This window comes from Cervus canadensis, chromosome 3 (assembly GCF_019320065.1).
Source record: "Cervus canadensis isolate Bull #8, Minnesota chromosome 3, ASM1932006v1, whole genome shotgun sequence".
Lineage (NCBI taxonomy): Eukaryota > Metazoa > Chordata > Mammalia > Artiodactyla > Cervidae > Cervus > Cervus canadensis.
Window position 1 is genome coordinate 49,168,554 of NC_057388.1, and position 144,179 is coordinate 49,312,732.

The following is a 144,179-nucleotide window of genomic DNA, read 5'->3' on the forward strand; positions in this document are numbered from 1 at the left end:
TTTCATATCTCTTTAGTCTCCCTTGATCTGATAGGGTTCTTCAGCTTTTCTTTGTCTTTTGTGATATTGACATTTTTGGAGAGAACATCAACCAAGTCTATCAACTTGAGTTATCTGATTTTTTTAAGATTAGTTTCAGGGACTTCCTTAGAGGTCCAGTGGTTAAGACTTTTGGATCCCTGGTGAGGGAGCAAAAATGCCACATGCCTTGTGGCTTAAAAAACAAAACATAGAACAGAAGCAATATAGTAACAAATTCAATAAAGACTTAGGAAAATTATTTTCAGGTTGTATATTATTTGGAATATAATGTAGGTGATACTGTATCCTTCTTAATGTATTATATCAGTAAGAACATGGTGTCAGTCTGTCTCATTATGGATGATGTTGCCTTGGACTACTTGGTTAAGTTTTCTTTTCTTTTCCCTTCTCATGCACTTCTTTACTCTCCATGTCCAACTAGTCCTTTGGTGCTGTCAATTCTGAAAATTTCCCCAACTCAGACTTTTTCCTTCTTTTTCATGGCCTTTGCTTATATTTTTCTCTTAGCTTCCTCACTCATCTTCCAACTTGGTCTCACTTCCAATCCATTTTCCCTAATCTTGCCAAAGTTGCATTTCTGAAATGCAGATTTGGCCACAAAACTCTCTGACCTTTAACAATTAAAACTTCCAATTCCCCTCAACTCCTTATAGTATCGTTTCCAAATTACCTTATGTGGAACACTGGTTCTTCAAAGTAACCTGTGCAAAATAAGGTTCTTTGGTCAAATAAATGTGGGAAATTCTGTCTTTATTGTACAGCCATATGGATTAGCATACTGAAGACTCTGAGAACTTCTGCAGAAAAGAAATCCAGCATTCCTCAAACTTACGTGAATAAGAAACTTTCAGTTTACTATAAATAACCCAAGAAACAAGTGGTCTATGAAATTAATAGTTCATAAAACACCTTTTGGAAAATATTGCTGTGTAGTCCATATTCCTTCAGTTCAGTTCAGTCGCTCAGTTATGTCCGACTCTTTGCGACCCCATGGACTGCATCACGCCAGGCCTCCCAGTTCATCACCAACTCCCAGAGCTTGCCATATTCCTTTGCAACCCTTGCAGTAAGACTCACACCTTGCCTTTCTTCTTTGCCAGCCCGAAGTCTGTCACTGTCTGTACCAATATTCCCTCTCTTTATAATAAAAAATTACTACAACCTCATTTCATCCCATACTCATGTCTTGTTCCTGCACAATGTCTTTTTTAAAAAAAGTTATTGGAGTAGAGTTGATTTGCAACATTGTGTTAATTTCAGGTGAAGAGCAAAGTGAATCAATTATACATATACATATATTCACTGTTTTTTAGATTCTTTTCCCATATATGCCGTTACAGAGTATTGAGTAGAGTGCTATACAGTAGGTCCTTCTTAGTTATTATTGTATATATAATAGTATGTATGTGTCAATATCAATCTCCCAATGTATCCCTTCCCCCCTTATCTCCTGGTAACCAAAAGTTTGTTTTCTACATCTGTAATTCTATTTAGGTTTTGTAGGTAAGTTCATTTTTGCCATTCTTTAAAATTTAGACTCCACATGTGAGCAATATCGTGACATTTATCTTCTTTGTCTGACCTGCTTCATTCAGTTTCACAGTCTCTAGGTCCGCCATGTTGCTGCAAATGGCATTATATGAATTGCCCTTTACTGCTCCATCTCTCTTTGGAAAAAAAAGAAAAAGACCACATCCCTGTGTGTTCCTTTTCCTGCTCACAGAGAACACTTCAGTGGCCAGATCTGTGTTTCCTTTTGCAATCACACTGCACTACTTTACTTCTGGCATTTCTGATCACCAAATATGTGGTACTTTTCCCACACCAGACAATTTTGTGACAGCAATTGGGTATTCTACAGTTTAACTTAATTCTGATACTATCTACCTGGAGATGGCACCAGATCGCACAAGTTAAGGGCCCAGACCCACAAGACTACTTCCCCTCTACTTCAGATGCCAGTCACAAGTCCAGGTTGTTATCTGGGATCTGACCACTGGCTGTAAGTTGGGGGTCCCTAGAGCCTACTCCTCAGGTCAATTAATTTGCTAGGGAGGCTCATAAAACTTGGGAACATAGTCTACTTATAAGAATACTAGTTTATTATAAAAGGTATAACAGGTATAACAGGTATAAAAGGTATAACAAGAAAAGCCAGATGGGTGAGAACAATGGGGAAGTTTTGTGGGGAGGGGCACAGAGCTTCTCTGTTCTCTCTTGACACACCACTTACCCTGTATCTCCACATGCTCACCAAATGGAAACTCTCAGAACCCCATCCCTTTGGGTTTCTCTAGAGGCTTCATTACCTAGGCATGATTGATTAAATCATTGGCCATTGTTGACAGATCTCAATCTCCAATCCCTCTGCCCTCCCCAAAGATCAGGGAGTGGGGCTGAAAGTTCTAACCCTCTAATCACATGATTGGTTCCCCTGGTAAACTCAAGTTTTGTTGAAAGGGACTTGTTATGAACAACTAAAGACATCTTTGTCTCTATTATCACTTATGAAATTCCAAGGGTTTTGGGAGCTCTGTGACAGGAACTGGACAAAGGCCAAATATATATTTCTTACTCTAATTTGTATTTCTTAAATCACGATATCACAAGCTCCCACCCTTCTCCTGGGTCACTTGCGCTCCTGTTAATGACCCAGTTCAGCTATTGCCTTTATTCCTGAAGTCTGCTCTGCTCTTCTCCTCTCTGCTTCCTTCATGCTCTCTTCTATTGATGGCTTAACATGCACTATACTAATTACTTGTTTCCATGTCTGCTTCTTCCCCCATCGCGAGCTTCTTGAGCTTATAGACCTCTTGCACACCTTGTAAACATCACAAAATTTGGCAAGCCTTGAGAGGTTGATTGTTGAATAAATGAGTGAACACACGCCTGTTATTTTCTACATATTTATGAGATTGCTAACATCAGCCATATCCAGTGACTGTATCAGATGATTGATACTGAAGGGACTTTTGTATCAAGTCAAAATTATGAGTATCCAAAAAAGGATTACTTTTTATTCATTCTTCTTTTCTCACATCATTCACCTTTACCAGGAAATACATGTTGCAAGGAATGTGAGTAAAATAACTTATTTCTCTGAATATTAATCAAAGATTCATGAACTAAGAAGGTATAATCATTTTATTGCCTGGTAATCAGAGGAAACTTTGTGACATACATGAATTTTATACTTCTGAAACATGATTTATCCTCTATAGTTTGAGAGAATATGTGAGCTTGATATGAGCTTTTAGGGCAAATTCTAAGCTTGTAGCCACATATTTTCCAGTTTTTCTGTTCATTCAAAAATGCCTTTGTTGTTGTTTTTCAGTTGCTAAGCTGTGTCTGACTCTTTGCGACTCCATGGACTGCCTCACTCCAGGCCTGCCTGTCCCTCACTATCTCCTGGAGTTGGTCCAAGTTCTTATCCGTTGAATCAGTGATGCTATCCAACCACCTCATCCTCTGCCTCCCTCTTCTCCTTTTGCCTTCAATCTTTCCAAGCATCAGAGTCTTTTCCAATAAGTCGGCTCATCACATTAGGTGCCAAAGTATTGGAGATTCAATATCAATCCTTCTGATGAGTATTCAGGGTACTTTTACTAGTTTTTTTTTTTTTTTTCTTTTAAGATATTTGAGTGATTAGTGCAGTCTAAGAAGAAAAAAAGACTTGGTTCGTACAGTGTATCTAGTTTCTTTAAAACGAAATTTAGAACTTGATAGCTAGTTGCAATTCATTTTGCCAGATAAGTGCATATTACTGATAAGTAAGTCCATTTTCTTTATGTAATATAAACAGGTGATGACAAGTGGTGAGAAAGTGTTTCCACATCTATTCTGACTTTTATAAACATACGTATCTTGTAATATTCTTAGTCTTCTTGCAGTTAATGATGTGAGCCATCAGACTTCACATTTGTTCAATAGAATTAATGAAAACTATTATTTATGGAAACTCAGTCTTCTCAAACTCATGCCTTTCCACTTCAGCACTCCAAAGGATGGGATAAAAGCACATTAACTGACGAGGAAAGCTGGGTCACCTAAAAGGGTCAAGAAATGGACTCCTTCCTAATCAGAGCTCAGAGCCCAAAAGTGTGCAACTTAGTTCCTGTCCCTTTGGAGACAATGTTAATGGGTATAAACTTTTCCACAGCAATAGAGACACAGTGCTTTTTCCATATTGCACTCCAGTTTTTTTTGATAGTGTGCTTGAAGTCAGATGTTGAACTAAACTCTAGATTTGTCTTCTATTTCAAATGCATTCCATACAGATTATGGCACAAGTGAGGGGTATACCACTCAGTCTCCCCACGAGCTATGATTCATAAGGAAACCCCTTTTACTGGCTGCCAACAAATCAAGAGCTTGGGAGAGCACGGTGTGAGAGTGCTCAGATTCAGAGTGAGCTGGGGCTAGGCAGGAACACTGTGTGCATTCCAGGTTGGCAAAAGTGTGCGGTTTACAATTACAAGGCAAGGCGGAGCTGCTGGTGCTGAAGAAGTCAAAGAAGCTAATAAAACGAACAGTTCTCTCTCTCTGTATTTCTCTCTCATTTCTTCAGTGTTTTCAAAACGGAGACATTAATTATAAATTTTCCAAAGTCTGTTATTCATTGTTAATGGGCAAACCACCGTGTTATACTAAGCAATCTCTGTAGCTACACACTGATCATTCCTTAAAACTACAGCTAAGTTTACAATGCTGAGCAATGTGGTGGTTTGAATCGGTGTTACCATACAAGGCAGCTTTGAATTCCTCATGGTAATCTTTTGTTACTCTTTTCAGATTTTCCCTAGCACTGCCAAATATCTTGAACTTTGTGGAACGAATATAAACTCTATAAACATAAACCTTTGATTCCACTTTGAAATCTGTTAAAGAATGCCAAAATTATATTAACAATGCACATTTCAAAATCAAAGACCTAGATTATTTTGGTTACTTTAACCCTAGAAAACATCTGTTGTTATCATTGGACAATTAGATAACTGGGCATTGCAACAGCTGTTTTCAGAAAGAAGATTATACAACCCAGAAGCAATGCTTGGGCTGCAAAGCTGGCCTGTATCTGGGGTTATTTGCAAATGTCTCAGATATTTAGAAAGCTGTCCCTTTAAAATCTCCAAAACATTTGTTAGAAACAGTTCATAACGTAAGTATGTTTCCCTTGGCACCTCAGCAGGGCAGTTCTTGTTTTCAGCTGAAAATATGAGGGATTTGGTTGAGAAACAGAAAGGATTTTGTCTTTAGCAGGCTGACATAGGGCTGCTGCTGGGATGCGTGGCCCACAGTCAGTGTGATGTGGAGCAACTCCTTAAGGAGAGAAAAACTTCCTCTAAAGGATGAGCTAAATCTTTTGGAAGATGCAAAGGTGCATATAAGAAATCCCTGTGCAAAGGTGAACAAGTTAAAAAAAAATTTATGTGGTCTTGACATAGTTTATATGAAAGGGAAGATACATATACTCACTATGGCAGTATAGAAGAAAGAAAGAAAGAAAGAAAAGAAAGAAAGGAGGGAGGGAGGGAGGAAGGAAGGAAGGGAAGCTACTCAGTCGTGTCTGACTCTTTGCCACCCCGTGGACTGTAGCCTACCAGGCTCCTCCATCCATGGGATTCTCCAGTCAAGAATACTGGAGTGGGTTACCATTTCCTTCCCCAGGGGATCAAACCCCGGTCTCCCGCATTGGAGGCAGACGCTTTAACCTCTGAGCCACCAGGGCAGTATAGTGAGGTGAATAAGAATTCAGACTTTTTCGCCGGATTGCCAGAATGGGAATTTCAGTTCTTCCCCTTCCTAGGTCTGTGACTTGGGCCAAATTACATAATTCCACTGTCTCAGTTTTCTTATCTGTCAAAAGATTTAATAAAAATACCTACCTGAAAGTGTTGTTATAAGGATTGAGTGAGTATATGCGCATAAAACATTTAGAACAGTGACTAACTCAGTTGTTCAAAAGAATCTAAAAGAAATTTTAAAAAGGAGAGAGTGACTAAGAATGAATTTTGTTTAAAGAAAATGTTTCAGCCCAAATTTGCTCTCGTTTAATAGTGCTTGTCCCAACACACACAAGTAAGAAAGATCACTCTAAAGCTGTTAACTCTTCCTTTGGTAAAATCCACCTTAAGTACTTTGAAAAAGGCTTTGTGATTATCCCCCAAAGATTTTTTGACTGGAGATAAGTAATGGAAATGCATATGTTCATTTTATAAGTGAAGAAGCAAGAATTATTCTCAGCCTTCGATAGGATTGCAGAACTCTCCCTCTGGGATGAAACCCTTTATGTCAACAGCTTTGCCTGTAGTGTTTGCTCTCTCTATATAAAAGCATAGATATATATATATACATACACACACATATATATAAAGTTTATATATAAATTTATGTATAACTAATATTTATAATATTATAATTATATATGTAAATTTATATATAATTTTGCCTAAATATAAAATAAATATAAATTTATATAAATATAAAATCCTATATTTATAAAAATAAAATTTTATACTATCTGTAGCAGATTTATATATTTTGCAGGAATGCTCCTTTATGTATAAAGTATAATGTGTATATATTATGATAATACATACATATGTGTATATATATATATATATATATATATATATTATGCATAGTAATACAGAAATTGAAATTAAAGTAGCTCAGTCATGTCCAGCTCTTTGCTACCCCATGGATTGTAGCCTACCAGGCTCCTCCCTCTATGGGATTCTCCAGGCAAGAATACTGGAGTGGGTTACCATTTCCTTCCCCAGGGGGTCTTCCCAACCCAGTGATCAAAGTTGGGTCTCCCGCATTGCAGGCAGACGCTTTAACCTCTGAGCCAAGAAGATTCCTGTAAAACATATATATAATAATTCTGTCCAATCGGTGTTATAGATATCATGACTGCATAGCCGATTACCCCAAATTTTGTGGCACCAAGTAACTTTTATGCTCATGGATTCTGTGGTTCCAGAAGTTGGACAGGACACATGGGTTTAGCTTGTCTCTGCCGATCTCAGGGTTTCAGCTGGAAGACTCAAGGCTCTGGATTGGAATTATTTGAAGAATCATTCACTCACATTTCTGGCAGTTGATGTTGGTATTGGACTGGGAGCCTTAGTTCCTCTCCACATGGACTAAGTGAGCTATTTTTGTCTTCCTTACAGTATGGTGACTAGGTACAATCCTTGAGGCAGAGAGCCTGGAGAGGTCATATCACTTGTTATGACCTAGCCTAGGAAGGCATGCATGTCACATTCTCTTCATCCAGGTAGTTACAAAGTCCTGCTCAGGTTCAAGGGGAGGGAAGATAGACTCCAGATGGTGAGTGGCAAGGTTCTGGAAGAGCACATAGGACCAGAACTATTACCACAGCTATTTTTCAAAATGCAATCTGCCACATAGGGATTGATATTTTCATTTTATAGATAAGAAACTGAGACACAGATAGGTTATGGTTGTTCAGAGCTTGTAATGTATATTGTAGGTTATGGTTGTTCAGAGCTTGTAATGTATATTGTGAAAGTACCAAAACTGTTAGTATACTTTTTATTTTCTCAAAAAAGAGGAAATAGCCTAAACTTGTCTTAATTTTATCCTGGAAAAGTGAGTTATATGAAAATCATTTCAAGAGTATTTTTGACATATAGTCACATTTCATAAGAAAACTTGGGCCCCTTTTTGTAAGTTGATATGAGATACTAATGTAACTTTTATCCATTGGTTTCTTTATCTACATCTGCAGCCAGAGGTTTTTCTTGAGCATCAGATTTCAGGTTCTAAACTTATCTTTCTACTTGCCTCAAACTCTGTGTTCCAAAGCAAGCTCATCATTTTTTCTCTCAACCTAGCTCCTCCATAAGCAGCTTTCCCATTTCTCTGGATTTTACTGTCATCCTTTCGATTGTCAGGGCTGGGGCTTCAGAGTTGTCCTCGACTCCTTCCTGTCCTATCCCACTGTGATAGGTCTCTTAAGACTATGTTTTTGCAGTGTTTCTTCTGTTTATCCATCCACTCACCTAAGAAAATTAAATATAACTTCTGCTATTAGAGAAGACATCTCAGTATCACAGTCACTCTGGGATCATTTTCATTGTCTTCTCTAGGGGACAGGTCTTCATTATTTTAATTTCCAATTTACCCGTCCCCTACATGAGACTATGGAGAAGAGAGCAAGAGAAGAACAGAAGCCTTGCCTTGTTCACCCCCAGTTCGCCAGCATCCCAATATAACACATGACCAAGTCAAGGGATGTTTGTAGAATGAGAAAAAGGTCTGCTTTATTTATCGGTATTAGTTAGGAAAGGTTAATTCCTATGCCAAACAAACCTAATCTCAGTGCTTACAACAGTAAAAGCTTGTTTCTGGCTCACATATGTTCCAGCGTGAAACAGTTTATTTCTTGGCTCCACCATCTTCTGGGGGATTCTGATTTTTTTAAGGCCAAACCTAGAAGGAAACTACTTATTTTTGTTCATATTCTCTGGAATAAAAACCACAAAGCCATACACAACTGTAATGGATGCTGGGAAATATAGTCCCACTGGAAATAGGCAATGTTTATCACATTGTTGGGATGCCATCATGTCTCAGTGGTAAAGAATCCACCTGCCAATGCAGGACGTGTGTGTTCAGTCCCTGGGTTAGGAAGAACCCCTGGAGAAGGAAATGGCAACCCACTCCATTATTCTTGCCTGGGAAATCCCATAGAGAGAGGAGCCTGGTACATGGGGTTGCAAAGAGTCAGACACAACTTAGTGACTAAACAACAACATCACACTATCATTCTGTGTACATGTTTGCAATTACAGTAGTCATCTTGAGCAATATCTTTCTACTCACAATGACTCCCTAAATAGCTGACCCTACTCCCCCTTATTCTCACTGTTTCTCCCTCAAATCTCATTTAGGCAGATTTTTAACTGTTTACTTACATTGCATGAGTCTACCCCCTGGAATTAAACTATTTTGTCCAATATGAAACAACTAGTGTCAATTAGATTTTCTTTTGGGGAAATTTGGAATCAGAACCTAGAGACAGCCCATCAGTCTCTCATTGTGACTGAACCCAGAAATGTGAGGGCAGCCATCTTTCACTAATCACATGGACTGAGGACCAGAGAGAATTCATCTACAGCAAAAAGAAACATGGAACAGATGGGCACGGGAGACCTGCAGAAGAGAAGGATGGGACGAGATCTGATGGTTGCCCGGACTATTTCTGTTCTTTCATTAGGCCAATGACTTCTGGCCTGTACCCTTATGATGAATAACCTTTTTGGCCATTTGGAAAAGAAACAAAAATAATGCTAACCAAAAAGATATGCTACCTAGTTCCACAAAGAATTTGAAGCAGGTCAAAGGGGGAACTCATATAATAATATAGTCTGGAAAAATAATAGAGATACTTGAGTCATAGTTGCTATGTTAGTGGAGGGTCAGATTTTGCTCAAAATTTCCTGGAAGTAAAATGAAAGGGAAATTACAGTTATTTTTTTTTCACTCTCAATTTCAGAAATGTGGAAATGAATGCCTTCTTTTGGAGAGTGAAGCTCTATTAGTACTGACATCTAATAGTAATTTTCTTAGGCCATGGGGTAAATAATCCATGTGAGAGTTCACAGCCTTCCCTCAGTCCACTCAGAGTGTCAAAGAGGTTCCCAATTCTCACATGTAAAGATAAAGGGCAATGCTTAGAATCATAGAATAATGTGGACCTCCATTTGTAGCTACTAGGTAGGTCCTTATTCTTTAATATTTTAATGGCTTTGACCTCTATTTGTTATTTGTATATATTCTGATTTTGAATCTTATTTTCCCCAGTTGGCCACATTTTATTTTTTTGTGTTAGAATTCTTTACTTCTCTTCTCTTTAGAACATAAAGCACCATAACAGTAGGGATCTCGTCTCATTTACTACTCTGCAAACTGCAGCCATTCCAGACATAGAGCAGATGCTCAATAAACATTAACTGAGTGAGTGAGTGAATGGATGAAGCACTGGAGAGAAGTGGAAATGGTAGAGGTCAAGAGAGGAGAAGTTGGACAAGATTGGGGTTTGGGGGACTTGTGGACAGAGCAGATGGAGGTCTGAGGAAAACTGGCAGGACAGAAGAGGGAATTAAGTATTGCTGTGAGCAATGTACTTTGATTCTTGTAGCAATATATTTTTTAAATATTTAAGTAAACCTTGATTTTTTTGGCTTACAGCTCCTGAGCTGTTTCTTCTATTGTTGTATTCTTTAGAAATGACCAAATGAATTCCATCAAACTTAGTAAAATTCTTACCTGATTTTCATGGCTTATAGAGATCTCACTTAATTCATTTTGTTATTCACCATTTTGGAGGCACAAATTAGATAGAATGAGATGGTGGTGGTGGTGAGGCAAGCCACACAAAATCTGGTAATGTCACCCTAAGGACTTCACAGTGTCTTGCTCTGACTCCACATAACCTCTGGTCATGTAAGTGACGTCCTGCCTAAGAAAGATGCTCCCAAATGATGCCTCTGTCTCATCTCACAGGCCAACAGAAACCCCGTTTCAGAATAAATAGTTGCCTGGCTGTCCCATACCTCCCAGCTAAAAGACTCTGAGCTCTAAACGACTATTCATTTATGTGGTCTTTGTCATCAACAACTCAATGGTCATTTCTTTTCTTCCTATATCAGAACATTGATTTTGCTTTGGATGGTCACACACCCAGCTCTTAGGGTATGAATTATGATCAGATAAGTCAACCCTAGCTACTGTTTTTTCTTCTCATGTGAATGAGCATGTGAATTAGTTCTAGCTAATGAAATGGAAGGGTAGGTAGGTCTGCTGGGGCCTCTGGGGAAAGATTTTTCTCCTTATTAAGAAAATAAAATAACCTTTTGCCCTCTCTCTGCTCTCTATCTTGGAGGCTATTACGTGAGGGAGTGGTGCTTGAATGGAAGGACAAACCTGAGAAAGGAACGCAACACATAGAGAGAGGATAGCAGAGCAGAGAGATAAAAAAAAGAGCTTCTTCTGAGCCAAATTTGGACTAGCCTATGTCTGGTCTTTAAGCTAATCTTAGCTGTGTTCTTAGTTATGTACAGTCAAAAGCTCATCCTTCACTAGCAATCTAAACTTGGTACGCCCCTCAGTCTTGTTTACTCCAGATATCTAGATTTTTCTGGCCTCATTTGCAAACTTGATATCCATTCTTCTTTGTGAATTTCCTAATTTGGCTCTTTTCCTTCCTACACTCCTTAACTTTACATCTGGGCTCTCTGAAGTTCAACTTCTATGAACTGCAAACTCCCTTGTACTCTCAAGAGCTTCATCTTGCTCCAACTGATCCCTGGTTATCCCATCTTTCAGGCAGAGGCCAGCTTTTTCTCTCATATAGGAGTCCTGCAGTGCCAGTGGAGTAGGTACCTTCCTCATTCCCTTGTTATTTCTGATGCCCAAAGCTCAGCCTCTCTGTACACCAATGTAAAACTGAATCTCAGAGACAGAGTTTTGGGTAAAGAATAGCTTTATTGTTTGGCCATGCAAAGGGAGTCATGCAGAGTCGGACATGACCGAAGCGACTTAGCAGCAGCAGCTGACAAGATTAGGGTGTTTGCAGGGCCTCAGATAGTTGGTCTCCTAGTCTTTAGGAGCTTCTCTTGTCCCTTTAACGTTGCCTCACATGGTTTCTTGGCTGCTTCTCCTCTGATTAGCAACTGTCCGAATTTGCCTTTTGGAACTCAGAGAAGACCATGGAAACTGGAGTCTTGCCTACAACAAATGGGGCATAAAAAGACTTCTGTGCCCAGGAGCGCCTGAAGATCCTTCTTGGTTTCACGTCAATTCCTTTTTGTTTCCTCAGTCACAGCTCTTTAAAATCTAGTACATGGCCACAGACTTTACCACCTATTTCTATCCTTAGATGCCATGTGCTACCAAATCCAGCACACGCCTTCATTTTTTAACATGACTTTAGCCTTCGGCTCATTCTTCTCTCTGCTAATTTCCCTATTGTTATTCTTGGTGGTGGTGGTGTTTAGTCGCTAAGGCTTGTCTGACTCTTTCCAATCCCATGGACGGCAGCATGCCAGGCTTCCTGTCTTTCACTATTTCCCAGCGTTTACTCAAACTCATATGTCCATTGAGTTGGTGATGCCATCCAACCATCTCATCTTCTGTCGCCCCCTTCTCCTCCTGCCCTTAATCTTTCCCAGCAACAGGGTCTTTTCCAGTGAGTCGACTCTATACATCTGGCCAAACTACTGGAGTTTCAGCTTCACCATTAGTCCTTCCAATGATTATTCTGGGTTGATTTCCTTTAGGATGGACAGGTTTGATCTCCTTGCAGTCCAAGGGACTCTCAAGAGTCTTCTCCAACCCCACAGTTCCAAAGTATCAATTCTTTGGTTTGCAGCCTTCTTTATAGTCCAACTCTCACATCTGTACATGACTACTGGAAAAACCATGCTAAGTCGCTTCAGTTGTGTACGATCTTTGCAATCCTATGGACTGCCAGTCTCCTCTGTCCATGGGATTCTCCAGGCAAGAATATTGGAGTGGGTTGCCATTTCCTTCTCCAGGGCATCTTCCCAACCCAGGGATCGAACCTGCATCTCCTGCTACTCCTGCATTGCAGGTGGATTTTTACCACTGAGCCACCAGGGGAAGCCCATACCTTTAAGTATATGGACCTTTGTCAGCAAAGTGATGTCTCTGCTTTTTAATACGCTGTCTAGGTTTGTCATTGCTTTTCTTCCAAGGAGCAAGTGTCTTTTAATTTCGTAGCTGCAGCCACCATCCACGGTGATTTGAGAGCCCAGGAAAATAAAACCTGCCACTGTCTCTACTTTTTCCCCATCTATTTGTCATGAAGTGATGGGACCAGATGCCATTCAAATGTTTTTTGAAAGTTGTTTTAAGCCAGCTTTTTCACTTTCCTCTTTAACCCTAATCAAGAGGCTGTTTAGTTCCTCTTTATCTTCTGCCATTAGGGTGATATCATCTGCGTGTCTGGGTGTGTTCTTTCTCCCAGCAATCTTGATTCCAGCTTGTGATTCATCCAGCCTCGCATTTCACATGACGTACTCTGCATGTAAGTTAAATAAAGTGACAATATACAGCCTTGACATACTCCTTTCCCAATTTTGAAGTCACTGTTCTTGGTGACTTCAATATATTTGTAGATGTCCAATCACACTCAGGCCTGTTATTCTCTAGACTCCTCAAATCCAACAATCTTTCCTCTGTCCTACTCAGTATAACTGCAAGGAGAGAGAGGATCAGTGGGACTTAGCCAGGTCTCCAGACTCCTAACTCCAACCCTCCTTTGAACTACGCCATGATGCTTTCAAAGTTAGTCACTACTTGGGAACATCAATTCAAATGTTTCTACATTCAATAATGGCTGGCTCTAGTAAAGATAACTGGGTACAAGTTGTTTGTGTTATTGTCTGAAGGTCAAGATATCCTGGGGAAAAGTATCACTGAAGAAAAATCAATAGTCTCCTTTAAAAATGTCAGCATAAAATGCCATTCAAAACAATATGAAAGGTTAATGATGTCTTGAGGGTTTCAAAATACATTATCAGATTAAATAGAAGCTACAATGACATGTTTTCAGCCCACAAAGAGACAAAATACTTAGCTAAAGCTATTTAAACATCTAGTAAATACATGAAAAAGAAATCTCATTAATCAAGCAAGAATATGTTTTAGGTTGTTTGCTCAAAACACACCCATGTACCCCAGTGAGTCCTTTCATGTATGTGAATATCCAGTTCAATGTTAAGAGTTCTCATTGAGCACTCAAATTGGGAGAGGTCAGGGAGGGGCACAACATATCTAGCAAGAATGTGTGGTAAAGTGCTATTTTATGGAGACATTGATGGAGTCATAAGTTTTCTGAGGAATTAAGTGAACAGCCAGAAGACAAGTTCAGATATGCCAGGGCATCTTAAGACAAAGGCTTAATGCTCATCTTGGGCTGTGGTGTCTCTTTGGTAACCATGGTGAAGTTGGATGAGCTTAAACACTTCATGTTGAAAATTCCTTAAGAATGAGTCAGGAATGAATCTCTCGCCTTTGGTGAAATTGGGCTGAAATACTTCAAAGTCAGATTTGGAAATCTGTGCTTGAAGACTTCAGAGTCACAGAAATTTCAGCTAAAGTTGATTAAAAGGAAAAACAACCTTCAGCCCCTCATTTAAAAAAAAAAATTTTCTTTTAAAATAAAAAAGACACCATACCAAAAAGTATGACTAGTCCCTTGAGCAACTTGTATTTCTTAAAGGGACTGGATAACAAAAATACACTAATTTCTTAAAAAATTACAACTGTATTCAAAAGTTGAGAGCAAAATCCTTCTGCTTAGAGATGAATACATGTGCCCTCAGTCATGTCTGACCCTTCGAGACAATCTGGACTGCAGCCTGCCAGGCTCCTCTGTCCATGGAATTCTCCAGGCAAGATTATGGGAGTGGGCTGCCATTTCCTACTCCAGGGAATCTTCTCAACCCAGGGATCAAACCTGCATCTCCTGCACTGGTAGGAGGATTCTTTACCACTGAGCCACCTGGGAAGCCCTTAAAAGATGAATAGGATATGCAAATTCTGTGATGAGTTCATGATTAGTCATTCTAATATGTCTGCTTCTTCCAATAAGGATGATAAATGTATTACTTCAATATACTCCACCAACTGATGTGTCAAAATCTTTCGAACTTCCTGGGTCTCAGGAAAGAAATATCTCCCTTCTCTTTCTGCATCTAACATTGCTGTTCTTACTGTTGAACAGGTGAATAAGAGGGGAAAATTAATTTATTTTCTTACTGTATGTGGTAACTTTATTGTGTGGTTGATATCCCAGTATTCTGTCCCTCCTGATCTAGTCCATTTCAGGCTAAGGGTCTCTCAACTGCTAATTATCAATACAGAGACATGTTACTCAAATGCCTGCTATATTGAGTACAAAAAAGGGATAAGCTATATATTTGAAAAATATAACTTAAATGGGATTTGGATGATAGAAATATCCATTTATTGACCCCATAGGAAGTAAGTAGGCTAAAAGGTTATTCTTCATATCTATTTTTGAAGGAGAAAATGCACACATTCAGATAGAAATATTACTTTCTTATCTTTTCCCCATTGCAAGCGAAGGATTTAATGCTGGCACCTGTATCAAGTAAGCCATTATTTAGAATTGAAGTCAATGCAAAATATAAAGTGATGATTATATAAAATGGGGTGACCATATCCTAAGTGCTAGAGAAAAGGAAAATCTTATAGAATCTAGTAACCATCTTACTCTCTTGTTAAGTGCTTAAACGGCAAAGTATTCGAAGAACATTTAAAAAAAAATGTAATGAACAATGAAAATGGTTCACATTCTCTTGCATTACATTTCATTACAGTTCATTCTATTGTACTACAAGGCCAAAGTAAAACTAAGTCAGGGTAATGAATCAAAACAAAGGTTCTGTATTTCTCAGGCAAAGTAGTTTCTTCTTCCAGGAAATGCCTAATATTCATGCAATCAGTATCTCAGGTAGTGAGTGATGGATTTAGCCAAATTTCTTGAGCCTCTACATCTCCTTGGAGAAGGAAATGGCAACCCACTCCGGTATTCTTGCCTAGAGAATCCTGTGGACAGAGGAGCCTGGTGGGCTGCTGATAAGGTCGTATAGAGTCGGATGCGACTGAAGTGACTTAGCAGCAGCAGCAGACTTACCTCAAAAGAATGTAGCTTTCCCAACTTCAATTAAAACGACACTTTCTTTTTTCTGAAAGAAAAAACTCGTACACGACTTGAAAACCAACTATTTAAATGCTTTCACTTATTATGAAGTTTCATAAAACTTATCCCTTCACCATAATGAAAAGTCTAGTTTCTGTCCTGTTTCATCAGGAAGTAGCCCTTATGTATCAGGTTATTTTTTATCCTTGGAAACACTGCCCCCTGCTGTAACAAATGCTTAATTGCAGAAGGATTTTTTTCGCTCTCAAATGAAAAAGATACAAAAAATAAAGGTATAATTATTAAAGTGAAAGAGACTTTATTTTGAATAATAATACATATATCATTCATTACATTTAACTTTCATAGTGCATAGCTATGTATGGAAGTAGAAAAGGAAAAATAAACATTAGAAATACCTAAGGAAGGAAGTATACAGGCAAAGAAGCCATTTGTTATATATCCACGAACAGGCATTATATCATAGGACAGTATCCATTAGAAAAGAATGGAAACCATGCAAAAAGTTTATTTAAACCACACAGCCAAGTGCAAAGAGTACAAGTTATAGTTTCTTGGATACAAAAAAAGTATACATGTTCTTTGGATTAAAAATATAACATAAATGAGTGGCTTGCCAAAAATCATCTATAGAAGTAAAAAGTGTGGAAGCCACATGTGACAATAAAATATTCAAGGCCACAAATGGAGGTCATCAGCTTACAAAGAGAATATTGAGAGGTAGAGCAGATTAAAAAAATAGAGATACGCAGTAAAGCCATTTCTGCCTAAGTTAGGAAATAGCAAATGCATAGACATTAAAATGATAACAGTTCTTCATATTATGCTGCATTTCTATTTTCTCTGTCAAAAGAATTCACTGTGTATTACTACAAAATTCAGCGAATAAGATGAGGCAATAAACGTAGAGCCCTGGCATTAGGGCAAGTTTAATTTCCTTTTCATTTTATACAAGAAGGGAAAAAGAATATAGAACATGAAATGCTCATCTTTCCATTCAAACACTAACTTTTAAGTTTTCATATATACTGTGTTTGGCACAAAGAAGGTAGGAATATGAAGATATTAAACTCAAGCTTCCAACTCAAAAGATTTTACGTCTGGAAAGCCAAAGAAAGGTAAAATTCTTTACCATTTTAAAAATTAAATGCTTAAAGCAGGTTTTAAAAATTGAGATGCAAAAATTTGGTTAGGAAAAACAGCAAAGAAAGATACGGAACAAATTTCCTGGTTTCCTTTATAGTTTCTTTTTTTTTCCTTTTATTTTTCCAAATTGCATTTTACAGTAGAAATGCAGACCACTCTGGATAGCTAGGGCTCAATATTGCTTGGTGCTCTCCTCTTAAGACATCATCTTCTTACACTCCACTGAGCAGAAAACCATCCCTTCTACTGGCATGAACTTCTGCCCAATGAGACACCTGCTGCAGCAGGAACACAGAAAGCACTCCGTGGACGCGTGCCAGCTGAAGTTGTTGTAGGTCACCCGCTGCACTTCGGGGTCGATGGCGTTGTGGCATCCTTGACATACCTGTTAAGGTGGTTATACAAAGAAGAGAAAAGCATGAGAGATCAAACTGTGATGGGAACATTTTCATGCTAGAAGAGTACATTTCTTTAGATGGCAAAATAAACCAAGAATGACAACCTCAAAGATACACAACTGAGAATGACCTTCTAGCTAACCTTCATAGCTATATGCGGAGCATGCGAGAAATAACAGGTGAAGTCCAAACAGCACTTGATGCTTCTAAGATAAACCATGGGTGTTCAAGGCAGAAAGTCTTGAAGTTCCAAAGCAGTGTGTTCGGTTCCAGTGTATCTATTAGATTGTATATTAGCAGTTATATATTTTTTTAAGTTTTATGATTTTTCCTAGATCACAAATGCTGGCAAGAACAATAGGTACTCTCATTCATTGCTGGTGGGAATGCAAAATGTTTCAACTCATGTGGAAGACAGTTTGGCTGTTTCTTATAATAAAACTAAGCATACTTTAATCATATACTCCAGCAGTCATGCTCTTTGGTATTTATCTAAATGACTTGAAAACTTATGTCCACAAAGAAACCTGCACATGATGCTTTAACTGTAATTGCCAAAATCTGGGAGCAACCAGGATGTCCATCAGTGGGTAAATGGATAAAGAAACTATAACACATTCATACTTCTTAGAGCTAAAAAGACATGAGCTATCATGTCATGGAGGAAATGCACATTACTAAGTGAAAGAAGCTAATCTGGAAAAGCTATATGCTATATGATTCCAGCTATATGACATTCTAGCAAAGGCAAAACTACAGAGAAAATAAAAAGACCATTGATGGCTAGGGGTATGGAGTAGGAGACAGGCAGGTTGAAGAGATGAATAGGCAGAGCACAGAGGGCTTATAGGCCAGTAAAAATATTCTCTATGATATTACAATAATGGATATATGCCATTTGTCCAAACCAGAGAACACACAACATCAAGAGTGAACTCTAAGCTAAATTATGGACTTTCGGTGATTACGATATGTCCATGTAGATTCATCCTTATTAAAAAATGTTAACACTCTAGTGAGTGATGTTGATAATGCACAAGGCAATGCATGTGTGAGAGTAGGGAATATATGGGAAATCTCTGTATTTCCCTCTTAATTTTGTTATAAACCTAAAACTGCTCTAAAAAAGTCTTTTTTAAAATGATTTTTTTTCCTCATTCACTAAAGCTCTGAAGTGATAATTTTACCAGTCTTACCTATGACACGTGAGATGATTAACACTACTAATTTCTAGACAGCAGTAAGTGAAAATCTGGAGAAGGGAATGGCAACCCACTCCAGTATTCTTGCCTGGAGAATCCCATGGACAGAGGAGCCTGGCGGGCTACAGTCCACGGGGTCGCAAAGAGTCGGACACGATTGAAGTGACTTAGCACACACAAGTGAAAACTATGTTCAAAGTAATTCAGGACTCAATCAAAAATACTGACAGTGTTTGAGAATAATTAGTGTGCACTAAAAATATCTCTTCTGTCATGTCATAATTTATGTGAAATCAAATATCATGGAATATTAGCACTTATATTCCATATGCCATTCAGTATGTTATGTACAGATAAATATGAGATATACACATCCACACCCACAAACACACATAATTTTCTTCTTTAGCTGAACATGTTTAGCAAGAAAATAAATGAATAATTGGCATTATCACAGCAGAAGACGAAACTACCCAACTGAGAGCTCCAAAACATTAGATAGTTCATATGCCTTCTTGTTTATATGTGTTATGAATGAAACTGCCCTGCCTAATATTCTTGTTTTAAATATTTTATAACAAGTGAGGAAACCAGTAAGATTGTCCATAATTACATAAAAGTGGCTAATCTTCTGCACTCTTGGTCTCTTAATGTGATTGTCAGGAATTCGTGTGTGATGAAGGTGGATGGGTTGAGGAGGGTCACAGGTGTGTAACTGCCACTCACTGGGTGAACTGAATTAACATGTGGTGTGAGGCCTTGGTATAGATATCCATTTCAGACCTGCAATATAGTAACATTTTCTATATTTTTAGATAACTACAAGGTTTCTAATTACAGAGACTGTAACTCCTTATCTCACAATTTATGTCAACCCAGTCTTCCCTGAGAAGCAGGGGAGATCATTGAATGATCGATCCTGAATACAACAAAAATGACTTTTGATTACAATGACTCCTAATCTACAGCTGCACCATGCAAGCAATGGCTTTTGTATAGCTTTGTAATTCACTTAGAATGTTGCCCTTTGTTGTTTTCACACTCAATTTTTTATTCCCCTGATTTTAGATCATGATCTACCCTCTGTATCTCAGCCCTTTAATAATATTTTTAGATCATTTTATAGTCTTTCAAAACTCACATTTTCACTGCAATTTTTTAAAAGTGATAAATACTGTTCTATGTACAATTAAGGAAACTGCTTTGGAAAAAAATTTAACATACTAAATAGCAGTAACAGGCAAATTTGGAGTACAATTTGGAGTACAGAATGAAGCAGGGCAAAGGCTAATAGAGTTCTGCCAAGAGAAAGCACTGGTCATAGCAAACACCCTCTTCCAACAATGGAAAAGGAGACTGTACACATGGACATCACCAGATGGTCAATACCGAAATCAGATTGATTACATTCTTTGCAGCCAAAGATGGAGAAGCTCTATACAGTCAGCAAAAACAAGACCAGGAGTTGACTGCAGCTCAGATCATGAACTCCTTATTGCCAAATTCAGACTTAAATTGAAGAAAGTGGGAAAAACCACTAGACCATTCAGATATGACCTAAATCAAATCCCTTATGACTATACAGTGGAAGTGAGAAATAGATTTAAAGGACTAGATCTGATAGACAGCATGCCTGATGGACTATGGATGGAGGTTTGTGACAGTGTACAGGAGACAGGAATCAAGACCATCCCCAAGAAAAAGAAATGCAAAAAAGCAAAATGGCTGTCTGAGGAGGCCTTACAAATAGCTGTGAAAAGAAGTGAAAAGCAATGGAGAAAAGAAAAGATATTCCCATTTGAATGCAGAATTAATAGCAAGGAGAGATATGAAAGCCTTCCTCAGCGATCAATGCAAAGAAATAGAGGAAAACAACAGAATGGGAAAGACTAGAGATCTCTTCAAGAAATTAGAGATACCAAGGGAATGTTTCATGCAAAGATGGGCTCAATAAAGGACGGAAAAGGTATGGACTTAACAGAAACAGAAGATATTAAGAAGAGGTGGCAAGAATACACAGAAGAACTATACAAAAAAGATCTTCATGACCCAGATAATCACGATGGTGTGATCACTCACACTCACCTGGAGCCAGACATCCTGGAATGTGAAGTCAAGTGGGACTTAGGAAGCATCACTACAAACAAAGCTAGTGGAGGTGATGAAATTCCAGGAGCTATTTCAAATCCTGAAAGATGATGCTGTGAAAGTGCTGCACTCGCTACGTCAGCAAATTTGGAAAACTCAGCATGGCCACAGGACTAGAAAAGGTCAGTTTTTATTCCAATCCCAAAGAAAGGCAATGCCAAAAAATGCTCAAATTACCCCACAATTACACTCATCTCACACACTAGTAAAGTAATGCTCAAAATTCTTCAAGCCAGGCTTCAGCAATACATGAACCATGAACTTCCAGATGTTCAAGCTGGTTTTAGAAAAGGCAGAGGAACCAGAGATCAAATTGCCAACATCCGCTGGATCATCGAAAAGGCAAGAGAGTTCCAAAAAAACATCTATTTCTGCTTTCAAGTCAAAGCCTTTGACTGTGTGGATCACAATAAACTGTGGAAAATTCTGAAAGAGATGGGAATACCAGACCACCTGACCTGCCTCTTGAGAAACCTGTATGCTGGTCAGGAAGCAACAGTTAGAACTGGACATGAACCAACAGACTGGTTCCAAATAGGAAAAGGAGTACGTCAAGGCTGTATATTGTCACCCTGCTTATTTAACTTATATGCCGAGTACATCATAAGAAACGCTGGGCTGGAGGAAGCACAAGCTGGAATCAAGATTGCCGGGAGAAATATCAATAACCTCAGATATGCAGATGACACCACCCTTATGGCAGAAAGTGAAGAGGAACTGAAAAGCCTCTTGATGAAATGAAAGAGGAGAGTGAAAAAGTTGGCTTAAAGCTCAACATTCAGAAAACTAAAATCATGGCATCCGGTCCCATCACTTCATGGCAAATAGATGGGGAAACAGTGGGAACCGTGGCTGACTTTATTTTTTGGGGCTCCCAAATCAGTGCAGATAGTGATTGCAGCCATGAAATTAAAAGATGCTTACTCCTTGGAAGGAAAGTTATGACCAACCTAGACAGCATATTAAAAAACAGAGACATTACTTTGCCAACAAAAGTCCGTCTAGTCAAGGCTATGGTTTTTCCAGTAGTCATGCATGGATGTGAGAGCTGGACTATAAAGAAAGCTGAGCGCCAAAGAATTGATGCTTTTGAACTGTGGTGTTGGAGAAGACTCTTGAGAGTCCCTTGGACTGCAAGGAGATCCAACCAGTCCATCCTAAAGATCAGTCTTGGGTGTTCATTGGAAAGACTGATGTTGAAGCTGAAGCTCCAATACTTTGGCCACCTGATGTGAAGAGATGACTTATTTGAAAAGACCCTGATGATGGGAAAGATTGAGGGAAGGAGAAGAAGGGGACAACAGAGGATGAGATGTTTGGATGGCATCACTGACTCAATGGACATGAGTTTGGGTAGACTCCGGGAGTTGATGATGAACAGGGAGGCCTGGTGTGCTGCGGTATGGTGTCGCAAAGAGTTGGACATGACTGAGTTACTGAACTGAACTGAACTAGCATAGAATGTAGGGTTTGTGCACTTCAAAAAATGTAGGTTTATTAATAATTTGATTGCCATTCATCCCCAAATCTGACATGTCCCCAAGTAAAAACTACCGATCCACATCCCTAATTCTTCATAAATCTGAAAGCTGCCCAGGAATCAACTAAGGGTCTGGAGCCTCCAGGACCAGTCAGGGAGTTGATGGACTTCATTCACCACACTATGCTTGATATTTGTTTATCCTGAATTCTTAATTAAACTGCTAATAATCCAATATGTTATTATTTCCTTCAATTCCTCCTACTTCTTTTACTTATTTCTATATACATTATAAAATTTAAAAATTGATAATGATGCTTGCTCTCGAGCAGAAGGAGCCTGTGAAATCTCAGAGATGTGAAATCTTGGAGTGGCCATTTGAGACTGGAATTCCAGAAACCATGCAGAGACAAACTAAGTGTATTTCCCACTTTCCTCCTTCCAGGTTAATTTTTCCTTCAGAAAAGTCCTTTTTTGAGTTGAGGTTTTAGCTTCAGGTCTAAAAATAATTATATTCTCACTCCTTTTTTTTTTTTTAATTAAAAGATCTAAGCAGATCAATGCCCAGAACTAGACAATCTTCCAATTTTTCTAACCTTTAGCATGCTGCTATCACCTAAGTTTTGTTCAGGTGATGAATATTCATTTTAGTATTAAGCATGTGGCAATAAGTGTATCTTATTGAGAAAGTACACCTTCTAAAATAAATCATGCCATATTATAAAGCTAAATAATTTAGAGTTTCTGGCATTCTCTCTGTAGTTATTCATCTCCAATAACTACTGCAAAGTAATGGAGAGAAGCTTGCAATAATAACAAAGTAGCTTCGTCTGTTAAAAGCTTTATTCTATAAATATGAGTGTCTGCTGTGTTCTAGTGTTGAAAATAGAACAGAAAAGAAGCAGACAAAATCCCTGCCCTCATGGCGTTTACATTCTAGTCCTTAAGGCCAAGGTAACACATCATACAGTGAAGTGCATATTATAGTAATCCTCTTCTCTAGAGAAACTGTTACAACTACATTCAGGGAAGCATTTTTTTAAGCTAAATAATCTATTAGACTGTATGGTAATTCAACATCTTATCCTCAGATATACAGAGGGTCCATGTTGACCCTCAAAGAAAATGAGAAACGTTAAAACACAAGTCAGTCACTCAGACATTTCCTAAGTGCAAACACTGAGGGTATGAAATAGAGGGAAGCTCTGTGCTCCAGGTATTTACAGTCTGGTGGAGGAGACAGATGAGTGATACTGACAGTCACACATGTGGGCAAGTACGCAAAGAGCCCCAAGGGAACAGACATCCTGCCTAGCCAGAGAGGAAGGGGTGCAACGTGGGCAGGGAATCAGGAAAGGTGTTCTGAAAAAGTTAAGCTTGAACTGAGTCTGGAGGAGTGTGCAGGCATAATCAGGTAAAACAGAGAGGGGATGCTCTGGCAACCCAGTGGTTAGGACCTAGGGATTTTACTGCCAGGGGCCCGGGTTCAGTCCCTGGTCAGGGAACTAACAGCCCACAAGTCACGAGGCACAGCCAAAAATTAATAAATAAATAAAAACAGAACAGGAAGATACATCAGACAAAGGAATGAGTGTTAGCAGAAGACAAAGACCAGTATAAACTACAAAATGCAGGTCCCTTGGGAAATGGTATGATTTGGGTTAGGTAACTAGTAGGGTAGCCTGGCCTGCTGCAGTCCACAGGATCACAGAGTTGGACACGACTGAACAACTAGTAAAAGTGGCTGGACAGGTAAGAAGGGGCTGGATCTATTAAGTAAAGGCTTGATGATCAGACCTGCGTTTTAGAAAGATTATCTTCCATCATTATGGAAAGTAGCTTTGAACAAGAAGAATGGAAGTGGGGAGGCCAAATTTGAGGTCGCTATAATAGTCAAAATGACAAAAAAATAAAGCTCTGAAGTGGAGTAGTTGTGCCTGTGAGAACCTGAGATACACTGATGAGGCAGAGCTGATAGAAAACGAGAGCTGATCGATTATATCTGAGGGCAATGGGTAAAGGCTGAAAATTGGCACTGACACCAAAACTTCTTAACCTTATTTTCATATTAATAATATCATACTCCTAGAACTATATAAGTATGTCATTATACTCCTCAGCCAGGAGTCTCCTCTAGTTGATAGTTCAGGGAGATCTTTAGTACTTATTTACCTGCGTATAAAGTAAACATCTATCCTTTTAATATTCCTGGATTATAAACTTTACATATGTGGTCAACTCTTTATCTACTCTTTATCTATCTCTGGGCCATCACGCAATAGAAGCTCTGTGTAAGCATGGTAGATTTTATACATATACATATATGTGTGTGTCTGTGTGTGTGTATATACACATATATATATACTTTCACATTAAATATTTGAGTGTTTGGCTTATGCAAATAAACATGCAAGTCAAATTTTGTTCTGAAATTTTGTTTCACATATATATTAATTCAGTGAGGGTTTAAGAAAGGGCACTGTACAATCTCCAGATAGCAAAAAGAAAGCCACAGTGCGTGATCTGGTAACATGAACAGAAACATAAACATTCAAATAGAGCTAAGGCATATGAACAGTCTCTAAAAACCTTAATTTAAGTGAAAGCTGATCTGTATGATGAGAATCAATCTTACTCCCATTAAGGAATTTTTCTGGTGGAGATTTGGTTATCAAGTAGCACTTTATAGTGTAAACTGCACATACAGAATCTTGAGGTGGTTCATCCTAGTCAACGCATGTACTGTTTTTGAATTACCTGGATTTTAACACCCTATGGTAGAATTCGCCTGTTTCCTACTTGAGAGTAGTACTTTCTGTCTCTCCTTTGTAAGAGACTTAAATAAAGCAGGTCAAGGCTACCGAATCCCAGGATGTCTCTTACCACAGCATGGTTCTTCACATAACAGGGTTTGCACACAGGCTTGTCATTGACCATCACGTATATTTCCCCGGCTAGGATGTTGTCACAGTCAAAGCAGCAGAAGTGTTTCAGATGCCAGTTTTGGTTTTCTGCCTGGGTATACTCATTACTGAATATCAGCTAGGAAGAGAATAAAAATAAGATCAATCATGTTTTTTCCTTTTTGCTTCAAATGACCAAGCTACGTTCTTTACACAACAGATTTAGAACCACAAGGAACATCAATCTACTTTTGGGGGTTTGAAGTCTGAAGATAACCTAAAGCTTGAACTTGCATGATTACATGGTTTAGTTCAAATCAATGTTTTAGGTATCTGGACAGTCTTCATTTGTCAACACAATTAACATGGGCATTCAGAATGACTGAAACGTTTTTTCATTCAACTTCTTTGGATGTAAATAAAGCACACGATACTGGGTTAATTCATTCTGCCTTCTCGCTAAGGGAGGCCTGGTTAGCATGGTGAGGGAACCACAGGGAGATGCAGAAGGGCGCCTGCATGCAGGTGGCCCTCGAGAACGCACCTCGTCACAGCCAGCGCACCGGGGTCTCTCACTGTCGCAGTAGTGTCTGCCGCAGTACAGCCTGCCACTCTTCCAGAAATAAATCATGTCGACCAGGAGCTCATGGCAGGTACTGCAGACGAAACAAGCTGGGTGCCACAGTTTATCATATCCGGCCCTTTCGGCATAGATGGCTGGGTCTCCCTCCTTCATACTCAGTTTGCAGCAGTAGCAGGACTGAAAGGGAAAGCAGCCAAAACAATCTAGTCACCCAAGACCGGCACTTCTCATCAACAGTTCTGGTAGGAACTCAGAGGAACCACTTCCAAGAGAAATAATTTCTACTGAAATTAGTAATTCGTCCATATAGGCAGTACGGTGTTAGTATTTGTGAAAAGGAATCTCTTGGCTTTTTCCAGTTCTCCAAATGTAATTCTTGCACCCAATGTGTAACAGAGCACTGTTGACTCAATCAAAGTTGCTCATGGAAAAAGACTAATAATAGTAATTTGCATCTCAGTTTTAAGTAGTTCTCTCAAAAATGATTACCTTAAAACTTACTGTATCATTTTTTTTTCTGTTTTAATACAGGACTAAGCCTGGTTGGTTGATGTGCTAACAGGATCTATAAGCAATATATTACAGTAAGTTTAGTTCTTATTTTTGGTTCATCTGTGTCACAATTTTTTTCTATTTTCAAGGCATAAAAATGACTTCAATTTCCCTGTCTTAGGAGTCATTTTTTAAAAGTATGATTGACTATATATCCACATATTTAAGTTTGAATTTTATGCCCATTCTCACGAGCAAAACCGAATTAACCTAAGTATATACTGTTCTTATCTATGGGAAGAGAATAACAATTAACAGCAAAATTATGTTTAGAAACAGATTCTAGATTGTATGTTTTATTCCAGCATGACACCATGTTAACTGCTGTGTATACATAACACTTGTAATTATCTTTGGCAACAGATAATCAGAAAGCTTGGCTTTAGACCAAGGTTTCAAACATGATACATGATAATTCTCTAAAATAAGCCTAAACTGAAATTATAATTCAATTTACTTCCCTCATCTGTTCCCTTCTGGAAACAGAGGAATGCAACTTTCCCCCAATAGTCTCCCACAATTCAAAGAAATGGAATGGACCTGTAAAATATACCAAAGGGGCGAACATCATGACTGCTTTACTTACATACTGGGCTCTTTTGTGTTCCGCTGATTTGTCCTCCGTGGCCCCTACTGCTGTTGTGGTGCTTCTGTCCCCTCCAGGAATGTACATTCTGGTGGGGCCTTGAGTGTTCATGTCACGGGGCAGCTTGACATCTCCTACGCCCAGGGCCTCGCTCTTGTATTTCTTCACAAACTGCTCCATCTCCTTCACCTCTTTGGGAGACAACTCGTGGCATTTTGAAGGGTCCTGGTCGTGGGCAGGGAGTTGCTTTGCCAACTGCTTCTTCCGGTACTGTGCCCCCTCTGAACCTGCCACTGGCTGCTTCTCTTTGGGCAGCATTTGCATGTACTGCCTGGCCTAGACCACAAAGGAGACCAGTGTTAACTGGGAGATGCCTTGGCCATCAGACAAACGATACTATGTAATACTCATTAGAATCAAATTACTGAAGAAGTCAGTTTTATCCACTAATAACAACTGATCTTCATAATACAAGTTATCTTGAGATGTTAATACATTAAAAAACACATTAAAAATGGTGCAATAGATTTAGTCAGTAAAAACGAACACATTTTTTTTCTTCATGAAAGTAAAGCTTTTTTTTTTCAGTTTGTAAAGACTTAGGTTACTAATATTTACTTGTGTTAAAATTACTTTGCTATACACCTGAAACTAACACAACGTTGTAAATCAACTATACTCCAATAAAATTCTTAAGAAAAAACAAAGCCCCCCAAACAAACAAAAATACAACTGTGTAACTGCAAAAGAAAACAATTTTTTAAGCCACATGTTCAGAATGGCCTAAGGGTCATCACTATTCTATAAGAAAATGACATCACAAGATTCATTCTCATGATTTAACTAACCGTCTTAAAAGACTTCCAAATGTCTCATCTAGTTATTATCTTAGTGGAAGGAGCTTGACACAAAATTGCATTTTTTTTTGCCTTATACAGTAAAAGAAATATAGTGTTGACCACGTTTTGAGTTACAAAAAATTGAAAGAAATTCTTTTCTTTCAATTTTTTTAACCATCTTAAGAAAAATCTTCCCAAAAGTAACAAAGAAGTTACTAGCTTTATACAAAACATGTTTTTCATTTAATTACTGAAAATGTCATGCCATTTCTTTGAAAAGGTTAACACCGATTTTCTATGTAGTGAGAAAATTCTATGAGATATCTAATCTTACTTCTAAAAATCCAATAGGAGTTGGAAGTCAAGGTAATGGGAACCCTAGAAAAATAACAGACCTGAGGTCAGTTAGGTCACTAAAGGAACTGCCCTAAATAAGTAGCCTAGGAACTTTAATAAAGGGGCTTCCCTCCCCCTCATTATTTACCAATGCCTGATTCTGGACAGGAGGAGCCCATTCGTAGGTAACTGTATTGATGGAGACATTCTTCTTGGCAGCAACTGGACTGGTCAGTATCATAACATTGCGTTTATACATGGGAATCCCGTCCGATTTCAGCTTCGCAATCAGGGTGGTGTACTTGGTGTCTTCAAAAAGCTTCCCCACTTTTCGATCCTCCTCATTGCTCAAGAGGACATCATGCTCTTCTTGGCCACACTTGCAGTTACGACATATTTTTCTATAATTTTGGAGATAAGCAGGCAATGATTAATTATATTTAATCAATCATACAAATATAGTTCATACTATATTTTTACAAATATTCCTTATAATGGTACGCAAAGTCAAGTCTTACGATGGGTAGGGAGGAGGGGATTACAAGTAGCTATCCATAAGTTTAAGTAAGGAAACATAAAAATGCATCTTTGCTTTATAAGACTTTGAAAAAGGTTTTGATTAGAAAGTGCATGCTCAAGGGGGTATGGCTGAGGGTAACCCCATGTGATATTCCTCATTCTCTCAACCAGATATGTAAATAAAACAAAATCACCAAAAATTATCACAGCAAGCATTTTCATATTTTGTTGCATGATAGCAGCCATTATCCATTTTTTTCCCCTAAGTGAGAAATAAAGAAGTTGATGTAACTTTTCTCATCAAGGACGGTAACCCAAGATTTATGTTTAGTTTTTTTCATTTTCTTTCCTGTCCCCTTTCCAATTTCCTTTTCTCTCTTTTCTCATGTTCCATTTCCTTTTCTTCCTTTCCCCTTCTTTTATTTCTTCAAAACATTTAGTGACCACCTAACCTGTGCTCCCTTATGTATAAAAGACAGATAAAGTCTCTTCCCTTCTTATAGTTGAAAGACACGGTCTCCTTTCCCCAATCTGGTATGGGATGTAATCTTTCATTCATGCAAAATATATGAGTGTCCACGTGCCAAGCAATGTACCTGACACTAGGACATAATGATGAAAATAATTAGGCCCAGTCTCTGACAGTCTAGAACTTATGCTTACCACCTGGTGAGGAGACAGACATTAAACAAATATACACACAGACACACACACACACATACATATACCTATAACTGCATTTGTGATAATCACAGAATACTTTGAGAGGATATAATTTTGACTTGGAACTGGTGAGCAAAGGACTCCATAAGAACATTACTCCTAATTTAGGTTGATATCTGAAGGATGTGTAAAATGAATGTGAACTTTGTGTGTGTGTGTTTGAGAAGAGGTAAAGACAGGAGAAGAAAAGCCTCCAGACATTTTGGGTAGAAAGAGTATGTGTGGTCGTCCTGTATTAGGAGACTGCGCCCTTAGGCCCTGTGATCAGAGAAGTCTGGTATGTATGACTACAGTGAGCTAAGTAAATTGGGTAGTGACAAGGCTGCAAAGGTAGGCAAGTCTGAGATCATGCAGGGACTACTTCTAAGGCATATTAAAAAGTCTGGCTTTCATTGTAAGAGCAATCAGGAGGCACTGAAGGCTTTTAAGTCAATGAATAACATGATTAGATCTATCATTTTCAAAAACTATAATACCTGCCATGCGGAGAATGACTTTGGGATAGATGTAACTTAAAGCAGGAAGACCAGTTAACATGTCAATGGTGCATCCAGTCTGCAAGGTCCTAAGGAACAGGGATTCTACTGTTATTTCAAAAGTGGAATTTACATCTTGGATGGTTGTTTTGGCCTGGGTAAGATGTGTAATAGCTTGCACTGAAGTATCTGATAGTGGAGATAAAAAGAAAGGAACAAATTTAAGATATCCTTAATGTGAACTGGACTTCCCTTGTGGCTCAGTGGTAAAACAATCTGCCTGCAATGCAGGAGACTCTTAGGAAACCTGGGTTGGATCTCTGGGTCATGAAGAACCCGTGGAGAAGGAAATGACAACCAACTCTAGTATTCTTGCCTGGGAAACCCGTGGACAGAGGAACCTGGCAGGCTACAGTCCATGGGGCGCAAAGAGTTGGACAAGACTGAGTGACTAAACAAATAATGTGGAATGAATTAAGCCTTGTGAATACAGTGATGAAGGGAAGACAGAATCAGTTAAAAAATGAACCAGGTTTCTGGGATGAGTAAGATGGTAAAAGGAATGTGCTTTATTAGATCATAAAAGCAAAATAAGAATAAGCAAAAAGAACTGAGGTATGGGATGAAAACATTGGCGAAATCTATCCAAACTGAAATAATAAATTTGAAATGCCTATAAAATAGGGTAAAGATATCAAGTAGGTTACAGGATATATAGATCTATTATTAGAAACTGTAGCCTGGTGGAAAATATAAATTCAGAAGTCAGGGAATAAGTGGAACAGAGCACTTTCGCCTCCTGGGGGAAGAGTGGCGGGAGGTGAGGGCTCAGAAGGGAGCCTGGTATAGAAGCAGCAGCTGGCGAAGATGACAGAGGAAAAGAGAGAGCAGGAAGACTTTGTGGGATTAAAACTATAAGCTGGAACTAAAATTCATGACAATGACAGCATATAAGTTAGAGGGAGAAATCTGAGAGTTAAAAAAACATTTTAATATCCTTACACTGTTTAGGAAGAGACTGAAGATACAGATTAACATTGGATGTTGTTAACTATGCATGTTAAAATATCTAGATAACTAAAAGAAAGAAATGGAATTTCTAACTATTACAAAAAGGGATGAAAGTATGAAAATGTAATTAGGCAAACAAGATCGGAGAAAAATGAACTTGGGAACTTAGGACACATAGAAAGCACAAATTAGATGGCTGATATAACCCAAGCATATCAACAGTCACAATAAATGGACTCATTTCTCCAGTTAAAAGATGAAGGCTTTCAGAAGGATAATATAACAAGTTAGTTACACTATACGCTGTTTAAGAAACACCTTTTTTTTTAGTGTTTTTTTTATAAATTTTATTTATTTTTTCCATTTATTTTTATTAGTTGGAGGCTAATTACTTTATAACATTGTAGTGGTTTTTGCCATACATTGACATGAATCAGCCATGGATTTACATGTATTCCCCATCCCGATCCCCCCTCCCGCCTCCCTCTCCATCCCATCCCTCTGGGTCTTCCCAGTGCACCAGCCCTTAGCACTTGTCTCATGCATCCAACCTGGACTGGTGATCTGTTTCACCCTTGATAATATACATGTTTCGATGCTGTTCTCTCAAAACATCCCACCCTCGCCTTCACCCACAGAGTCCAAAAGTCTGTTCTGTACTTCTGTGTCTCTTTTTCTGTTTTGCATATAGGGTTATCGTTACCATCTTTCTAAATTCCATATATATGCGTTAGTATACTGTATTGGTCTTTATCTTTCTGGCTTACTTCACTCATATTTTAACCACATAGAAAGGATGAAAAGTATGACGACACAAAAAGATAAACCTGGCAAATACCAGCAAAACGTTGTTCCGTATATTCAAAGTGAAAGTCGCTCAGCAGAGTCTGACTGTTTGTGGCCCCATGGACTAAGTCCATGGAATTCTCCAGGTCAGAATACTGGAGTGGGTAGCCTTTCCCTTCTATAGGAGATCATTCCAACCCAGGGATTGAACTCAGGTCTCCCACATGGCAGGCGGATTCTTGACCAACTGAGCCATGATATTAGGGAAGCCCAAATGTCACACAATTAAGGCTTTTTCCCTTAATGAGTATCAGAGTCACTTCACAGTAACAAATATTTAAAAACACTTCTCTGCTATAACAATTAACTTAATACAACCTAATAACCTAACATCAACATATATAAGCAAAAGTAACAGAACTATAAGAAGCAAATGGACAAATCCATCATTATGGTGAGATCTAAAAAAATTAGAGATAAAGATGTGAATAACACAATTATCAAGCCTGACCTAAGAGACAGGTGAAAGCATTATATCCAGTGACTGGAGAATATACATTCTTTTTACAGCTATTTGAAACATTTTGAAAAACCGAACATCTACTATGCCATAGAGCAAGTCTCAAGGACAGATCATCAACCAGATAAGCTGAACACAATGCAGTTATGTTAGAAATCATCACCAAAAACATTACAAAGTACTTTTTAAAAAAGACTCTTAAAAAATTAAATGTTGGAATGCAAGGGATTTGTGTGTGTTAATTTTATATCCTGCAACTTTACTATATTCATTGATTAGCTCTAGTAATTTTCTGGTAGAGTCTTTAGGGTTTTCTATATAGAGGATCATGTCATCTGCAAACAGTGAGAGTTTTACTTCTTCTTTTCCTATCTGGATTCCTTTTACTTCTTTTTCTGCTCTGATTGCTGTGGCCAAAACTTCCAACACTATGTTGAATAGTAGTGGTGAGAGTGGGCACCCTTGTCTTGTTCCTGACTTCAGGGGAAATGCTTTCAATTTTTCACCATTGAGGGTGATGCTTGCTGTGGGTTTGTCATATATAGCTTTTATTATGTTGAGGTATGTTCCTTCTATTCCTGCTTTTTGGAGAGTTTTAATCATAAATGAGTGTTGAATTTTGTCAAACGCTTTCTCTGCATCTATTGAGATAATCATATGGTTTTTATCTTTCAATTTGTTAATGTGGTGTATACATTGATTGATTTGCGGATATTAAAGAATCCTTGCATTCCTGGGATAAAGCCCACTTGGTCATGGTGTATGATTTTTTTAATATGTTGTTGGATTCTGTTTGCTAGAATTTTGTTAAGGATTTTTGCATCTATGTTCATCAGTGATATTGGCCTGTAGTTTTCTTTTTTTGTGGCATCTTTGTCAGGTTTTGGAATTAGGGTGATGGTGGCCTCATAGAATGAGTTTGGAAGCTTACCTTCATCTGCAATTTTCTGGAAGAGTTTGAGTAAGATAGGTGTTAGCTCTTCTCTAAATTTTTGGTAGAATTCAGCTGTGAAGCCATCTGGTCCTGGGCTTTTGTTTGCTGGAAGATTTTTGATTACACTTTCGATTTCCTTGCCTGTGATGGGTCTGTTAAGATCTTCTATTTCTTCCTGGTTCAGTTTTGGAAAGTTATACTTTTCTAAGAATTTGTCCATTTCATCCAAGTTGTCCATTTTATTGGCATAGAGCTGCTGGTAGTAGTCTCTTATGATCCTTTGTATTTCAGTGTTGTCTGTTGTGATCTCTCCATTTTCATTTCTAATTTTGTTAATTTGGTTCTTCTCTCTTTGTTTCTTAACGAGTCTTGCTAATGGTTTGTCAATTTTGTTTATTTTTCAAAAAACCAGCTTTTAGCTTTGTTGATTTTTGCTATGGTCTCTTTAGTTTCTTTTGCATTTATTTCTGCCCTGATTTTTAAGATTTCTTTCCTTCTGCTAACTCTGGGGTTCTTAATTTCTTCCTTCTCTAGTTGCTTTAGGTGTAGAGTTAGGTTATTTATTTGGTTTTTTTCTTGTTTCTTGATGTAAGCCTGTAATGCTATGAACCTTCCCCTTAGCACTGCTTTTACAGTGTCCCATAGGTTTTGGGTTGTTGTGTTTTCATTTTCATTCATTTCTATACATATTTTGATTTCTTTTTTGATTTCTTCTATGAGGTACCATTACACGCCAGTCAGGATGGCTGCTATCCAAAAGTCTACAAGCAATAAATGCTGGAGAGGGTGTGGAGAAAAGGGAACCCTCTTACACTGTTGGTGGGAATGCAAACTAGTACAGCCGCTATGGAAAACAGTGTGGAGATTTCTTAAAAAACTGGAAATAGAACTGCCATATGACCCAGCAATCCCACTTCTGGGCATACACACTGAGGAAACCAGATCTGAAAGAGACACGTGCACCCCAATGTTCATCGCAGCACTGTTTATAATAGCCAGGACATGGAAGCAACCTAGATGCCCATCAGCAGATGAATGGATAAGGAAGCTGTGGTACATATACACCATGGAATATTACTCAGCCATTAAAAAGAATTCATTTGAACCAGTCCTAATGAGATGGATGAAGCTGGAGCCCATTATACAGAGTGAAGTAAGCCAGAAAGATAAAGAACATTACAGCATACTAACACATATATATGGAATTTAGAAAGGTGATAACAATAACCCTATATGCAAAACAGAAAAAGAGACACAGAAATACAGAACAGACTTTTGAACTCTGTGGGAGAAGGTGAGGGTGGGATATTTCAAAAGAACAGCATGTATACTATCTATGGTGAAACAGATCACCAGCCCAGGTGGGATGCATGAGACAAGTGCTCGGGCCTGGTGCACTGGGAAGACCCAGAGGAATCGGGTGGAGAGGGAGGTGGGAGGGGGGATCGGGATTGGGAATACATGTAAATCCATGGCTGATTCATATCAATGTATGACAAAACCCACTGGAAAAAAAATAAATAAATAAATAAAATGCAATTTAAAAAAAAAAAAAATTAAATGTTGAAAGAAAAGAATTACAATATAAATTAAAACAAAAAATATTTTAGGAACAAAGCAAGCAAAACTATTACTTCCTGAAACTTATAAAACACAACTAAAGGGATGATGAGGAAAATTATAGTTAAAGTATGATCAAATTAGAAAGAAGAATAAAAATTAATAAGCTAAGTGTTTAACTCAGGAGGTTAGGAAATATTCAGACAAAACCTAAAGTAAAAAGGAAAATAAAGACAATAACAGAAACTAATAAAAGGTTTGCTTCTCATCGGATACAGAAAACATTCAATACATATCAACATTTCTTCTGATTACATTTAAAGTAATTTTAGTTGTAGAAAGGAATTAGGATTTTAGAAAGGGTTTCTGGGGGAAAAAAGTCCATAAGCACTCAGCATCCATCATACTTAGTGCATTCATTTTAGGATCTGAAGCAAGAAAGCAACCTTGCCATTGCCACTTCATTCATTTTTCCTTGGATACTAATCAGAGCAATAAGAAAGTTCAAAGAAATACAAGTGGTAAGGATTCATCAGAAAGGGAGAAACTAAACTGTTAATTACACATGCTCGAACCAATAATATAAAAATGTATTAGCATCATTAAAAGCTTATTAAATTTTACATATTTAAAATTAATATAAATCATTGGATTTCTCTACATCAGAAAATTACAAAAAAAAAAAACCCCAAACTAAACACTTTGCCAAATAACAAATTATTAAATAATTATTTATTTTTATGTTCTGTTTTTCTTGAAGTGAGATATGCAAACTGAAAATATTACATTGGACTTATACAGTCCCAGAAAGAGAGAAAAAGTGTGTCAAGAGATGTGGAGTAGGGAGGCAAAATACTTCCCTTGTGTACACATCGGTCAGAATTCTTTATTTGGTAATAACTCGCTGAATAGTTTGGATATTCTGGTTCAGCTATAAAAGACTCTTACAACTGGTTATCTCATACTTCCATCTACTGGAAAGGAGCATACTATCTTACTACAGTATGTTCTTCATTCTTGTTCTTCAGTTAACAAAAACAATATAATTATTCATAAAACTATCACAGTGCTTTTGGATCAAGTTTAAAATGACACCTTCCTGAAGGCAAAGAGGTGGGCTGGGAATTTAGTTCTTATATAAATAAATAGTTCCTTATATGGCTGTGAACTATGGCATGCATCCTGGTATTAGCAAAGTGACTGACTAAAGAAGGAAGTAACAAGGATATTGATAAATATTGGAGTTCCTTTAAAAATGTTTATTATCCAGGTGTACACCAGTAAAACATGTATGCCATGAAATAGAGTAAGATTCTAAAATCTGAAAGATTAATAGTAAAAGAGTAAGTGAAACAAAGCCTGTGGACTTTCTAAAGCATGAACTATACTGTGACAAGCTGTAGCATGGCTAAATAAATTATATTTACTATGAAAATGTTATATAAAACAAGTATATTAACCAATGACATACTAGCCGTCTCTATACTTCTTATTATTAGTCTTGGCTATTCTTAGAAGATTTACATTCTGAGAAAATCTATATTCCCTGTCTACCTGTTTACCTATCCAATATAACTTTATTAAGCAAGTAAATTCAGGTTAAGACACCACACTGATAGCACAGTGATGAGGGAAGAAGTAGTAGCTAAAGGAGTCAGCCTATGCCTGATTAACGGTTTCCTAAGTGGGGAAAACCTATGATTGATTCATGATCGTTTTTAAAATCCCAATATACTATAAGCCTCATCTGCATCCTTACTCCAACACTGTGAACTGAAATAACAGAACTGGCAAGAATGTGACTCAAGAAGGGTAGGATGATTCTTTTAGCCAGAGAGTTGTCATCAATGAAGTAGCTGGAACGACCACATTCCTTCCAGACTCCTAAACCCAGAGCTCCATTTCTGCAATAAAAAGGGACAGCTACAAACCACTAGGCAAGAAAGAAACCCATAAAATCTGGGCCAGGTGCCAAGAGCTATCCTTGTGGAAATGTGCACTATCCACTGCTTATCTAGGTTTTAAAAAATGTTTTTGGGGGGTTTTAGTCTACAGTGTTTTACACTGTAACCTCCCATATTTAAATTATTATTATTTTAATTTTTAGAAATATCTTTTAGGAAATTTCAAGTCATTTGGAAAATAGTCAATAAATGTATTAAACAGAAAATTTTGTTGAGAAATTAGGGAAGAGAGAGATACCGTTATTTTTTATCTAAGAGAAAGTTTGAGGATGAGTAGGACATTTAAGAAAACAAGGAACTTTTAAAAATTGGTTTTAGACCAACCTGAAATAAAATGAAAACGGCATAGGTGAGCAGAGTATCCATGTGCAAGGGGCTATGTTTGTAAGGTTTTTACAGTGTGTTTCTTCAGATGATTCACACATAACTTTTGATGATATGTGTAAGGCTTAAAAAGTTTATTTTTATTAAATTTATTTGAGTTATTCGTTTGAGGGAAGTTTATAAATCAGCTCCCATACTTAGCACAGCCGTCCTATCTCTAAATCTTCTAAACTGCCCTATAGCATTTCTGCCCAAATTTTCCATGGGAGGTTAATTAAAGTTGTGTGAAGGGGAAATGTGGGGGAGACTCTGAATTAAGTTAGTTCAAAACTGTCTTTTTTATATGACTTTCTAAAAAAGATGTGAGGGTAGACTGGTAGACTGGGAAGCTCTATGGTGTAGGGTGAGGAGGGCTATTCATCCTAAAAGTTTAAACCTGTTAACACACACACATGCAAAGATTAATATGCATGACAAAGCAGAACTGCATACTCACAATTTTATATCACAACTTCAGAGTTCTTGAGTTATGTTCAAGAGAGTACAAAACTTACCAAAAGCACTGCCTCAGAAAAGTAGATAGATTTATAGTTTCAAGCTGAAAGCAGTCAAGAAACTATCCCTCATAGCTTCTCAAAAGAGAAGTTATTTTTGTAGTACTATTTGTAAAAATTATTATTTTTCCAAGGCAAGTAGTAGCAACTGGAGTGCTCTGACATACCGCCAGCAGTCATAGTGATTTAACGGAATGGTCATGACACTGCTATAAACGAATAATTTAAAAGGGTTGGAAGCTGCCCTTTTACAACAGGGATATACATATATGGACTTAAGAGAGGGCCTCTGTTATAGAATTCAACACAAGCATTAATCCATTTATGGTGGGGAATTTTCAGTTTTCAGACAGCTCTAACCCAATCAGAAATTCTCTGGACAGATGTATGCTATATTCATTCAAATAACAGTTTTCTTGTGAAATGCAACTGTTTTATTGAAATGATTTATCGAGGATTAGATAAAATAATAATTTTATTACTTATTTTATTACTTATATAATAAATGATCTTTGGTTCCAATGATATTACTTTCAATATGAAATGAATAATTGGCTATAAACTTGATAGCCTGGGTTTCTGTCTTGCATTTCATAAATATTTGTTACTTCTAAATGTTACTTAAAAGTGTGCCCAGAAGATAGTAGTTTTTATATAAGTATTAATATCAGGTATCCTCAACCTTTTATTTTCCTCTAGGTTTGTAATTACTGGTACACTGGAAAAAAGGAGAGCTCGCAGTTACAACATTTTTGTCACAACCATGTCTTTGCTGCAGAAGTGCCACCCTGGTAGGGCGCACAGCTGGTGCAGTCCACAGTTCACTGGCAGAGGAACGTGGGTTCAAGATTTTCTTATGTCCTATAGAAAGGTGGTGATAGGAAGGTTTTGGTAGGCTTTGGGTCCAAATTCCAGCTCTGCCATCTATAAGCCATGCCTTAGTAAGTTATTTAACTTTCCTTAAGTCTTTGACTTCTCAAATATAAAAAAGGAATACTACCACTTATCTCAAAAGGTATTATGAGGATTAGGTACAATCAAGTAAAAAAAGTGCTGTGATAAGCAGAATTTTAAGACAGTCCCTATGACCTTCACCTTGGTATTATTCCTCTTATTTACTTTATATGGAAAAGGAGAGATTATCCAGGTGTGCCAAATCTAATCACAAGAGCCCTTAAAAAATAATAAGTTCCCTGGCTGGGAGTGTAAGAGGAATTTGAAGAGATCAGAGGTGCAGAAAGGATTCTAAGCCAACTATATTGGCTTGGAGGTTGCCATGTGAGTGCCTTCCAGAGGCTGAGAGTAGCCCCTGGCTAATAGCCAGCAAGGAAACAGGGACCTCAGACCTACAATCACAGAGAAATAAATTCTACCTACCTAAGGAGTGAGCCTGGAGGCAGATTCTTAGAGCTCAACCTGGCCAACACCCTGATTTCAGCCTTTTAGGAGCCTAAGCAGAGAATCCAGCTAAGCAGCCCAGACTTCTGACCTAAAGCGCAAATGGATGTTGAGTTAATTAACATCCAGTTATTGTTTTAACCTGCTAAATTTATAGTAATTTGTTATGGAGCAACAGACAAGTGTTTATTGGTGTGCGACAAAGAAGATGTTCATATATTTCTTACTAAGAACCAACAGGCTCAAATAAGTCTTTTTTTTAAAAACTCCTTTGGGTTTTAGTTCGATCTATAAAATGAGCTTTGGCTAGCCAACTTATGAATCCCACTCTATAAACGTTCGTATGTGTAAGAGTTTGTTTTCAGCTTTTTACAACCTTTGAGACACACTCTGAACAGGCAGTGGTGTCTGCTGGATCTCTCCCACTCACCCTCCAGACCCACTCTGCACAGTACCCTGTGCAGGGCCTCAGCAGGCAGACCCTTAAGGACTGCCGCAATGGGCTACCTCGCCCCACCAATGGAGAGCACCAGCAGGAGGTCCGAACGATGAAGAAAATGAAATTTGAGCATTTATTTCCTAGCTTTCTACATGTGTACAAGGTGCTAAAGGGGAAAATGATTTACTTTACTTGGGTGTGTGTGGACCAGGAAAAGAGGGTGCTATGGAATGAAGAGGGTCTCTCTTCCAATTCATATGTTGAAGCTCTAACCCCTAATGTGACTGTACTGGGAGAGCTTTTAGGAGGTAAACTTTAAATGAGATCATAAGGGTGGAGTTCTAATCAGATAGGATCGGTGGCCATATAATAAGAGGAGAGAGACCTTCTCTCTCTGCATGTACACACAGAGAAAAGGGCATGTGAGGATACGGCCAGAGGTGGCCATCTACAAACCAGGAAGTGGTTCCTCACCAGAACCCAACCACGCTCATGTTTTAGTCTTGGGCTTTTAGCCTCCAGAAATGTAAGACAATACATTTCTGCTATTAAGAAATCAGTCTATGGTATTTTACTACAGAAGCTGAGCTGACTAATACAGGGAGCAAAGACGACTTCTCAGATACAAGAGACTTCTCTTGCCTGGGCCAAGACTTGAAGAGAACAGGAAGGACTTTTTGTTTCCATGTGGTGAGATTTCTTTTTAGTTTGACCATGCAGGGTTTTTCCAGGCAAAGGGAACATGAGATAAGGCACAGACATTTTAGGAAACAGCATGTGTCTAAGTAATTGAAGCACAGGGTACTTGAAATGGAAGGAAGGTTGGAAGAGTAAGCAGAGGACAGATTCTGAGATCAGAGCCAAAGACTTTGTTCAAAGGATCAAGTCCAGTGGGAAAGCATTAAGATTCTTAAGCTATTGGTAAGTACACAATAGCATCCATTTTCAAAAGACCATTCTTGTGGCTACATAGAAGGTCAGACTGATAAAAGCGAAGAATAACTAGGCTCTGATTTTCACAATGTGCTCCAAGAAGCCCTAAGGGTCTTAGAAGTCAAGGGTCACCATGAAGATGGAGGAGGAGGTTAAGTGGGCAGGAACTTGAGACCCCATGTCCACTTCAATCACAGCAGTTCTGGGGCCCTGGACCAAATCTGGAATCTTTGTTACACTCAGGACAACCAGCCTTAGAAAGTCTGTAAAAGTCTTCAAAGACTGTACTGAAAATGGCTCATCTGGAGGTCAAAGACACCCTCAAGCTTTCCAGCTGCGGTGAAAAGGTCAAGGAATTATCAAAAATTCTGAGAAATGTGTCTGGACTCATGCCAGGAAGAAGACAGAACTACTAAATAACACCATTTGTACAGACTATATAAATCCAAGTTAGACCGGAAGCTGTGGCAAAGCCCTAGTCTTTTATGAATATGTGTGAACATGTATGCGTGCTCAGTTGTATCTGACTCTGTGACCCCATGGACTGTAGCCCACCAGGCTCCTCTGTCCATGGGATTCTCCAGGCGAGAATGCTGGAGTGGGTTGCCATTTTCTACTCCAGGAGCTTCCCGACTCAGAGATTGGACCCGCATCTCTTGTGTCTCCTAGATTGGTAGGTGAATTCTTGACCACTGAGCCAGCTTGGAAGCCCTAGAACAATGTGTATCAGGAAGGAAAGCAACATGGTACATTAAGATAGAGCAGCAACAGAATAAATCCACATAAATGGGGAAATAAGAGAAAACAAAAAACCTATCTGAAGAGGTAACATTTAAGCCATGATCTGAGGGTTGAGCAGCTACCCAACAGCATAAAGAAACCAATATCATTTGTGCAGACTATGTAAGGGAAAATGTAGGGGGAAAAACTGTATTATGGGGGATAAATAACTTCTCAAATACTCTAGGGAACATAGAGAAACTAGTAAATCATAGGAATATCCACACTTTGGGTAAGATCAGGGACTTTATCTTTCTTCAGTTCAGTTTGGTCGCTCAGTCATGTCCGACTCTTTGCAACCCCATGAACCACAGCACTGCAGGCCTCCCTGTCCATCACCAACTCCCGAAGTCCACCTAAACCCATGTCCATTGAGTCGGTGACGCTATCCAACCATCTCATCCTCTGTCGTCCCCTTCTCCTCGTGCCCTCAAAGCACCAGGGTCTTTTCAAATGAGTCAGCTCTTCGCATCAGGTGGCCAAAGTATTGGAGTTAGCACATGACAAAATACCTAAATCATAACAGATGCTTGGTGAATGTGTGTAGAACAGCAAATAACTCAGCCTGAGTTCTGAGACCCTGGGAGATCAGGCAGCAACATGCTAATGAAAATACTACTAGGCAGTAGCCAGAGTTTGTTTCTTTTTACTTGCATATGGTTTCTTATAAGCAACCTGAGGCAATCAGAAACACAAGAAGTTTGCAGGTCCCTAGAGGGTGAAATTATTCAACAACTACCACCTCTAGGAAGAGTTTCAACTGATCTGACTTTTGTCAAGTGCTCATAAATGGCTAAATGGACCAATCAGTGCAAACAAGGAAATGATGTACCATGACTGCGTCAGCTTACATCACATACATAACACTGTGTTTAGTAACTAGAAGATGTAGTCTTTTATGGTTCTTAACAGATTCTCAGATAATACTGAGGTCAGGAGATGAGACTACATGAAAAAATGATAATGAATAAAGTGACTTTCATGTCATCCAGATCTGCTCTTATCTGATATTTTTATCTGAAAATATCAGATGATAGTTATCTACAATATAAAAGTAATATAGAACAAATAAAAACTACTATAAACTAACCTGCTTTAGAGAAAAGACACCATCACTGAGGAAAGAGCTTTAAATAAAAATCTCATTAGCAGTTTTGGCAAATGTATAGTCCAACTAAAAAGAGCATGACTTGAGACTGCAAAGCAAGGACTGTGTCCAGCAGAGGGCAGTGCAGCTCTCCACAAAACCCACGGAGTGCAAAGAGCTGTGCTCTCCTCAGGAGCTGAAATATTCTAACGCGTGACAACTATTTTGTGTCTGGTGACTTTACCGTGCCAAAATATTACAGACATATTCACAAACTGCTATGTCCCTTGGAGACGTAGCACAAAGAAGATCCAGTAAAGTCTTGTAATTTTAAAATTCCCTGGACCATTTTAGCTCCTTACACATAAAGAACTGTATCATCATTTGGGGGAGGGCTAAGGTTTCCTTTGCCTTCACTATTTAAAACTGTCCTTGTTTCCTAAAACTTATTATGTAAATGAGCTTTTAAGGAAACTTAATATCCCAAATTTTATTTTACATTCTTCTTTAGCTTATAGTGTATACAACCCCAGAGCCAATGACATTTTTTATTCGACAGTGTTTCCTATGGAAATATGCAGTGCAAGAGCGGTCCTCAAATGAGATTCATTCTAACAGTCAGCTGCCATCCTAATGATGTACGGCTGATCACTTTAATCTTTTTCTTCTAGCAATAATGTGCTAATTCTAACTTTGAACACTTACTAACTATCGTTATGGTCTTGGCAGCCACTGATGAACGACATTTATGTTCTTTAAAAGAATGGATTTAAAATACCAGTTTTAGGTTTATATGACATAGAATAATGATTTTAAAAGAAACATGCAAATAAGAGCTATAAAAAATTCACATTTTTGATCCACTAACATTTGTCTTCCATATGTAGGCACTTGATTCAAATCAAGACAATGGCAATGGATTATCATTTTTTTAAACTCAAGCTTCTCAAAGGTTTTCAGTAGTAAATTTACAGCTGAAAATTTTGAAAAAAACAAAACAAAACAAAACAACTAGATTCAAGTCCATTTCCTGACAACTAGGACATGAATGCTCAACTCATTGTATTTATTGTTTAATCACAAATATACAGATGAGATGTGCATAGTTGTCCATTTTAATAAAAGAATAGTTGTCCATTCTTAATAAAAGAATAACAATTAAATTAATAAATAGTCCTTCAGGATTACCATAAACTTATTTGCCACTCAGAGAAGAGACATATTCAATATTTTAGTCTCACAGGAAAACTGAAAACTAGCAAATAAATCAAGCAAATAAATACAGTGACTATAGCCCAATAAGCTCAAATAATGATAGGAAGTCAGAATATCTTTATTTCTTATTTATTTCTTAGAAAAGAATACAATAGATCACAACTTAGCAACCAGGCTGGATAACTTGTAAGCAGTCTCCAGTGTCTGAGGAAGCAGCGCCAAAAAGTAGAAATTACTAATGTGGTTTCAGTTTTTAAAACATTACCTCCAGAAGTGCAGTTCGAATCCCTCACATTTTTCTTTGCATTTTAAACAGGGGGCTCCAAATCCTTGCTCATGACCTAGACCCATCTGTTAAAGAGAAAACAACATAGATTTATTATGTTTTTAGAAAATCTTTAAAAAAAATCAATAGACTACAACTTTAATTCCATTTACCACTCCTCTGGATATAACTTTCAAACAAATCTTTTATGAGTATCACATTGTTTAGTCAGTGATGACACCCAGGTATGCTATATGGCGATTCCAAGTGCATACACAACATACCCTGTGTTTATTGCTTTTTCATGAACAAAAAAGCATTAGAATACAACTGTATAGAAGACTACACATATTGCAAAAGTCACAAAAAGTCATGAATTTATCTTTTTGGCCACTACATGCCCTATATATATAATAGGTACAGGGAACAGTCAGAGGAGCCAGAGCTTGGAAAGCAAGTCTGGCCCCAAATGACATTATTTTTTGGCAAACAAGGAATATGCAAACAATTTGGGGAAATATTATTTTAATTATTTAATTAAATATCAATTTAATATTACTATTTTATTTTTTATAAATATAATAACCATAATAGCAACAACAAACACACTGAACGACAGGGATAGAGATGAGCACTTATCTCACTGAAATTTTACAGAACCTCATAAAATACTTATAAAGTAGGCAATTCTATTCTCCATCTTAAGAGATGACAACTGAAACTCTGAGAGGCCACAGAACTTACTTAAGATCAAAGTGTTAATAAATGGTGTACAGGAGATCTGACTCCAAGTCTGATTCCAAGGTCTGTGCTCTTATGACCTAGATAGGAGTGCAGGGATTGTACTATTGCCCTTATATAGCAAACCATCTTTTTCCTTCTACCGTATTAATAGTAATTCTCAGGAACTGCTGAGACATGACTTAATAAGCAAAAGAGGAGGGGTGCAGATGAGGGAAGGACACCAGAAGGCAATGTAAGCTCTGTACCCAGCTATTGGCATTAGAGTGAAAAAGATCAACTAGCTTTGCTTCAGCACATCAACAAATCACCAGTGCCTCGATTATTCATATCGCTGACTGCTGACAGATTTGTTACTGTTTAGTGTCTGGAGTGAGTGTTACAAGTCAGACAAGAGATTTTTTTCAATGGTTCCCTTTTGTAGCTTTACCAAGTTGTGTTTGTCACTGCAATCAAAACCACAAAATTCTGTAAAGCAACTATCCTTCGATTAAAAAATTTAAAACAAAACAAAACACACTGTTAACTTGTTCCATGAAAGATCAGCTTGATCAGCCCATGAAGTTTAAATGAAGCCCTTCCTTTTTTCTTAAGAATTTTACCACATCCTTCTACATAACTAAGGGCATATTCAAAACCAGCTGGTCTACCCAGCTGCTTAGGCGAACCTACGATTTTTAAAGTTAGACCATTTCAAGAATATTTGCTAAACGTGATAAAAATCTGTCCAGCATTAACTACACTTTATTACCTTTGCCATGTCTCCATTACCAATTTTCAAAAGATTAAAAATTCTCTAAATTGTGTATTTTAACACTAGCCACTTTGTTTTTGTTTTTTTTGAAAGAATCAAATTATTTTCTTGTCACTGATCATTATAGTTCACAGTATAGAAATAAAACGGATTACCAAAAGACAGAGAGATTCTAGCTATTTTAGTTTACTGGTCTTTTGCGATGAACATAACTAAAGAGTTTTTTCTCCACTACAATATCCATAGTAAAATGAACAGCAAATCTAAAAAGGTCAATTACTTTTCCAGCCAATTCTAGTTTTCCATTACAGGAGAGGTAACAATCCTGAATCTGTCTGGTATATGGTTTTGCCTCATACTATGTTCCATGTATCTCCTGCTAAACTGAACCTCAGATGAAAATTAAGATTATATTATTAAGGCTTAATCACATAGCTCAGCTTAAATCAGCTGCTTCTAAACTCACAGAAATACATTTTATCTCATGAAAGAGAACAAGCACACACATACAAACTTACATGTTTGTAGGTGCGTATAAAATCCTGAAACAAAGGTTTACTGGCTTATATAATATGGAGAACTAAGTATGATTCTGCCTTTAAGTTAAATGGCCACCTAAACAAATTCTTGCCTACCTTCAAATCTGAATCATCTGGTTTGAGCAATACTGGCCTAAAATACCAGAAACATACTAGACCAATACCACCTCATTCTGTATTTCTGAATGAAACTTGGAAGCTCAGCTAATATAACTAGAACCTCAATCAGTTAGGAGAGGTTTTATACTAAGAACTCAGTGTAGCTCATTGCTGATTTACAAAATCAGCCTTCAGCCAGTTCAGTTGCTCAGTCCTGTCCAGCTCCTTTTCACAGTTCCAGATATTTAAAATTACTCAGTAATTTAAGTTTGGAAATGACAATTAGCCTTTTAAATTTTACTTTTACTCGCTGCATCATGACTAACTTCTATACCCCTCCTGTGAATTCCTGGAAAAACTTCTGCAGCACTTACTTACTGTGCAGTATTAATTAGCATGTAACAGTATTAATTAGCATGCTATTAATTAGCATGTAACATAATTAGCATGCTTATGTTTATTATGTACTTGTGTAATTGGTTGATTATAAATTTCAGAAAGTATTGACCACATAAGAGGGTTTCTCCTAAGTGTCTCACAGGGCTTGATACTTTATGCAGAGTAGTTTTTTGAATAAACATGTGGCTGAATTCAGTGCCAGTCTGGAAAGGACATTAGATTGCAAGTGCCTTGAAGGCGTCAGTTCAGTTCAGTTCAGTCGCTCAGTCATGTCTGACTCTTTGTGACCCCATGGACTGCAGCACGCCAGGCTTCCTTGTCCATCACCAACTCCTGGAGCCTACCCAAACTTAAGTCCATCGCGTCGGTGATGCCATCCAACGATCTCATCCTCTGTCGTCCCCTTCTCCTCCCGCCTTCAATCTTTCCCACAAGCAGAGTCTTTTCAAATGAGTCGGTTCTTTGCATCAGGTGGCCAAAGTATTGGAGTTTCAGATTCAGCATCAGTTCTTCCAATGAATATTCAGGACTGATCTTCCAATGAGTATTCAGGACTGATTTCCTTTAGGATGGCCTGGTTGTATCTCCTAGCAGTCCAAGGGACTCTCAAGAGTCTCCTCCAACACCGCAGTTCAAAAGCATCAATTCTTTGGCATTCAGCTTTCTTTATAGTCCAACTCTCACATCCATACGTAACTACTGGAAAAACCAAAGCTTTGACTAGAAGGACCTTTGTTGGTCAAGTAATGCCTCTGCTTTTTAATATGCTGTCTAGGTTGATCACAGTTTTTCTTCCAAGGAGCAAGTGTCTTTTAATTTCATGGCTGCAGTCACCATCTGCAGTGATTTTGGAGCCCCCCAAAATAAAGTCTGTCACTATTTCCATTGTTTCCCCATCTATTTGCCATGAAGACCGGATGCCATGATCTTTGTCTTTGAATGTTGAGTTTTAAGCCAACTTTTTCACTCTCCTCTTTCACCTTCATCAAGAGGCTCTTTAGTTCTTCTTCGCTTTCTGCCGTAAGGGTTGTGTCATCTGCATATCTGAGGTTATTGGTATTTCTCCTGGCAATCTCGAGTCCAGCTTGTGCTTCATCCAGTCCAGCATTTCTCATGATGTATTCTGCATATCAGTTAAATAAGCAGGGTGACAATATGTAGCCTTGACATACTCCTTTCCTAATTTGAAACCAGCCTTTTGTTCCATGTCCAGTTCTAACTGTTGTTTCTTGACTTGCATACAGATTTCTTGATTTGCATACAGGAGGCAGGTCAGGTGGCCTGGGATTTCCATCTCTTGAAGAATTTTCCACAGTTTGTGGTGATCCACATAGTCAAAGGCTTTGGCATAGTCAATGAAGAAGAAGTAGGTGTTCTTCTGGAACTCTCTCACTTTTTCGATGATCCAATGGAAGTTGGCAATTTGATCTCTGCTTCCTCTGCCTTTTCTATCCAGATTGAACATCTGGGAGTTCATGGTTCACGTATTGCTGAAGTCTGGCTTGGAGAATTTTGAGCAATACTTTTCTAGTGTGTGAGATGAGTGCAACTGTGCGGTAGTTTGAGCATTCTCTGGCACTGCCTTTCTTTGGGATTGGAATGAAAACTGACCTTTTCCAGTCCTGTGGCCACTGCTGAGCTTTCCAGATTTGCTGGCATATTGAGTGTAGCACTTTCACAGCATCATCTTTTAGGATTTGAAATAGCTCAACTGGAATTCCATCACCTCCATTAGTTTTGTTCATAGTGATGCTTCCTAAGGCCCACCTGACTTTGCATTCCAGAATATCTTGCTCTAGGTGAGTGATAGCACCATCGTGGTTATCTGGGTCATGAAGATCTTTTTTATATAGTTCTTCTGTGTATTCTTGCCACCTCTTCTTAATATCGTCTGCTTCTGTTAGGTCCATACCATTTCTGTCCTCTACTGAGCCCATCTTTGCATGAAATGTTCCCTTGGTATCTCTAATTTTCTTGAAGAGATCTCTAGTCTTTCCCATTCTATTGTTTTCCTCTATTTCTTTGCATTGATCACTGAGGAAGCCTTTCTTATCTCTCCTTGCTATTCTTTGGAACCCTGCATTCAGATGGGAATATCTTTCCTTTTCTCCTTTGCCTTAAGCTTCTCTTCTTTTCTCAGCTATTTGTAAGGCCTTGTCAGACAACCATTTTGTCTTTTTGCATTTCTTTTTCTTAGGGATGTCAGCCTTGGAAAGGGGGAATTTGTTTCTTTCCTACATGCTTTTTAATCTTCTTAAAATTGTTATCAATTTATTCATGAGAGTTATTAGAACTGGTGGTGTTCCATGAACATCTACTCTTTTAAAGTGCCCCACATATTTTTCGTGCTGGACAGGCCTAGACATCCCCATGATGTGAGAAATCAGGAAACCAAAATTTAGAGGAGATGATTTGCTGCTGGTTACACGGCCAGTCAACAGCAAACTAACCCAAAACGCAGTGTCTGACTTGTGCTCCACTGTGCTTCGGGGGCAGACTCTGTAGGGTGTCCAGTGGGAGCCCTTCCATTTTTCAAAGAGATTCCCTGGCTCATTTCTGCTTCAAGGAAAAGGACTACAAGCCCCAAGTCTCCTGCAATACCTCTCAATGGAGATGACTTTGAAGCCTACGTATAGAGACACCGTGAATCAGGCAGGGAGAATGGGAGAGATCTTTTGAACAAGTGATACATGAAATAAGCTGGAAAGGATGAACATCTAACTCAGTAAAGTGGAGGGACAAAGCAGAAGGGACACCGTATTTGAAGCCTGTGACAGAAGAAGCATGGTTAGCGTTGAGGAACTCTTAGAGAACATGAGAGGTGACAGGGCCAGCCTTATAGCAGGCCAAGTGGGGCTTTCTATCCTTCTTTTTTCCTTTTCCTGAGGAACAAATAAACCTCCTGAAGCATCTGGCACCATGTCTTAGGTTACCAGGTTTAAAAAAGAAGACATCCCCAGAGAGAAGATGAGACTCTAAGGAGGAAGGTCCTAGAGAAAAGGCATGCACACACAGGATGGGATGGGGGGTAGGGGAGCAAGAGCCCCTCTTAAGTTCTGCAGGCCAAACCTCAGAAGACCCTCAGGGAGACTAGGAGACCTAACTCTGAGAGAAGCAGTAATTTGAGAAAACAGTTCTGCAGTCTGCCCTGGAAAGCTCTGAAAGCACTGCTCCAGTGTTCTTCTACTCCTGCTGGCCTGCCTGGAAGATCAACTTCATCTTCTTTCCTGCAGTTTGGGTTTGTGTCCACCTGAAGGATGTGTCCCTTCCCACCTTCCCAAACACACACACATTCCTCTTCCCCTGGGGTCCATACATAAGGAGTGAGGAGACTCTCAAAATACCACAAAGAGACAAGTAAATGAAAGACAGCAGAATGAGGTCACAGCAATATGATACACACACTCTCCTGTTACAACCCAAGGTTTCTAATTAAAAAACAATGCACAAGTGAAAAAAAGCACCTAGGTTTCAAAACCATTTTAGCAGCTAAAGTGATCAGAGTTTCAGACTGGCAATAAATTTACTTTCTTTAGAGGAATTTCCTTAGGAGAAATTTTATAGATATAAATGAAGCTATAAACCCAACCTCCTTAACACCTAGCACTGAAGATCTCTAATTTATGCCACTTACTGGGATGGGAACTTCCTCCATAATCTTACCCTCTTTATCAAACTCTGTTAGGATACAAAAGCACAAACTCTGTTAGGACACAAAAGCTTTTGTATCCTACTCAAACAACAAAGATCTGTGGAAAACTGTTTTATAGATTGCCTACTTTCAGATTAAGTAATAATCCAGAGTACAATGTGTCCTCTAATACTGTTCAACCTAATTTATATGATAAAATTGCACCCCAGCAGACATATCTCTACTGGTATGAGGTAACTTCCTTCTGCTTTTGTTCCTGCCCCAATTTAGGCATCTGCCATCCTCCCTTTAACAAGTCAGACATATAAAATGAAGTAAAATGTACTAAGTCTACTTTGTAGTAAAATGAATTTCAAAGCCAGAGCTTCCCCAGGCACATTCTCAAGACCTATTCCAAGACTCTCTTGGGCAGAGGTCACAGGAGCTTGGATTCTCCAACTTTTCTTAGTCTCAGTTTGAGGGTCTGGACTACCATCTGTTCTAAGGGCTCAATCGACTTCTCTTCCTGCTTACTTCGTGTTCAGGATTCCCTTAAGTCCAGGACCCAGAATTCTTCTCTCTATACCTCGTGCTTCCCTTTACCCACAGTACAGACTGCGTTCTTTGGTCAGTCAGGGTCCTTCTCCTTTCCTCAAGAGTTATGGCTACTACTCTTAGACATCCAGATCGTATAGGTTAATTTCTGCCCAGGTTTCTGGGCTGGAGAATTCTTGGTGAGTGATGAGATCAAGAAGTTGTTATTTAATGATACCCACAGTGTGTGGGAGGGGGTGGTAGAGGAAGTATTAGTTCCTCACCTAAGGCAGCCTGGCTGTTTAGAACAGGAAGGTCAGATCCTTGGACTAATATAAACACCAATATATATGTGCTTATATGTAATATATATATGAGAACTAACTATACCAGGCATTAATGATCAAGAATTACACGACTAAATGGTGAAAATGTAGAAAGAGCATTGGAAGAGAGTCAGGAAAACTGTGATGTGGTCCTAAGGAATTATGACCAAGTCCAGTGATTTTAGAGGTTACTCTTCTTCTCTAGGCTTCATCTAGGTAATGAAGGAACTGAACTAGATCAATTCTAAGACGCTTTTCAATTCTAAAATTATGGCTGAAATTTGTGTTTCAGATTAACTTCATCTCAGTTGCTATTCAGCATGGTCACCTGCTTAATATTTAAATACTAAATAGAAAATAATTATTTGAGAAAGCTAATGTATTATTGGCTCTAACAGGTCAGAATCATCTGGAATTCAGCTTGGAAGAGTAGTTTAAAAACTACATAAGAAACACAAAATTTAAGTTCTGAGGGGTAAGACACAGTTCTGTTGTACATAATTATTTCAGCAGCAAATGGGATGTAGTATTCCCTGCAGAGTCAACACTTGGTGCCTGAAAACACGTGTTTTTCATAAGCACACAAGTCCAAAAGTTGTCTGCTTCATATAATTTTAGTAACATATTCTGGCCAGCATCAATACAAGGATATGACAGATTAATTTTTCTTCTTCAGTGTCCAAGAAAACAGGTCCTTTGGATTGACTATATTTGGAAAAAACAGTCATGCTTTAGGAATACCTATCTAGGTCCTTTGAAAAAATAAAAATGATTGTATAATATTTATCCTAAAATACCAGTCACAGACAAATAAGACTTTTTAAATCATTAACTATAGGATCCAGATACTGAACATATAGCACTGTGATCCGTGCCTACAAATATCCCTCATCTCCTGCTTATTTCAGAGACAGAAATGAGAATGGGATCAATTTCTCTGTATTTATAATTTCAGGCAACCACATAGGTTGGCAATATTTCAGGTGACCCTTCTGACCCAGGAAAGGGTATTACATATCAGATACTTTAAAGAAAAAGGAAAGTAGGGAACATCTGGTATTTCGAATACAGTCTGACTTGATTTGGATACAATTTAGGTCTGGAAGATATTATTCAGTATTCATAGTGAGATCATCTGATTCATGCTGTTTTCATAACCAAATTCCCCTCTGGAGCAAAAAATCATATGTGGTTACTAAACACACAAGTGTTACTAAGAATTCTTTAATCATCTTGGAATGAAGCTGACCAAGGTAGATTATATGAAATACATATATATTCTCTCTCTGTACATGTACAAATGTATTCATCCACATATATATATATATATATGTATACACACATATATTCATAATACACTCATGTATTTTAGATCTTATTCACATAAGTGAATATTCTGGACAAAGGAATTAAATTTCTAAATAATTCCTCTCAGCACATGGCTCTTCTAGAAACCTGGTATAATCTTTGAAGTTTCCCCCCAACCCAAGTTCAAATTGGTATGTTTTCATTAATATCTAACATAAGATTTTAAACTGTTTTAGTTATTTAGCTCAATGCCTGTTTCCCAATATCTACTAAGATTCTCAGTGACCACCCACCACCAAAAAAAAAAAAAGAAAAAAAAAAAGGTCAGGTTACACAGAAAACCAGACTTAAACATAAAGAGAGGCACCTTTAACTTTCATATAGTTTGTCAAGTTTTTTAGGTGGGAATACAAAGAAGTAACTTATTGTGATTAAGAGGTATGATTAATCATTCCTAGTAAAATTGCTGTTATATTTTGCTTTGCTCATAAGAACAAAAACTTTCCATCTCTCACTTAATTCTTAAATACATGAGAAGAATAATGAAGAAAAAGTCATTACACTATCTAGTTACCCAAACTTGGGCATGAAGGCCTCTTTATCCTTGTCAAAGTCATGCTTTTAATGTCCAAGTTTTGTTAAAAACTACACTTTGCTCTTTCATCTCCACTCCACTGTTCATGTCCAAATTTCTATCACATCAACCTGGGATCACACTCTCCAAACTGATCATTCCCTTCATGTAATGTCATAGTGCTTCTCCCAAAATTATTTTAATAAAACCCAAAGGTGGTCATAATATTACCCTTGTTAGATACTTTTAGTGAGTTCAATGAATCCCACGTGTCTCAGCCTGGCAGAGAAAGGCCTTTCAACTTGGCACCACCCTCAGTCCTCCGACTCACCCCCCTCCCCCCAGCCATGCTCGGCTTCAGGACGCGCTTCTCCCTAGCCTGGATCTCATTGCTCTTCTCCTCCATCTGGTAAAACACTACTGTATATACCCAATTCAAACAGCAGTTACTCTGTATCCTTTTTGAACCATCCTCAGCAGAGTTCTTCTGAATTCCATTGGTCTTAGTTCAAATGCTATTATTTATTCCTTTTTTTTTTTCTATACTATGATACTCATTTACCCCACTGGACTGAGTTTCTAGTTCATATTTGAATTCCTGATGTCTGCTGCACAGCCTGAGATTTATAGAAATGCCAGAAAGTGTTATCTACTTATTTAAAATTTGCTTTAATTTAATAAAATCTTTTATGACATAGCACCAAGGAATTCCCATTGCTTTTCACAAAAAATAAAGATTTTAAAAGGGCTCTGGCAGGGTGGTGGTGATAATAACTGCAATGGCAAATAGTTATTGAGCAATTATATTGTCAGGCATGGCTATAAATTTTTACTTGGGTCATCTCATTTTATACTCGTAAGAATGCTATGAAACCTGTTAATTATTATCTGCATTTTCATCCAGGTGAAGAAACTAAAGCAGAAAACTGTTGACAGGTCTAAGGTCAGCTGCACTGCAGAATGCCTGTTCTTAACCACTAGTGCCTAAGCATACATAGATCATGAACATGGAAAGACCTCAGGTCAGATAAATATTTAATATATTAATTCTTTTTAAATAGAAAGAAATATAAATTTTAATTTGAGATCAAAATATTATACCAAGAATAAAATAATCAAGTAAGGGTCTTTAGTTGTCAGGACCACTTATTCAGAAGCAAGTGGGAATAAAACTCTTCATAGCAGATTCTAGAATTCATTTTCACATCCTTTCAGCTTTTCAGTGCATGAAGTACAAAGGCATAGCTCTTCGTGAAACTATATCATAAAATCCACTGTGAGACAAATGAACTGACACATTTTTGTTCACACATAGTAGTAAATCATCACTAACATCACTGTGATAGGAAGGAAAAGGAAACAAGTGATCTTTCAGTCTAAATAGTTTATAATAAATTCTATTCTGGAGGTACTGGATCAATCTTCCTGGAACTTTAACAAACAAATTAAATAGATAACTCCCAGTCAGTCTTTCCCTACATTCCTTAAGGCAGTACCAGTATTAGGTAAGTGATAAAAGGACTGTTACCAAGACAATTTGTCTACTTTGGTCTGGGATATAATCAAATCGTAAGTTACTTAAAACATCTATACAACCTCAATAAATATAGTAACATTTTTGACGAAGACCAGAAGTAGATCCTGCTGCTTTTTTCTAGGAAACAATAATGAATTGTAGTTTCGTTAGGGTACCTTGAAGCAATTCTAATTATGCTTTTTCTTAAATGACCACTGGTAGTTGTGAAGGTAGAAGTGGTAATAAAAATACCTCAACTACTATTTGTTAGGGGCTTTCCTGGTAGCTCTGGAGAAGGAAATGGCAATCCACTTCAGTATTCTTGCCTGGAGAATCCCATGGACGGAGGAGCCTGGTGGGCTACAGTCCACGGGGTCGCAAAGAGTTGGACACAACTGAGCGACTTCACTTCACTTCACTTCCTGGTAGCTCAGCTGGTAAAGAATCTGCCTGCAGTACAGGACCCTGGGTTTGAGTCCTGGGTCGGGAAGATCCCCTGGAGTAGGAAATGGAAACCCACTCCAGTATTCGTGCCTGGAGAATCCCATGGACAGAGGAGCCTTGTGGGCTACAAGTCCATAGGGTCGCAAAGAGTGAGACACAACTAAAGCAACTTAGTATGCACATGCACCCTTTGTTAAGACGTTAATACCTACCAGGCACAATACATACATCACCTGATTGAATTTTCAAGACAACTGACAGGAAAGTGTTATTACTCCTATTTCACAAATAAAGACACTGAGACTTGGAGAGATTAAGTAATTTGTCTAAGACTGCCCGGCTATCTTGCGGGCAATCTGCCAAATGCAGACAGAGCTGATTTGAATCTTGGCCTTTCTAACTCCAAATCCTGAGCTTAACTACAAAATCGCTATTTTTTCCTCTAAAATGAGACTCTGAAGATAAGTAATAATTTAAATGAGTCATATTCCTCATCTGTAACTTCTGTAGAACAAGAGATTTTGATCTGAAAGACAATCTATTTGTCACCAGCTAGGAATTCCTCCTTCCTAGACAAACCTGAGACTGATTATAAGAAACCCGAGTGTCTGCAAACCAGCTGCACCAACACAGAAAGCCCTGAGGTGATTAGTCACACACACAAGAGGACCCTCAAAGTATGGGGCATGAGTCAAGGAAATATCCAGGGTACTGATGCAAAATAGGTATGTTTTAGGAAGAGGAAAAAAAGTTTTAAAAGAAACAACGAAATACAAATGAACAAGTTAAATCTCAAAGTTGAAAGATCTTTATTCAAAACTTATTCAAGTAAAAAAAAAAAAAACAAAACTTATTCAAAACAAGTAGGTTTATCAATAGTACTGAAAATTATTAACTATACTATATAGAAGATTCCATATATTTATGCAGTGTCCAGGGGTAATATAATGAAGCAAAAACTGCAATAATTCTTTTCATTTTTCTTTTTTTCCAAATCACTAAATTCCTAGATTCCTAGTGGAAAACCTCTGTATTACTTTCAAATTACTCCAAAATTTGCGGGCTGAAAATAACAAACATTTATCATCTTATAGCTTTCTGTGTGTCAGGCAGGTGGGAGTGGCTTACCTAGGTGAGCTGGCTCTGAGCCTCTTGCAAGGTTGCAATCAGGGGTCAACTAGGGCTGTAGTCACTCAAGGCTCAACTGGGGAAGATCCACTTTTAAGCTCTCTCACATTGGTACCTATGACATGGCAGCAAGTTTTCCCCAGGGCAAGTGAACCACAAAGAGTGAGTGCACCCCAGATGGAAGCTGAAGTCTTTAACCTTTGAAGGGAGGTACCATCACATCTGCCACGTTACATTCCTTGGCAGCTACTGACCAGGACCAGCCCACACTCAAGGGAAGCGAACACAAAAGACTATGAATTCTAGGAGGTGGAATCAGTGGGGGCCATCTTGACAGCCTCTGTTCGGTTTTGATTGTAAATGCTAAGACTAAGTGATCTGTGATGACAGACTTTACCAAGGGAGGGGATATAAGTGTGCTTAGCTACCACCCTTGCCTTTATTTCTTTCCACTTCAAATATTTATGTCTCTACTCACCCCAATGCGCAGAGTAAACAAAACTTTGCTCTTTTCTTATAAATGCTCTCATTTTATTCCCCTCAGTTTAACTGTTCACTCAGTCAAGATCAGGGAACAGTCTTTCAGAAGACAGAGTAGAATGATTTTGTCTCTCATCTTATTCTCTAACCATCTCAACATATATACACACTTGTGTACACACATACTTGTTTTAGAACATAGTCACAAACCAGAATACAAACTATCAGGTGTGACTAGCAAGAAATGTCTAGAAATACATTTAAAAGAAAAATTTCACAATTTATATAATATGTCATAGTCCTCCTTAATGAACAGAGAATAAAACTGGAAAAAGACTGATATAAACCTTATTCTATTATATAACTTTTCTGGTTATGAAAAGGAAAAAATATATAGTACTTCTTTGTGATATCAGAATGTAAATTACTTGATTCAAATTAGGTACTATTTATAGGCAGCAGTTCATAACTAACTTTCCAGTACTGTATACTTATTCAAAATCTAATGTATCCTCACAGTATTGGAGACAAAATAATTTAGTTTTTTTTTTTAAAGATTGCTCTTATCTTAGGTAAGTCAATTATAAAAAGAAATGTATTGCATCTGTTCAGTTTAGCTGGTTCCTTATAAACATTTTTCAAACTGACTACTATCAAATTATCTCTAAACTCTTACATGAAGGCAGTCACCTGAGCTGTTCACCAATTCTCTTCTGTGAATTCTACTCAGAAAGAGCCTCCTCCTGACTCTGTTACTTTGAGAAAGGCAATGCAGGCCATACAAGTGTCACAGGCTACAGCTGCTGATGAAATGATTTCTTAATTAGGATTGGCTGAGCTGTGGCTCAGTGGAAAGACTTTGTAATGCATGTGCTTTTATACACAGGACTCAGAGACTCCTAATTATCAGCTATAAAAGGGATTTAAAAAATGTGATTCCAAAAGGCGTCTGTGGAGGTCTCCTAAAAGAATTTAGATCATGACAAACAATTCTAATTTGGTCTTGTGTCACTAACTCCACAGCTGGCTCAAAGAGTAGATTCCATAGATACTGCTGTGTATTGAGAAGCCTTTTTAAAGACTGTACATACCAAAACTTGAATATTGCCATCATTTTTTACCAGGCTTAAGGGCTACAGTATTTCTTTAGGAGTATAACTGAGGAGTAAGGATGACTATACAATTAAGTGGTTTATTGCCGTTGACTGTCTACCTAATCAGAGCACATGCAGAAAAGAGAACAGTACAGGCATGTTTTCAGAGACAGAATGAAGGGAGAGGCCTGTGGCACTGGCTTGAAAGAGTTGTTAGAGCAGGCTGCCCAGGCAAGCACAAGCATCCAAGGGAATCTGGAGAGGAAAAGCCCAATGAGGAGAAGGCACAGAAAATCTGGGGTAAAGGTGTCAAAAGACAAATCTTCTTATTTTCCACTTTGCCCAGAATTGGCATTCAGGTGTATTTAGAGCAAAAGTAAAGTTTTAAAGCACTGGTAGAGGTGTTAGAAACTTTGAAATGAAGGGAGAGATGCAGGAACCCTCCTGCCAGATGCCTTATGCTTATGTACTTATCGTCTAAACTTTCCACACCATCCATTGCTCTGGAAAAAAAGAATTATGTTTATATGATGTGCTATGTAAACGTAAGTACTTTAATTAATTTTTGACCCATCATTTGATTTTTGATTTATTAGGGAAGTGGTGTGGATTCACATGCTTTTTGTTCTATATTTAAACTACAGCCCAAGGACTTCCTCACTACAAAAGGTACTGGGATTCAGGGGAAATAGACAACTTTCAAAACATACATATACCACCTTTTTACAACTAGAATCAAATTTCAGTTGCAGAGTAATTTAACTTCCCTTTATATTGATGAAACAATAAGCAAATAAATCAAAATTAGATTTGACTAGGTTAGAAAGGGGGCCATTCTCAAGTGATCATTGATGTCAGGGAAGCTACAGTGTCCAGATTCTTTCTTATGTACAGAGGGCTAGGAAGGTAATTCAGAATGAGAAAAGTCTTCTCTAAGACCTTTTCCATAGTTTTCACTGTGGGAGGCCAAGAAGACTTACATCCTAGCAACAGAGGGAGTGTAAGTTATAATCTGTTGCCTAACAAACCACCCTTAAACACAGTGGCTTAAAATAGCAACCATTTAGAGTTTGCAGTTTCTAGTCATGATATTCTGCTCATGCTTCTGCAGTTTAGCACCTTGGGCTGGGTTCAGCTGATGATTCTTCTGGTCTGAGCTGGGCTCACTGCATTGGTAGTCACCTTTCAGGTAAGCTAGGGACAACTAGTTCAGGGGAGCCTCATCTGAGATGTGTCATCTTTTCTATGTGGTCTCATTCTCCAGTGGGCTGAGCTAGGCTAGTTCACATGGTTGTAACAGGGTTCCAAAACAGAGATGCAGACAAGCCCTGTGAAGTCCAAGGTTACAGCACATCTACCACTGTCTACCAGCAGCCCAGATTCAAAGGGTAGGAAAACAGACTCCACTTCTCCATAGGAGGTGCTAAAAAGAACTGTATCCATTTTTGCAATTTACCACAGAAACTCTAAGGAAGATTACATTCAGGAAAACATAACTGTTTCCTATACTGGACCAGAGTACCTGGCAATGTTACATCAAGTGCCCCCACTAGAGGCCCAATAATATAGCTCTGAAATCTTTCCCACAGTGACTAGCATACAGCATGTACTCAACCAACTTCTAGCAAGTTACTTATAAATTTTTATTTTTATCATAAAAAATAACTTGCAAATTTTAAAAAAGGAAAAAATGAAATCCAGCAATTTAATACATTACATTTATTGAATTTTAAATATTTCTTTGTGTCCAATAAAGCATCAAGTATCAATAATTTTTCTGAAAGTGTTAGGTCATAAAATCCTTGATGATATATTCGGGTACCTGTTAAATGGTTTAAAAATCCATGAAGGATTTTCTGCTGTCTAAACTGAATTTCTTGATAATAATTATGATACACCTATTTTTCGTATGTGCAGGTACCATACTTTGTGCTTTAAAATGTTCATGTTAATTATTCTTTATACCCCTGTGATGGTTGTAATGCATTTTCAGATAAAGATCCCGAGGATTAAAGGGTTAAGTAACTTTGCCAAATTCACACAGCCAGTAAGCGTCAGGGCTAAGAATTTAACTCAGAATTCTAAAGCTGATGAACTTTCTGCAATTCTAGATCTCCAAACATTTACTTATTGATACTAAGGTCTAGATAACTAAATAAAACTCATCAGAGAACATGAATAATAACACTGATCAAGTAATTGCTACATGTCAGGCACTGTTCTAAGTGTTTACATGTATCATTTTATGTAGTCTCACAATAACCCAATAAGGAGGTATTATCCATGTTTTACAGATAAGTTTCCTAAAGCCAAGGAGGCTAAGAAACTTGTCTAAATTTCTAGGGGAGTGTCAAACCAGGATTCAAACCTATGTAAGTTCTGTTCTGCACCCTCTAAACTCCCTGTGTTCCAGAGAAGTGGGCAGCAAGTGGTCCACTGATGATTTCCATCCCCCAGCTTGATTTCACCTGGTCCATGAGAAAAGTGCCAACAAACAGCATCTCAATTATTTTTACCTGTGACATCATAAAAGAAATATGGATACTGAGCCACTCAGCTGTCTTGCCTCTCTCTACCGCTAATCTGCCTATTTCTCTTGGGAAAATTTTCTATTTTGCTACCAATGGCAGAGTATAACACACAGCATCATTTGAATATTTGTATAATCTACTTTCAATTTATTGCAGTATTTAAAAGGTTAGATTTTGTGATTCCTTTTAAAAACCTTTGGCAATTTGATCTTTTCCAGAGAAATGAGTTCTACATTTCTTCACATGGAGATCATATGACCTAGCTGGGATGAATCTAGAGAGGTCTGTTAGTCTCAAAACTAACAGAAAAGGCACTAGATCACTCTAAAAATCAAGTAAAGGATACTCCAAGATTTTTTCAGACCCTTTTCAGAAAGGTCAAAGACTATCCTGCTTTGAAGTACCAGTTGTCTATGAAACTGTGCAGAATATCTTCTCGTAACAGACTCGTGTTACAGAAAGAACTTCAGAAAAGTACACTTCAACCCCCAAAATTAAAAAAAAAATTAACCCCACTATAGAATATGTAATAGTCTGAAGTAATGATCTGAATTCTTCATTCCCAGGTAGTAGTATTAAACATCCAGACCCTTGCCTCGTAGTCATTAGACTGGAACTTTCTTCCCCTTGAGTTTGAACTTGGCCATGTGACTGTGGTGACAGCAGAGGCTTAAAATGTGCTCCTGCAGGTGGGCACGCCCACTGTTCTCCAAACGCCTGCTTAAGACATCCAGCGATCTAAGGAAGGTGAGATGGAGAGCCAGTGTGGTCCCAACCCACAGCTTGCAGCCAAGCCCAGGCTACCTCAGCTAGACTCCAGTGCGAGGTTTCCTCCAAGTCAAGAGATGACATTAAACAAGAATCATGATTAGGATAGAGATACAGATCCGCAGCAGTAGATTAGGTTCCCGTACAAGCTCACTGGCACACTTTGAAATTCAAACCTGTAATTTAGGAAAATCACAAATCATATACCTTAGCTTTATTCTAGAAGAGTCAATGCTGAAAATGTTAATGGTGAGAATGCCAAGGGTTTACTGATGTTTTGCAGCCATGTTTCCTTGGTTCAGATTATCTATTCTTCCTGGAAATCCTTCTTTGCCTACTTATCCTACAGGAGTTAGTTTGAATGATGTTTCCTCCATAATGTTGGTCCCAATCCACCCAATTATAATGCTTCTGCTTCTGAAACCTCATAATACAGTTGTTGCCCCTTATCCACACTTGTGCTTTCTGCAGTTTCAGTTACTTATGGCCAACTCTGATCCAAAAATATTAAATGGAAAATTTCAGAAGCAAACAATTCCTAAATTGTAACTGCATTCTGAGTACTGTGATGAAATCTGGAGTCTGCTCTGTCCTGCCTTTAGTTACAAATCATCCTTTGTCCAGTTTATCCAGCTAGTCACTTAGTAGCCATTTTCATTACCAGACTGATTGTTACAGTATCATTGCAGTGCTTGCGTTCCAAGTAGCTCTTATTTTTACTTAATAATGGCTCCAAACTGCAGAAATAGTGATGCTGGCAATTCAGATATGCCAAAGAGAAAACTTAAAGTAATTCCTTTAAGTGAAAGATGGAAGTTCTCCACTTAACAACAAAAAAATTATATGCTGATGCTACTAAGATCTATGGTAGGAAGAAATCTTCTATCCATGAAATTGTGAAGAAGGAAAAACAAATTCATGTTAGTGTTGCTATTGCACCTCAAACTTCAGAAATTATAGCCACACAGTGCATGCTAATTGCCTAGTTAAGATGGAAAAGGCATTAAACTCGTGGGTGGGAGACATAAGCAGAAACATATTCGAGTTGGTGGTAACGTGGCACCAGAAAACATGAAGCCCACATGAAGACTTCAGCAAGGGATCCCCTAAAATGACTTATACCATTTAGTGCTTCCCAGGTGGTGCTAGTGGTAAAGAACCTGCATGCCCCTGCAGGAGACAAAAGAGACGCGGGTTTGATCCCTGAGTCGGGAAGACGTCCTGAAGAAGGACATGGCAACCCACTCCAGTATTCTTGCCTGGAGAATCCCATGGACAGAGGCACCTGGCAGCCTACAGTCCATAGGGTTGCAAAGAGCTGGATATGACTGAAGCAACTTAGCAAGCACGCATGCAAGGGATGGTTACAAATATTCGGGAATAGGTTTGGACAGAAAAATATAAAAATTACTGCAGAGACTGGGTCTGCCATTGAATAAGCCACTGCTGCATTTTTGGTGGGAATGAAGAAGTTAATTAAGGAGAGAAACCACATCCACAAAACTTTTACTATAATATATAGTTATGATTTTTCTATTTTTAGTTCTTGTTGTTAATCTCTTACTGTGCCTAATTTATAAATTAAATTTCATCATAGGCATGTGTATATAGGAAAAAAACAGTATATATAGGGTTTGGTACTATCTGGGGTTTCAGGCATCCACTGGGGGTCTTGGAACATATTCTCCACTAATGAGGGTAGAGGGTGGTAGTCGCAGTTGTCTGTATTCCTATTATTGCAGTGCTACAAAGTATGCAGTCTGCAAACTTCTGGTTACCAGTTTGTGACGGAACGCACAAAGAAACTGAAAGAAATTAGGAACTGTTAAGCACTTTGACAGTATGTCTGGTATATTTCTTAAATTGGCCTCATTTTTGTCTTTTTTTTTTCTTTTAGTAATTCATTTTTATTGTGTTTTAAAAAGTATTGGCCTGGGACAGAGTTGGAGTTTTGAAAAAATGGTTCCTCAACACAGATATTTTGAGCAACACTGTATTACAGCACTTATGTCATTCTATCCAGCACTGTAGTTAATTCACATCTTGCCCACTAGCAAGCCTGCCTGCTTTCCTTCTTTGATCCACCAGAGATGACATCATGGAATTTTGGGGGATACAAGCTCAACAGGTGATACTGATAGAAAAGGAATTGAGATTCTGTAGTTTTACATTTAAATTGAAAATTTAATATCCTCTATGAAAAACAAATGGTGACTTTGTTTTGTTTAATCCTCAATTATTTTTATTGCATTCCAGTATCCCATAATGGAAATACATTCTTTACCTTTACTTTGTGACTCATTCTATCAAGACTTCCATGATGTTACACTCATAAAAAGAAAAATACACCTAATATTTGCATGGTCATTTTGCAATGAAACATGATATCACTTTATCTTTAAATAAAACAGAGGTAATAAGTTCATGGTGGCAACAGACATTAACGGACTCAGCACCAAGGCATCTGTGCTAGATTTTCAGTCTTCTTTTTTTTTTTTTTTTGCTAGGTTCACTGTTCAGATAAGAAGCTACGTAACCAACAGATGCCCTGAAACGCCTTTTTAAAATTTGTATGGTGGTCAGAATGTCACTGTAATACAGACAGACTGAAGCACAGGTGATCTGAGGATGAGCCGGCCTCATCCAGAGTTGAATTATGTTTCCACGGTGGCAGCCTGGCTGCTGCTTGGCAGCTGTGCTCTCAGCAGCCCTCAAACTGCCTGGCTTCCCCTACAACCCCTCCCTCAAGCAGTCCTCAGACCCAAGCAGGCCTGCATTCTTGACTAGCCAAGGATAAGAGAAACTTCCTAAACTATGCTTTTCTCCTTTGTTGAATATGACCAAAATAAAACCAGTGATACCTACAATCAACCAATTTTTATGGCTAAATACTACAGAAACATGAAATACTTCCATAGCGGTCCCCAGATTATACTTAGTGAGTTTCTTTAGGTTCTTTCTATCACCTTCTATTCTTTCTTATAGTTTTTGTCACTGGAAATGAACAGTGATTATAATGGTTGAGAAGAAAAAAGAAAGAAAAATAGTTAAAAAATAATTTTAGAATCACAGCTTGAACTTGCATTAGCAAATTATAGTCATGCACATTAATTATTCTAATTCCCTATTATTTAAGTAGGGAGTTAGGTAGATCAGGTATTTGGAAAAAAAAATAAGTGAAACTATTTTAAATATGACTGGGGCTTTTTTATAGGAGAATCAAAGACTGGAGCTGGATAGCTGAAAAGCATAACCTCTAAGTTTAATCCTCTAATAACAGTGTTTAAGGCACATTTTAATCCATGGATTTTACTCAAAGATCAAATATAAGTTTATCAATTATCAAATTAATTTTTCCTTAAAATCTTGAAAATGTGAGGTTCTAAAACCCATTTTCAATTTGGTTAGTCTTTTCTCTATTTTCTAATCATTGAAAAAGTTATTTCATAATTCATAATTTATATAATCCCTGAACATCACTACTTTGTAAAAAGCAAAATAATTTCCTGTATGTATTATATATCAATGATCTAATAAATAGATTTTTAAAAGTCATTCTTTCAGGTACCATGACAGTAGTTACCAAACAAAAATTAGTAATGACTGTAAACAGGAAATGCAATACAGGAATGACCCTTGTAGCGCATTTGTAATCCGTAAAAAGACAGTTTGTGTATCTATAGGTGTAACACTGTAAATATTTTAGCTTTATCTGATTATGAGCTTCTTCACATTCTAATACATATAAGCGGCTTTCTCATTTCTTTTTCATTTGCCATTACTTAAGACAAATAATCACTCCTAATTACAAAGCTTGCAAAGCCAGGAACAAATGCCAAGAATCACCACTAAAATAGGACATTCTGTGTTACAAATCTAGTGTACTCCTGACCTGTAAGGAGTTCACTAAGGGATATAATCCCATTTGTACTTACTTTCTAGCATTTATTTTGTCATTTATTTATTTATTTTGCTCTATCATTTCTCTAAATAGTGTAAGTTCTGTAATACAAGGTATCTTGTCTTTTTATTCATACCATACACCCAGGGTTTAGAAAAACGCTTTGCACATAAACTACTCACATAGTTTTTAAATGAATCATCTTATTTTGGGAGAGATAACTTTTAAAGACAATAAAAGCTCCATTATTTATCACTTTCCTGTAATTAAGTACCATAGAGAATGATATACATCATGACTAGGCTTATTTGCCTCATGCTAACAGAGCAATTTATATGCCTTTGAAGCTGTAAACTAAAGAGTTAAATGAATTAAACGATGTTTTCAAATACACCACAAATATTTAAAAGGCAAACTAATTAAGTAAAAACAAGTTGAAAAAGCAGCTAAGATCTATGAAAAAAATTTTCATTTTCTCATGGACTTCATAGGAATATGTAACATTTATATGCAGGCCATTCCATTGAAAATCATATATATTCATATATTCTTGGCTTGTATGATTTTTAAGCACTGTGGGACATTATTATATTTGGTAAACTACTGATAATATTTTCCAAAGTCAAAAAGAGTAACTGGGTTTGAAGAAATCTTACAAATCACTTGGCTCCCCTATTGATTTTTATAGATATGGAAATTGAGATCCAGAGTGGCCAAGATCACAAAGACTACAGTGGACCCAGATCTGCTAATTCTCAGCCCAGGGTGAATTTAAAATATCATACTGATAAACAGATGTGAGAAAGCTAATATACCACAGAAGATCTCTCTGTACACTACTGCGGTTTACCTATACTGGGCACTAACTAACCTTTTCTAATGTTTGAATACACTGTAGTGATTTGGTGTGTAAAAGCATATTCAAATTAGCATGGGGCAAACTATATCCCTACTTCTGGTTTTCAGAAAAAGAACACAGGAAGTAGTACTCTTTTACCAGTTTATCATATCTACTAAATAGGCCCCTCAGACTAACGCTATGGTCCATGATGTTAACTCCAGGCTCACAAGGCTGGTACCCGCCTGGAGTTCAGTGAGTGCCTCATTAAATAGTTCATTTTGGTGTTTCCTGCTACTGCTGCTAAGTCACTTCAGTCGTGTCCGACTCTGTGCGACCCCTGCTTCTCAATAGATCTTCTTGTATGAACAATTCTCCTAACATTGAACTTTTTGTTTTTAACTGCTCTATTCTAAGCTGCATGGTTTGCTATTCCAGGGGCACTTAGAGCACTTTGTTGCCAGAAGAAACAGAGGTTTAGCCCACCATGTTATGTGTAAGGCTTACTATCAACTCTGGGGTTCAGCAGGTAGAACAGTTTTTCTACAGGCCAACCATGAGTACCTGTATACAATTCCAGGTGTCACTAGCTGAAAACCCGATGCAAAGAGCCAAAAGCAAGGTTGTTATTGTTCAGAACCATATTAAGTAGCTAAAAGGCAGCATTATCACTGCTCCCAACAAAACCTGGGAATCCTAGAAGATATGGTCCAGAATATTATTGGAGCTTATGGAATTTCTTTGACTGTAAAATCTCCCAGAAGTTACTTTTCATGATATTTGTATTTATTTAGACTTTGTTTCCATGCAAAAAAGGTCAAAGGCAACTTACACTAAAGGCATACATATGACCATGGGTAACATATAGTCCCACCACCTCATGGGAAATAGATGGGGAAACAGTGAAAACAGTGTCAGACTTTATTTTTTTGGGCTCCAAAATCACTGCAGATAGTGACTGCAGCCATGAAATTAAAAGACACTTACTCCTTGGAAGGAAAGTTATGACCAACCTAGACAGCATATTAAAAAGCAGAGACATTACTTTGCCAACAAAGGCCCATCTGGTCAAGGCTATGGTTTTCCAGTAGTCATGTATGGATGTGAGAGTTGGACTGTGAAAAAAGCTGAGTGCCAAAACATTGATGCTTTTGAATTATGGTGTTGGAGAAGACTCTTGAGAGTCCCTTGGACTGCAAGGAGATCCAACCAGTCCATCCTGAAAGAGATCAGTCCTGGGTGTTCATTGGAAGGACTGATGCTGAAGCTGAAACTCCAATACTTTGGCCACCTGATGCTGAGAGTTGACTTATTGGAAAAGACCCTGATGCTGACAGGGATTGGGGGCAGGAGGAGAAGGGGACGACAGAGGATGAGATGGCTGGATGGCATCACCGACTCGACGGGCATGAGTTTGAGTAAACTCTGGGAGTTGGTGATGGACAGGGAGGCCTGGTGTGCTGCAATTCACGGGGTCGCAAAGAGTCGGACACAACTGAGCGACTGAACTGAACTGAATGTATAAACAAAACATAGAAAACCAGTAGAGTGGTAATTTTATTGGAATAAAACCATTTCTCCAATATAATTCCTTTAAATGAATAAAAATGCTGAAATGCATCTTAAGTTATTTCTCTTTTATATTAGGGTACTTCATTCAACATATATGCAATAATCAAAGCAAGGGTATCAGATGACTCAGGCTAGGTGATGTGATGGAGTCACATGGATTACCAAGACTATGGTGCAAGATCATAGTTACATTCTGCCAGTTTTAGATTAACCTATCTAAGCCTTAGTTTCCTTATCCTTAAAATGAAGCTAGTCTGCTTCGTAAATTGCTTTGAACAGCAAACAAAATAACTATACAAGTATAAATAGGATATGAATTTCGCTCTCAAGAAGCTTGCGATCTAGATAAGAAAAAGACTATAATCTAGAGGGAAAAAGTAATGAGTTTGCTAAGAGTTACGATAACATGCTTTGGGAATATAGATGAAAGAGATTTTCCATCTAGCTAGTAACAAGAAGAACAATTACCTGGAGAGTGATGTGTGTGTTGTGGGGAGAAGGGGGCAGGTAGGGTGAGGAATGTGTCTTGGACTAGTAATATTTAGTATTATTGAAGGTGAGCTAGCAAAGTCAAGGAGAGAGGTGATGGTACACAGCTTGACCGCCAGTAGAGACATAAACCCCTAATTCAACTTCATAGGATGGCATTAAGGAACAAAATCAACAGAAAACCTACTACAGTTCTATTCAAACCAATATTCAAAGCAAGTTAGAAAAAGTGACTTTTCATATCCAATTAATGTAATGACTCACACTATGGGTTAAAAGAGATAAAAGCCCTGCTGAGGAACACTTTATTCTGTACTTGTTCTGAGAGAGTAACTGCCTCTAAGGTAAAGCCCTGGAAGCACCCTGCCCTCCCATTACCCCAAGTCTTGCCAATGATTCTCAGCAAGAATGGCTTCAAGCAGAGAATTCAACTGTAGATTTGAACCTCCAGGTCACCATTTACTTGCCTTTTCCACTTCAGTCAAGGACCACCCTAAGAGAAAAGGTTCATTCTAATTTCTAATGGAAATAATCTTTGTGGTTCAGTTATCTTTCCAACTGCAATCACATGGTTTCACTTTGATTTTTCAGCAAATGACAGAAGCTTTCAGAACATGTTTGGATGCTGAGAAACGGGATATTTTAGTGACTCTGTAATCTTTAAAATCTCATCTTTTTAAAATTAAAGAAACAAAGAAAAGTGTCCTACAGAAAAAATACAGAAGACATCAGGAAGGATCAAAAGATGGAGGTTAGAAAGGAGGCAAACAATGAATAAGATGTAAAATTAAAAGCTCTATAGCAATTCCAGGCAGCATAAGGGAAATTACTATAGTTTTCTTTCTCTCTGGTATGTTTTTAAAGGGAAAAAAGTGATTCTCAGGGGAGAGTAACACAGAAAGGAAAGAGGAAAACAGCTGGCTGTGGGCCATGATTTAGCATTCACCACAAAATGAGACTCTGTTTCTGTATCTCAGAGGTCATTGCTTTTTCCAAGCAGACACAGGCTCTACTTACACAAAGTCAATTATAATGAAGAGACACAAGACATAAGGAAGAGATCTAGACAAGTAACTCCAAAGAAAGGGCAAAGATGTAAAAGTCAAATTCTACTCTAAAATATTATTAAAACAAAAGCTCTGTATAACCAAACTAGCTCTCACATCCTAGCAATAGCTCACTTTTCTCAAACACAATATAATTAAAATCTAATTATAAAAATGCCTTGCCTTTCTGATGGTGTATTTTAACTGGTCATTAATCCAAATTTATGCCAATGATAAGGACACCCAAGTTCTCCTTTTAAAAACAAAGAACCTTATAATAACATCATCCACCTAGGTGGATGTGAAATAAAGGTAACACTCTAATTCTTTTTACATGAAATGTTAATGGGAAAGTAACATTTGTAATCTGCCTAGAGAAAATTTCTTATGAAAACAACAGTAAAAGGGTTTTAAAAGGGAAAAAATGCCATGTATCTTAAAACAGAAGTCAAATTTGGTTTTACTTAAATGGCTGTCTTCATTTCAACTTTCAGCTATGATTTTTAAAAGGTATATTCAAACTATCACTTTTCTTGTATACCCAAGTCAAAAAGAAGGGAGACGTGAAAAGTATCTAGATACCAAAATAGATGATCATGTAATGTTTCCTTCTTCTCATGTTTTGAAAACAATTTCTAAAGGGAATGCAAGTTTATGAAATGTATTCCTGGGGCCTCTAAATTCTTTGTACTGGGAAACATTCTAACAAATACACAGAACATTAATCTGTCAAGGGTCCAACCTAGACACAGAGAGGGTATGTTGGCAATCAGATTGGACATCTTTGGGTTCTTTTACTTTCCAATTTACTAGCTGAGGACTTTGCCCTGAGAATCACCAGTGATGACAAGGCAGTGAAACAAGGATTTGTTACTGTCATGGTATTGTCTGTACAAATTTTAAATTTATGGAATCCTTTTTCTTGGGGCTGGGGGAAGAGGAGGAGGAGGATTAGAGAGAAGGATAAGATTCTCGGTTGAAAAGATAACCTTTTAAAGTAAAGGGAAGATGCTGGAGAAAAATTACACCATATATCAAGACCATTATTTATGATAATCCACATTCTGAAACTAAGGAAACTGTGTATAAATAATGTCTGGATTTTTCCCTTGCTAACACATATAATTCTTAACTCTGGACTTTCTCCCTCAGAATTACTTCTTGTCCTAAATAATTTCAAAATCACTTTTGAATGTTACTGTTTGTTTTTTCCTTTTAAATAGAGCGTGTTTTTTTTTTTTTTTTTTCCGGAACACTTTTAGGCTCACAGCAAAATTTAGCAGAAGATACAGCCTTCCCATATATCTCCCTAGCTCCTTTCAGACCACCCCCCCCCCATTATCAATATCCCACATCAAAGTGGTAATTTGCTACAACTGATGAACTTACACTAGCGCATCATCATCCCCCAAAGTCCATAGTTTATTTAGGGTCCACTCTTGGTGTTCATTCTGTTGGTTTTGACAAATATATAATGACATGTATTCACAATTACAGTAGCATACAGAATGGTTTCACCCATTCATCCCTCCCTCTCAAAGGATCTGGGCATTTAAAAAGTCTTTTTTGAAGCACTATGTTTAAGCATAGATAAGACCCCCCCCCCCCCGAAAAAAAAAAAATTTTAGACAAGTACTAAATTACCCACTGTTTCCCACATGAAAAACAAAACAAGCAGTGTTCATCAACAGAAGGCTAATTAAGGGGCAAACAAAATGCTTTCCTAGTAGCAAGCAAGATTAACAAAAAATGTTAGTGTCATCTAAAAGTAAAGCAAAGAATAAGAAACCAAACTAGAAGACAATAGAATTCAATCACTGTACTCTCAGAATTGACGTTTTCCTGTTCTTGAATTCCCTTTTGGATGCTGAGTCTACTCATAAGGGGCAAACCTGTTTTTTCCCCCACTTAAGGCTTTTTATTTTTCAACAGCCTCCTAACCTAACCTAATATTTTGCACTTGCATATATTTTCATAAATCCAATTCTGGGCATGAAACAGAACTAATGCTTAGGTCAGAAACCTTGTTTTTAGAAGATGAAGTAATGGCAATGTTGATAACCCACAATGAGCAAGAGAAGAAAATTCGGTTCTCTTATTTTCCCCCCCTTTACTCTCAACAGAACTTCCTTCCTTATTTGATAAGGAGCAACTAGCTTAAATTTACTGCAAAGTAAATATAAGCAATTCCCTGGAATGAGACGACCTTTCACACAGAACGTTACACTGGAATGTGACATCAGCATTCCCTCTGAGTCTGGTCCCCACCCTTTTCTCCCAGGAAACGCGAGTCTCCTAAAATCACGGAGCGGCTCAGGTAGTGGGTCCTGACGCCCGGAGGGCATCAGTTTCCAGTCAGGAAACAACTCCTGGAGGTAAACCACCGCTGACAATCGTCCTTTGGGACTAGTTGCCAAAGAAGGAGAACATTTTCTTTGGAAGAGGAAGGCAGTGCTTTGGAAGTCAAGTAATGAATAACCAAAGAGAGACAAAAACAAAAAACAAAAAACAACCCCCAAAACTTCACCTTTCAACGCCATCACCAGCCTCTGCTGTGAAGGAAGCACGTTAAATCAACGCTCACTCTAGAGAGCCTCTGACTGCCAAGCTGGGAAGGGAGGAGGTCTGAGCTGTCAAAAGTCTCATCAGTGACCCCAAACCACAAAGACTTAATAAAGTTCAGCTTCCTGAGACAGGAAGAAGTAGTGTCATGGTTTCGCCCGAACTCGCCCTAACCTCACCCTTTTCTTCTTGGGAAGCACAGGCCCAGCCGAAACATCTTAAGGAAAAGTTTCAAACACCTCCAACCGTTGGACTTGGTTAGACAGGGAGAAATGTCCCGCGCCCGCCCTCGCGCGCGACCCTCTGTCGCTCCTGGGTTTCAGGAGTTAGTAGAGCCAGCGGACACCCCCTCTACCCGAAGGACCGGGTACTGGGGCCCGGGGCGCCGGAGATCCCGACACCGCTCGTGCCTGACGGCCCTTGCGCCCTGCCAGCCACTGGTAGCCAGGGGCGGCGCCCCGCGCAGGTGAAGCGGCTGCTGCCAGCCACCCTACCTTCTTCACTTTGGCCTCCAGGTCCATGTCTGTGTGTCAGAGGGGGCTCTCCGCCTGTCGGGGATATCACGCCCAGGATCGCCTGGCGACGGGCACCGCTGCGGGGACTGGAGATGTGCCGGGACACCGGCGCCACCGCCGCAGACTCTTGCCCGGCACGGTCAAACTTCCGCCCCCCAGTCGGCTGCAGCCGGCCTGCGGCGGGGACCGGGAACAAAGAGGCCCAAGCAGCCAATAGCAGCCGGGCCCCGCCGGGCAGCCGCCAATCACCGAGCGCCGCACGCACCTTCGCGGCCGAGCGCGGCGCCAGCAAGGTGAGGGGCGGGGCCGCGTTCGGGGCGGTACCCTGCGGAGCTCAATCGGGTGGCCCCGAGCTGGTGTCTGAGGCTCCGCTGGGCGTCCTTACTACCTGCTCGCCGAAAATTGGAGCCCAGGCTGCCTCCAGCTGAAATGAGGAAGAGCCTTTTCCATTCAGTCAACTTGTACCTGTTTTGCTTTGGACTTTAAATATGAATTCAGAGCAAAAAAAGAAAAAAAGAGAGAAGAAGTTGTGGGGATTGTTAGGGATCTTCGTGATGGGCATTGCACTCTATAATTTCACTGTTGAGTTGTGGAAATGGCCCTTGGCTAAATACTTTTCTCCAATATCCCAAGCACTGGCAGGAAACCTTATCTCAGACAGCCAATGAAGATGGTTATATGGGTTTTCTGAGCATTTAATAGTTCAAAAATGAGGATAATGTGAACCATTAAAGAGATAACTTACACCATTCCTTTGTGGGGAGAGGCTTGCCCTTTGTCCCTGTTGTGTGAAATGATGTAACGTTGCTCTTGTGCCTCAGGCTTTGATGAAGCAGTATAGGCATAACAAGCAGCGCTGCAGCTCTAGATTTGGATCCATATCATGGCCTCGTTCAGGAGCAATTGCAGTGAAAACTATTGGTTTGGTGGACTTGAAAGGAGTTCTAGGGATTATTGAGTATAACTTTCTCACTTTGCAGGAAACTGAGGACCCCAGAGGTGTAGGGACCTGCCTAATTTCTTAGTCTCCTGGGGACAGAGCTAAAGCTCATGAGTCTTTAAGCAGTGTCTTCAGCATGTTTGGGATGGAAAAAAACAACCTTTTGACTAATTAAAAGAAGGGAGTACTTTTTTTTTTCCCCTCTGTTCATGGTAATGATAGAAAATTATAATGATTAGATAGCAAGTGACCACCTAATCTGCATCTACTTTTAAAAGGGAAAAAGTCCCAAATCGTGTAGCTATTTAGGTCCACATTTTTCTCTCCCCTTTGGTGGTGGTGGTGGTGGTTTAGTCGCTTAGTCATGTCTGACTCTTGCAACCCCATGGAGGGTAGCCTACCAGGCTCCTCTGTCCATGGGCTTCTCCAGACAAGAATACTGGAGGGGGTTGCCATTTCCTTCTCCAGAGGATCTTCCCGGCCCAGGAATCAAACCCAGGTTTCCTGCACTGCAGGCAGATTCTTTACCAACTGAGCTACAAAGGAAGCCCTCTCTTCCCTTTACCTCTTGAAATTTGGTAACTGAAAAAAACCCAAATTCATTTTAGCTAACGTTTTCAACCCCTAGGACCTTCCCATGAACAGACCCCTGGTGTCCCCTGCCTTTTGTTTGTAGAAGAACATTAACTTCCTAGGCTTTTCCCAAGTTCCCAAAAGCAAATTTAATCAGTTAAATGAGAAATTGCAAAAACAAAGGAAAACAGTCAAATGAAACTAAATAATAATAGTTTAGTTGTAAAGTAAAGCCAAGGACCTTTAGTTTCTTCCTTCAGTGCTATAGATAGTATCCTGAGCCATATCCTTGTACTGGTTTTATGGGAACCAGCCCCCACTCCAACCAGATGGACCACCATCATGTAGGGCCCAGACCAGTTGGAATTAAGAAGGTTGATGATTGGGATTCCTGAAATAGCATGCTGTTATTTCACCACTGACGAGTCAGAGAATTGTGCACAAGCTGGCCAGGTGCCCTACAACCCATACTGCAAATGCTACCTTTAAAAACCCTCCCCTGAAAACCACTGGGGAATTTTAGTGTTTTGAGCATTAGTTGCTTGTTCTCCTTGCTTGGTGCCTTTGCAGTAAACACTACAGTTTGCTTCACCACAACCTGGTGTCAGTAGCTTAGCTTTGTCTGGTATTGGATGAGCATATCCAAGCTCAGTTCAGTAACAAACAGAGCACTGATTTATGATGTGATGTTTTTCTTATTCTATTAATAAACTAAAAATGGAATGACCAAGATGGTCATGAATTTTTCTCCTCACTCAGTTTAATTAAAACTTTTCCAAGCCGTTTTCCGAAACCATGCTACAATATTTGGGCTCCTGCAAAGTTTACCCAGTGTAAACTCCAATGAACATGAGGTTTAGTTATGACAAGGCAATTTGGTCTCTTTCAGGGAGCTTAACAGATGGAAAATGTCCAGTGAAACAGTTTAAATAAGACATCAAACAATGTTGTAACATAAATTTTGGGCTTATTTTGTGAAATTTGAGAGACAACACTAAAGAAAATATCTGGAAACATTTTTTAGCATCATATTTTGCCCTTCTCTCTCTCTTCCCTCCCAAACCTCCTAGCTTCACTTTGTGTATCATCTGCTAGTTGAAATTAAGTGATATCTACCTGGAAACTTTACTGAGCCAATTATATAGAAGGTAACATTGAGGTAGATAAGTTTTAGGTTAGGAGGATTAGGTTCCAATTTCTTATTAGCTGTTCAAGTGTTACGCTAAAGAGATATTAAGGAATTAGCACTGGCATTGTTTGATGACAAGAAGTAATTGATGACAGAAAAATGAGTAGAAGATAACACACATGTTTCTGGCTTGCTCATTTTTGTAGGTGGTTCTGGAAAAAGGAAAATATAGGATGATAGGCTGTGTTTTGTTTAGTTGTGTTTTCTGGGAGTGGGATGAGGACAAAGTGTATAGTTTTTAATAATTAGGTTTGAGGTTGGGATACTGAAGTATCCAAATATTAATCTTAGAGATGAGAACTGGAGTATAATGGTGATTTAGGTATCAATATCTTACATAGATAAATAATTGAAAGCCATAGATGGAAAAGATCAGCATGGGATATAGCAAAATAAGAGAGAATATCAATGACCTCAATTGAGCAAAGTTGAGCAAGAAAAGCACAGAAAGGAAATAAAGGTTAGTTAGTAAGAAAAAAAAAAAATTAGAGTTCCCAACAACCAAGAGAAGAAATTCAAGAAGGAATTCATCAACAATGTCCAGCTGTAGAAAAGGGTCAAATTCTCATTGAATTTAACAGAAAGTAAACTTGGAGAGTAAAAGCTGTATCCCATAGCAAATAGGCTATGGGACAAACTGAGGCAGCAACATAGAGAGTTAAAGGAGTAACCAGTGATTTTAAGGAAGTAGAAAATATTGGAATTGAGTGATTGACTCGAAGGGAGGAAGGATGAGCATTCCTAAGAGTCACTCTTAGGAATCTATTTTGGTGACTTGTACGATGGCTGTAAATCTCTCCTTGAGGTGGGAAGTTTCCCACCTTAAGATGAGTTTCATTTGTATGTAATGATTTTGCAAGGCCGATTGGATCTGAGTTCGGCAGTCAAAAGAGACATCTGGGCTGGAGGTACAGATGACTGGTTATAAATACACAGGCACAAACATCTACATATACACATGTACGTATAAACACACACACAGTCAACATACTAAAAACACTAGGAAAAGGAAACACCAATAGGAAGGTTTTCTACACCAGGTAAGGTAAATTTCCAAGGTAAAGATACCTGTCTCCTCAATTATTAATGTAGCCCCAGGTGGCCTCTTTAGCAAATGTTCATAATTTATTAACACCTGTTAGAAGAACTCCTGTGCTACTGACTTAGCTATTATTGCTCATTAGCAGCGTGTATGGATTACACATTGTTCTATGGGGATACAAATATTTTTTCAGAGCAAATTATTCCCTGTAAAAAAAATTTTTAATTGACCAAACACTAGGGTTTGGCTAGGGAAATAATGAATGATTCACATGATAAGTTTATATTAATTTTTTCTAACAGTAAACAATCATAATGTTATAGGAACAAAATAGAAAGTAGAATGGTATATAGATTGTGCTCACAACTGTGCAAAAATATGCACAGAAAAGAAACATAAGGAAAATTCATAAAATGTTAGCAGTGGTTTTTCTCTGATTGATAGGTCCATGGGGATTCCTTCTTTCCTTTAAAAAATATTCCATGATGATCATGACATATTTCTTAATTGAAAAACCTTATCTAAAAATATATTATTCAAAGCATTTTAGGAACATGGGGCATTGGCAGTATAATTTTTCAATCTGCTTTAAAAATCTACATTAAAAAAAAAAAACAAAAAAAACTGATCAACTGGTTAGCAAAACCAAAAGCCATGGACAGCCTTTACAATAAAACTGGCAAGGTATCTCCATAAATCCAAAAACACGACCGATAAGGACAAGCCAACAAGAGCCACAAGACATGCATGTATGAAAAATTCTGACAGGAGAGGGAGAGAAGCAATAAGTTGGTGTCTGATGGACACCAGGAAAATTCAAGATGTTCTCCTCCAGGTATCCATTTTGAAACACTGAAGGCCAAATTTCAAACAGCAGCTGAAACAGTGAAATGTGACTGAAGGGGCTGAATTAATCTCACCCTGTGATATCTTATAACTCACCCACTAGGACTTCTTTCTAGGAGAGGGTCCCACAATAAGAAACTTTGTCAAGGGAAATCAGAATAAGTAGGTTGGGGCAGAAGAAACAATGGAAAGTAAAAGGCAAGAGGAGCTCTCTCCAATGTAGTAGCCAATAACCACATGTAGTTATTTAAAATTCAATTAATTAGGTTAACTAAAATCAATTAAAACTTAAAATTTGACTTCTCAGTCATACTAGCCACATTTCAAGTGCTCAGCAGCCAGAAAAGGAAATGGAGTCAGGAAATATCCAAAATCCTGTTGTATTTGTTAGCGCTTCATAAAAACAAGGGAGGATGGAGCTCTCTGAAGTTGGACACAATTTTCTAAACTCTACTTCATTGTATAAGTTTAGGAAAATAATGTCACATAAAAATGGGTAACAGTACGTTATTAAGGTCAAATCCAATACAAACTTGTAAGAAAAGAGAGCAAACAGCAAAATAACTTCCCTACAGTACATCAGAAAGATGTGTCCACAAAACAGAGCAAAACTGTATTACTTGAAAACAAATTTAAGACATCAAAAAGTTAATGCATGTCATGAAAGGATCACACAGATTAGAATTAGAAAAACTCATAAGTGAGGTAATAGAATTCAGGAAAGAATTAGAAATGAAGAAAATAATATTGCATAGATGAAAGCTAAACTAAAAAGAATACTATGCCAGAAAACTGATAATGCCTACAAACAATGGATAGTAAAAATTCTTCTTTCTAAAAAATCAAAAAGTGATGACATGTGTATACCTATGGCTGATTCATGCTGATGTGTGGAAAAAACCAGCACGATATTGTAAAACAATTATCCTTCAATTTAAATAAAAATTTTTTTAAAATAATGAAGGCAAATATATTCTAGAGAAAGTAGCAAATACTAAAAAGATGATGAGATCAAGTACATGGATGATAGAAGTCTCTGAAGATGAAAACCAAAGGAACAAACACTAAGAAATGGTGACTCAAGAAAACTTTCCGAAGTTAAAAAAATGATGTGAAACTAGATATCGAAAGATCATATTGCATACCTGAGAATATATTGACTCAAAATAACCAACACAAGACATATTCTAGTAAAGTTACTGGACTTTGAAGAATAGAAAAGAAAATCCTCTGGATATTCAGCTTTAGGAAGGGATGTGACTTAAAAGGGGAAGATAATATATTAATGTTGCACTTTTTCTTTAGCAATCCTCTAGATCAGAAGAGGGTAGAGTAACATTTTAAGTTATTCAAGAAAAAGTGTAAACCAAGGATTTTATATGAAATAACTTTCAAGTTAAAGGGCAAAGACTTTTATAAACATAGAATTTAGGAAATACAGGTCTCATTAGCCCTTCCTGAGGAATCTTCACTTGGCTGTTTTCTCTGTATCTCTGTCTAAATCTCTCATCTCTCTCTCATGAAGACACCAGTCGTTGGATTTAAGGCCAACTCTAATGAGGTATGGGGTTTCCCAGGTGGCACTAGTAGTAAAGAACCCACCTGCCAGTGCAGGAGGCTTAAGAGACATGGGTTCGATCCCTGGGTCTGGAAAATACCCTGGAGGAGGGCATGGCAACTATAGGCAGAGGAGCCTGGTGGGCTATAGTCCATAGGATGGCAAAGAGTTGGCCACAACTGAAGCAATTTAGCATGCACACTAATCTGATATGAGTTCATCTTAACTCATTACGTCTATTAAAAACTCTATTTCCAAATAAGGTTATATTCTGAGGTTCTGGGTGGATATGAATTTTGGTTGAGGGGGGACATAATATAACCCATTACAGTGGGAGAAGAAAAGCAACATAGTCACAATAAAACTGTTACCAGGAAAAAGCAGAAGCAATCAGTGACCTTTCTTCCACACTCAACTCTAGATCTTGCAGAACTCAGAATATACGCACTAAATTTACTGTCGGTGGCATTAGTTCCTTTGTCTTCTACTTTAGACGCACTGGATTATTATTTCTGGAAAACTCTTCCTTATCCATTGTTCCCTAAAATGAATTTCTAAAAAGGCATTGATTGAGGATTTCCTTCTGGAAAGCTGTGCTAGCACAAGAGCAGCTTTTTGGAGGACTGAGATGTTTGGGATAAAACACCACCTTTTGCCAGGCTTGAGACTTAAGAATATGCCTGTCATTTTTATTTCAGGGGAACTTTAAATCAGCATCTCTCAACCATTAGACCAATGACATTTTGTGTGTGTGCTAAGTTGTTTCAGTTGTGTCCGACTCTTTGTGACCCTATGGACTGTAGCCTGCCAGGCTCTTCAGTCCATGGGATTCTCCAGGCAAGAATACTAGAGTGGATTGCCATGCCTTCCTCCACGGGGTCTTCCCGACCCAAGGATTAAACCCCAATCTCCTATGTCTCCTGCATTGGCAGACAGTTTCTTTGCCACTAGTGCCACCGGGGAAACCCAAATAAATTCCAGTTGATGGCTTTCAGAAGGTCGGCCTGTGATGAAAGAAGATTGAGAAGACTTCATGTCTCAGGTACTATATGCTAAGACAAGTGAAAGTGCTAGTTATGTCTGACTATCTCTCAACCACGAGACCACTGACATTTTGAGCCAGATAATGATTTGTTGCAGGGGGCTGTCCTGTGTGTTATAGAAAGTTAAATAGCATTCCTGGCTTTAACCTACTAGATGCCATTAGCATCCCTCCTCAGTTGTGACAACCGAAACTATCTCCAGGCCTTGTCAGATGTGTTCTGTGGAGCAAAACTATCCCCAGCTGAGAACCACTCAGCTTTAAAAGATTCCAGAAGTCTATTATCTATCTCTGTGTAACAAACCACCCTAAAACTTAATAGCTTTAAACAACAAGAACAACAACTTTATTTTGCTCCCAAACCTGCAGTTTGAGCGGGAAAGCCCAGAATCCCCCGTCTCTACTGCGTGCACCATCAGCTGAGATGACTGAATACTACGTGACATGCTGCTGGATGGCTTTACACGACAGGCACGTTAGTGCTGGCTCTCAGCGTGGACCTCAGTGATGTTTGTGGATGGGGGGAGGCCTCAGTTCCTCTCCAGCTAGGGCCTCTCTGAGCTGCTTGGGCTTCTTTACAGCTTGGTGGCTGGGTTTCAAAAGCAAGTGTTCCAAGAGAGTTAGGTAGAATTCATGGCATTTTTTAATGTTCTGGCTGTGGACTTCATACAGTAGTACCACTTCTATCATGCTCTGTTGTTTGAGATAATCATAAACATCTGCTCAGTTTTAAGGGGAAGAGACATAGACCCCACCTTGATGAGAGGAGTATCTAAATCACAGTTTAAGAAGAGTGTATAAAATAGGAGATATTGTTGCCATCTTCTTTGGAAAATATAATCTTCTACCGTCTACCCTTCATCAGAAAAACTCACCTTCCTTCGCATGCCAGATATAACTATGTCATTCTCTCAGATCCTCAGGTCTCCTCAGTACAAAGTCTAGTCTCTGTCATCCACATCAAGTCCAGATGTGGATGATACTCCTCAAGTGCAGCTAATTGGTTACAGCTCCTTGAGTACAATTCCTCTTGATCTGAAAAACTCTGAACTAAAGAAACAAGATATCTGTGCCTCACACATACTTAGTGTGTAGTGGGCGAGTCCTAGAATACCTGGTGTAGACAGTCCCCTTCAGTAATGTGTAAAACAGGAGACACGTAACACCCACTGTTCCATAGCAATTCTGAAACCTGGCCAGGACCATTTTGTGACTTCCTTGATTGGCACTCATTTCTGTTCCCTGGCAATTGTTCTTCATGGATCTTGACTCCATTCTGGAATCTTGACTTTGCTCTCTGATGCATTCTTCTTTTTCTGCCAAGAGCACACCATGTTTGCATAATGACTTACATTTTCTCAACCTGCTTCCTGAATGCAAAAGATAGGAGTCCAAAGGCCTTTTAGCATTTTGTACTGAATTTTCCCTTTCAGTTCAAGCTTTTATAATTATTTGAAAAACCTTTTGTGTTTCTTATGTGCCAATGTGTAATATATTCTGCTAAGCCAAAGCCACATCCACAAACTTCTCTGATAGTATCCTTTCTTTATCTTGTCCTTCCAGTGTGAAATTTCCATGAGATATTCTATTTAGTATTCTTAGAAACACTTTAAAATGCAGACAATATCTGAGGCACACCCTTAAGATCCTCAGGGGGCCTTCCATCGGTCTAAAAGGCTATATATGAGTCAATCTGTTAAATCTCTCTGCTATCTTAACAAAGACTTTTATACAGCACCCTGGGTTTGATATTTACCAAGAAGCCATTTCTCAATACTTAATTTAAAAATTGTTAGACATATGGAAATGTTGGTTATGTGAAATAGTTTTACTTTTGAACCCAGAAAGTACCTGTCCCTTTTTTATTAAACAGTGCATTTCATTCTCTGGTTCATCTCTCTTCTCACATTTTCTCATAGAGAGTAAAAAGAAGCCGGGTGGCACTTTCAGTATTCTCCAGTTGTCCAGTTCTAGGTGTTTTCTGTTTTATACATTACTACAGACAACAGTCTTGGCAAATTTTCTACCACTACATAACAACTGCTTTTTTCCCTCCAGTTTCTAGTAACACTTTCATACTTTCCTTTAAAAACTCACTGACAGCCCTCTTTAGCTTTAGATAACTGTTGCCTGGAATCCCTTTAGACTTTCAAATAGTATACTTAGGCCCTTGAGTTTCTCAGTTCTTCCCAAAGCCAGTGTAAGATGTTTTAGATTTTTTTTTGCATGTGTGAGGCAGGGCGGGGAAGGAGGCAGGACCCTACTTGCAGTGCCTGAAGTTAGTTGCCTAAAACAGCCATTTTAGTAGGGTTAGAAACTATGTGGATCAAGAATTTGGAGAGAGCATAGTGGGAAAGTCTTATTCCATGATTTCTGGGACTTCAGCTGGAAGTCTTAAAGGCTAAGGATGAAAAAATATTTGGGGAACAAAATTCTCTGGAGATGTCTTCACATGTATGATTAATGATAGATATTGACCAGCACTACCAGCAGGAACATCTGAATATGGCCTCTCTATGATTTCTTTTATTTTTTTGGCCTGAGTTAGTTTGAACTTCCTTACAGCATGGTAGCTGAATTCCAAGGTCCCAGAGAGTAAGGTGGAAGTGCTTGGCATCTTTCTGAACTAGCCTCACACTGAGTAAAGGGTGAACTCAATGGATATCAGTTGTTCAAACCCTGCAAGTTCCAAATATAAAATTGGCTTTAATTGTCACCTAGGAGATAACCTCTAAACTTTTGGAGTATCCTGCCTCAGAAAAATGCATTTATATATCTGGAGACTTAAGATGTACTAGATAGTTTAAAAATGTGACTCATGGGCTGTGCTGTATCAGTTTGACCTCTTGGGTGGCTATAGACTGAGTAACCAGGGTCCGTCACACAGACACCCCACGTCTATGTGGAACAGTGGACACCAAGGTCCAGGTGAGTTTCTCTGGCTGGCAATATATCCTGAATATTGTCATACGTCATTACTGGGAGAATTAAGTGCTGTCCTTGTAACTTCCCTGAAAGAAGACAACTAGAAACTCATATCTCTCCTGGATTCTGCCCTATGTATCTTTTTCCTTTGCTGAAATTAATCTGTATCTTTTCACTGTAATGAATCATACATGAGTTTAACAGTTTTTCTGAGTTCTGTGAGTCTTTCTACTGAATCATTGAGCCTGAGAGTGGTCTTGGGGACCACACGCATAGGAAAAGCTTGTTTGCTGAAAGACTTGAAACCTGGGGTTGTCTCAGTGCTTAGGGTTAGAATAATCTGAAGGTGCTTCACGTGTCTAGTTGATGATGGCTGGTGACTAGGATTATCAGCAAAAACATCTACAAATGATCTCTCCATGTGTTCTTTCAGCATAGGCTGATTTGAACTTCTTCACATGTGGTAGCTGGGTTCCAAGAATAAACATCTCAGAAGAGCAAGGTGGAAGTGATTGACATTTTTTCTAAACTAGCCTCGTAACTCTCATGGCATCAATTTCACTAAATTCTGTTGATCAATATAGTTACAAAGGTCCCCTCAAGATCATGGTGTCATAGACTTTACTATACAATAGGAAGGATGTAAATATCGCATAGTAAGAATGTGGCATGGAAAATATTTTTATGGTCATCTTTGGATACAATCTGCCACCCTTTTCAAGTGAAATCTTTGCATCTCTAGCCTTAAGCCATAGATTTTATTTCTGAGCAATAAGTTTGGTTTTCTGTCTACCCCTCTAACCTCAATTTAATTGCCTGCTCTAGGCCACTATCCTCAAACAGCCAGAGATATAGAAAGCTTCACCTTGCCACAGGACTGATTCCAGGTTACTGCATCTTGAAATGAGACTTTTGGAGAGTAACCTAACAGTGAGGACACAGGAGATCATTTGGTGAGTCATGTGGGATAAAATCTTCCCCATTTCTCTGATTCCTCCTGAAAGCAACTCTCTAAGCCAACACACTACTTTCAGTATGAGACAGAGTGTTTCATCTTTGTATGAGCAGAGCATGTGTTTTTTTGACCTTCTGCTATTTTGGATTTCTGGCAACAGGTAGAAAGTACTTCTCTTAACAACAACTGATGCTGTTGGTTGATACCAAGGGATCCTTTCTTCTTTCTGATGATCCAACTTTGGATCCTAGCTTGTCTCTGCCTTATAGCTTATGAAGACTGCAAGATGTTACCCACACCCTCCAATACCTTGACATTTGTTTTGGAATTCCTTTAAGTAACAGCCTTGGTGTCCATGGCCTGTGTCCTAATAGAAAACTGGAAAGAAATTTAACTAACTTTCTTAATATCATTTTCAATGGATTGTATCTCACCATTGTCTCCCTTCACCAATAGATTCACATATTAAGGCCTTTCCTTTGCAATACCCCATTTTCCAGATAGTAATTTCTCAATGTCTTGCCATTATCTAGGTAGCATAGGACAGAAACATAATTTGAACTAGTTTAACCCAATTGGGTTTATTGACTTCATTAGAATTCTTCCCTCTCTCCCTTGCAGTATTTCAGATTCATTCCCTTACAAAGCTTCTTCATGTTACCAGTGACAAGGCAACAGATAGTTCCAGTTCACATCTTTCATAACCAAGTAAAATAAGACTCTTCTTTACAAGTTTAATTTTGAGAAATTCTGGAAATGATCTATGGCCAATCAAGTTTTCTTTTCTTATTAAACTAAGGAGTCACAAGGTGTTATTATCTATTTAAGTCCCTTATAATCTTAAGGGAAATACTGGCATAATCATTTTTCAATTCTAGGGAAAAGTTTTTTTTCTTTTGTTGTTTTGATAGCAAGAACTCCATCACTATTTCACCAAAATTTAGTAAGATTTACTTTTAACCTAAACCTAGAGCATTGAGTAATCCCTCTTGAATTGCTGGATGAATTTAGAAATGATGTAAAAAGCAGAAAGCGAAGCTATTATCTGTTTCTTCCACAAGTCAGTGTTAAACATTAATAATAATGCTAAATGCTCACTACTTTCGTAGGCAAACAAGGAAAATGTGATGTAAAGGATAGGGTTGTAAAATAAAAGCATGAGACATTAGAGCATTGGAGTTTATTGAAGTCATTGGCTAGGAATCCCTGTGTTTCTTGCAATGGAGAATTTTACATCATTTTTAGAATAAATATTTCCTTGTGGGCAAATGCAGTGAGGGCTGAATGGTATTTGTGGAATTATTGTCTATGGCAGCATGCTCCCTGGATAGAATGATACCTTTTAGGAATAAGTACTGAGGGCTTTTTAAAGTTTTGCTCATTGGCAGGAACAAAAAACCATGAGCACTGCCATAGATTAAATGCTTGCATCCCCCCAAAATTCATGTTGAAATCTAACTCCCAATGTGGTAATAGTAAGAGGTGGGATCTTTGGGAAGTGATTAGGTCATGATGGTAGAACTCTCATAAACGGGATTAATGTGCCTATAAAAGAGGGTTTCTCAAATGACAGTAGTAAAGAATCTGCCTGCCAGTGCAAGAGAGGAAGGACACACGGGTTCAATCGCTGGGTCAGGAAGATCCCCTGGAGGAGAAAATGGCAACCCACTCCAGTATTCTTGCCTGGGAAATTCCATGGACAGAAGAGCCTGGCAGGCTTACGGGGTCGCAAAGAGTTGGACATGACTGAGTACACACTTGTCATGAAGAGACCCAAGGGAGCTCCCTTGCCCTTGAGCAATGTGAAGCCACAGGGAGGAGCAGGCTCTCACCAGACACCTAATCTGCTAGTGCCTTGATCTTGAATTTCCCAGCCTCCAGAACTATGAAATGTGTGCTGTTTAAGCCAACCAGTTTATGGTATTTTTATTATACCAACCCCAAAGGACTACGACTAAGTATCATGAAAAATTAAACAAATACTGTTGTCTTACATTTTTCTAACTATTTTAGCAGTTTATTTCCTAAATAATGTAATTATGGTTTTTCTAGAAAAGTGTTTTAGTACAGAAAAAGACAAATTGGCTTGTATGTAAAACAGTACTATGTGCAATTCCTATATGGCTCAAAGTTCACAGACATTTTAATTCTATCAATACTTAAATTATAACACAACACCTTGCCTTAATGGACTATTATCACTTAATAGTAAAATCATGATTTTGCCTTATAGAAAAGCATCCTTCTATCTATTATATTGTCATTTAATAAATTTTCTTACCTTAAGAATGTACATAGATCTCATTTTTTAAACACTGCTTTTCCTTGGGTATACCATTTCCTGAGAGCTCAATCTGTTATTGCTAATGGAAATGTTGTGCTTTTAAGATTGCCTCTTAACTGTAGTATAAATATGAGCCTCTGGTAAGCTTCAGTGTGAACACAAGATACTAATTTATTTTTCATAAGTTTAATCAGTCCTAAAAAGGGATGACTCCAGCTTATTGGTGACTATTTTAGTGTAGTACTTGCAGTAATAGCTGGGTAAGGAGGAAAATCAATTACAGTTCTGAAAGAGATGTAGATTTTGTTCACTTAAAACTCAGACTTTTAATCCCTGGGCAAAAACCTAGCCTGGAATGCATTCTAAAAAGCATTTGCTTCTACCATAAGAGGATGTAGGAACTCCTAGACGCCTATCATTTAAACAAAAGGATTAGTCAAAAATGATGTGAGAGATAACACCAAATAAGGCCAACATGTTCTTTTTGAATGCATGCAAAGGAAACTGCAATAAAATTTCCACCATTTCTCATCTGTTTTTGATAGGTCATAAAAGGCCTTCCTTGGTGGCTCAGACAGTAAAGAATCCACCTGCAATGCAGGAGACCTGGGTTCGATCCCTGGGTAGGGAAGATCCCCTGGAGAAGGAAATGGCAACCCACTCTGGTATTCCTGCCTGGAAAATCCCCAGGCACAGAAGAGGCTAGCAGGCTACAGTCCATGGTGTCGCAAAGAGTCAGACACGACTGAGCAATTAAGCACAGCACACACAGAATCTGTATCAGTATTCATATGCACATGAAAAATTCCAAGAGTATCAAAGGTGAATGAATTAATTGACTGGACTAACAAGGTGGCTAAGTGGTAAAGAACCACCTACTAATGCAGGAGACGTGGATTTGATCCCTGGATTGGGAAGAGCCCCTGGATAAGAAAATGACAGTCCACTCTAGTATTCTTGCCTGGTAAATCTCATATACAGAGGAGCCTGGTGGGCTATAGCCCATGGGTCACAGAGGAGTCAGAAACGACTTGGTGACTAAACAATAACAATGGGCTTCTCGTTAAGATTCATGTTCCCTGTAACCTTAAAAAAAAACAGCTATATATATTCAAAATATGTATGTAGTTAATTTGATCCTGTTGCTTCTGCTTTTGGTGAATAACAGGAAATAATGTTACATTTCACTGCCTATAGCAGGCTACTAATTCTATTCAATTTAATTCAACTCAATTCATTTACTACTGAGAGCTCATCTCTCTTCTAGTCAGTGGAGAAGATATAAGATTACTGTCTTCTTTTTCTCCTGTCCTAGTGTGAAAAGAGTGAATAAGTAATAGGAAACAGTTAAATATCAATTCATTTATCCAATTAATGCAAGTTATATGTGATAGTAAGTGCTATAGACTTTAGAAATAAGATGTTATAAGCACATTTACAAAGCTCTGCTTATAATTGCAAAATTTTGGAAATAACCAACATCGCTGGATCACTGGAGAAAATAAATAAGTTGTTCATATTCACACAATGGAATTCAAAATGTAGAATGAATGAATGAACAGTAGCTATATGCATCAACACTGGTAAATCTTATACATGATGTTGGGGGTGGAGTAACTAGGTAACTCCACTTGGGAAAAGATACACTTAGAGCCAGTCCTTGTACTCTACATAAATATAAACTCTAAGATTTAAATGAAATCATGTAAGTACTAGAAGAAAAATTGAAGAATACCTTGACAAAATTAAATTAGGAATGCACTTTCTACCTTTGATTAAAAACCCAGAGCTGTCTTAAAACAGACAAAACTAACTAACATTTATAAAAATTTCTTTGTGGCAAAACTATAATACACAAAGTGAAAGATAAAAAATCAGAGAAAAAGTTGTTATTCATGTAATTCTAGGAATTGATATGTTAGGAATTAATTTGAAAAAGTATCTATAATCTAAGAGGAAAAATGTACCAACAACATGAAAAGCTAGCTCATAGAAAAGATAGACAAATAGTCAAAATCCAATAGATGAATTTTTCACCGATTAGGTTAGCAAAAATCTAAGGTTAATGAGACAGAAGGAAAACAGGTACATATCTTTGGATAAGTATAAAATAGCACACTTTTTCTGAAGGGCAATTTAGTAATGCCTGTCAAAATTATAAATGTATTTTCCCCTTCCATCCAGGAGTCCTACTCATAGGAATTTATCCTACAGAAATACATGCACACAGAAGAAAATGGCATATGTTGTTATCTGCAACATTGTATTAGTAAAAGATTAGAGAGTATCCAAAGTCCATTAAAGAGGACTAGTTATGAAACTATGGCAGATGCATATTATAAAAAAAAATGAGAAAGTTCTCTGTGTAAGATTATATGAAAAGATTTATACATGATGTTAAGTCCTTTTTAAATTGAAAAGTTGGGGTGGGGATAAGAATACAGTTGGTTTACTTTCACTGGAAAGATTCAATAGAAGCATAGGAAGAAGGTAGAGGGAGACATAGGTTGGCTGCAACTGCGGAGAGGGGGAGAGTGGAGTAAGGCTATTCAGTATTTTATATTGTGTTGCTTTGCTTTCTGAACCTTGTATGTAATTCCTACTCAAGTTAACTGACAGACCCATGATGATAAAAAGAAACAAAGTACAGAAGAACAAATACATTATAATTTCTTTTATGTGAAGTTAAAAAAAACAAAATGTAGCAGTGTTTTATTTCAGGAAATACACATGAATGATAAATGCTGTGAAATAAACTAGGATATAATAAATATAGAATTCAAAATAATTTTTACCAGGTGTGTGGGGGATAGAGGTATAGAAGAAGGAGAAGTGAAGTGAAGTCACTCAGTCGTGTCCGACTCTTCACGACCCCGTGGACTGTAGCCCACCAGGCTCCTCCGTCCATGGAATTCTCCAGGCAAGAATACTGGAGTGGGTTGCCATTCCCTTCTCCAGGGGATCTTCCCAACCCAGGGATCAAACCCAGGTCTACCGCATTGCAGGCAGATACTTTAACCTCTGAGCCACCAGGGAAGCCCAGAAGAAGGAGAATACAGTTTTAGGAAAATAGGAAGAAAGGGAGGGAGGAAAATCTAGAAAAGAAAAAGAAATAAGAAATCAATAAGGACTATAGGAGTTTAGTAAGATTCTTGGAAGAAGAGAAAATTTAACTGGTTCTTGAAGGATGTTAATGCAAGTAAATGTAGTTTACATTAATGTATTGTTCTAGTTAATACAACATTGCATATACATAATGTCTTATTGGGGCTTCCCTGATAGCTCGGCTGGTAAAGAATCTGCCTGCAATGCAGGAGACCTGGGTTCATTCCCTGGGTTGGGAAGATCCCCTGGAGGAGGGCATAGCAACCCACTCTAGTGTTCTTGCCTGGAGAATCCCCAGGGACAGAGGAGCCTGGCGGGCTGTAGTCCACGGGGTCACAAAGAGTCGGACACGACTGAGTGACTAAGCACAGCACAGCACAATGTCGTCCTGAGTGTCACACTGAAGCAGAGAGATGCGAGCAGGCATTCAGTAGTACAGCCAAGGCACAGAGGATGTGACGGTTCCTGGACTTACAAAACCCTGAGGGATTAATCTAGCTGGGCAGTTGAATTGGCAGTAATGAACAATAGTTTAATCGTTTGATTATAAATTGGATTGGGGGCTTATCTCAGAAGCCATTAAATGTATGTTTGCTTATAGACAAAGACAGATCCAAGAAATATTTGAGAGTTGAACACAACAGTGCTCCTTAGGCCCTACCCAACATTGATTTTAGCCCTAAGGCTTACCACCAACAATCTTCTATAGTACTAACATCTCCCAATCCAGCTGCCCAGCGAGGTAGATCTATTATTTAGGAGTGTGTTGTTTAACTTCTATGCATTTGTGAATTTTTCAAATTTCCATCCGTCATTTTATTGTGATTTTCTAGCTTCAGTCCATTGAAGTTGGAGAACATACTTTGTAAGATCTTGATTCTTTTAAGTTTGAGATATGTTTTTATGACTAATATATGATCTCTTCTGGAGAAGGTTCCATGTACATTAGAAAAGAATATATATTCAGATATTGGGGGAGTGTTTTATAGATGTTCTTTGTCTGTTGCTATGTTTATAATTTGATCAAGTTTTTATTTCCTTTTTGATCTCTCTAGTTGTTATATCCATTATTGAAAATAGCATTACAAAGTGTCCAACAATTATTGTTGAATTGTCTATCTATCCCTTTAATTCTGTCAGTTTTTGCTTCTTGCATTTTGGAGTTCTGTTTTTAGGTACATACATATTATCATTGTTTTACCTTCTTAATGAAATGATTCTTTTTACCATTATGAAATGCGCTTTTTGTCTCTAGTTTAACAGTTCTTATTCTTAAGTTCATTTTGTCTGACAATAGTAACAGATACTCCAGCTCTTTTTAGTTACTGTTGGCATTTGTCTTCTGGGACAAAACAGTGTATAGGAAAGAAGAGGAAACTAATGTTTATAAAGCTTCTAAAACTTCCTGAACTATGCAAGAAAATTCCCATATAAGCAGTATTCTTTAACTGATGATGATAATGCTTTCCAAGAATGAATACTTTCTGGCTTGCCCCATGTTGTTCAGTTCAGTTCAGTCGCTCAGTCGTGTCCGACTCTGCGACCCCATGAATCGCAGCACGCCAGGCCTCCTTGTCCATCACAAACTCCCGGAGTCCACTCAAACTCATGCCCATCGAGTCGGTGATGCCATCCAGCCATCTCATCCTCTGTCGTCCCCTTCTCCTCCTGCCCCCAATCCCTCCAAGCATCAGGGTCTTTTCCAATGAGTCAACTCCTCTCATGAGGTGGCCAACGTATTGGAGTTTCAGCTTCATCATCAGTCCTTCCAATGAACACCCAGGACTGATCTCCTTCAGGATGGACTGGTTGGATCTCCTTGCAGTCCAAGGGACTCTCAAGAGCCTTCTCCAACACCACAGTTCAAAAGCATCAATTCTTCGGCGCTCAGCTTTCTTCGCAGTCCAACTCTCACATCCATACATGACCACTGCAAAAACCATGGCCTTGACCAGATGGGCCTTTGTTGGCAAAGTAGTGCCTCTGCTTTTTAACATGCTGTCTAGGTTGCTCATAACTTTCCTTCCAAGGAGTAAGCATCTTTTAATTTCATGGCTTCAGTCACATTCTGCAGTGATTTGGGAGCCCCCCAAAATAAAGTCTGACACTTTCCACTGTCTCCCCATCTATTTCCCATGAAGTGATGGGACCAGATGCCATGATCTTAGTTTTCTGAATGTTGAGCTTTAAGCCAACTTTTTCACTCTCCTCTTTCACTTTCATCAAGAGGCTTTTCAGTTCCTCTTCACTTTCTGCCATAAGGGTGGTGTCATCTGCATATCTGAGGTTATTGATATTTCTCCCGGCAATCTTGATTCCAGCTTGTGCTTCTTCCAGCCTAGCATTTCTCATGATGTACTCTGCATATAAGTTAAATAAGCAGGGTGACAATATACAGCCTTGACGCACTCCTTTTCCTATTTGGAACCAGTCTGTTGTTCCATGTCCAGTTCTAACTGTTGCTCCCTGACCTGCATACAGGTTTTTCAAGAGGCAGGTCAGGTTGTTACTATATAATAAAGTCCTAAGTTTTGATAGAGAAGGTATAGAGTATTTGAAAACCAGAAAAATCTCATTCTATGACATTAAATTTAGTAAAAATCATTCAATTGCATAACTACTTAAATGTTGATGGGCCATGATTATGTTTATAGTTCAACATAATAGACCATATACAACCTTTAGAAACATGTGATTTGGAATATGACTGATGTAGAAAATGGGTACACACTTTCACTCATATCCCTCAATAAATAATTGATGTAGGTATGACTCTGACTTATAGTTGTTTAACTTATGATTTTTCAACTTTATGATGGCATGAAAATGATATGCATTTCAAACCATACTTTGACTCTTGCATTTTCATCTTTTCCCTGGTTAGTGACATACATTTGATCTTCTCTTGAAATGCTGGGCAGTGGCATGCTGCAGCTTCCAGTCAGCCTTCAATCACAAGAGTAAACAATCAGTTCATTTATAACTATTCTGTATCCATACAACCATTCTGTTTTTTACTTTCAGTATAGTATTCAACAATTACTTGAGACATTCAACACTTATAAAATTGGCTTGGTGTTAGATGATTTTCCCAACTGCAGGTTAATGTTAGTGTTCTGAGCATGTTTAAGGTAGGCTGGGCTATGACGTTCAGAAGGTTTGGTGTATTAAGTGTATTTTTGACTGAATCATATTTTCAACCCATGATGGATTTACTGGGTTGTAACCCCATTGTAAGTTGAAGAAGATCTGCATTAGCTTTCTATTGCTGCTATAACAAATTACCAGAGATTTAGTGGCTTAAAAAAGTACAAATATATAGGGCTTCCTTGATGGCTCAGTGGTAAAGAATCTGCCTGCCAATGTAGGAGACGCAAGTTTGATCCCTGATCTGAGAAGATCCCATATTCCGTGGAGCCACTAAGCGCATATGCCGTAACTATTGAGCCTGTGCTCTAGAGCCAGGACTACAGCTACACAGCCCGTGTGCCATAACTACTGAAGACTGTGTGCCCTGGAGCCCGTGTTCCCAACAGGAGAAGCCATTGGAATGAGAAGCCCGAGCACCACAACCGGAAAGTAGCCCTCACTCACAGCAACTAGAGATCCAGCACCAAAGAAGATCCAGCACCACAAGAAATAATAAATAAATAGATAGTATTAAAAAAATACAGATGTATTATTTTACAGTTCTGTAGGTTGGAAGTCCTAGAGGGTTCTCACTGGACTGAAAAGATGTCAGCATGATGCACTCCTTCCTGGAAGATCTAGGGGAGAATTTGTTTCTTTGCCTTTTCCATTTCCTAGAGGCTGCCTGAATTCCTTGACTCATGGATCCCTTACTCCATCTCCAAAGCCAGCAACTTAGCATCTCTCTGACCTTGCTTCATCATCATATCACTTTCTCTGAGTACATGTGGAGAAGGTTCTCTGCTCTACTTGGAAAAGTGATTAGATTGGACTCATCTCAATATTCCAGCATATTTTCCCATTTCAAGGTCCTTGACCTTAATCACACCTGAAACTTCTTTGTTTCATGTAAGGTAACATATTCATAGGTCCTGGGGATTATGACATGAACATCTTTGAGGGATTTATTGTGCCTGTCACAGTAGGGAAAGTTAATGAATTCTAAAACCAGTAAGTAAATGGTTGATGGGGAATGCAGATTATATGTAGCTCTCAAAGGAAACTAACTTAACTTTAAAACCAAGAGATTGGCTCATCCCCTTAGAGCCATACTCACATTTACTGTCACCAACAGTGGGACACCAGGCATGACAGGGACACTGACAGTGCCTCTCAGTGCGATGCACGATGTCCACAGTATCACTTGAGAAGAATTCCTGTTAAGAATTTAAACTTGAGCATAATTCAGGAGGCCCAGTTTTAACCTCCAGTATATAGGAAATATAGGAGTTAGAGGATTAAAGGTTGTGTGTGTCTGTGTTTGTGAGTCACTCAGTTGTGTCCGACTTTTTGCAACTCCATGGACTGTAGCCTGCCAGACTCCTCCATCCATGGAATTCTCCAGGCAAGAATGCTGGAATGAGTAACCATTCCCTTCTCCATGGGATCTTCCTGACCCAGAGATCGAACCCAGGTCTCCTGCACTGCAGGCAGATTCTTTACTGTCTGAGCTGCTTGCTAGCTAGCTAAGTCACTTCAGTCATGTTAGACTCTTTGTGACGCTATGGACTGTGGCATGCCAGGCTCCTCAGTCCATAGCATTCTCCAGGCAAGAATACTGGGATGGGTTGCCATTTCCTCCTCCAGGTCTGAGCCACTAGGAAAGCCCAATTTAAAGGATGCCACAAGGAAATAGACAAATCAAGGATATGGGATATTTTGCAAGACAGTTTGTCTTATCTCAAGTCTGTATTGTAGTGGAAAAAGGAAGAGGGAATTGTAATTGTTTTAGATTGAGGGAGACAAAGCAACTAAAGACAATGCATGGTTCTTGATTAGCTCTTGGTATGAAAGTAAAAAGCTATACAATGTGTTTTGGAAAGAGGTAACAATATTTAAATACAGACTGGGAAATAGGTGACATTAAGATGTTTTCCAAACTTACTAGATGTGATTACTGTACTTCCAGGGGCGCTTCCCAGGGGCGCTAGTGGTAAAGAAGCCACCTGCCAATGCAGGGCATGTAAGAGACACGGGTTCAATCCCTGGGTCAGGAAGGCTCTCTTGGAGGAGGGCATGGCAATCCACTCCAGTATTCTTGCCTGGAGAATCCCAAGGACAGAGGAGCCTGGTGGGCTACAGTCCATAGGGTCACAGAGTCAGACATGACTGAAGCAACTTAGCATACACACCCGCACAGTACTGTCAATAGCTGGGAGAATGCTCTTATTTTTCTATAAATGTATACTAAAGCAGTTAGGTTGAAGCATCAGAATATTTATAATTTATTTTATAAGGGTTCAAGGGAAAAAACATATAGAAGAAACAAATACAGCCAAGTGTTAGTGATGTAGGACATCTCTAGGTGATATTTTGCTATTTCTACTTTTCTGTATTAATAAACATCTTAATGTTAGCAAAATTTTAAATATCCAATATAAAAGTACATATGCACATAACTTAATTGCATTATAACCTGTTGGAGATAATGATGTTGTCATTACAGAAATAGTGTCATCTGTCGGAATAGTGAGAAAAAGGAAAAGGTTTAGAAATAAACACTTGTCAGCTTTATCTAGTCTCTTCTTTTCTCATCATTCTAGGAGACAGACCTATTTTTCTTCTCATATTATTTTTTAAGAAAGAAAAATATTTTCTAGAGTTACTATAACATGATGAATTTTTTTTAGAACATCAGGTTGTTTTTTTTTTCCAATATGCTTAGAGGTCTCACCAAACCTTATACAGTCTGTATGTTGGGCACCAGTGTGTCCTAGGAAGATAATCAGTCCAGTTCTGAAATGGGAAGAGTATGTTTCATTCATTTATCATGTGATAAAACTGCCAATACAAGTGACTACAGGGAAGTCAATGGATCACTTGAAGGACTCATCTAACTTTACTTCAATCAAGGGTATCAGGCATCCAATAAACTGTTACTGTTGTGAGGCACCTGGACTTCTTGATGTGTGGATGACACAGCTGGAAAAGCCCTCTTCTTAATGCCACGTTTATGCTGAGTTGTTCATGGAGTGGATTGTCATTTCCTTCTCCAGGGAATCTTTTCAGCACAGGGATTGAACTCACATCTCCTGCGTTTCCTGCATTGGCAGGCAGATTCTTTACCCTTGAGCCACCAATCCTAAAAGATGATGCTGTGAAAGTGCTGCACTCAATATGCCAGAAAATTTGGAAAACTCAGGAGTGGCTACAGGACTGGAAAAGGTCAGTTTTTATTCCAATCCCAAAGAAAGGCATTGCCCAAGAATGCTCAAACTATCACACAGTTGTACTCATCTCACACGCTAGCAAAGTAATGATCAAAATTCTTCAAGCCAGCCTTCAGCAGTACGTGAACTGTGAACTCCCAGATGTTCAAGCTGGATTTAGAAAAGGCAGAGGAACCAGAGATCAAATTGGCAACATCTGTTGGATCATCAAAAAAGCAAGAGAGTTCAAGAAAAACATCTACTTCTGCTTTATTGACTATACCAAAGCCTTTGACTGTGTGGATCACCACAAACTGTGGAAAATTCTTCAAGAAATGGGAATCCCAGACCACCTGACTTGCTTCCTGAGAAATCTGCATGCAGGTCAGGAAGCAACAGTTAGAACTGGACATGGAACAACAATCTGGTTCCAAATTGGGAAAGGAGTACATCTAAGCTGTATATTGCCACCCTGCTTATTTAACTTATATGCAGAATACATCATGAGAAATGCTGGACTGGATGAAGCACAAGCCAGAATCGAGATTGCTGGGAGAAATATCAATAACCTCAGATATTCAGATGACACTACCCTTATGGCAGAAAGTGAAGGAGAACTAAAGAGCCTCTTGATGAAAGTGAAAGAGGAGAGTGAAAAAGTCGGTTTAAAACTCAACATTCAAAAACGAAGATCATGGCATCCGGTCCCATCACTTCATGGCAAACAGATGGGGAAATAATGGAAACAGTGAGAGACTTCTTTTTTTTTTTGAGCTCCAAAATCACTGCAGATGGTGACTGCAGCCATCAAATTAAAAGACACTTACTCCTTGGAAGGAAAACTGTGATCAACCTAGACAGCATATTAAAAAGAGACATCACTTTGCCAACAGAGGTCTGTCTAGTCAAAGCTATGGTTTTTCCAGTAGTCATGTGTGGATGTGAGAGTTGGACTATAAAGACAGCTGAATGCTGAAGAATTGATGTTTTTGAACTGTGGTGTTGGAGAAGACTCTTGAGAGTCCCTTGGACTGCAAGGAGATCCAACCAGTCCATCTTAAAAGACATCAGTCCTGGGTGTTCTTTGGAAGGACTGATGCTGAATCTGAAACTCCAATACTTTGGTCACCTGATGTGAACAACTGACTCATTGGAAAAGACCCTGATACTGGGAAAGATTGAAGGCAGGAGGAGAAGGGGATGACAGAGGATGAGATGCTTGGATGGCATCACCGGCTCCTTGGACAGGAATTTGAGTAGGCTCTGGGAGCTGGTGATAGACAGGGAGGCCTGGTGTGCTGCAGTCCATGGGGTTGCAAAAAGTCAGACACGACTGATCAACTGAACTGAACTGAATTGAAAAGATACTTGTTGAGGGCTCCCCAGACAGATATTGCAGGAGTTACTAGAGACCCCTGGTGGCAGCATAAAGGGGAAACAGCTCACCACAAAACTCCAGACTCTAGTTTGGAAATTAGAGTAAATGCAAACTGAAACCACCTTCTTTAAGTCTCATTTACATCTCTGACCTTTCCATTTAATTTTTGTTCTTCCCATTCTTTAAAATTTCGTCATTATTTAAGGGCTTTTTTCATGCCTCTCTTCTCATTTTTATATTCTCACTAAATGATCACACCCCATTCACCAAATGTTGACCGACCTTGTGCTCATATGTCCTACTCCCTGCTTTGTTGTTGTTCCGTCGCTAAGTCACGTCCAACTCTGTGTGACCCCATGGACTGCAGCATGCCAGGCTTCCCTGTCCTTCACTGTCTCCCGAGGTTTGCTCAAATTCATGTTCATTGAGTCAGAGATGCTATCTAACCATCGCATTCTCTGCTGCCCCCTTCTCCTCTTGCCTTCAATCTTTCTCTCATGGAGTCTTTTCCAATGAGTTGGTTGTTCGTATCAGGTGGCCAAAGTATTGGAGCTTCAGCTTCAGCATCAGTCCTTCCAATGAATATTTAGTGTTGATTTCCTTTGAGATTAACAGGTTTGATCTTCTTGCAGTCAAAGGAATCCTCGAGTCTTCTGCGGCACCACAGTTCAAAAGCATCAATTCTTTGGCACTCAACCTTCTTTATGGTACAACTTTCATGTCCATACATGACTATTGGAGAAACCATAGCTTTGCCTATACAGACCTTTATGGCAGTGATTTCTCTCCTTTTTAATATGCTGTCTACATTTGCCTAACTTTTCTTCCAAGGAGCAAGGGTCTTTTAATTTTGTGGCTGCAGTCACCATCCACAGTGATTTTGGAGCCCAAGAAAATAAAATCTGTCACTGTCCACTTTTTCCCCTTCTATTTGCCTTGAAGTTATGGGACCAGATGCCATGATCTTAGTTTTTTTAATGTTGAGTTTTAAGGCAGCCTTTTCACTCTCCTCTTTCACCCTCAAGAGTCTCTTTAGTTCCTTGTCAGTTTCTGCCATTAGAGTGGTATCATCTGCATATTTAAGGTTTGTCGTACTCCTTTCCCATTTTGAACCAGTTAATTGTTGCATGTCTGGTTCTAATTGTTGCTTCTTGACCTGCATACAGGTTTCTTGGGAGATGGGTAAGGTAGTCTGGTATTCCCATCTCTTTAAGAATTTCCCATAGATAGCTCTTAAACTCAGCATACAAAAGAAAGCTCCTTGGGCAAACTTGCTAATCCTATATTTCCTATTTTAAGAAATGCTGTCATAATACAGCCAAGCCAGAAGGCTTATACTTCAATAAAGCAAATAAATACAAAGAGTCTTGCACACTTGCCATTGTTCCAAGCACAGGGATAAGTGTTGGAATGAAGAAAATAAAAACATATCTTAGAGTGGAGTGAAAAAAAAAAACAGACCCTTTCGTGTGATAGAGGAACGTATATCCTGCTTTGGGAGTTCCAAGGAAAGAAACCTAACCCAGCCTGAGATGGAAGGAATCAAGATGAAGGATTCCTTAAAGAAATTACTAGCAAGCTATGTATTGTACACAGTAAGAATTTGTATTATGGGCTGAATTTTGTTCCCTGCTACCCCAAATTGAAGTCCTAACCTCCAATACTTCAGAATGTGATTATGTTTGGAGACAGAGTCTTTAAAGAGATAATTAAGCTAAAATGAGGTTATTAGGGTAACCCTAATCCAATATGACTTATGTCCTTATAAAAAGAGGAAATTTGGACACAGATGGGAGAACAGTGTGGGGCTTCCCAGGTGGTGCTAGTGGTAAAGAACCTGCCTGCCAAAGTAGGAGACATCAGAGATGCAGGTTCAATTTCTGGGTTGCGAAGATCCCATGGAGGAGGGCATGGCAACCCACGTATTTTTGCCTGGGAAAATCCCATGGATAGAGGAACCTGGAAGGCTACAGTCCATGGAATTACTAAGAGTCCGACTTGACTCAGTGACTAAACAACAACCACCTCAACAAAAGAAAACTAGTTTACTCACTGCAGTCTATCAACAAATCCCAATAAGACAGTTATTAAATTACAGTACTATAGAATCCCCTGGTTTTAGAAAAGGCAGAGGAACCAGAGATCAAATTGCCAACATCTGCTGAATCATCAAAAAAGCAAGAGTGTTCCAGAAAAACATCTATTTCTGCTTTATTGACCATGCCAAAGCCTTTGACTATGTGGATCACAATAAACTGTGGAAAATTCTGAAAAAAAATGGGAATACCAGACCACCTGACCTGCCTCCTGAGAAACCTGTATGCAGGTCAGGAAGCAACAGTTAGAACTGGACATGGAACAACAGACTGGTTCCAAATAGGAAAAGAGTACATCAAGGCTGTATATTGTCACCCTGCTTATTTAACTTATAGGCACAGTACATCATAAGAAACGCTGGACTGGATGAAGCACAAGCTGGAATCAAGATTGCTGGGAGAAATATCAATAACCTCAGATATGCAGATGACATGACCCTTATGGCAGAAAGTGAAGAAGAACTGAAAAGCCTCTTGATGAAAGTGAAAGAGGAGAGTGAAAAAGTTGGCTTAAAGCTCAACATTAAGAAAACTAAGCATCTGGTCCCAGATGTCATCTAGTCCTGTCACTTCATGGCAAATAGATGGGGAAACAGTGAAAACAGTGAGAAACTATTTTTTTGGGCTCCAAAATCACTGCAGATGGTGATTACAGCCATGAAATTAAAAGACGCTTACTCCTTGGAAGGAAAGTTATGACCAACCTAGATAGCATATTAAAAAGCAGAGACATTACTTTGCTGACAAAGGTCCATCTAATCAAGGCTATGGTTTTTCCAGTAGTCATGTATGGATGTGAGAGTTGGACTATAAAGAAAGCTGAGCACAGAAGAATTGATGCTTTTGAACTGTGGTGTTGGAGAAGACCTTTGAGAGTCCCTTGGACTGCAAGGAGATCCAACCAGTCCATCCTGAAGGAGATCAGTCCTGGGTGTTCATTGGAAGGTCTGATGTTGAAGCTGAAACTCCAATATTTTGGCCACCTGATGCTGAGAGCTGACTCATTGGAAAAGACCCTGATGCTGGGAAAGATTGAGGGCAGAAAGAGAAGGGGACAACAGAGGATGAGATTTTTGGATGGCATCACTGACTCGATGGGCATGAGTTTGGGTGGAGTCCAGGAACTGGTGTTGGACAGGGAGGCCTGGCGTGCTGCAACTCATTGGGTCGCAGAGTCGGACACGACTGAGCAACTGAACTGAACTGAGAATCCCCTGGATTGTCATTATACATATGTGCTAGTCCCTACCCACACCAAATACGGGTTTGGGAGGAGGAGATAGAGGGTTCTAGGCATAAGTACTGTACAGCGAAAAGGCTGCCAATATTATTTTGCTATCCATTACTAACTGGTAAGGGCAGAGGTCTTCCTGCTTTCATCTCAGGTAAATTCCTCCTGACCTGGGTGCCAGGATGAGGAAATCTGTTAGGTAGTGAGTGAAATATTTTGGAGAAGGGGATTTTGCTCATGGTTTCTCAACACATTTTTTAGTTGATTGTATTATTCATAAGGCTGGTTTCCATTGAGATCAATGTCCTGTATAGTCTTACTGTATTATTGTAAAAAGTAGTCTTTTTTTTTTTTTTTTTTTAATAGTCTTATTGTGAAAAATAGTGGCTCTGGAAAGATGGGAAGCCCAGTAGACTTAGAATCAGGATTTTATGGCTAGCTTTTGCACTTACTAGGTTTGAAATCTGAAGCAAAATAGCTCTCTGAGGTTCAATCTCCCCATTTGTAAAAAGTTGGTAATAATAAATATCTACAGTTGACCTTTGAACAACATGAGGGTTAGGGGCACCAACCCTCCAAGGAGTCCCTATTCCCCCCATATAATTTACAGTCAGCCCTCCATACATGTGACCTTTGTGGTGTCTGGGTGCTCAGTAGCACAGTTGCATCCAACTCTTTTGCGATCCCATGAACTGTAGCCTGCCAGGCTCCTCTGTGCGTGGGATTTTCCCCAGCAAGAATACTGGAGTGGGTTGCCATTTCTTCCTCCAGAGAATCTTCCTGACCGAGGGATTGAACCCGTGCCTCTTGTGTCTCCTGCATTGGCAGGTGGATTCTTTACCATTCGCGCCACCTGGAAAGCCCTGGTAGCCCACTGAGCGACTGAGCACACATACTCATCATATACATGGCTCCTCTTCATCCCCAGTTCTGCCTCTGTGGATTCAACCAAGTGCTGATTGTGTAGTTCTGAAGTATTTAATACTGAACAAAAAAACGTTTCATATAAATGGACTCACATAATTCATACCTGTTTTGTTCAAGGGTCAACTATATTTAAAAAATAACTAAATATCAGCATTTGAGAAATGAATTGTTTTGATTAACTTTTATACTTGAAGAGTACTGCTTGCCACTCTGAACTTAAGGTATGTGCTTTGCTTTAAAGAAGTAAACCAAGAGCTATTTATAGGGGGAAAAAAAGAGGTGGGAAGTTCTTAATAACAGACTTCCAAAGTTAGCTGTCCTCCTAACTAAAATTACTGCTAATTGATTTCTCCTCCTAAAACTCAAATCAAGGGCACACAAAATCAAATTTTGGCAATGCCTTTCCAAACTGTCCGTTTAGGACACGGCAGATATCTCTATCACATATTTTAAAGCCTTCATATTAGCTAGGTGGTGGCTTTTCATCACTGGAGATTTTTGCCCTGTGTCTTTCTAAGGGAACTTTCCATTCTAATTAACTGAAATCATGTAGGTTAATTTGTTCTAAACATGAGGAAATGATAGAGAGTACAGGAATACCGTAGGGCCCAAAGACAAGAGGTGCTCTTGAGCCTCATATGAGTCTTACATCAAAAACTGGAAAGTTCCAGGAGCTGAGGAATACCGTAAAGCACCAATATTCTACATGCTTTGGTGAACTTTGCAATGATGACTTCTGTTTAAAATAGGGAATATGGTAAAAGGACACAGAATTTGATGCATAAAAAGCAAGGAGCACATAAAAGTTATGAATATGTGACTATCAAGCAATAAATACTGATATGCTTTTCATACTGATATGATAAGATTTACTTTGAATTTGTTATCTATTTTAAAAGTAATGTGAATACTTTACCCAAATACTGGAAGATGGGAAAAAATAAATACAATCCCCCATATTCCTGTCATCCTAGCACAATAGCAGTTTGTCTTTTAAAGTATGTCTACTTTTGCATTTTCCCCCCATGGTTACAAACTTGAAGGCAGGTGACCTTGGTCAGAAGTTAGAGTCAGGGTATCCATTGGAAATCCTTTCTTTGTGACATTTAAAGGAAGCTATTAGAATTTAAATTTGTAATTTCTTTCTGAGATTGCTCTGATTGCCAGTGAACCAGCCATTCATATTTGGCTGACGTACTGTGAATTCTTACGAAGGGTAAGGGGAATGGTCTTTCAGGATCCAAAGTGGAAAGAATGTCAGCCTGTTGGGACCCTGCTCCAGGATCCCAATGGCACTGGGGAGTGCCAGCGAGCGCCCACAGGGAACCCTGGGGAGTGCCAGCGAGCGCCCACAGGGCACCCTGGGGAGTGCCAGCGAGTGTCCCACAGGGCACCCTGGGGAGTGCCAGCGAGCGCCCACAGGGAACCCTGGGGAGTGCCAGCGGGCGCCCACAGGGCACCTTGGGGAGTGCCAGCGAGCGCCCACAGGGAACCCTGGGGAGTGCCAGCGAGCGCCCCACAGGGCACCTTGGGGAGTGCCAGCGAGCGCCCACAGGGAACCCTGGGGAGTGCCAGCGAGCGCCCCACAGGGCACCCTGGGGAGTGCCAGCGAGCGCCCCACAGGGCACCCTGGGGAGTGCCAGCGAGTGCCCACAGGGCACCTTGGAAAGGGCCAGCGAGCGCCCACAGGGCACCTTGGGGAGTGCCAGCGAGTGCCCACAGGGTAGCTGGCAGTGGTTTCCCAGGGCCTTTTGAAATGTGCAGGGGAAACAGCACGATCACTCACTATTGAAGAGACATGGGGTAAACTCTTTGGAAAGATATTTGTGTGAAAAATGAGAGAGGAAAAAGTGAGATATAAAGGGTAAACCCAGCAGGCCCAGCATGGAAGTCCTATAAAAAAGAAGAGATATGGCATGAATACAATTGCCAAAGACATAAAAGAAAACATTTAAAATTAGAAGAAGAAGGAAAAAAGTATGGAGAAAGATCACACAGAGTTCAAAACAGAATATAAGAAAAAAAATGACTCATACCTACACACATTCCCGTAGGATTTTGTTAATCCCAGGGAAAAAATTCAATAGCTTTTTTTTTGAAAAATATAATTCTCTAACACCTGGGCAATTCAAATCACACACACACAGAAAACTTATTTAAGTTTGCTTAATAGATAAAAGAAAATTAAGGGATATTTTACCAAATCTTTAAATCTTATTTTGTGTGGTAAAAAAAAAGTTTAGGCTTGCTTCTCTATAACATAACAGATGAATCTCTGCTTTTTGTCTGCCTTTCCTAAAACCAGTAGTAAGTGAGGTGGGGTGGGGAGGTGGGAGGTGGGGTGCTTTTAATTTTCTATAATTGAAACAAAATAGACCCTTACGATCAAAATAGAAAATAAGTAAGATTTCATTGAAAACAAATAAACCCTTTTAACTGATATTTCTCTCTTAGAGCTCTAGATCTTTCTTCACACTATCCTACCAAAAATAAATAAATAAATAAAAAGAACTAATTAATTAAGAGTCCAGTAAAATGAAGGGAATCTTCTTGGCCAAGAAGTTCCCTAAAATATTTTGATAATTTCTTGGTTTTTATTCCCCTCCCTAGTGGCTAGTCCCATTTTTCAAGTTCCAATTAAGGTAGTCTTTTATGTTATATTCTTCTGTTTCTCACAGCTTATCTCTCTCAGATACAAGATCAGAATGATATTTATGATACCCATGAGTCACACTCCTGATGCCTCAGATAATTGCCCTAGGAATCCTTCCCTCACAGGCTTCCTGTGAGACTCAGATGAGGTTAAATATTTAATAGGATCTTCAAAATATACTTTTTTGTTATTTTTAAAATATGTAAGCAATTATGTTTTTATTTATATAAATGAGATGTGAGTTTGATCCCTGGGTCAGGAAGAACCTCTGGAGGCAGAAATGGCAATCCATTCGGTATCCAGGATTCCATGGACAGAGGAGCCTGATGGGCTACAATCCATGGGGTCGTTAAAGATTTGGACTTGTCTTAGCAACTAAACAACAACAATAGTACTTTATTTATAAACACATTAGTGAAATATAAAGATGGAATTTTGACCACAGAAGATGGATTATCTTTCAAACTGCAAATTATCCTTGTATTGTAGTAGTTTTATATTTAATAGTAGTATGTGGCATTTTTCTAATAGAGAGGTGTACTGACTAGGCATATAATAGATTTTAACCGAGCTATTTTTATTCATGATATTTTAAAATGATATTTATAAAATACCCAAAGGAATCTAAAATAAAATTCTAGTCATTTCTATAAACCAAATTTGTTCAAAAATATTTTTTTGTATATTGGCATACAGGTTATTTTCTGGGAAAGTGAATTTATGAGTAGCCTCCTAACCAATTTCAATTACTCTGTTGATGTAGACCATCACAAGAGCTTCTAAATACACTCTGAGTAGATTTGCATGGCCTTGAAAAGAAATTTGGGGGATATCAGCAAAATGGCAGAGCTGTAGCTCCAAGCTCCCATCTCTCTACAGAAACACTGAAAAGAAGCAGAAACTGGCAGAATCAACTTTGCTAGATTTCTGGAAAATACTCAAAGGTTTACAACAGCCAGGTAGATGCTGAATCAAAACAGACGGCAACTTAACAATGATGGGAGAGCTTTGTGGCATTTGTACTTCCTCTTGCCCAAACCCCTCCCCAGCTTTGTGGTGTTCCTGAAGATGGCAGCCCACCTACCCAGTGTAAGAGTCTGGCTCCCTGGTCCATAGGGAGCAGAGCAGATCTAACTGACAAAATATTGTGTTCGTTTGTTCTAAGCGCTCTGGGAGCTGCCTGAGACACTAATGCAAGGTCTCTGATTTGCCTAACTTGGAGCTCACTCAGGGTAGAAAACTGGCCAGCATCACTCTGAAACACTGTAAGGTGACGAACAACCCACAGCCACCTGGGGCTAAAAATTTTGGCTGAGACGCAACAGGCTGCCCAAAGGCTGGGAAGAATAGCTGGGGAGAATTTTTTTTTTTTTTTTTGAGAAACCAGAGCTTGGAAAAGCATCCACGTATATTTGGGAATTTAGAAACCCAAATATTTGTCCAAGGAAGGTCAGATGCTCAGAAAAGACCATAGAATGCTCTAAGCTTTTACCTCTGGCTGACCTCTATTCTCAGTGCAAGCAGGAAGTGAAGTCTAATTCAGAGCTGTAAACAGCCTGGCTGAGTGTTGAGGGAGTGACTCATCACAGAGTCAATCTCTAAAAACTGGGAGGGTTTTGTGTGTGTGTGTGTGTGTGTGTGTGTGTGTGTGTGTGTTTTAGCTCCTAGTGTACAAGGAAAGTGCTGTCAAAATACTAGCTGAACACAAGACAAAAGAATAAAGACTTAAGTCTCAACACATTGAAATAGAATACTTTATATTCATTTGGAATCGTAAGGGGCCCTGAATAGCCAAAACAATCTCAAAAAAGAGAGTAAAGTTGAGCAAGTCACATTTCCCAATTTTAAAACTTCAACAGAGTTATAGTAATCAAAACAGTGTGGTATTAGCATAAGCCTAGAAGTGTAGACAGATGGAGTGGAATTGAGTGTTTAAAAATTAAACCCATACGTCTAGGGCTGATAGATTTTTAACAATGTGCCAAGGCCATTCAGTGGGTGAACACTCGTTTTTTTTAAGAGATGATGTTCAGACAACTGCATATCCACATTCATAAAACAAAGTTGGATTCTTACCTTGCACTATAAACACAAATTAATTCAACGTGGATCAGTGACCTAAATATAAGAACTAAAAATCATAAAACTATGAGAGGAAAACATGGGGGTAAATTTTTTTGACTTTGGATTTATCAATGGATTCTTAGGTATGACACCAAAAGAAAGAGTAAGAGAAGAAAAAAATAGGTAAATTGGAATTCATCTCAATTAAAAACTTCTGTGTATCAAAGGATATTATTCAAAGAAATGAAAATATAATCCACAGAATGACAGAAAATATTTGCAAATAATATATTTGACAAGGGACTAGTATCCAGAATATATAAAGAACTGTTGCAACTCCAGAATATAAAGACAAACAACTGAATTAAAAAATAAGCAATGGACATAAATAGATAGTCTCCAAAGAAGGTATCAGTTGGCTGAAAAGCACGTGAAAAATGCTCAACATCATTAGTCATCAGGGGAATATAAACCAAAACCACAATGAGGTACTACTTCACATCTCCTGGGGCTATCATAATAATAATAAATGGTAACTAAGTGTTGGCAAGGAAGAACTGGAACTTTCTTACATTGCTGGCAGGAATGCAAAATGGTTCAGCCATTATGGAAACCAGTTTGGAAATTCTCAAAAAATTAAACATAGACTTACCTTATGACCCAACAATTGAACTCCTGGGTATACACCTAAAAAAAAAAAAGGAATATATGTACTAAAATAAGTTCTTGGGTACATATGCTCATAGCAGCACTATTTGTAGTAGTCAAAAGGTGGAAACAGTCCAAATATTCATCAACAGATAAGTGGATAAACAAATTATGATAAAAAATTTGTATTTCAAGGACTTCCCTGCTGGTCCAGTGACTAAGATTTCACACTTCCATTGTGGGGGTGCAAGTTCAATCCCTCTTTGGGAAGCTAAGATCCCACATGTCATGCAACATAGCCAAAAAATAAAAATGTCTTGTCACTTTTAAGAATATGTATATATTTATACATATATATATATATATATGTGTATATATATATTTCAGCCATGAAAAGGATGGAAGTACTTATACATACCACAGTGGATGTATGTGGTGAACCTTGAAAACATTCTAAGTGAAAGAAGTCAGATATGAAAAGTCAAATATTGTATGATTCTATTTACATGAAATACCCAGAATGGATAAATCCATAGAGAATTCAGATGTCCAGGGGCTAGGGAGGGGTGAAAATGGGAAGAAATGGCTTAATGGATATAGGGTTTTACTCTGGAGTGATGGAACTGTCTTAGAACTAGACTAAAGAGGTGATTGCATAACACTGTGAACGTATTAGATATGTCATCAAATTATCAATTTAATGGTTAATTTTACGTTACATGAATTTTATTTCAATAAATTATTAAGAAAATAAATAAGTCCAGGAAACACTTGAGACTGGTTTGAGGCTAATTTTTTTGTCTCCGGAAGCTATAAATCATCAGACAATTTCACAGGAACATCCAACCTAGTCCTGCCTGATATTTCATGATAATGAAACTTACTTCTCCTGGAACAAATGCATCACCTGTTCTAATCATTTTACACCAAAGATGGTCTCCAGCAATGGCACAGGGGGTATGAGGTAGGATGTTAATGAGGCAATTGTTGATCCAGAGTTGCTGAAGTGAGTTTAAAAACATCAAAGATAAGAAGAGAGCCTAGAATGAAATGCTTGCAGGAAAGCTTCCCCCCAGATACAATGAGCATATAGTCAATCCGTTTCCATGACACCATGATTCTATAACTGGTCAGTGATAACACATGGTGGGGATGTTTTGAGCTGTAGGTGAATATACTTTAGATGCTACAGGGCACATCCTTCCTAAATGTGTGCTGATTCATAGCATACATTTGCAAAATAGAAATGGAAGGAACAAGTTTTTCTACATTGATCATTTTATGGCCCTTGTAAACTGTGATGTAGAGCTGATTTATTCAGGTAGAAACTTACATAACTTTTGCCAGATTTCATATTTTATAACATAGGTAAGTCTTATGCTTAATGACAGGATCTCAGGATGTAGTAGACCCATTTCAGAAGTGTTTTCTAAGTCCACTACTGAATCTTCCCTGAAACTGCTTGCTCCACCAGGGTCTTCAACCCCTCCCTTGCTCCCAGAATAAAGAGAGGAGAATAATACAAATGAAGGAATTCTGGTTACTAATCTGGTGCCAAAAGATTCTGATTGAAACTGACACAACAGGAGAAGTAGAAGCTTAAGTATATGTTTTAAAAAGTTTCCCAGTCTGTTTCATGTGACATACACTGAAAATGCAGTTTGTATGGCAGTTTGAGGTAAGTAGATGAGACCCATTGATCTGGAAGAAAGCAGCCTGGGTGATCTGGCTATCCTGGCCCTGGAGACCCCGAGGGCTAGGGAGATAAAGCTACATCAGTATATTTATTATACATAAGTGGTACAACCACCATGCCCCAGCTCACTTATGTAGAAGTTCTTAACAAAGTTGTGTGGAGAACTAATGGGAGCCTTAAAAATAGAAACCTCTGGAAGGTTTCTACATAGAAACCACTTTATACACATTAGAATTGGTACAATGAAAATTACTGCCAATATTAATACTAAGTGTTGATGAGAATGTAGAATGACCTGAACCCTCACATATTTCTCACTGATGTGTAATAGTAAAAACTTTGGAAAGCAGTTTGGTAAACCTGTAAAGAGTTAAGCTTTTAACTCTATACATACTTTTAGTCTTTGTACTTGGTATGTTTCTGTCCCTATTTGGACCTTTTTCTGCGCTACCCCAAGATATTAATGGAGGCAGGGGCAAGAACAGCAATCCATACCAGAACTTCAGGGATGGACGTGGGCCCTACAGAACAGGTGAATTTGGGGATGAAGGAAGTGGATATCTTTGTTTTATTCAGGAAATCTTAGACAAGCAGTTTTGACAACGTGTGTTATAATGATTTTCAAACTTGAGTTTCTAGTTAAGAGGTAACTTTTTAGAAAGAGGATGATTCCACTCAGATGACACAGGACTGGTAATAAAGGAGATGAAGATTACAGCCTAGTATTTTTTATATTACTGGTATTTATTGATTTCATGTTTATTTCTACCTACTGGAGTCAACTTCATAAAAATAGAAAACTCGTAGATTATTATTGGCATATATGATTAACAAATTCTTTGGATTGGATTGAAAAACAAAGGAAATCTGAATTTTTTTAATTTGAAGGATAATTTACTCTGACAATCAAGCCTTTAAATTCAATACACTATGAATCTTGGTGGTTATGGAGCCCCTTCCACTGAGAGGTAACAATTGAACATTTTTATTTCTCTGTGTAGTATAACCTGTCAAGACAGTTCAAGACAAAGGATTTGGAAGTGTTTTGCTGCCACCTAATGGAATAAGTGGAATATTTTTCATTATCCTGTAAGAGACAATTTCCCTTTTACCTCATGGGACATTCATATAAAACTAATAATTATTTTAACAAATATACTTGAACTGAAAAGAAGTTTTAAAAATTTATATTAATTTTAACATTATTGCGCATGTGTGAGTATGTGGTGGTGGTGTAGTGTAGTGGGTATAGTAGAATGTGAAAATTAGTTTGAAGTTTTAATCTAAGCATCATGATTCATTTTCTATAATTCTGTTTGAGTTAATTTACTAAAGGCTTAAGGATACAATAGATTGTTTATGAATACTGATCTTTTTTGCTCAATGAACTTTAAGCAATTCAGGTAACCTATGAGTGAAATGAAGAATTAGTCATAATGTGAAAGGACACAGGAAATAACCAGGAAAGAGTAAGAGAGCGGGAGAGAGATCTGCTTGCTGAGCTTGAAAATATTCAAAGCGGCTATTTTTCTATTTATAACCTAATGTTATATTGTATTTATTTAAAATACAGGCAAGGATTGATTTTTGCCTTTTTTTCTCAGTGATGAAGAATGACTGGTACATTCTATATGTTGGAGAAACAGTATTTATGTGTGTGTAAACTCTAGAAAATAAAGGAAGGAAAGCAAAGTCATCTGTAATCCCACTCATGACATAAACCCATATTAGTCATCTGGTGACACAGAGCCTTGGAACTTGCTGTTCACTAGGCCCCTTCAGTAACTTGTGAGGGCTACTCGAAGATGTGGCTGCAAAATCTCTCATCTACGTGTCCTTCTGGAGTATTTTTCAAATCCCAGGGATTTCCTACTGGGCTCTAGTATTTCTATTTCCACTTTTGGATTCTGAGGTATATTTGCCCCAATATATTAACACTCTTTTTCCATTCGATCCATGGAACCTCTTGGCCATCCTATTTATTCATTCTTCACAAAACTATCACATCCAATTTTCTAAGAGTATATGACATTTTTAGGATAAAGGCAATTTTATAAAGGAGTTACAAGGCTGAGACTTGTGTCTCTCTTCTAGCTTCACACCCTCCTTCCTTGACACTCTCCATTCAAAACTGTGCTCTCTTTCCTTGGTATAACCACTGCTTTCCACAGGAAGGTCCTTCATCCCCTGGATCCACCTGGGTCTGATTCTCAGGGCTTTAGTCTGATGGATATTGACATTTATCACTGCCCAGATTCCAGGGAGACTGGCTTCAGTCATAAGAGAAAATGAATGCAGACCCTTCAATTAGAGTTTCCTTTTTTAATCCTCTCACAACAAGAACAGTGGGTTTTCTGGTCTCTTTATTAGCTGACTTCTAACCCAAAGTATCGTTCCTCAAAGTAAGTGACTAGGAGTGGTTATGGGAAGTTAAAATATATGCTTTGCTAGCCAGATATACAGGAAAAAGTAACCTTTATTTTCTTTATTTTTATATCACCTTGCTTACAAGCCCCTATTTTTGTTATTGAGAAATTTGGGGAACGGGCACCAAAATAAATTAAATAGCTCATGCTCGTCTGTTTTAAATTGGCCTCTTTTTCTTAAATTTAATGTTTCTTTTATTAAGCCCAGTCTTTCATATATTCTTTTCTACTTTGTTTTACAAAACTTACGTCAGAACCAAGGAGGAACATTTGCTTTCCCCTTTGTCTCTATCTGTGGCTCTCATGGACCTTGACTTGGGTTCTTTGGGCATTAAATTTCACTCTCATAATTTAAATCACATTCGTCTATTGTTGACACATCGCTAGATAACTTAACGGTTTGTAGCACCTTCATGGGGCACTCTATGTCCATAGCTGCCTCTTCTAATGTGTCCGCAGATGGTATAACTTGTGTTCTCTTCTCTTAGCATTGATATGGTGTGAAATTGCTCCAGGTAAACTTGATTACCTCTGCCATCTGACCAAATCCTGCTCTGACTCTGTGGGGAGGAAGAAATTTTCCTCCACTCTTCAAAGTTCTTCTGGCTGTTCTAAGAATTAAACTGACATGAGGTACATTAACATAAACAAATCACACACAAGTTTAATAACCAGTATACATAAGAGAGACCCAGAAAATCTAACTCAACAAACAGGCTGAAATTCTCATCTTAAATACCACCTTCAGCTAAAGACAAATGAGGATGTTGAGGAGAGTGGCTTGGGACTTCAAAGGGGAAAAAGGCATTTGACATGGACATGGAAAAATGAATATTTGGTTAATAGATGTTTGCTAGGCCATGCAGAGACACAGAAAAATTTTAACAAACAGACTTAGCTAGGTTCCTTCCCATCTACACACCTAATTCACATTATAGTTTTCTATGGTGACCGCTCCCTTTCTGGAACAGGTTCCCATCTACATTCTTCAGGCAGTTAGGGGGAAGGTCAGAGTTTCTTCCTGAGTTGTCTGGGCCTTGGTTGTTTGCATCTCAAAGTAAGCAGCATGCCAAAGAGACATTTTGGGGTGGCAAATTTTGCTACAACTCTTTCTCACTATGTTGTCCCCAAAGATCCAGCTATGACTCCAATTTACTCCCTTACATGGGAATTTGGTTTCAAAGCTCTGTGGCATAAGAAAACTTCCTATTCATCCAGACCCCCCAGGTAAGTTCACTTTATCTTTCCACCCTTCATGGGAACTTCTGAATCACACACATATATGTATGTATGTATGTATATATATATGAAAGTGAAAGTGAAATGTAGTCACTCAGTCGTGTCTGACTCTTTGTGACCCCAAGGACTCCTCTATCCATGGAATTCTCTAGGCAAGAGTACTGGAGTAGATTGCCATTCCCTTCTCCAGAGGATCTTTCTGACTCGGGGATCGAACCTGGGTTTATAAATATAAAATTTTTAAAAATTAAAAAAAAAATTTTGACTATGTCGCACAGCATGTGACCGACCATGCTGTAGTGGAAGCGTGGAGTCTTAACCACCAGGGAAGTCCCCGAATCATTTCTCTGTTACCCCGGAGGTAAGGGGACAATGCAAGAATGTCCAGCCCCGGGTACCTAAACCGCCTTCCCCTGGCCTTGCTCTGCAGGGTTCCGTGCAGTGTAAACTGGAGCACCGGCTCAGTTGCTCTCGTTCTCAGCTTATTGGGAATTTCTATCAGAATTTCTGTAAACCAGTGGGTTAAGGCTCTTTTCAGAGTCCTTGCAACTTCCTGGACTGTCCTAATGTGAATTTCTCTCCTTACTCCCTGCATTTCTCATCTTACCTCCTATCCTCACCCCCCAACATTCTCCTTCCTAATTGTTCATTTGAAACTGGTAGGTAGACACAAGCTCTAGGATATGATGCGATATCCTGTATCTTCTCTACTTATACCTTATAAAATATTATATATTCAGACCTCCAAGCTTCACATGCAAAGGCAGACTTTGGATTTTAGAACATTCTTTACTCTCTCAACAAAGCCTGACTCTCAAGAGTATTCTCTTGCTGTGGACTCAAAAGTCGAAACTTTGAACTTTAAAGAGAAAAAATTGACCTCTTTGTTCTAGGCTTTTACCACGTTCTTTTTCTAGGCTGTTGAGCCCTATGCCTTAGCCTTAGTGGTAGAAGGAATGACTTTTAAAGAGAGATAATACAAAGGAAAATACAATGTGAAGTATTTCAAAATGCTTTTACTTTCAAAAATTTTATTTCTTAGAGCATACTGAGAAAGGAGATGCTCCACATGAGCAAGGCCCTGGTGTTATAAGTCCCTACTATTCTACTGAAGAGATGAACAAAGTCACAGAAGATTGTTCGCAGTGGTCACTGCTGCTGTTATGTGGGAAATGGCAAGGCCTGGACTGCATTGTTTTGCTTTTGAATCACATTCAGATACACAATGTGGATGGGGGATAAAGGAGTTTGGATGTGCAGCCAGTTCTTACTCCTGTTAAAATCATAGAATAAATACAATTTTAAGTTGGGCTGCAGGTAAAATTTAGTGATAGTATATTAACAATAATAATTTTTATTCGCATGTGTGTGTGTGTTAGTCACTCAGTTGTGTCCAACTCTTTGCAGCTGCATAGACTATAGCCTGCCAGGCTCCTGTGTCCATGGGATTTTCCAGGCAAGAATACTGGAAGTGAGTTGCCACTCCCTTCTCCAGGGGATCTTCTCAACCTAGAGATCAAACCTGGGTCTCCTGCATTACAGTCAGATTCGTCGCCATCTGAGCCACCAGTGAAGGCACAGTACTTGACAAAATATTTTTGTTTCATTATGTCATATAGAACTTTCAAAATCTTTGATTTAGAAGTTGTAAGTCCTTCTTCAGAGATGAGAGACAGAATCCAGGGGATATTCAGTAACTTCTGTCATATATGTAGATGATCAGTGCCAACTAATGAATGGTGTTAATCTGTACACAATTGTTGATGTTGTTGTTGTTTAAATCACACCATAATACCTCTGCTGACAAATTATATAATAATAATAATGATAAGCTTTATCTCTTTTCTGCACAACAACCCTTAACCTATTTGAAGGTCTTTGTTATGGGTCCCTGTCAGATCTTGATAAGAAAGATGGTAAAGAAAACTGGTGGGGAGGAAATAGCCAAAGTACATGGAAAAGTCATTATCAACAGAATAAAATGAGGAAGAATATGAGTGTGTAGAATCAGGAAACTGGGTGCAGAGGTCCCACTTTGAAGGCATTTTATTTATTTATTTTGGCCATGTGGTGTAGCATGAGGGATAAGTTTCCCAACCAGGGATCAAATCCATGTCACCTGTGTTGAGAGTGCAGGGTCTTAACCACTGGACCTCCAGGGAAGACCCTGAAGCCACTTTAACTTTACTTAGCGTCATCTCTCTTAATTTTTCCCTCCACTAAGTCAAGTCAAATAGAATCTTAGGCTGATAGGATTGGGAGTAAAATTGCGAATGTTGAACTGTTTGATGCTGGAATTCTATAATACCTAGTAGTGTCACAGTAAATGCTTAGCTACCAGGTCTTGGGGAAAAACAGAGACTCTTATTTTCAGTGTTTGCTGATTTTTGTGGTGAAAATACTCCCATGAAGGCCAGTTTCAGCGTACTGAAATGACGTCAGTGGAGTTTGGAAGAGTTCCTAGCAATTATCTCTTATGAGTTGGTACAATCCAGCATTAACAAACCATTGATAGGTTGATTAGAACCCTAGAATGTTAACTGTCCTTAGGTTTGAATCGTCCTGGCTTCAAACATTGCCACTCCACTGTTTGATATTAATAGTTTTAATTATTATTGCTCTTTCCCTGGTTGTGCTTCTAAAATTACCTTTGCTCCACTTTGATTCTCTAACCTTTTAGTTTTCCCTGTTTATTACCATCTTAAACCTTCCATTTTCCAGGATATATATTCTTTGCTAATTAAATCAACATATGTATTATGTATACTCAGTCACTCAGTTGTGTCCAGCTATTTGCGATCCCTTGAACTGTAGCTCTCCAGGCTCCTCGGTCCATGGAGTTTTCTAGGCAAGAATACTGAGTGGGTTGCCATTTTCTTCCCCTATATATACATATAACATTTTCCATGTGCTGAAACATTCTGATAACCCTGCCTTGTTTATAATTTTTATTGTTAATATTCCTTTACAAATTTAATGTTTTTAACTGACCACACAACACAGTTCAGTAGAATTCTTGTCTCCCTTTAGATAGATATTTCTAATACAGACTAAGTCTATATTGTTTTACTTCTCTTTCTTTTTAATTAATTAATTTTTAGCACCCACATGACTTAACTGGTTACTTCTGAGCTTGTGATCAACTACCAAAAATCCCCTTGGTCTTTTTCATGAGAAGGGCTGTTTTTAGATGTCTTCCTTGTCTCAAATCAAACAAACTATAGTATGTTATCACAAAATGATCCACTTGTATATTATCTAGTCCAAGTTCCTCATTTTAGAGATGAGGTAATTAGAGATCACAGAGGTTAATTAATTGAAATAAGGTTACACAACCTGTTGGTGACAAAGTCACGTCCAGATCTGAAGGCTGCTATCATTTCCTTATATTCTACTGTTTCCTCTTATCTTAGAACAGCATTAGACAGGAAAAACAAGTTGTGTTAACTCCACTTTAAACATGGTGATATTTAGAATAAGAAATACTAAGTGATTTGCTAAGTTCATGGACAATAACATCAGATGATTTTTTTCAGCCTAAATGTAAGGCTGTTACAATTTATAATTTTCAGTTATGGCCCCTTACATTAAACTGTGAGATAATTTTTAATTTTGACTCTGTGGCCTAGGATTTTAACATTCTTCCCATCTTCCTGTCTTTCACAAGTGTCATAAGCATAGATCTCTTGTCAGCCAGGATCCTGGCAGAAAGCAGAAGCTAACTCAGATGGTTCAATAGACTTTAATAAAGGTATTATATTAGTCTCCTGGAGTTGCCAAAGCAACTTACCACAAACTCAGTGGCTTAAAACAAAAGTTAAGGAGGTCAGAAGTCAAAAATCAATGTGTTGGGAGATTTAGTTGCTTCTCCTCTAATGGAGAAGGCAGTGGCACCCCATACCAGTACTCTTGCCTGGAAAATCCCATGGACAGAGGAGCCTGGTAGTCTGTAGTCCATGGGGTCGCTAAGAGTCGGACAGGACTAAGCGACTTCACTTTCACTTTTCACTTTCATGCATTGGAGAAGGAAATGGCAACCCACCCCAGTGTTCTTGCCTGGAGAATCCCAGGGACGGGGGAGCTTGGTGGGCTGCCGTCTATGGGGTCGCACAGAGTCAGACACGACTGAAGCGACTTAGCAGCAGCAGCAGCAGCAGCAGCAGAGCCTCTAAAAGGAAAAAGAAAATGTCCATGCTTCTCTTCTAACTTCTAGTGTCTGCCAGCAATCCTTGGCATTCATTGGCTTCAAAAGGCATCTTCACATAGCTTTCTTTGTGTATTTTTTTTTTTTTTTTTGCATCCTTTCCTCTTTAGAAAAGGATATCAGTCGTTGGACTTAAAGTCACCCTAAGTCCAGGGTGATTTTATCTCAAGATCTTTAACTACATCTACGAAAACCCTATGACCAAATAAAATTACATTCTCAGGTTCTGGGTAGACATGAATTTTTGAGCAATACTATTCAACACTATAGGTTCATTTATGAAATTGTGCATGGACTAAGGAAACAGGTAAGAGTAAGAAGTTCTTACTAACCCTGAGGTTAAAGGGGCAAGGAGAGGAATTGTGCCCCAGGATCCTACTGAGCTGGACCAGTGAAGCAGGGGACCATGGCAGTAACTCTAGAGATACGAGCTGTAGAGATATGAGTGCCCTGCCATGACACTGGTTTCAGAGCAGCTATAGAACAGGCTCAATGGACTCAATCACTGGCTCAGTCACTGACTCAATGGACATGAAACTCCAGGAGATAGTGAAGGACAGGGAAGCCTGGCATGCTGCAGTTCATGGGTCACAGAGTCAGACACGACTTAGCGACTAAATAACAACAGCAACGTAGAACAGGGAAAAAACATTTTCTCCTTTCAGTCTGCACTCTCCTTTGGATGATTCCCAGTAGCCACATCCAACCAGAAGCCAGGTTTATGCTTCCTGTTACTGCTGTAAAAAATGACTACAAACTTCATGGCTTAATCCAATTCAAATTTATAGTCTTATAATTCTAGAGGTTAGAAGTCATACAGAGGTCGCACTGGGTTAAAATCAAGGTATCAGAAGGGCTTGTTCCTCTAGTGGAGAATCCATTTCCTTGGCTTTTCCAGCATCTAGATGTCATCCACATTCTTTAGCTCAATCTTCCTTCTTTAAAGTCAGTTATGGCAGACTGAGTCCCCATATAGCATCACTCTGACATCTTTTGCTCTGTGAGGAAACATATTCAAAATGTAGGGGTAACAACGTGGACATCTTAGGAGGAACCACTCTTCCACCTATAGTATCAGTTGACAGTCTTAAGGATTTAGCCTCCTGGGCAGGGTTGGATACAGGTCATGTGGCAATGAACTTTATACAGTTAGGAAGCACTATACAGGAAAAATAATTCAAAGTCTTCTTAGGCACAATGCTTGGAAGGGGCCCTGAAGCAGAAGCTTTATTAGCTCAACAGTAATTCAGACTCTGCTCCTAGGCACAAAGCAGAGCAAAGCAGGGCAGAGGATGATCTGGGGTGGGGCGAATGGGTGAGAGTCAGAAGAGCATACCTTAAACTTTTCTACAGCTGATTAAACATTTGACTTGTGAGGAATCTGCTGCATTCCACTAGTGCCTGTACTTCAGAGTGAATTCAGTAGTTTTCAGTCAGCCATTGATCAGCTAATTATTGATCATGAGGATAGCAGAAGAGATGGCCAACAGCTTAGTGACATTGATTTATACCTTGCCTTCGTAGAAGCCAGTTTTTCCTCTTATTGCATTTAGGCAAATGTATAGTTGGTGTATTCCTACTCAACAGTATTCTTTAGCCTTTTAAGGCAGTATAGATTTCATGGGCACTTTCCCTCCTCTGTGTGTGTGTGTGTGTGTGTGCACTCAGTCACATTAGACTCTTTGCGACCCTGTGGACTGTAGCCTGCCAGACTCCTCTGTCCATGGGATTTTTCAGTCAAGAATACTGGAGTGGCTTGCTGTTTCCTCCTCCAGGAGATCTTCCCAATCTAGGGATTGAACACACATCTCCTGAGTCTCCTGCATTGCAGGTGGATTCTTTACCTACTAAGCCATTGGGGAAACCCATCTTCCCTGCAAATGACCTGTGACAAGTTGCTCACTCATTCCACAGAAGGTACAACTGAACCTTAGATTTTATAATTAAAAGTTTAGTCTTACTGTGTCACCTGTGGAAGTTCCATCTAGCCATAGTCTCTTCAATTCTGAATTTGCTTCCTTCTTGTGACTACTTGGTGCATTTGGTACAGAATTTTCTTCTAGATCCCCTAAGTTCTAGGACTTCACAGCGCAGTCATGTGAGAGTGAGTCAGCAGTTTAATTCCAATGTCTGTCTCACCACCGTTAGGGACTTTTTTAACAAGAAACAAGACAGTTATTAGTTTTATTATAACCCAAGGAGAATAAAGAGGAACTATGTTAACAAGAATAGAGAAGTGAAGAATACCAAATGCCCATGTCTTAATAGTTAAAGAAAAGGGAAAGAAAGAGTAAACTCTACTGGACATTTTGCTTTATGAAAATAGACCAACTTCCCAAAGAAAGTGTGGTTTCCAGGGTATTTTCTTGCTTTATTTGTTTTATTTCCACAGGTAAGATGAATTCTCTGATTGCTATTATTGAACCAAACTTCCAAATCAGAATTGCATTGATCATAAAAAAAGTAAAAGAATTAATTGTACTTACAGGCTGAAGAGGTTAGTGTATATAATATGATGGACATTCTGGCTAATGTCCTTAGGGGATCTAGAAGAAAAATTCTGTATCAAATGCACCATGTAGTCACAAGACAATTTAGGGCCATTGAATGAGTAAGTCACAGTTAATATGTATAAAATGCCTACTATCACCCTAGGCAATTATGGTACAGTATTAATAATATTATGAATTGCACCAAAATTTATAATTAGTTTATGTAACTCTTTTTTTTGTATATTTAATCTTAAATAGGATTCAAGATTTTTAAATAATCTCTAGCTGGGGAATTATAAGCATTTGTTTGTTAATAGTAGCAACAATTTTGAGTAAGATCTACATCTTTCTCAGTTGAAGGGGTTTTCCTTTGAGGATATGAGCTGAAGGTATTTATTAAAATGTGTCTCCTTATTAGTAGAAGAAATAGAGAGCTCAACTGTTGCCACATTTTACATAGCATATTCTGTAATTCTTAGTCTTCAAACTCTTGGGCCACAAATAATTTTTATAGTACTTTATGAAAGAATAAAACTATTTTCAGCAATATTTTGTGTAATTACAAAGGATATAAATACTTAAGGAAAACAAGTACTTGTGATTTTATAGTGAATGATAGCAAGGAAAGTCACTTACTGATTTTCCAGATTTTTCTGAATAGGTTGAAAGATGTCATAGAACTATATTTCAATTTCTTCATCTATAAAATGGGGGGAAACTCCATAAATCTTTTCCTTTCATGTCTCACATTGTAATACTTTATGAAGTTCTCTATGGCAGAGTTTTTTAGATGTCACCAGGAGGCATTCTTTCCTTCTTTATTAAAAGAAATTCTGAAGTTTAGTAGGGAGCATGGCTGTTCTAGGCCTTAGTTTTCCAAGTTTCCCTTACAGATTTAGTTCTGACCAAAGGGATGGGAGAGAAAGTGATGCCTGCCACTAGATGATGATAGAAATGGGACAGGCACATTGGCCAGGAGATGGAAGCCCCCTGTTGAGAATGGCAGATCATTCACACCAGTCCTGAGACTTCTTATCTTGGTATGATTACATGAGCACAAAGTAAACCGCCTGTATTTTAGGTCTCCGTTGCAAAAGCTTAAACTCTGCGCTCATAATTCAACCCACCAGAGGAGCATAGCACTGTACTAGAGAAAAAGTAGGCGGTTTCTAGATTAACATTGTAGCAGAGTCTTCACCACACTGAGTGTACACTCCTGACAGTGAATAGTGGTACTTAGAAACATCCGAGTTCTTTAAAAATCTAGAGATTCTTAATGAGCAGCGTGAATTTATAGTGCTGAACTGTGCAAAAATTAATAGTCTCAGAAGTTCTCCGTAGCTATTCTCCAGCCTCTTGGCTGCCTTGACTTTAAGTTAACTTTAAGTCAAGTAAACTTTTCCTCTTTACCTCCAGGCTGCCCTATGGCTTCTTTGGCATGCTCCACTCAGATTATGCCTCTCTGTCTTCTTCCTTACATGGAGCATGACTGCCAACCAAATTGAGCAACTGACATTGTAATTGTCCCTTGGAACTGCCTGAGAGTGTGGGAGAAATGCCTGAGAATGCCTGAGAAACCAGTCTGGCTTCTCTGGGATTGAACCCTGGGCGATATTTTAAGGGGGTCACCTTTCTATTGGATCAGATTTCCCTGAAGTTTAGGAAATTGCCTTCTACAGAGAGTTTGAGATTGTAAGTTCAGACACTGGCAATAATTCTGCTGACTATATGTAACAAAGGGAAATGTTCTTGCAATAATAGAAACCAATGACTATTGACTATTTTGCAAAAAGATGTGTCACAGTAATACTATGATATCTCACGGTTTGTTTTTACCACTTGTTAATATTGTGTTGCATAAAATTGATTTAGAGGCTCATCTTGGACTTCAGGCTGATGTATCTGTTATACTTCATAAGCCTACACTATCTCTTGCTGGCTGTTCTGAATAACTCTTCTCATGTCACTAGTAATAGGTCCACAGGTAATTTTATTTTAATTTATTTTGTATTGGAGTATAGCCAATTAACAAACAATGCTGTGATAGTTTCAGGTGAACAACAAAGGGACTTAGCCATACATATACGTGGATCACAGGTGATTTTTTTAAAGCCACGTGTGTTGCCTCCATGTTCTTCTCACTATTTGGATGGTTTTGATTCCCAGTCTTCCCACTGAAGGTCACTTTTTGAAAATAACCAACCTTTAGCAAATAAACCAGTCCATCTGAAAGGAAATCAGTTGTGGATATTCATTGGAAGGACTGATGTTGAAGCTGAAACTTCAATACTTTGGCCACCTGATGCAAAGAGTTGATTCATTTGAAAAGACCCTGATGCTGGGAAAGATTGAGAGCAGGAGGAGAAGGGGACGACAGAGGATGATGGTTGGATGGCATCATTGACTCAATGGACATGAGTTTGAGTAAACTCTGGGAGTTGATGATGGACAGGGAGGCCTGGCGTGCTGCAGTCCATGGGGTCACAAAGAGTTGGACATGACAGCGACTGAACTGAACTGAACTGGAACGAATAAAATTTCTCCTCTACCCTTACTTCTCTTTCTTCTTCTACAGACTCTGTTCTTGTGCATCTCTTTCTTTTTAAAAAATTTTATTGGAGTGCAGTTGATTTACCATATTGTGTTAGTTTCAGGTATACAGCCAAGTGAATCAAATACATATACATACATATACATATATCCACACTTTTTAAAATATTCTTTTCCCACACAGCTCATTACAGGGTATTGAGCGGAGTTTTCTGTGTTACACAGTAGGTCTTTATTAGTTATTCATTTTATATATGGCAGGGAGTAAATGTCAATCCCAGTCTCCCAGTTTATCCTTTCCTCCCTGTCCTACTTAATCCCTGGTAACCATAAGTTTGTTTTCTTCATATGTAACTCTACTTCTGCTTTGTAGATAAGTTCACTTGTACCCTTTTTTAGATTCCATATATAAGCAATATCATATGATATTTATCTTTCTCTGACTGACTTTACTCAGTATGGCCATCTCTAAGTCCATCCATGTCACTGCAGATGGCATTCTTTTATTATTTTTATGGCCTAGTAATATTCCATTGTATGTATGTACCACATCTTTATCCATGCCTCTTTTGATGGTCATTTAGGTTGATTCCATGTCATGGCTATTGTAAATAGTGCTGTAATGAACACTGAGGTACATGCATCTCTTTGAATTATGATTTTCTCTGGATATATGCCCAGGAGTAGGATTGCTAAATCACACGGTGGCTCTATTTTTAGTATTTGTTGAGGAACCTCCATATTGTTTGGCATAGTGGCAACACCAATTTACATTCTCAGTAATAGTATAGGAGGGTTCCCTTTTCTTTACTCCCTCTCTAGCATTTGATTTGTTATTTGTAGAGTTTTTAATGACGCCCACTCTGACAGGTGTGAGGTATACCTCTTATAGTTTTGATTTGCATTTCTCTAATAATTAGTGATGTTGAGCATCTTTTCATGTCCTATTGGTCATCTGTATGTCTTCTTTGGAGAAAAGTCCATTTAGGTCTTCTTCTCATTTTTTGATTTTTTCTTTTTATAAATTGAGCTGCAAGAGCTGCTTCCCATGTGGTGCTAGTGGTAAAGAACCTGCCTGCCAATGCAGGAGATGTAAGAGACGGCGGAATGATCATTGGGTCAGGAAGATCCCCTGGAGGAGGGCATGGCAACCCACTCCAGTATGCCTGATTGGAAAATCCCATGGACAGAGGAGCCTGGCAGGCTACAGTCCACAGAGTCACAAAGAGCTGGACATGACTGAAGTGACTTAACACTCACGAATGCATGAGCTATTTGTATATTTTGGAGATTAATCCCTTGTTGGTTGCTTTGTTTGGAAATATTTTCTCCCATTCTGTGGGTTATCTTTTTGCTTTCTTTATGGTTTCCTTTGCTGTGCAAAAGCTTTTAAATTTAATTAGGCCTCATTTGTTTACTTTTGTTTTTATTTTCATTACTCTAGGAGGTGGATTGAAAAAGATCTTGCTGTGACTTATGTCTAAGAGTATTCTGTTTATGTTTTCCTCTAAGAGTTTTATAGAATTTATCCTTATATTTAACTATTTAATCCATTTGGAGTTTATTTTTGTGTATGGTGTTAGGGAGTATTCTAATTTCATTCGTTTACGTGTAACTGTTCAGTTTCCCCAGCACTAATTATAGAAAAGATTCCACTGTATATTCTTGCTTCCTTTGTTATAGATTAGGTCACCAAAGGTACATGGATTTATCTCAGGACTTTCTATCCTGTTCCATTGATCTATATTTTTTTGTTTTTGTGCTAATATCATGTTGTTTTTGATACATAAATCTCTTGTGCATCTCTTAAGGTAAAGCCCTCCTTTCTTCCTTCACCATTATCAGGAGGCTATTCCTGACATACATATACCCCTGCATATGCAGCACTTTCCTTGGCTCTCTAGTTTTACTCTTGCCATAGCAACATAGCTCCGAAAATAGCTGCAGAAAGGAAATATGATCCATATATGTTATATAAATATGTTTACTCCAGTATTCTTGCCTGGAAAAAATCTCATGGAAAGAGGAGCCTGTTGGGCTACTGTCCATGGGGTTGCAAAGAGTTGGATACAACTGAGCAACTAACTCTATATGAGTTTATATTAATATAAATACACACACAGACATATATGTATATATATCTGTCCAAATATCAGTGCTTGGAGCCAATTGTCTCACTTGGACTATTTCAATAACCAACTTATTTTCCTGCTTCCATAGTTGGCCTCCTACAATTCGTTCTCCACAAAGCAGCCTTGATGATCCTTTGAACATGTAAGCCAAATCATGTTCTCCTCTCCTAAAAAAACGAAGAAAAAAAAAATGCTCTCCTCCCCTTAAAACTTTCTAATGCTTTCTATGTCATTCAGAAAGAACTCACTGCCTTCATCATAGCTTATAGGAGATTTGGTTCCTTCTCTACATGTTTGATCTCATCCTTGTATTCATCCTTTTCTCAAGGTATCTCAGTCTAAGTGGCTTTCCCGCTGGTCTTCAAACACGCTAAGAACTCCTCGCCTCATGGCTGTTGCACATGCTGCACCCACTGCCTGGAATGCTGTTTCCTCAAGTATTCACACGGTTTACATTTCTTCTTTGAATACTCTTGCTTAAATGTCAGCTTAATAGTGAGGTCTTTTCTGACTACTTATCAAACTCTCCCTTGCCTCCTCCTTTTTCTGCTTATAGCCTCTGCTTGTCACTGTCTGTTTTCCTCCATCACATCAGAGAATTTGCCTAAATGGCATAATTATCCACTCCTCCAGTGCATAGAGGGATCTTCCCGGGTGGTGGTAGTGGTAAAGACCCTGCCTGCCAATGCAGGAGACGTAAAAGACTCAGGTTCGAGTCCCAGGTCGGGAAGATCCCCTGGAGAAGGAAGAGGCAAGCCTCTCTAGTATTCTTGCCTGGAGAATCCTATGGACAGAGGAGCCTGGTGGGTTACAGTCTATGGGGCTGCGATGAGTCAGACAAGACCAAAGCGACTTAGTATACACATTGCATAGAACAATACCTGTCATGTGGTAAGTCATTAATAAGTATTTAACACATTAAAATAATAAATACTTTGCTAGTGAAAAGTATTTCCTGAAAGAGTTGTTCTCAGTCCATAAACCAGTGTTAGACATTGATTAAAGGCTTAAACAACTATTGAGATAGAATTTGCCTTTGCCTTAATTATTAATATTTATTTAGTATTCATTGTGGTATAAAATACTAGGTGATTGGTGATTTAGAGAATAGAGTGCATTTCTATCCTCTAGTAAGGGCAGCACATAAAATTTGTACATTATTTTGTTACTCAACTTTGTTGTATAAACAGAGAAGCTATTATTGTACTCATTTTACAAATGGGAAACTTAAGGTTAGAGTGCTTAAATGACTTGCCCAAAGTAGTGCAACAAGTTAGTGAGAAGTCCAAGCTTTGCTGCTGTTTAGTTTGCATTGCTTTGGACAACTGTGCAGATCCCCAGCATTGTCCTCTTTTCATACCACTATTCTGCACATCCATTGTAGAGGGAAAGTAGTTCACAGAAGCGTGCAGAGGCTTGTTCTTCTAGCATGGGTAGTTAAAGGTACACACTTTTTTTTTAAAATTTTTTATTTTATTTTATTTTTTTTAATTAGTTGGGGGCTAATTACTTCACAACATTTCAGTGGGTTTTGTCATACATTGATATGAATCAGCCATAGAAAAGATACACACTTTTGAAAATAGAGTACTTATAATTTCATCCCCTGAACTAGTTAGAATTGACTAGATTAGACACTTAACCTCCAAATCTCAGTAGTTAATAAAATAGTTATTTTTCATTTGGGCTATGAGCTCAATGTAGGTTATAGGAGGATTTTGTCCACCAGAGTCATTTGGGGCCCTGGGTTGATGGAAACTGGACACTTGCTTCCACAACCACCAAGGCAGCCAGAAAGGAGGGATATAGAGTCAATTACCAGCAAGTATATGTTTGAAACATATACAAAACTCTTTTACTTCTCTGTGCCAAAGTTAGTCCCATGGCTACTTCTAACTTCAAGTGTCAGAACTATAAGAGACTGGAATATGGGTGAAAATGGTGAGCGTTGGTAATGATTACCACACTCATCCATTGCCAAATACACACACAGACACAAATACACAGATATGTGTAAGTTACTTTTTTTTTTTTTTTTTGTCTGGGAAGATTACTCACTTTCCTTACAAATCTTTGAAGCAAGCTCAGTGTTTCCAACTTGGGCTTATTTGTTGACCTTTTTGGTTGAAAATTTGTAAAATACAGAGAAACAAAGCTGGATAATGATGACGGAGGAATAATTTATCTTTTCCTAGGAGACTTCACCTAACAGTGGCAATATTGTCCTCTTATTACACATTGAAATTTGTGCTTACTTCTCAGTTTTTATATTAATCACTTCTACCTTTTATTTGTATGTAGAGCATTGTTGATAAAATATTTGATAGGGGGGAAAAAGAACTGCGTTGTTTTTTGCTATTGCAAATTATTCAAATCATGATCAGTTAAATTTTACTCATCCTCTTCAAAATTATAGTCAGAAATATGAGAAATGAATGTAATGTCAAAAAGAGGAACTAAATCGTGGTTTATATAGCTTGACCTCCCATAGAAGTAGAACAAGTAGAGAAGAGAGAGTAAGCAGAAAGACAATGCTTATAGTACATAGAAAGCAGATGGAGAGACTGACTCTCACAGACTATGTTCCTGAGACGTTACAAAGGTAATTTTTTCCTCTAAATGATTTAATTAGAACTATAAAATATACAATTACATATATCTAGGAGTTTAAAAGCACATAACTATAAATTTCAACTTAATTTTAAAGTCATGTGTTAAAAACATTTAAATTACATTTTGCTCTATAAATTAGAAATAGATAATATTTTAGTGCTATTTTAAAAATTATTGGTAACGTTTGATTGTAATGTTTCAGTGATGAATTTGATAAAAGGAAAAGGAAGTGATGAAGAAATGATATTTGAGATTTCTAAATAGTTTTCTTATTTGGCTATGCAAAAGTGGCTTCAAATTTTGTCAAAGTTTATGGAGAATTGACATGAGTTTGTTTATCTCATTTTATGCAATGCATATGTTTAGAAAAAGCTGGTTGAACATATAAGTATTATTTGTAATGTAAGGAATATAATCTTTCTATCATCTATCAATCATCTGTCTAATTTAAAGAAAGAGCATCACACAAGAAAGTTATTTTACAGAGTACATTTTTGATAAAGATGTATGTACATTATAAGTTTGAAATTTTGAAAATTATATTTCCTTAAAATGAGGCTAAATAGATTTGAATTTCTTAATTTAAATGTGTGATATTTATTTCTCATTATTTATTGCAGTAAATACACCTGTAACTTAAGTGCTCATTTCATTTATCACATTGAATCTTAGTTCAGATAGCCCTTAAATGGACAGAAATGAGTTATTTAAAAAATAAAAACTACTAAAATAAATAAGTTCTTTGAATTATATATATATGCTCTGAAACACAGATTGTTCATATTCATAACAATAAATTATATAATAAATTAGCACAACATTTTATAATCTTTTAAAGTCAAAAATTTAATAACATTTGATTATACCTTTTTGTTACTTCATATATTTAATATGAGAAAATATCAAAAATAATAAAAGCGAGTACAATTAAGCAAAGACCCTCTTCAACTCATAATATTAATGATGATTTGTGGAATATTATAAGATAGACTTTACATTGTTATAGTATGGCAGTAGTACTATATATTCATAGTGGTATATAATCATAAAATAAAGGAGAAATAGCTGTTTATCCATTATTGTTTAAGCTAAGCCAACACAGGTCTTCATAAAATACTGTATAACTCAGACTTATTTTTTTTCTCCTTTGGATATCATTTAAATTTCCCTGAGTGTTTCTTTCACCTTAGGAGGGAATTTTTTAGAAATAGAAAATAAATTGCTTTGAGAACATAATTAAGATGTAAATGTGTTAAATTTGTCTAGAAATATATTCAGTTGCTTAAATTACATAAGGCCGACAGGTAAAGGGAATACACACTTCAGAGGTTTGCATAATTTTTCACTCCGCTAAGTAGTTTGACTTAGTTTAGATATGACTTCTCTTGTCCATAATGCTCATTTAAAGCTAAGTTCTCTAGCTGATATTTCTTGTTGAAAATGAAGGAAATCATAAACAAATAATCACTAAAAAATACTCAAAAGGCTGTGAAACAAGTCAGAAATATCTTTTAATAGAATTATATTAGAGAAGCTTACGTGACAGATATAGGATTGAATTTCAGAAATAGTTTCTGTTTGCTTATTACCTTTACCCATTCATAACTTTGTAAAACATTTAAAAAGTATTTGTAGTTAAATCTGTGAAATTTGAATGGTACTGTTGCTATTTCTTAAAAGACTCTTGTGAGACAAGAAAAATTATTGAGGGAAAATAGTGACGGGTGTGAGCCACATTCATTAATAGAAAAAAATATGAGTGTGGAAAACAGAGAAAGGATTTTAAATGTATATGGAAAAGCATCAGTTATGGAAAGGTGAAATAATTTAAGTATTTGAGTAGTAAGGACTTTCTGAGATCTGCTATGGGCGGCCTAACACAGAGATTGCAACTTTCAGAGAATATGCTTCAAAAATCTTCGGAATTAATTTCTAAAATGTCAGCTGTTGACTAAAATCCTACCCAGATTTTCTGCTGGTGAGATTAGTGTAATCTTCTCTAGCTCAGAGTAGAAATCACAAAGCTTCTATTAATAGTTAGGAAAAAGCCCCTCCCACTCAGCTTCCCCCAAACAATTAACGGTTCTCTGTACTGTAGTGCCAAGTTCACACTGATCAGAAACCTCAGGTTTATCATAGGAACTGCTTGAAAATGATGAAAAAGTAAGAGTCATTATATTTCTTCATAGTGCAAAATAAAATAAAATTTCAGTTCCCCACTCACCAAATCTAGTTATTTTGCGGTTCGTTCTTCATTCTTTGGGTTATTATTGGATTTACATGGTTCAGGGAAGACAGTGTGAGACTCTGTGAGTCTGCAGTGGTCCATTCGAAGGTCCTTGCCGTCAGTGCCCTGCTATTTCCAGGCGCTGTGGGAGACCTGCCGTGTCAGGGAGGCAGGTCTACTGCACTGTAGAACTTGCCACCATCTTGTCCTACCAAACCTCAGGAATCCAACTACCAGGCATTAGACAATTTGCTTTTGTCATCAACCTTCAGAGGCTTTCCTTCTCACAGAATTCAGTTTAATGTCATTAAAAGTTTGAGGCTTTTAAAAATAAAAGTTTGATTAATTCCCTAGTGCTTAAGGAAAGCTCAACCCTAGCTATGTAATTTTAATCCTGAGGTAGTAGTTTCCTGGGCTCCCCTGAGAGCTCAGTTGGTAAAGAATGCGCCTGCAGTACAGGAGACCCCAATTTGATTCCTGGGTGGGGAAGATCCCCTGGAGAAGGGATAGGCTACCCACTCCAGTATTCTTGGGCTTCCCTTGTGGCTCAGCTGGTAAAAGAATCTGCCTGCAATGTGGGAGACCTGGGTTTGATCCCTCGAAAGGGGAAAGGTTACCCATTTTAGTATTCTGGCCTGGAGGATTCCATGGACTGTATAGTTCATGGGGTCACAAAGAGTGGGACACGACTGAGTGACTTTGGGACTTCCCTGTAGCTCAGACGGTAAAGAATCTGCCTGCAATTCAGGAGTCCTGGGTTCAATCCCTAGGTCAGGAGGATCCTCTGGAGAAGGAAATGGCAACCCACTCCAGTATTCTTGCCCGGAGAATCCAGTGGATAAGAGGAGCCTGGTGGACTACAGTCCATGGGGTCGCAAAGAGTCAGACACGACTGAGCCACTAACACACACACACAGTGGTTTCCTAAAGTTCTAAAAGAGGAGGTTGTGGCTCAGAAAAATCTTAAAAACTAGTGTATGTTTACATGAATAGTAAATAGGGGACATAGAACTTGAAACAAGCTACCTCATATGTGTCAGATGAAGAATTTAAAGTTGAAAACTATACAGTGAGTCCTCAAGGAAACTCATGTTTAGTGGAAAGCAGGACAATGGATAGGCACATAAATAAATGCCTTTCTGTGTGATAGAATTTGAAGTGTGTAATAATATTAGAATACAAGTGAGAAAAAGGAGAGAATAGATAACTCAATATGGGGTGCTCAGGTAAGGCTTCTGAGAGGAAGCAAGAGTTTTGAAAGTTGAGAAGAGACAAACCTTCCAAAAGAGGGGGGAAGTATTTTCAGTTATTTTTGCAGCTGTCATCTATCCACACCTCCACACTTACTTTAATTTTCCCCATCCGTTTCCTGGTTTCTCTCCCCCTAAACCTTGTTCATTCCTTACTAAGTGTATTTTGTCATCACATATTATTTATAATAACTAACCCAGTTGAGTTATGACATATACTTTCCTTACTATGTTATTCCAAATGCACTGAATATAGTATGCACTGTATCTATACTGCCAAATTAAAATTCAATTTGTAATGCTATGTTACTTGCTTTTATGTTCTGAACTGAACATCTAGGATCTTCCCAACTGTCATAAGGGAAGTTAATAGGAGAAATGGGGAGAAAATAGGAAAAGCAAGTGAAGGCAGAAAAAAGAAGAGAATGGAGAGAGAAAAGACAGGGGAGGGAGGGAAAGAGTGAGAGGGAGAGAGAGGAAAAAGAAAAGTTTCTTAAGAAATATAAACAGTGCTAACCTAGTTCTTTTCACGTGCTTGTGAATCTTCTACATGTGAAAGGAAGGTGTTCTGAGATAGGACATTTTAGGGAATATGATCCAAGGACACAATTTAAAGATAGAACATGAGAAAGTATAGCAAAGATCATCTGAGACATGATGGAGGCCTAAGGTACGCTATCAGAACTCTTGCTACTCTTGGAAGTCCCCAAATTACTTTCTAACTGACCAATTTTAATTGAAGATACTCCAAAATAGGGCTCCCCAGGCAGCTCAATGGTAAAGAATCTGCCTGTAGGAGCCACAGGAGATGTGGGTTTGATCTTTGGGTTGGGAAGATTCCCCTGGAGGAATGGCGATGCACTCCAGTACCCTTGCTGGGATAATCCCATGGACAGAGGGGCCTGGCGGGCTACAGTCTGTGAGTTCTTAAAGAGTTGGAGGTGACTGAGCACTGTGAAGTATAAGTATTGAATGGCCTAGTGGTTTTCCCTACTTCTACTCCAAAATAAAGTTTACACACAAAACCAGAGATGAAGATAGAGTGCCAATGAGTCCAACTTACGCTGTCTTCCATATGGTCTAAAATGCATCTATGTAACAGAATTACCTGGTCATAGGATATGAATATGATAAAGTATGTTAATGATTTTTTAGTCTAAAAGCTTCATTTTGGAGATGAGGAAGCGGAGGCCTAAATATCTGTTTTTCAGGTACAAATAAAGAGGCATTCGGAGTCCTGCCTAGATTTCATAGCCTGGGTTCTCTTCCCTTGAAATTGAGGCTTAATTAACATTAACATGGAAAATGTCAGATTTGTGAGCTACACTCTGGAAACATAAAAAGTAAACCCTTGAGAAACCAAGCAGAAATTCTAGAGAATCACAAGAAAGAGGGCTACAAATACATGTGACCCATTTCTACATGGCCAAACTGTTTTAGAGATTCATGGCTGAGGATGGGTAGAATTATGGGGAAGCCCACATGAAAATAAATATTTCTGTGGTTTGTAATATCTTGTTTTCCTATGTTTGAAATGTATTTTGCTAATTGTAATCTTAGAAGTAGTCCTGAACAAAACAAAACAGCTCTTTGTGTTAGCCTTCTAAGTAGACCCTGGCAGGCTGGCTGTAGGTTCAGTAACACAGTAAGAAGTACACCATGGAACTATGTCAACTGTATAACAGGGAAGTGTCTTTTGTAGAATAGTCCTTTGATTTCTTAAATAATGTGATATTTGATCATCAGACTTCCCTTTACCTGGCTAACTTCTATTCATACTCTATTTCTTAGTTTAAACATTAATTCTTCAAGGAAACTCTCTCTGATTCCCCAGTAGAGATTAGATCTCCCATTATATGTGTTCTTTGGACCGTGTACTTAACATTAATCAAAATGATAAATGTATCAGTCAGGGGAACAGAAATCACACTAGAAATTTCAAGGAAGGTGAGTTTGATAGAACAAATTAGTTATACAAGTGGTAAAAGCATTGGTTCCATACTCTGGGTTCTTTTTAAACTAGACTGGGGCCAATTGACAGTGAATTGGAAAAGGGGGGATTTGTGGGCTATACTTAGGAACTGTAAGAGTAAGGTGAGGTGGCCTAGATTGGGGGTGTGTTTTTGACTTCTTGGGGTGCCTACCAGAGTGCTAGAGCTGCCAAAGGGGACATTTTAGCATGGACTACTATAGCTGAGTTAGGGAAATCAGAGCCAATTATGGGACCCCAGAAGTGTCATAGCCACCTTCAGAGACACCACCACAAAGAGAACAAAGAGGAATAAATGCCCAGTAGAGAGGAAGACCCAAGACTTTCCCTCTCCTGTCAACTTCTAATATCGTATCAACTCCTCTTATCAGCCAAACCTAACTGGAAGTCAGTTAGCAAGGAATTCTGGGAAATAAATTTTCTGGGGGTCTCTGGCCCCCTGTAGATACAGCACAGAACAAGGAAAAAAGTGATTGACCTCAGACAAATAATTAATGCTAGTATACTAAACAAGTATATATTAATTAATGCTGTTATCAGGGTAATGTCAGTCTCTCCCAGTATTCTGTCATTTCCATGGGTTAAGAATGTATCTCCCTTAATCACTAATATATCACCAACACATTTCGTAGTGCTTGGCCCATAAAAGATTTGGAATAAATTTAAAAATATATGGATGAATATTGTTATTGCCTCTATACTTTCAAGAGTCATGATCTCCACTGAGAGTTATGTGCTCCTTCCAATGCCACTGTGTATAAGAGCTCTGTGATGTACCAAGAGATAATAAGGCCTCCATCTAAACAAAGTAGGGTCATAGAGGTATGAGAGAGGAAGGAAAGGAAGGCTATTAGTAAGTGACAGAGCTTCAGATTATAAATTTCAGTTTATAAATTTTTCTTCAGCCTGTCTTAACTGCTTTAGTCATCTCACCGTCTCACCGTGTAGGCCACTCCAGTACACATATCTACTTGGGAAGATTTTTGTCAGAAATGGGAAGATAGGCACCTTATAAAGAATGGTCACTGTAGATCAAAACTATTAACTAGAATTAAATGATGATCTTCCTAATGTCCATTATAGGACAGTGTTTAGTGAACACTGTGTTGTTTACCATTATGCTAGGGCAGGATCACTCTTCTCTCCTTATGGTTTCATCTAATCCTCTGCTTCAAGGAATGGGCCACAGATGAAAGCTTTCAAAACCTAGAAAATGTTTTTATTTCCCTTTTCCTTCTGTGACTCTAATTACATGTATATTAATCCACTTGAAGTTGTCTCATAGCTCACTGGTAATCCCATAATTTTTTCAGACTTGTTCTGTTAGTTTAATTTTGAATAATTTCTGCTATTATGTTTTAAATTCAATGATCTTTCCTTATGTAGTGTCAAATCTGCTTTTAATCCTTTTTTTTTAACTTCAATATATATTTTGTTTGGTTTGCTCAAACAATAAAGGAACAGAGAGCTTTTTTTCCCCTTTGTCTAAATATTGCTAATCACTATGGGTAAGGCAAATGATCATAGGTAGAATGAAAAACACAAAACAAGAAACTACAACTATAAAAACTATAACATCGAAGGAATAGAATATAGCCAGTTTATCATTGTTACTTAATTTGCTCGAAGGATAGGAATATGAGGGCTATTTGTCCAACCTGTTTGTGTTTTCTGGTTGCAAGCTTCTCCAGTTGCCAGGCTTGGATTTTTATTATCCAGAGTAAGTATTATTTTAGACATTATATTTTCCTTTTCTAGAATTTAGAGTTAGATCTTTGGTGTTAATAATATCTCTCAGGCCTCTTTTTCCTTAATAGGCTCATTCGTTCTTCCACCTTCTTGAACTTATAGAGTATGGTTATAGTAGTTGCTTTAACATGCGTTTTATTGTTGCTGACATTTGTATCATTCATTGGTCTGTTTTTATTAAATTAGTTATTAAAACAGTGTGGGAAACACTGTTGTTCATATTTACCTACTTGTTTGTAATTTTTGATTGGATATCAAGCATTGTGAGTATTGTCATTTTTAGAAACATTCTTGAGGTTTTCTCCGGAATGAGCTTAAGCTGCTTGGGAACATATTGATTCTTTCACAACTAGCTTTAATTTTTGCCAGATGGAATCAAAGCTGTCTTTAGTCTAGGGCTGTGTATGTGTGTGTCAGTCATTCAGTTGTGTACAACTCTTTGTGACCCCCTGGACTGTAGCCCGCCAGGCTCCTCTGTGATGGAATTCTCCAGGCAAAAATACTGGAGTGGGTTGCCGTTCTCTTCTCTAGGGAATCTTCCTAATCCAGAAATCAAACCTGGGTCTTCTACACTGCAGGTAGATTCTTACTAACTGAGCCAAGTCTAGGGCTAATTTGTCCCAAATTAGTAAGGCAATACCCTTCTGAGTACCCTTCCTGATGCTCTTGTGTATTTCCTACTCTGGCTCTTGGGATCATGAACCATTCCTAGCTTTGTGTGATCTCTAGAAATTATTCCTACTGCTTTACAACAGTGTGTTGCCCAGACAAAAGGTGTTTGCTAATGCTCTGATCAGTGCTCAGCAGGTCTCTCGGGCAACTCTGTACCTCGGGAGCGTTCTCTTTCTGTAGCTCTTTTTGCTGTGGTGGCTCTTCTCTGCCATGCAAGTTCTAACCGCCTTGGCCTCTCCAGATTCTTGCCTGTCTCTTCAATTCAGAGAGAACTCTGGGTTCTCTTTGGATTCTCTCTCCCTGTGTTGTGGTTTGGAAACTCTCTCCAGGAAGTAAGCTGGAGCAACCATAGAACTTAAATAATTTATATCCCTTCTCTCAGGGATCACTGCTTTCTGTTGCCATTTGTTCAGTGTCTGAAAATCATTGTTTGGTATATTTTGTTTCACTTTTTAGTTTTTTAAGATACAGGTGTAAATCTGGTCCTTGTTCTTCTATATTGGCTGGCAGAGAAAGTCATTGACATTTTTCCCAAACGAAAGCTCATGAATACATTGCTCATAAATGCTATTTTTTAAATTCAAAGTTTAATCTAGGTACACTTGGAGAGATTAGAGTATTACTTGAAAAGGTTTTAATACATATTTTTGACAAAATTACCAGAAAGGCCTATATTTATGTTTGAATTATTCCATTTCCTACACTGGGAACTAATAAAAACATTTTCCAGGAATTTAATCTTTGCTGAAGTCTAGTGCTTACCGAATTATCATGGATGTCTTGGTGAAAAAAATACTAAAATCCAGTGAAACAGATCAATTCAGATTTTGTTATGAACTAACTAAATTGGTGACTTTATAGTATCTTGCACTACAGGTGTTCTTTCACTATTTCATCCATCAAAAATGCAAATCTTCCAATTATGAAAATTTGTATAATTATATAAAGAGACAAGTACATTTGTCCTGCTGAATAAAAGAAAATTCCCTTGTATCAAGTTTTCACACTTGTTGAAAAAAACAAACCCTGCTAAGGAGAAAAATTCAATTAGAGAGTAAAAATTTCAAAAACTAATAACAAATGAAAGTATTCTGTGTTCAGATAAATGTTAGAAAAAAATCTATTTTGAATTAAAATAAGATTCATCAGTCAATCTTTCAAAAGAAATTCAGACTTTGTCACACATTTATTCATTTTCATGTGCTAATAATGGTGTATTTGGAATGCTGCACAAAACTTGCATTGTTTTCAAAGGAAATAAATGAAAATATTGTAGTTTGAATAAAATAATGTTTAGAACTTATAATTTTAAAACCTCAAAAGTTGATTTTATACTATTAATTATATTCACTTTTAAAAGAGATGTATATTAAAATTAATATTTAGCAAATTAAGCTTTGAGCCAAGAAATCATACATCACAAGGGCTTTATTTCTATATGAACAAATATAATTTGAGTTTGAGTCACACCCACATGTTTTCCAATCATCCTTACTCTACCTCTGAATGCTAATATGAGAACACAAAAACTCTTCTCATGAAATTTTAATGTCAGTTTCACTTCCAGTTAACACAGTATTAAAATAGTGTTCCCCTAAATATACACTCTACAAGAAAGTAATGTGACAGCAATAAAAATGCAAACATATTCTCTAAACATATAGATGCCAAGGTAGTTGTTGTTTTTATTGTTGTTGTTTTAATATTATCCTTAACCATTTGTATATTATCATGTGACTGCAATGGTGTAGGTTTTGTGCAGAAAGGTGAGCTGTGAATTTTTTTTCTCTTTAAGGCCATTGAATCATAGTTCTAATGACTCTAAAATAAAATTTAAAGACAAGAAAGTTTATAATCATTGTATTCACTACTGTAATGGAGGCCTCAGAAGATATAATTTATCCCTTGACTTCAAATTTAAAAACAGATTTAATTACTTTTATTATAAAACTAATTCATGTGCATCATTGAAAATTTTGAAACTAGAAAGAAGTTGGGAGTTGGAAAGTCATAGTTTCACTACCCACAGAAGAGGAGCTTTAACAGAAGTAAGGTCTTCTGATTAACATTAAGCAATTTTAAGTAAGAGACAGAGATGAGTAGTAATCTATAACAATTAAACAAGGTATAACAAAAAAGAAATTTTAGGCTAAGTGTGACAAATGTTTTGGTCTGTTGGAATGTGTAATTATCTGGATTTAAAAAGTCAACTTAACATCTAAAGTCTGGAATTAATTTACTTGGTGGGGAATCAAGACAGGGAGGAGAAAGTTTTTTGAGTTAGTCTGATTTCCATCTGGTTGCACATTGGCTGTTGTAAAGGAATTAGAGTATGAATGCCCCATTACTTAGAGGCAAGACATAATATTTGAGGAGTTAATGGTGAGTTACTGAGTTCAGTACCTCTTAATGTCTTTTTTCCAGTTCTTTATTGTCCCAAGACTGAAAAAGTTATATAAATTTTTGCTGAGTGTAAAATATGGGAATTGGGAGAATGAGAGAAAAGCATGAATTTTTCTGCTGAAATTTGAAGATATTCCCAAATATAACATCAAATGTATTATTATTTGGAAATAACTCTGAAAGACTCTATTGATCCTTGCAACTTGAGAAATGATGATGCTTGAATTTGTACGTACATACATACACCAGTCATATACTCTCTTTACTTGTGTGCTATTCTTACACAGTATAATAGTTAATATTAATTATTTACAATCCTCAAAATTGGATATTATTATTAATTTATTTCCATAATTTCTTCTTCTTTGATTGTAGTTGATAATAGTCTCTTTTATTTATTTAATGGTAACAAGTAAACTCATTTTGTAGGCTTCTTCTAATCATTATGAGATTAACCATCTTTGAGAGTCTGAGTTGGCAGTTTCTTGATTTATATCTTAGCTCTCATTTATAGTTGTTTGATCCTTTAGTGTTTTATGGCTTTTCACTGTGAGCCAACCTTGAAGCATTAACCATGAGACTTTTTGAGATATGTTAAGGTGAGTTTACCTATATAGATGCTTTTGCCAGGAACTTGTGTTTACTACCAAACCTGGATCACTTTAATTGACACTTCCAGATATGGGTATTTTGGACCATAGAGATAGCCTGATTTTTCTGAGACAGGCTTGCGGTTAGGAAGGGAAGGCCATTACATTTCTCTAACCTCTCTCTGCTCTCCACTCAGAGATAAAGCTGTGGCATGCAAGTGTCTCTACAGGCTCTATAAACAGGGCAGTTTCTTTCAGGCACTGACCATAGTGTCCTTTCTTCAGGGGTTCTGACTTTGGTGGACTTTTTTTGAACGACTTAGGTCCTAGACCTTTGTCTCTCTCTGCCAACTGTGAGCCTTTGAAAGTTTGATCGTTAATTTGTCAGAGATTGGCAAACAGTCCTGGACAGACTCCTACTCTGGAGTTTATTTCCTCTGAGTGTGCAGTCTTTTTTTGTTTCTGGTGGTTGAGGAATTTCTTAATTGTCTCCTCTTGCTCAGACAGACATTAAAGTGATTTCTAAAAATGCTATTCACCTGTTATTAGGTATATTACACTGAAAGATTTTTTCACTTGATTTCTTGTCCTTCATAGTTGCCAGAAACAATTCAAACTTCAGTGTTTTATCTTGTTTATAATTTTAAATGTTTTTCTCCATTTTATTTTGAATTTGAATATGCAAAGAAATGGATAATGACTGATTTTTATCATGTATTATGCTTGAATCTTAAAATATTGCTCTTTGAAATGTCACAGAAATTAAGGTACTTCAATTTGTAAGCAACTTGAGAAGTTTCGCCTACTCTAGAGTTATTAATACCTTGCTTTAGTGGGTGTTATGGGTATTTCTGAGACAAAGTTACTGAGGAATACTGTGTGTGGACCTAAATTAATCCAAACTAACTTTATTTCCTACAAGTATTTATGAAACTGAAACTACTTGAGACCTGGTTATAGCTCCTGCCTCTAATATATCAAACCTTCATTTTTGGCTTTGGAGTCTTGGTACTAAGTTGGAAATACCCTATTTCTAAGAATTGCCTGTAATCATTGAGTCCAGAGCATTTACTGGATGTGAGTCTAGCAATTATGATATTCTATATACATGTAGAAAAGGAAGTGGGCTCTGCGGTGTGATTTTTTGGGTGATGCCTGCTGACCAAATGATTCCCTCCTCTTTCTAACTGTGGCTCAGTGATGACAGCTTTTAGCCACTTTACATACACAGCAAAAGCAGGGGTGACTATCTTCAGATAGTTCAGGGAAAGGGCAGGATTTATAGATATCAGCCTGCTCTCTTCTTAGCATGGATTTGATTATAAGATAAAGTAAATGTCATTTCCCAAGGTTCAGAGCCTAGGGGGAAGAGATTTCAGACAGATATATTTCTAGGGGAAGAAGAGGAATCAATTTTACCTTGTTTGGACAATTTACTGTTGTGAAAGAATAAGCAGCCAGAATTTTCTAAGATCAGAGGAAAATGGGCAATTATTAGTAGCATGTAATTTTTTTGTAGTTATTTTTACTTTTTTTGCCAAAGTAAACCAGGATTGCAATTTTTCCTAGCAATACAATTTTTTAGTTAAATTTTTTATTACGTTTTGGGGAATAGTCAATTAACAAACAATGTTATGATAGTTTCACCTGAACAGGGAAGGGACTCAGCCATACATATACATGTATCCGTTCTCCCCTAAACTCCCCTCCCATCCAGGCTGCCATGTAACATTAAGCAGAGTTCCATGTACAATACAGTTCAGTTCAGTTCAGTTCAGTCGCTCAGTCGTGTCCGACTCTTTGCGACCCCATGAATCGCAGCACGCCAGGCCTCCCTGTCCATCATAAACTCCCGGAGTTTACTCAAACTCATGCCCATCGAGTCAGTGATGCCATCCAGCCATCTCATCCTCTGTCGTCCCCTTCTCCTCCTGCCCCCAATCCCTCCCAGCATCAGGGTCTTTTCCAACGAGTCAACTCTTCGCATGAGGTGGCCAAAGTATTGGAGTTTCAGCTTCAGCATCAATCCTTCCAATGAACACCCAGGACTGATCTCCTTGCAGTCCAAGGGACTCTCAAGAGTCTTCTCCAACACCACAGTTCAAAAGCATCAATTTTTTGGCGCTCAGCTTTCTTCACAGTCCAACTCTCACATCCATACATGACTACTGGAAAAACCATAGCCTTGACTAGACAGACCTATATTGGCAAAGTAATGTCTCTCCTTTTTAATATGCTATCTAGGTTGGTCATAACTTTCCTTCCAAAGGAGTAAGCGTCTTTTAATTTCATGGCTGCAATCACCATCTGCAGTGATTTTGGAGCCCAAAAAAATAAAGTCTGACACTGTTTCCACTGTCTCCCCATCTATTTCCCATGAGGTGATGGGACCAGATGCCATGATCTTAGTTTTCTGAATGTTGAGCTTTAAGCCAACTTTTTCACTCTCCTCTTTCACCTTCATCAAGAGGCTTTTCAGTTCCTCTTCACTTTCTGCCATAAGGGTGGTGTCATCTGCATATCTGAGGTTATTGATATTTCTCCCGGCAATCTTGATTCCAGCTTGTGCTTCTTCCAGCCCAGCGTTTCTCATGATGTACTCTGCATATAAGTTAAATAAGCAGGGTGACAATATACAGCAGTAGGTCCTTATTGGTTATCTGTTTTAAATATAGCCATGTAAACATGTGCAACTCCCTAAACATCCCTTCCCTCCATCTTTCCCCCCAGCAACCATAAGTTAATCCTCCAAATCTATGAGTCTCTTTCTGCTTTGTAAGTAAATTGTTTTGTATCATTTCTTTTTAGATTCCACATATAAGCAATGTCATACGATATTTCTCTTTCTCTGTCTGACTTACTTCACTCAGTATGACAATCTCTAGGCCCATCCACGTTGCTGCAAATGGCATTATTTCATTCTTTTCAATGGCTGAGGAATATTCCATTGTATATATCTTCTTTATGCATTCATTCCTCTGTTGATGGATATTTAGGTTGCTTCCGTGTCTTGGCTATTGTGAATAGTACTGCAGTGAGCATTGGGGTGCATGCCTAGCAATACAATTTTTATTAGGCAAAAAGTCCTCCACAAAATCAGTTAGGCAGGTTAGGCAAAAAAATTGGTTAGGCAGGTGGAGAAAGTAGCGGAATCTTTTTCCTAAAGGTCAACCAGGTACGTTGGTTGGTGAGTCGGCTCTGTCATCTCAAATGTGTTTCTGTTCCTGGTCCAAGACAGTTGTTCCAGTGGTCACCGTTTTCCAGTCAATGAGAAAAGAGGAAAATTCAGGATAGGCTGCTTGTCTGAAGGAGATAATGCTAAAGTTGCATGCATCCATTTCACGTACATCATATTAGCCTGGACTCAGTCATATAGTCACACCTAGCTGCAAAAGAAGCTAGGAAGTGAAAGCTTGAGCTTGACAACCATGTACCCGTCCAAAACCCAGACGCTACTGTAAAAGAAGGGAGAAGAAAGAACACTGGGTTACAATCAGGGTCTGTGCTACACTTACACTTGGCATTAAAGTGTTTATTACTGTTAGCTAAGAGATGTTTTTAAAAAGTTAAAATAATAGAAACATGCTTGAGCTGGCTGAAACAAAAATGGAGAGTGTATTATAAAGACACAGAGAGCTCAAGTGTGAGAATGCAGCTGGACCTCAGGAAGAGACTAGAAGTAGGCACTGGAAATTGTCAGAATCCTCCCATGTCTGCGTCTCTGCTTCTTTCTGCAGTCTTGATTCGTTCTGTTGCCATAGCCTACCTTTTTGTGATTGTCAGGCCACATAAAGAAGAGAGCATGCAGAGTCCCAGCGGTAACATGCGAAAATTCCAGCAGCATGCAGAACTCATTTGGCTTCTCTGAATCCCAATTCCAGCTTTGGTTTCTAGGTGGGGGAATTCGGTCCATCTAGGGTCAAGTCTCTACCTCTGTCCACTTAATTGTGGCAAAGAGGTATTGAATGATGCAATTGTAGCTGGTAGAGCCCCATGATGTATGGGGATGCATTCTGAAAAATAAGATGGTGTTCCTTAGACTGTGTCCACAGTGCCAGCCTTATTAGTCTTCATAGAAATCCAGCACTTCAAAGAGAGCCCTTATCTTTTGTGCCTAGCTCTTCCAGTTTACTGATAAAGTGAGTGCTCCTAGGGACAAGCAGAATTCATAGCAAACTCTCATCAGTTGGGAGTTGTGAAGAAAATGAAGAATTACTTCTGAAGATGTACATTTTCTCACTGTTTGGTCAGTCTTTGCATCACAGAAACTTGTGCTTGAGGAAAAAGAGCAGCTCTCCAGCTGTCAGTCGGTAGCTGACCTGATTCCAGCAGCTAAGTCATGGTGTTCTGTTTATCCAAAACAGCACCAGCGCGTGCTGAGGTCACCCTGGGATCAAAAAGAACGGAACAAAAACCAAGCCCACAAAAATGGCCAAACAACTCCCTCTAATGGCTAACAGGAATGACTACATTTGTTAACCAATTAAAGGTTTAGACAATCTGTGTTTTCCCTGATTCCTATACTGGTATCCAACCACTGAATTATCCTGATAACATTCAATCTGAAACTAAGAATGCTTACTTCACTCTGTATAAGGGGCTCCAGTTTCATCCATCTCATTAGGACTGGTTCAAATGAATTCTTTTTAACAGCTGAGTAATATTCCATGGTGTATATGTACCACAGCTTCCTTATCCATTCATCTGCTGATGGGCATCTAGGTTGCTTCCATGTCCTGGCTATTATAAACATTGCTGCGATGAACATTGGGGTGCATGTGTCTCTTTCAGATCTGGTTTCCTCAGTGTGTATGCCCAGAAGTGGGATTGCTGGGTCATATGGCAGTTCTATTTCCAGTTTTTTAAGAAATCTCCACACTGTTTTCCATAGCGGCTGTACTAGTTTGCATTCCCACCAACAGTGTAAGAGGGTTCCCTTTTCTCCACACCCTCTCCAGCATTTATTGCTTGTAGACTTTTGGATAGCAGCCATCCTGACTGGCGTGTAATGGTACCTCATTGTGGTTTTGATTTGCATTTCTCTGATAATGAGTGATGTTGAGCATCTTTTCATGTGTTTGTTAGCCATCTGTATGTCTTACAGCATACTAACACATATATATGGAATTTAGAAAGATGGTAACGATAACCCTATATGCAAAACAGAAAAAGAGACACAGAAATACAGAACAGACTTTTGAACTCTGTGGGAGAATGTGAGGGTGGGATATTTCAAAAGAACAGCATGTATACTATCTATGGTGAAACAGATCACCAGCCCAGGTGGGATGCATGAGACAAGTGCTCGGGCCTGGTGCACTGGGAAGACCCAGAGGAATCGGGTGGAGAGGGAGGTGGGAGGGGGGATCGGGATGGGGAATACATGTAAATCTATGGCTGATTCATATCAATGTATGACAACCCCCCCCCCAAAAAAAAAATAAATAAAAGCAAGTAATGGGCAAAAAAAAAATAAATAAATAAAAAAAAATAAAACTAAGAATGCGTCTTTGAACTGTTCTTAAACATCAGCTAACACAAGCCCAACCCCTCTAACCAGCTCCCTGTAACACCCTTGGACTGAGGTGTTTCCTAGTTCCCCATGGAACATGGTCTCTCTGGATGCAGCAAGTAATCAATCTAACTTTGTTTGACTGTAGCACAGTCCTTGGTTGGTGATGCATCTCTAAGGCATCTGACTGAAAGAACAAAACAAAACAAAACAAAACACTATAAATGCACAAGCGCTTACACAGAGACTCTTTGTCCCTTTGAACTTCTGTACAGATGTACTGAGCATGTTTTTAGGCTGGTGAGTTGGTTTGTTTGGAAGATGATTGCTTGTGTTCCTGCTCAGTCGCTTCAGTCTTGTCCAACTTTTTGCAACTCCATGGACTGTAGCCTGCCAGACTCCTCTGTCCAGGGGATTTTCCAGGCAAGAATTCTGGAGCAGGTTGCCATGTCCTCCTCCAGGGGATCTTCCCGACGCAGGGATCAAACACGCATCTCTTGCACTGCAAGCAGATTCCTTATTGCTGAGCCACCGGGACAGCCCCTCGAAGATGCTTAGTTACCTATTGCAATTTAATGAGCTCAATAGTTTGTTATGAGGGAATGTGTTACAGAAACTTCATTTTTTACTCTGCTCTTAAAAATTATTAAATATTTGGACAAATACCCACGAAAGAGTATTTATTATTTGTGACATTAACACAATGATGAGAATATAATAGCTTGAATGGCTCCAGCTCCTTTTCACAGTTCCAGATATTTAAAATTTCTCAAGTAATTTAAGTTTGGAAATGACAATTAGCCTTTAAATTTTTACTTTTATTCGCTGCATCATGACTAACTGATATACCCCTCCTGTGAATTCCTGGGACAACTTCTGCAGCATTTACTTACCCTGAAGTATTCATTATATCTAACAGGTATGATTCTGTTTATGTACTTGTGTGATTTGTTGACTGTAAATTCCAGAGAGTATTGACCACATAGAAGGGTTTCTCCTAAGTGTCTCACAGGGCTTGATACTTTATGCAGAGTAGTTTTTTGAATAAACATGTGGCTGATATCTGGATGCTGGGAAAATCCAGTGCCAGTCTGGAAAGGACACTAGATTGCAAGTGCCTTGAAGGCATCAGTTCAGTTCAGTTACTCAGTCGTGTCCCACTCTTTGTGACCCCATGGACTGCAGCACGCCAGGCTTCCTTGTCCATCACCAACTCCTGGAGCCTACTCAAACTCATGTTCATTGCGTCGGTGATGCCATCCAACCATCTCATCCTCTGTCAGCCCCTTCTCCTCCTGCCTTCAATCTTTCCCAGCATCAGGGTCTTTTCCAGTGAGTCAGTTCTTTGCATCAGGTGGCCAAACTATTGGAGTTTCAGCTTCATCGTCAGTCCTTCCAATGAACACCCAGGACTGATTTCCTTTAGGATGGACTGGGTGGATCTTCTTGCAGTCCAAGGGACTCTCAAGAGTCTTCTCCAACACCACAGTTCAAAAACATCAATTCTTAAGAATTCAGTTTTCTTTATAGTCCAATTCTCAGATCCATACATGACTACTGGAAAAACCAAAGCTTTGACTAGATGGACCTTTGTCGGCAAAGCAATGTCTCTGCTTTTAATATGCTGTCTAGGTTGGTCATAACTTTTCTTCCAAGGGACAAGTGTCTTGTAATTTCATGGCTGCAGTCACCATCTGCAGTGACTTTGGAGCCCAAGAAAATAAAGTCTGTCACTGTTTCCATTGTTTCCCCATCTATTTGCCATGAAGTTATGGGACTGGATGCCATGATCTTAGTTTTCTGAATGATGAGTTTTAAGCCAGGTTTTTCACTCTCCTCTTTCACTTTCATCAAGAGGCTCTTTAGTTCTCCTTCACTTTCTTCCATAAGTGTGGTGTCATCTGCATGTCTGAGGTTGTTGATAGGTCTACCAGCAATCTTGATTCCAGCTTGTGCCTCATCCAGTCCAGCATGTCTCATGATGTACTCTGCATATAAGTTAAATAAGCAGGGTGGCAATATACAGCTTAGATGTACTCCTTTCCCAATTTGGAACCAGATTGTTGTTCCATGTCCAGTTCTAACTGTTGCTTCCTGACCTGCATGCAGATTTCTCAGGAAGCAGGTCAGGTGGTCTGGGATTCCCATTTCTTGAAGAATTTTCCATAGTTTGTTGTGATCCACACAGTCAAAGGCTTTGGCATTGTCAATAAAGCAGAGGGTGTAGATTGTGTCATATTCAACATTATGAGACTGCTTTCTAAATATTGGCTAAATCATGGGAAGACTGCAATAGTATTATCTCTAGAGTGTATATAGTCTGGTGAGGGTCACAAATGGGAAGGGGAAGTTGAAAACAGTTTTCACCTGATATACCATTTGCCTCTAAGTCTAGGTGTGTGGACCACCATATCCGTTTAAGTAATACATTTAAAATAGTTATTGCTGTTCATGTACTGTAAGGCACTGCCAATATGTCATTGCTTTAGTTTATATTGCATATAGCTTCTTTCATTATTATTTATTTTAATGATATAATACCTGCTGTGCCTGTATTTTTAGAACATTCGTTCTATTGCCTTACGTCCCCAGCATAAACATTGTACTGGCTCTCCTTTGCTTTTTAAACCAGTGGACCTTTTCCTCTTAAACCTCTACAATCCAGTCTACTGGAGGCAATGTCCATTTCTGTCCAAGTGCTTCTGAATTCCTGGTCCGGTTGGCTTCTTTTTGTCTTTGGCTTATTCAATGGTCATTTTTGTATCTGTGTCCTTTTACTTGATGATTTCTCATCTGGCCTCTCCTTTTGCCTCCTTTTTTTTCCTCCCAGTTTCATGAATGCTTTAAGATTTAGTTCAAGCCCCTACTCCTCTCTAATCCCTTCTTTTCTAGGATACAAATAGAGTCTCCTGTGAAATTACCATAGTAATTCTTGCCAGGATCCCATAGGTTATTACTAAATTGTTTTCTAGTTGTTTCTTATGATTGAATTGACATTCCTAACCCTGATAATTAACTAAATAAATTCAGGGCTCAACGGTTTAAACTCTTCTTTATGACATTACCTCTATTCTTGGCATGCTTCTAAATAATAACAATAAAATGCTAGAGTGATGAAAAGTGAGCTTTAATCAAAGAAAACATGATCAAGAAGTGGCTCTTGAATGGAGAAAGTTTGTTGAAAGGCTGGGGACACATTGGGAAGCAGTGAGACTGGTCCATTGTTCCAACACCATGTGGGAAGAAGTGCTGGGCAGTGAATGGAGCTGTCAACTCTGGTTAGACTTGGTCATTGTTCCTGAGAAGCTGGTGTTAGCTCCGAGTAAGAGATAATTCATCAGAACGCTCTTGTACTTTTTCTCTCTCTTGCTCTGGGGCAGAAACTGTTCTACTTCACAAGCTG

General features: G+C 38.4%; 1 protein-coding gene across 1 annotated transcript; it reads right to left on the reverse strand.

Moving 5' to 3' along the window:
• Positions 1-16,068: 16,068 nt before the first annotated feature.
• Positions 16,069-71,468, reverse strand: TES (testin LIM domain protein). Its single transcript, XM_043463130.1, has 7 exons — positions 71,217-71,468; positions 43,449-43,534; positions 28,109-28,361; positions 26,786-27,121; positions 25,609-25,824; positions 25,045-25,203; positions 16,069-17,318 (listed from the first exon to the last, which is right to left on the reverse strand). The coding sequence occupies exons 1-7, from the start codon at positions 71,241-71,243 to the stop codon at positions 17,130-17,132; spliced, it is 1,266 nt and encodes a 421-aa protein (XP_043319065.1). The 5' UTR covers positions 71,244-71,468; the 3' UTR covers positions 16,069-17,129.
• Positions 71,469-144,179: the final 72,711 nt, after the last annotated feature.

Excerpts from the sequence above, each read along its gene's own strand:
- TES (XM_043463130.1), bottom strand. The coding sequence starts at position 71,243 with ATGGACCTGGAGGCCAAAGTGAAGAAG. Across the intron at positions 25,825-26,785 it reads AACACAAAAGAGCCCAGTAT|TCCTGCTACTGCTGCAAACT; the intron begins GTAAGTAAAGCA and ends TTTCCCTTTCAG. Across the intron at positions 17,319-25,044 it reads ATGTGAAGAACCATGCTGTG|GTATGTCAAGGATGCCACAA; the intron begins GTAAGAGACATC and ends CCACCTTAACAG.